This window comes from Callorhinchus milii, unplaced genomic scaffold, assembly GCF_018977255.1.
Source record: "Callorhinchus milii isolate IMCB2004 unplaced genomic scaffold, IMCB_Cmil_1.0 Scaffold6, whole genome shotgun sequence".
NCBI lineage: Eukaryota > Metazoa > Chordata > Chondrichthyes > Chimaeriformes > Callorhinchidae > Callorhinchus > Callorhinchus milii.
Window position 1 is genome coordinate 14,731,422 of NW_024704747.1, and position 133,793 is coordinate 14,865,214.

The 133,793-nt window shown below is 44.2% G+C and overlaps 3 protein-coding genes across 6 annotated transcripts; 2 read left to right on the forward strand and 1 right to left on the reverse strand.

Moving 5' to 3' along the window:
- The first annotated feature begins 21,526 nt into the window (after nucleotides 1-21,526).
- trak2 (trafficking protein, kinesin binding 2) lies at nucleotides 21,527-50,629 on the forward strand. Of its 4 annotated transcripts, none has more exons than XM_007890689.2 (16): nucleotides 21,527-21,758; nucleotides 22,336-22,530; nucleotides 29,993-30,052; nucleotides 32,088-32,164; nucleotides 32,899-33,015; nucleotides 34,255-34,464; nucleotides 36,626-36,704; nucleotides 37,314-37,444; nucleotides 38,427-38,501; nucleotides 39,459-39,596; nucleotides 40,166-40,242; nucleotides 41,211-41,411; nucleotides 41,943-42,250; nucleotides 42,979-43,362; nucleotides 43,693-43,792; nucleotides 44,913-50,629. In XM_007890689.2, exons 1-16 carry the CDS (start codon nucleotides 21,704-21,706, stop codon nucleotides 45,604-45,606), a joined length of 2,901 nt encoding a protein of 966 aa, XP_007888880.2. In that variant the 5' UTR covers nucleotides 21,527-21,703; the 3' UTR covers nucleotides 45,607-50,629. The 4 variants fall into 4 exon arrangements, with proteins under 4 accessions (XP_007888880.2, XP_007888882.2, XP_007888881.2 ...); XM_007890691.2 differs by having other exon boundaries at nucleotides 42,979-43,260; XM_007890690.2 differs by lacking the exon at nucleotides 29,993-30,052.
- An 11,747-nt stretch (nucleotides 50,630-62,376) lies between these two features.
- Nucleotides 62,377-85,564, forward strand: flacc1 (flagellum associated containing coiled-coil domains 1). The gene is made up of 15 exons (XM_042336220.1): nucleotides 62,377-62,393; nucleotides 63,887-63,976; nucleotides 64,700-64,781; nucleotides 70,824-70,948; nucleotides 71,433-71,453; nucleotides 72,878-72,971; nucleotides 73,743-73,804; nucleotides 74,920-75,017; nucleotides 75,754-75,806; nucleotides 76,154-76,253; nucleotides 78,334-78,437; nucleotides 79,938-80,009; nucleotides 80,332-80,421; nucleotides 81,098-81,207; nucleotides 85,157-85,564. Exons 1-15 carry the CDS (start codon nucleotides 62,377-62,379, stop codon nucleotides 85,500-85,502), a joined length of 1,464 nt encoding a protein of 487 aa, XP_042192154.1. The 3' UTR covers nucleotides 85,503-85,564.
- A 4,386-nt stretch (nucleotides 85,565-89,950) lies between these two features.
- On the reverse strand, nucleotides 89,951-133,175 carry usp40 (ubiquitin specific peptidase 40). The gene is given in 33 exon segments (XM_007890686.2): nucleotides 89,951-90,390; nucleotides 91,450-91,544; nucleotides 92,322-92,417; nucleotides 92,567-92,777; nucleotides 93,524-93,589; nucleotides 93,810-93,928; nucleotides 94,741-94,835; nucleotides 95,016-95,142; nucleotides 96,254-96,328; nucleotides 97,905-97,969; nucleotides 101,301-101,337; nucleotides 102,673-102,759; nucleotides 103,940-104,028; nucleotides 105,344-105,397; nucleotides 105,869-105,926; nucleotides 107,407-107,545; nucleotides 108,476-108,822; nucleotides 109,411-109,481; nucleotides 110,242-110,280; nucleotides 110,283-110,325; nucleotides 111,747-111,918; nucleotides 113,192-113,273; nucleotides 113,576-113,864; nucleotides 115,655-115,762; nucleotides 117,923-118,042; nucleotides 118,440-118,568; nucleotides 121,050-121,193; nucleotides 121,967-122,113; nucleotides 123,437-123,601; nucleotides 124,404-124,517; nucleotides 126,805-126,872; nucleotides 129,385-129,739; nucleotides 132,842-133,175. Coding segments are annotated over 32 exon segments (3,771 nt in total). The 5' UTR covers nucleotides 129,590-129,739; nucleotides 132,842-133,175; the 3' UTR covers nucleotides 89,951-90,275.
- Nucleotides 133,176-133,793: the final 618 nt, after the last annotated feature.

A 133,793-nucleotide genomic window follows, 5' to 3' on the forward strand; every position in this document is an offset into this window, starting at 1 on the left:
AAAGACAACAGCGGGTGAGTGAGGAGCTGCCGAACGGTCGGGCGCTGATGACGTTTGAGGTGGTTACGACACCCCTGGGCAGTGACAGCGCCGTCAGAATGAGTCAGAGCGGAGCTGAGGAGCGGCGGCTGCGGCCCGGAGTTGTCCTCTCGCCGGGAGGTGAGTGTTTCTGTTCAAAGCGAAGAGTTTACAAAGTGTGGGCGGAAGAAGCCCTCCCCCCTCCCCCCCCCCACCCCCACCCCCCACCGACCTGTCAGTAACCGCTTAATCCGCTTTCACTCCTTTATTTCTATTCTCAGTGTCGTGCTCCACGTTTCTTCATTCAGACCTGGTCAGTTCTCTCGTCTCTGGTCACGGTGGTTGTGGGGTTAAGCCTTCAAACTCGCACAGTTCAGCAGTCCCTCCAGCGCGGTGCTGAGGGAGCGCTGAGTTGACAGAGGTGTCATCCTTTGGATGAAATGTTAAACAGATCCCGACCGTCTGCTGAGGTGGACGTTAAAGATCCTGTGGTACTATTCGAAAAGAGAAGCGAGTTTCTGCCCGTGGCCAACAGTACCCTAAATTAGGAATGACGTTGGTCATCCACTTCATGACTGTTTGTGGGACTTTGTTGGGTGCAAATTAGCTGCTGCATTTGCCTACAAATGTTGGTGTACAAATAATTCTTGTCCAAATCATTAGATTATCTCTTTTTACATTTTTTAAAATCTCTCTCTGACTTCTGTGTGAATGGAATTTAATATCGCTGGTACTTGAGGTTCGATTATGCAAACTCCCTGCGTGTCGGTCTCCCCAACTCCTCCCTCTATAGGCTGCAGATCATCCAGAAATCTGCAGCCGGTGTCCTCTCCCGATAGGGCTCCGTGACCCTATCACCCCCATCCTTCCCGACTCCACTGGTTTCTCATCACACCAAGGATACAGTTCAAGATCCTAGTCCTCACCTTCAAAGCCCTCCATTGCCTTGCTCCCCCCTGCCTCTGCGACCAGCTAACCCCCTACCATCCTGTCCATTCCCTCTGCTCAGCGGGCTCCAGTCTGCTTCACATCCCCCTCCAGCTTGCCCCACCATTGGTGGGCGGGCCTTCTGCCACTCTGCCCCCATCCTCTGGAACTCCATCTCGCAGTCCCTCTGCCTTGCCCTTTCCTTGCCTCCTTGAAAGCCCATCCCAAGACCCTACTCTTCGACTGCTTTTGATCACCCTGCCTCACCACTCCCCGATCCTGACCCAAAGCTCGGGTCCAAAACGCTGACTGTCCAGTGCCTTTGGACATCCTCCTGACGTGAAAAGCGCTATACAAATGTAATTTTTGTTTTTGTTACTGTTGTTGTACTCTCTTTAGGTCAGAAGGTTGTGTGTTCAATAATAATAATAATAATAATAATCCTTGCATTTGATATAGCGCTTTTCACGTCGGGAGGACGTCCCAAAGCGCTTCACAGAACACACTGTAAAGTGAATTGACTGTATATTTGTGGGCGAACGTGGCAGCCAATTGCGCACAGCAATGTCCCACAAACAGTCGTAGATTGAAAATGACCAATTTATTATTGTTTTGGTTTTTGGAGGGATTAAACCCTTCAAGCCCCACTTCGGGACTTTAACTCATAGTCTAGACTGATACTCCAATATGGTGCTGAGTATGTGCTACATCTCAGGGTTGCTGTCCATAAAATATGTACACAAAAATGTATGCACCAAAAGCACTTTACAATATTACTGTGAAGTGTTTTGATGATATAGATACTATGTCAAATGTCAGAGATTATCTATCTATAATATTTCTCTTTTTAAATTTTTTAAAATCTCTCTCTGACTTCTGTGTGAATGGAATTTAATATCGCTGGGCCCTATGGGATTTGTGATGGATATTCCTCACAATTACACAATTAATAATTCAATAATTGTTAAATTTAGTACTTTAAATTTAAATGTTTTTGTAACAAAGTGGCTGCCAATTTTTTTCAGGCTTCACCTTGTGGCAAAATAAATGTTGATCTTTAGTTCAACCATCTTAATCAAAGCTTCCTTCCTCCTGAAGGTGCTGTTTAATAAATGCATTCTTCATTTTTGTCATGAGATTCCATAAATCTTCTCTCTTCCTTCCCCAATTCAGTTTCTGATTTTGTTTTTTAAAAAAACACTAGTGTAACTGTTTCCAGCTTATCTGTAATGTGGTTACAAATTTGTTTGAATTTGGAGTAACAATTAGCCACAAATTTGTTGGACTGATTTTACAACAATGTGCAATTATATTGTGTGCCCTTCACGAAGGATACTGCTCACAGCACAGAAACTGCTCTGGTCAAGGTGACAAGCTACATCCTGTCCATCTGTGGCTAGGCAAGGAGCCCTGTCACAGATGGACAGGATGTCATTCGATAAGGTGCCGCATAAAAGGTTAGTCCAAAAGATAAGGACCCATGGAATTGGGGGGAGCATATTAACGTGGATTGGGGAATGGTTAACGGGTAGGAAACAAGGAGTAGGGATAAACGGGTCCTTTTCAGATTGGCGGGATGTGACTAGTGGAGTGCCACAAGGATCAGTCCTTGGGCCTCAGCTATTTACCATCTACATCAACGATCTAGATGAGGACATCAAAGTTATTATATCTAAATTCGCGGATGACACAAAACTAGGAGGAAGTGCCAACACAGAGGATGACATTAAAAAAATGCAGCGAGACATAGATAGGTTAGGTGATTGGGCAGGTAGGTGGCAGATGAAGTATAATGTAGAGAAGTGCAAAGTCATCCACCTAGGTAGCAAAAGCAGTAGAGCGGGTTATTTTTTAGAAGGGGAGAGATTGGAATGTGTTAGCGTCCAGAGGGACTTGGATGTCCTTGTACACCAATCACAGAAAGTTAGTCTGCAGGTGCAGCAGCAATTAGGAAGGCGAACGGTATGTTAGCATTCATTATGAAAGGATTAGAGTATAAGAGTAGGGAAGTCTTGCTGCAACTGTATAGGGCCCTGGTGAGACCACACCTGGAATACAGTGTGCAGTTTTGGTCTCCTTATTTAAGGAAGGATGTACTTGCCTTGGAGGGGGTGCAGTGTAGATTTACTAGGTTAGTACCAGGAATGAAGGGGATGAGTTACGAGGATAGGCTGACCAATTTGGGCCTATATTCTCTAGAATTAGAGGGAATCTTATAGAAACCTATAAGATCATCAAAGGGCATGATAGAGTAGATAGTGGGAGATTGTTTCCCCTGGTTGGAGAAACTAAAACCAGGGGTCGCAACCTTAAAATCAGAGGCAGCCCTTTCGCACTGAGTTGAGGAAGAACTTCTTCACTCAAAGGGTGGTGAATGTATGGAACTCGCTACCCCAAACGGATTAAGGGTTATGGGGATAAGGCAAGGCTATGTTATTAACTGGAGTTAGATTAGAAGATCAGCCATGATCGGGGCAGGCTCGAATGGCCGAATGGCCTACTCCTGCTCCTCCATGTTATGTTATGTTAGTATCCTTCATGAAGGTTTTGCAATATAATTTCACTGTGATCCTCTGCCTCGTCATCGTCCTCGACCTCTGCTGCCTTTGATATCGTGGACCACTCCATCCTCCTCCACCGTGTCTCTCACCTCAACCTTCAAGGTTCTGTCCTTGAATGGTTCAGGTCTTATCTCTCACATTGTCTCCAATTTGTCTCCACCAACGGTTTCTCTTCCAGCCTCCGCACAGTCTTGTGTGGTGTTCCTCATGCTGTATCCTCGGTCCCCTCCTCTTCAACCTCTGCTTGCTCCCCCTTGGTGACATCATCTGCAGACATGGGGTCAACTTCCGCATGTATGCGAATGACAACCAACTCTATCTCTTCACTATTGATTACAAGACAACTGACGTCCTGACAGGCTGTCTTTGTCTGACATCAAGTCCTGGCTGAGAGCTAACTTTCTACAGCTGAATGTTGGCAAGACCAAGGCCTTCGTGATTGGCTTACGCCAGCACCTTCGCATCTCAGGCATTGGCAGCTTGAGCATCATGGATGCATACTCCACCTCACCAAGCCAGTCAGGAACCTGGGCGTCTTGTTCGAACCTCAATTGCCCTTTCTCCCCCATCTCCATGCTATGGCCCACGTTGTCTTCCCCCACCTCCGCAACATTGCCCGACTCCGCCACTACCTCACCCCTCAGGCCACCGAAACTCTCATACACGTATTCATCACCTCAAGGCTCAACTACAGAAACTCCCACCTGGTCGGCCTCACCACCTCTTCTGTCCACAAGCTGCAGATCATCCAGAACTCTACAGCTTGTGTCCTCTCCTGCACCAGGCTCCGTGACCCCATCAGCCCTGGCTCTGCTGGCTCCCCATTCCTTAGAGGATAGAATTCAAAATCCTCGACTTCACTTTGAAGGCCCTCCATGGCCTTGCCCCCTCCTACCTCTCTGACCTGATGACCCCCTATCAACCTGTCCGTTCCCTCCGTTCAGCAGCCTGCTTCATGTCTCCCTCCCGACACGCCCTACCATTGGTGGCCGGGCTTTCAGCCTCTCTGCCCCCACCTTTTGGAACTCCATCCCACAATCCCTTCGCCTTACTCTTTTCCTTGCCTTCCTCAAGGCACGACCCAAGATCCTCCTTTTTGATACCTTCAGCCGCCCTCATACGTCTCAGCCCTCCCTCACCCCAACCTTGTCTGGATCCCCTGGCTATTCAGTGCCTTGGCACATCCTCCCAACGTGAAAGATGTTGTTGTTGCTTATTTTTTAATAATTTCCTGTGATATAAATTTCACCAAGAGAAGCTTTCTCTATTTCACAGGTTGGGATGGAAGTGCTAACTCCTGCTGTGATGTGGAATTGAGTTTTGCTGAAGAAAAAAATAAGGTCAAAGAGAAGGATTTTTAATTAATTGTTTCTTTTTTGGGTAGTCAGTTGCAATGCTGAGGATTTACGGTTGCCCTCTATTGATGAGATTACTTTTTATGATATAAATAGAATAATGAAAGCTTAAATGGGGTTCTGTTTTTTTTTCCCCCTTCCTCTCTTGTGACAGTCATTATAAGTGGTGTTGCTGTAATTTCCTGCCATCTGCTGTAGATGCACTGAATCAGAGTATGTATAGAGCCCACCTTCCGATTGATTGCCTTGGTTTTGCTTAGTGAATTTGATGGTCATTTCAGCAGTTTTCAATAAATCCCTTGCTTTATTACTTCATTTGAAATTTGCAAACAATGAGAGAAGAATGTCCTTTACTTTAACCTTTTACATCGAGGGTTGGACTTTGAACTGACAGATATCGCTAAATTGGAGTTTGCAATCTCCTTGTAGTTGCGACTAGTTGCTTGAATTTTGGCAAGTGATTGCAGGTTCTGTAGCTGTAGAAACAGTTCAGTTGTTAATTTATATGGAATTATTTTTCTTGGTGTTTTCTCCTGTGCCATATTCTTGGGTTTTTATTTAAGCTCCAATAGCTATAGTACTTATAATAATAAATAATCCTTGCATTTGACATAGTGCTTTTCGCGTCTTCTAGACATCTCAATGCGCTTCATAGAATATACTGTAAAGTGAATTGATTCTATATTTGTGGGCGAAACGCAGCAGCCAATTGTCTTGAGTCTTAAGCAGCTGGTTTAATTTCTTTGACTCTCTACCAAAAGTCAGCACATCATGTGCACGTGACATGAGCTAGCAGCAAAGGCTCAAACGTTCTCTTGGAGTACATGGATTGGGGATGTAGAGTGGAGGCTTTTCAGTTTGCAAGCTCAAGGCCTTTTAGTGTCAACATTGGTTTCGACAAGTGTAGCTTCTGTTGATAAAGAAGTGGGTGAATGGTCTGGCTCATCTTCCCACTACAACGTGTAATAACTACAGCAGCTTGATGTGCAAAGCCCATCTAACTGTAAGTCTTCTGGTTTTGTAAATCCCTGAGTGCAAGGCTCATCTGCTATACAGGTAAAATACAACAGCAAGAGCTTACACTTATATAGCGCTCCTTACACAGGCTAGCGTCTCAGAATGCATGACAGTGGCAGAGACTAATGCCAAGCCTGGGATGTCCATAAGCATGGTCAAAGATGAAGGTCTTCAGGCCTGACCGAAGGAGGGGACAAGGCGTAGGGCTAGAGGAAGAGTGTTCCTGCGTTTTGGAGCGTAGTAGCTGAAACTGCGAACGGAGGGCACAAGGACTATGCAGGAGGCCAGAATCAGTTGAGCGGAGGCGACAGGTAGTGGGTTGGGGAGTAAGCAGGTCGGAGAGGTAGGGAGGTGCCAGAGCATGAAAGGATTGGAAAATGAGTGTGATTGAAAACTATTGAAATTGATCCGTTAGGTGAGTATGCAGGAGCTCTGGGTTAACTGGATATAGTGGATACATTATATACATACAAGTATAATTAATAAATTAACTCTTAATAGAAACATACATTTGAGAGTTCCTGGACCTTAAGCAGATAAAGAAATAATCCAAAAGGGCAACGACATCAACTTGCATTTATATAGCGCCCCTCACACAGGGTACAGTACCAGAGTGCTTGCTCAGAGCGGCAGGCTACAGAGGAGGCGTTTTAGGAATTGTGTTGAGGAGCATTACATTTTACAGGACTTTCAGACACTACAGCAATTCCTATGTGCCCAGCAAAACTCCTCTTTAAAAATTGCTGTCCAGGCAACTTCCCACTGCCAATACAAGTCAGCTCCTTCTCAGCAGCTAAAAGCACTACAACCAGAATCAATTGGTGCATGTGGCTAGAAATGTGGTGTTTCTTGTCAAATTAGCTATGAGTAATTGTAAAATGTAACCAGTTGTTTAGAATATTGCTTTATTTTATTTTTTAAAACATTGTCTGGGCAGTGCACAGGGACAGCTACATAAGGTAAAAGGTTTTGTTAAAGATTGATCTGGATCTGAGAGCTCTGTGATAATCGGTTCAAAAAAGTAAATTAATCGCATCTCTTAATCCGGATTTTCCTTTAAATCTGAGATTAGTCTCAGAATCTCAATCTTTTTCTTATATGCATTAATTGCTGTTAATTCGATACTAAAGAGAAAGTCTATTACAAGCAAAAAGATTACACTGAGAGATAGAGGGCAAGTGATTCATACAAGATAACAAAGTGAGTCTTTGAGATGCGTTGTGCAGGGAGCCAGAAAAAGCTGAAACTCAAAAATGTGTCATCTGAGATTTTAAAAATGAGTGAATGTTTGAATTGTAAACAAGCGAATCACTGTGGTGCAATGTTGTAGTAATGTAGCAATCCACTTGTTCTGATGGTTCAGGTGGATATTGAAGAACCCATGACACTATTTTGAAGAGCAGAAATTTCTTCTGGTCCACTGCCAACATTCTCCTCCTTTCCTTCATTTCCCCCCTTCACCCATCCAAATCCACCAAAACCTATTAATTGGTCCCATCACCCTGCTTTGGGATATAGCTGTTGCACATTTGCTTTTAGGTTCGCCAACATAATAAGTCACTAAATTTGGAAAAATTCATTGCATGATGCCTTTTCGATGTCTTGGTATAATAAGGTGATGCATCAAAAGCAAGTGCTGTATTCTTTCGTGTGATTTTCTTGTTCCTCTGTGTATTCTCCATGTGCAAAATATACAATTTTCTTAAGTTGGGATTGTATTTCTTTCTTTCCTAGTGCAGATCCTTTTTTGATTGCTTAATATGCATGTTGATAGAGAAATCAAACTTATTGACGGTGATAGGCAAGCATTGGGTATTATCGCCATAGAATCTGCTGAATGGCGTTGCAAGGTCAAGGTTTTCAGGACATTCGATCAATCAGTATTCCTGTACAGCGTAATAATAATATATTATAATAATATAGCAGTACAGTATTACTATACAATGTAGCACCATAGCATTTGCTTGTTTACAATTCAAATGATACCTTAAAGTGCTGCTTAAGTGAATTGCATTTCCTGTCTGAGATTTGCAGAGTTTTATAGAAAGGCTGTAGTTTAATCCTTTGGCAATATGTGTGAAATACACCTGCTAGTGAGGGAATGGGTAGCAAAGGAAATTGTCTCTCTCAGAGATTCCCTGTACACATCTATGTCCCTTCTCAATGCTGCAATTTTAGTGTTTTGGGGTATTTCTTGGTTCAGTCTGATTGCTGTTTAAAAGTCCTCATTTCTTCCTACCCTCCAACCTCCACCCCCCCAACACTTCCCATTTATGGCTCAGGTGGTAAAATTACAACCCAGAGGAAAATACTAGAAGAAACTCCTCATTTCTTTTTGAACAGAATTATTATGGTGCATTTAACATCCATCTGGAGAAGCAGGCTGCACCCTGGTTTAATGTCTTATTAAAGGACAGCACCTCTGACGATGCAGCACTTTGCCGTCCTGCTCTGTAGTTTTGGCCTGGACTGTGATTTGGGGGCTTGAACCCACAATTTACAGATCCAGCTGAGCCAAGCTGTACCTCTGTTCCTTATGAAGTGGTGTGGATAGACTGAGGGAAGTCAGACGCATTAAAGTATGTCATCATCATGTTTTTTTATTTGTCTTTTTCAACTCCATCTTCAGTTCTGTTTGGGAGAAAGGGTTGATTCATCTTTCAGAAGCTGACAACAAATACTTCCATTAAATGGCTAGGATTAAGACTTGACGATCCTTGTCGTGGACTTACTGTTTATTAAACTATAAAGAAAATATACAGTCATTTCACTTTACAGTATATCCTGTGAAGCGCTTTGAGATGTCTCGAAGACGTGATAAGGCGCTGTATCAAATGCAAGGATGATTATTATCCATTGTGGAACAAATGGTGTTTAGATTTCTGTCCCTCAAGTCTTAATAGGGCAGAGATCAGCACTCGGCTAAAGAATTTTTGAAAAAGGAACAGTTGCTGATCTCTGTGTTTTTGGGCCAGCTGTTAAAGACTCTGCCTCACACTAACTTTAGCTAAGCAGAAAATGGTGCCTGCTGTAAAATATAATAATCCTTGCATTTGATATAGCATCTTATCATGATAGTGCTACACATGATTTTATGTCAAGCGTAGCGACTGCATTTGTTGGTGAACTAATTTGCAAACTGCAGTGCCCCAGAGCAATGAATGATCTTTTTTGGGGAGGGGTTTGGGGGATTGTTGGCCAGTGACATTGGGAGAAACTTCCTTCATTTTTCAAATTGTGTTACGGAATCTTTAAGGTTCTGAACAGAAAACAGGACACTGTTAACATCTCATCCAAACGACGGTATCTGCCAATGCAGCGCTCCCCGAGCACTGCACTGGAGCGACAGCCTCAACTGTTCTGTGTTAATGGAGGACAGCACTTTGTTTCTAAATGCCTCGCTTCCCGTTTGTACTGTTCTCTCAAATTTACAATGTCATGATAGTTATTGATTCGCACCTGATTAGTAGTTTGGAGTCATTTTCTAGTATGTATTGTATTTTTGTTCAGAACACTGGCTCCATTGATCTCGCCCTAGTTTTGACTTGCTAATACAAGGGAAGACCTTTACATTACTGTTGGTTATTATAGGAACCTGATCTGTCTTGTTCACCAAGTGCTAATCTACTCGTCCTTGCTGTAAGGTCAACAGCCCAGAAGAAACCGGATTCCAGCCCACTGTCTGGGGAATAACATTTAAAAAGTAATACTGTAATTGACGGAGCCTGGTAGCTTGTTAAGGTTGGAATAACCCTTGAGAGGGGAATGAATTGGAACATCAGTTCTGATTTTTAATATTTGTTAAGGTTGTTTGTCTACCAATATTAGATACACTTTACAGAAACTTTGAAATATTCAGATGTTCTCAATGTTGTATGTGCTTTATTAAATTCAAGGATTATTGTATAAGGTTCTCTTATTTTCATTCTCCATTTTCCTTTTTGTCTCGGAGTTGCCACATAGTCTCTCTGTGTAATCCCGTGGCAAAATTTAGGGATTTACCAGTGAAAAATGCTCATGTTAATCCCATAGCTCCAACACACTGAGGTCCCTTGTTCATCTTTTCCAAAGTCTGTCACCTACAACAATGCAATACTCCCCCCAATACTGAATTTGAGTGACAAATCTATTTCTGTTTCAGGGACTCTAGTTTATTGGATTGTGTATCCCATATCCCTATTAACTCTATTTACACTGCACTAATAGGGAACTTTCATTTTCTCCTCCTGCTAAGACAAGCACTTCCTGCTGTTATACATCAGTTGCTGTTTCCATTTTCATAGCAGCTAATTTCCCTTGCGGCCTTTGATGTGAGGGCACTCACCCCATGCATGGTGAATTCTGGACTGTGTTGTTGTGAACTAGTGGGCACTGACTTGACAATACCCAAATGTATTTCAGTTGGGATTCTTTCTTAAGCCTGAGCAGTCTCATTACTAGATGGATTTTAGTCATAGAGATGTGAGAAGAAATGATTTGTGCTAATAAAGCCAAGTTGAGTCTGAGGCAGTGGTGTGCAGAATGGGTTGTACACAGATTCTAGGGTACAAGAACTATGTATGTAGGCAAATACCACTGTTCTATGGAAATTGAGTGACTGGAAGGTGTGTGTTATAATAATTCTTTGGACAATCCACAGCTCCCCCCAACACTGCACTGGACTGTCAGCCAATACTGTGAATTTTTTAGTTAAAATCAGAAAGCAAGAAAATACCCTTTCTTCGTTAATATCTTAAAGGAGGGATAGTTCATCACTAGTTCTTCATACAGTATTAGATGTGGAAAAAGTAAGACTTAACAAACCTGGGTGGCTCACTCAGGGTGGTGGGGGTGGGAGGGCAGATTAGTCCTGGCTGAGGGGCTCCAGCCTCTCAGGGTCAGCCACTGCACACAGACAGAGAGACACACACACAGATATACACACAACAACAACAAGATTCCATTTATAGAGCGCCTTTCACGTTGGGAGGCGCTCACTCACACTCACTCACAGTGCAATGGTATGCATGCACAGATTGGAAAAAATATTTCCCCCTTAAACTTTGCAGTAGCCTCAGAGGGGGTGTACAGAGTTGTGTGAACGAAAGCACTGTGTGCCCAACCTGCGGGTTGGAGACAAAGAGTATAACGAAGATACGTTGTCTCTTGGCCTATTGGCCCTTCTGCTACTGGCAGAAGTGCCTCATATAATAGTCATACATAATAATCTCTGCATTTAATATAGAGCCTTATTATGTCAGTGTCTCAATGTTCTATGAAATACGGTGACTGTATTTGTAGGCTTATCATTGGGTTGAACACCCCTAAACTGCAGAACTGTTTTTGAAAGGGACTTTGCTATAAATTTTATGTAATTTATTTGCGCACATTGAGTTTTTGATCATTATTGTGTTATTAATTTTTTTATCTGATCACTATTTTGTTGTTGTTTTGACGCCAGATCACTGTGTCAGTCACTGTGCTCCTTATTTCGGCATTTGACCTAGAATCTGGAGCGACTGCCTTAAAATGCTTGACTGCACTTAGGATTTTGGACTCATTAATGATTCATCAGTTATTGTAATAGCACACCACATTGTAGCATGGCATTACTGAATACTCTGAAGCGGAGCCTCATCTCTTTGATAAAGGAATTGTGCTTTTCCTCTGCCATCTCTAGTGGCAAGTGTCAGCCTGACAGTTGATAGACAGCCTTGTCTGAGTCAGAAGTTTGTGGGTTCAACCTTGAATGTCGAGGCGTTGAGCTCATAGTCTAGGCTAGCGTTGTTGAACACAGATGTTTTCTGAGCCACTTGTTTTAGCTCCTGTGAGCCAGTGAAGCAGTCAATTTAATGTTTGTAGAATCATAGAGTTATACAGCACAGAAGGAGGCCATTCGGCCCATTGTGTCTGTGCCGGCTCTTTGAAAAAAGCTATCCAATTCAATCCCACTCCCAGCTCTCTCCCCGTAAGCCTTGCAAACTGTTTTGTCCTCCCCAAATAATTATCTGCTTGTTTCTTAAAAGCTGTTATCAAATCGGCTTCCACCACCCTTTCAGGCAATGCATTCCAGATCCGAACAACTCGCTGTGTAAAATAATTTCTCCTCACCCACCCTCTGTTTCTTTTAACAACTATTTTAAATCGATGCCCTCAGGTTACCAGCTCACCGAGCTGCCGTTTTAATTTTTTTTCCTGTTCAACTGCTCTGTGTAATTGAGCAGTCATCTGATTCTTTAATGAGAGCCTAAATTGGGAATGAAAATTGCATCGGAAACCAGCACGTTACTATGTTCAGTCAAGATTACGAGAGTCCTTGCTTATTTAAAGCTCATTAATTCCTCACTAAATTTTAAAAAATCAAGTTTATTGGAAAAAAAAGACTTCCTTTCTGATATTTCTCTTTCCTCACTTCCCCCGCTCTTTGCATTCCTTCCCCGCCCCCTTCCCGAGAGAGCACGTGTGCATTCATTATCCTCTGCACAAGACTGGGTAGATATGGGATCCTCTCTCTCGTTGCTGCTAAATGCTGTTCTGTGACCATCTGCTAAGAACTTGAGTGTTGAGAAGCGTTTCTGTGTGGGTGGGAAGAATGGTTACAATTTGTCTGTGTAAATTTGCTATTATTGTGCCTTGTAACTCACTGTGATGAGTAAATGACCATGCTGTTTAGAAAAAAGAGATTTAGTGTGAAATTGTTAGGCGGCACAAAATGTTGAGCTTGTCACTGTAGTCAGTACTGACATTTAGTGCTCTCTGCAGGTTAGAAGGGCTGCAGAGCTGTAAGTTTTGGAGTCTCTGCAGATATAACAGCTAGATTGGTAGTGAAGTGCAGTGTCTATGTGGCTCAGTCAGTAGCACTCTTGCTTCTCTGATCAGAAGGTTATTGGTTCAAGACACACATCAGGACTTGAGTTCATCATCTAGACCAGTAGTGGCGAGCCATGATCCATGGGCCAGAAGTAGCTTGTGGGGGCTGTCAAGAAGTGGCCTGCAGAACATTTGCACAAGTCTAGGTGAGTCTGTTTTAAAATAAGTGTGCCTTCAGCTCCCCTCTCGACTCTCTTCCCCCTTCTCGCTCCCTCCCATCCCTCCCCTCACCCTGACCATTTCCCCCCTCCTCGCTCCCTCCCTTCCCTCCCCTCACCCTGACCATTTCCTCCCAATGCTCGGGTCATGACCCAACTGTGCAGCGCCTTGGGACGTCCTCCTGACGTGAAAGGCGTTTTATAAATGGAATCTTGTTGTTGTTGTCTAAAGTTTTTCTTGATTGATTGATGGTATAAAGCAAGAAATATTCAAGTGTAATGCTGCATTGTCAGACGTTCAGATCAGGTGCTGGACATTGAAGATCCTATAACATTATTCAAAAATAGAAGGGAGTTTCCCTCCGTCTTTACCCCAGATAAAATTGGTCATTTCTTTCACGTCTGTTTGTGGGATCTTGCTGGTCGTTTAAAGCGGGGGCAGGGGTCCGGGGGATCGGGCCTGGCATTAGCTAGAGGCAGGGGTTGGGGGCCCAGGGATCGGGACCAGCGTTAGCCAGAGGCAGGGGCCGGTAACTGCCGGCTGGGCCGGGGGTCTTGTGAACCTTGAGGTGGGGCGGATGTCGTGGGGATCAAGCGGCAGCCATTAACGGTCAGGGGGAGCCGCCATTTTAGACCTCCAGATTTTCCCGCCGTTCTGCGTGACGTCAATTCCGCCCGCCAGGTTTGAATCACTGGTAGCAGCTACAGTACAGTATAGTACAGGACAGCCTGTGCCAGTGTCTCCCTCCCTCCCACCCTCTGTCTGTCTGCCCTGTCCTTCCTCTGCAGGCCGCTCGTTGCTAACCACAATGAGCGCCCTCCCCCCTCTGCGCCAACTCTAGCCCCCCCCAGCTTCCTGCAGGCTGACAATGTCCTGCTAAACCCGCCGCCTCTTGTCCCAGTACGCGCATCTTGGCTGCCGCCCTCGACCCGAGCTGGCCCTCCCTCAAAATAACCCCCTCCTTGCAACTCTCCCGCTCTGTCCTGCTCTCTCTCCGCCCTCCCCGCCTCCTATCTCTGCTTGACCCCTCCCACTGCCTCCCTCTGCTCCAGCCTGGCAATCCTTCGCCGGGCTCATCACGGGACTCGGCGCTGGCTAACCAGCAGCAGCCACACCGACTGTCCCTTTCCCCACTACCGCCGCAAGCCACCCCGGACCCTGACACCGGGGGCTAACCTCTCCTCCCTCATCTGCATTCCCACCCTCCTCAACCAGTCCACTACGCCCTCCCATCCCACACATCCCCCTGCCAACTGTCCACTCCGCATTGGACTTCAAAATGTCCGCTCCATTTCCAACAAGACCCTGGCCATCAATGAACACATTCTCAATGAATGTCACTCACAGAAACCTGGATCACCCCAGGTGACACCTTCCCCCTCACTGAGGCCACACCACCCAGCTACACCTACCACCATGCCCAACGCCCCAACCATGGTGTGTGTGGCCCTCATATCCAGGGCGTCACTTGCCCTATCTCCCTTCTCCACCGGCTCGTTCCCCTCTTTCGAACAGCTTACCCTCTAGCATCCCTTCCACCTCTCTGAAAATTCTCTTACTTTACTGCCCCCTCCAAATCCTCTCCCACCTTCATCTCTGACATCTCCACTCTCTTTGGTTCCCTCTGCCTCTGCTCTGACCGCCTCATCATCCTAGGCGACTTCAACCTCCACTTCACCCACTCCTGCTCCATCTTCTCAGACTTTCCTCTCCTCTCTCAACCTCTCCCTTCACATCCACTCTGCTACCCACACCCACGGTCACCCGCTCGACCTGGTGATCACCCGGGGCTTCAGCATCTCGGATATCGCCATCACTGACAAGGCCATCTCTGACCACCATATCATCTCCCTCAACTCCCATATCCCTCTCCCCCGCAATCCCTCTCCACTGCCCTGGAGTCCTCTGATCTCCTCCCCTTCTGGCCCACCTCTTGCACCAATCCACTCGCTGCACTCGCTCTTCTCAACAGTCTCCACCACACTCGACATCCTTGCTCCCCTCACCTCCCGAACTGCCTCCTATTCCCGATCCTCACCCTGGTTCACCAGCCAGCTCCGCTTTCTTAAGGGCCAGGTGTGGTCTGCCCATGGCTCAAATCCGGCCTAACCAACCACCTCCACATCTGGCTGGACCTCATCAAAACCTACCGCTCTGCTTTCGCCTCAGCCAATTCATCCTTCTATTCCAGGTTAATCCTGGAGGCGAAAGGCAACCCCAGGCTCCTGTTCTCCACCACTAACCAGCTCCTCCGCCCTCCCCGACACATCTCGCAGATACTTTCCTCTGACTCTCACTGCGAGAAAATGCTGGACTTACTTGAGTCCAAAATCGAGGGAATCCGCTCAGCTGCCACTGCCCTCCCAACTTCCAACCCCTCCCTACCCCCACTCCACACAATTACCCATCCGACATTTACCCACCCCTCCTTCCACACCTTTGAACCTGTCACCCCCTCCTCTGTCCTCAACATGGTAACCTCCATGAAGTCCATCACCTGCTCCCTCGACCCCATCCCTATTCCTCTCCTTAAATCCCAGCTCCACCTCCTTGCCCCACTACTCGCCGACATCATTAACCTCTCTCTGTCATCTGGCACTGTTCCTTCCCTCCTCAAAACAGCTTCTGTTACCTTCACCTTGAAGAAACCCTCCCTCGACCCATCACAGGTATCTCGCTACCGGTCCATCTCAAATCTCCCCTTCCCAAGGTCCTTGAGAGAGCCGTTGCCTCCCAGCATCGCTCTTTCCTCTCCTCTCACTTCCTCCATGAACCCCTCCAATCAGGTTTCCGTGCTGCCCATAGAATGGAAACTGCTCTGATCAAGGTCACAAACGGCATCCTGACCATGTGTGACCAGGGCTCCCTCTGCCTCCTTGTCCTCCTCGACCGCTCAATCCTCCTCCACTGCCTCTCCTCCCACCTCAACCTTCAAGGTTCTGTCCTTGACTGGTTCAGGTCCTATCTTTCACACCCCCTCCACTTCGTCGCGGCAAACAGCTTCTCCTCCAGCCCCCGCACTGACTTGTGCGGTGTTCCTCAGGGCTCTGTACTCAGTCCCCTCTCTCCCTTGGTGACGTCATCTACAGACATGGGGTAAATTTCCACATGTATGCGGATGGCACCCAACACTACGTCCCTGCCTCCACCCTGAACTCCAGGACTACTGACGTCGTGACCGACTGCCTGTCCGACATCAAGTCCTGAGCGAGGGCCAACTTTCTCCAACTCAACGTCAGCAAGACCGAGGCCCTCCTGTTTGGCTCGTACCAGTGCCTCCACACCTCAGGCGCTGGCAGCATCAGCCTCCAACCCTGAGCACTCTACCTCACTAAGCCAGTCAGGAACCTGGGTACCTTGTTTGACCCTGAACTGTGCTTTCTCCCCCACATCCGCGCCATGACCGGCACTGCCTACCACCACCTCTGCAATATTGCCAGACTCTGCCACTGCCTCATCCCTCAGGCTGCCGAAACCCTCACCCACGCATTCATCACATCAAGGCTCGATTACCAATTCTTCCCTTCACAAGCTGCAGATCATCCAACACTCTGCAGCTCGTGTACTCTCACGCACCAGGCTCTGTGACCCCATCACTCCCACCCTCGCCCGACTCCACTGGCTCCCCATCCTCCAGAGGATTGAGTTCAAGATCCTCGTCCTCACCTTTAAGGCCATTCATTGTGCCCTCCTACCTCTCTGACCTGCTGACTCCCTACCAACCTGCCCGCTCCCTCTGTTCAGCGGGCTCCAGCCTGCCCCATGTCTCCCGCCCTACCATCGGTGGCCGGGCTTTCAGCCTCTCTGCCCCCACACTCTGGAACTCCATCCCTCGGTCCCTTCGCCTCGCTTCCTCCCTTGCCTCCTTTAAGGCTGGTCTCAAGACCCTTCTCTTCGACCGTGCCTTTGGTCTCCCTCCCACCTCTCTGCCTTCCCTCACCCCTACACCACCCCTCCCCCATGCTCGATCCCCGACACCTGACTGTTCAGCGCTTTGGGACGTCCTACCAACGTGAAAGGCGCTCTATAAGTGTAATTTTGTTGTTGTTGTTGTGTTGTAAATTAGCTAGAATATTCACCAACAATTACACTACACCTAAAAGCAATTCTCTATGGAGCATATTGAAGTGTTTTTGTCACTGTAGTGCAATATCAAATACAAGAATTATTTATTATTTATGTGGGATCATCTGTAAAGCTATTTGATCTGATTTGTACCCTGGTTGGCGATGAAGCGCTATATCAAATGCAAGAATTATATTTTTAATTTTCCTGCGTGTTTGCTCCATTGCCAGCCTGAGATAAGGAGATGGCTTTTGTTATAAGTCAATATCTGCAACAGTGGCTTCTTCTCAGATTCTGAGACATATACAGTCATTGTACAGTCAATTCTGTGAAGCACTTTGAGATCACCTGATGGAAAACGTGCTGTTGAACGCAAGGATTATTGTTAATAATTTGAGAATGAAGCTCCATGTTCCATGAATTGTCAGCATTGGGTCTATGTGCTGATGCTAAGTAACTCTGAGGTACTGCAGTCAGAAATGTTACACTTGCAGCGTAATACTGTGTGCCTGTAGGTGCTTACTGTCTATGGCAAAGTGTAGTAGGATGGTCATTATAATGATAATAGTAATAATAATCCTTGCATTTGATATAGCACCTAATCACGTCTTTGAGATGTCTCAAAGCGCTTCGCAGAATATACTGTAAAGTGTAGTGACTGTGTTTTGTGGGTAAAACCCAGCAGCCAATTGCATGCAGCAGTGTCCCACAAACAGTCATGGATAGAGTGATCAAATTATTATTATTATTTTTAGATGGCAATCTGCCGCTCCCTACCGCTCAGGCTCTGAATTATGTTGAAATGTGTGATGATCCCTGTATTTTAATGTTGCCTTTCTTTTCTATACTGCATCAATCAGTCACATAGAAGCCCGATGGAGTGAGCTATTTTTGAATGTTGTCAGCTGTACAATTGTATGTGTGGGGGGAAAAATTAACCTACAGAAACTGCTCGCTCAGAAGAGCTGGACAGCCTGGAGCTGATTTTAAACTGAGGAATTGTGAGAGCAAATGCATGTGCATTCTCGATGAGGAAATGTCACTGCTCATGTATGTCAGGTAGCAATTAACTTGGAATGCATTTGTGATTAAGGCTTGGTACACTACTGCCGCGAGAGGTCTGTGGGAATGTGAATTGGCAGAAGAATGGGAGGAAATCCTCTTGGTACCAATATTGATTGTTTTTAAATAGATTGGGGAGATATCTGGTGAGAAGCTGCTTTTCATATTTTAAAAAAAATCCGGTCTTTGATCCTCCCTTCCCCCCTCCTCATCTCTTTCCCCCCTCCTCCTCATCTCTCTCCCCGCTCCCTCCTCATCTCCTGTAGCTCAGTGGTTAGAGCACTCGCTTTGCAAGCGAGAGACCCAAGTTCAATTCCAGGCAGGGCGAAACCTTGGGCAAGTTTCCTTACTCCACACGCCTAATAATAATCCCTCCAAAACCAAAAACAATAATAAATTGGTCATTTTCAATCTACGACTGTTTGTGGGACATTGCTGTGCGCAATTGGCTGCCGCGTTCGCCCTCAAATATACAGTCAATTCACTTTACAGTGTGTTCTGTGAAGCGCTTTGGGACGTCCTCCTGACGTGAAAAGCGCTATATCAAATGCAAGGATTATTATTATTATTATTATCTCTCTCCCCGCTCCCTCCTCATCTCTCTCCCCTCCTCCTCTTCCTCATCTCTCCGGACCGCCCTCTCCCTCTCCGGCCCGCCCTCTCCCTCTCCGGCTCGCTCTCTCCCTCTCTGGCCCTTCCTCTCCCTCTCTAGCCCCTCCTCTCCCTCTTTGGCCCCTCCTCTCCTCCCCACCCACCTCCCCTCTATGCCCCCACCCACCTCCTCCACCACCCACTTCCCCCTCTGCCCCCACCAACCTCCTCCACCACCCACTTCCCCCTCTGCCCCCCACCTCTGGCCCCCACAACCCCTCTGGCCCCCTCCTCCCACCTCTGCCCCCTCCCCCACCAGCCGCTGCCCTGGGAGGACATTCACCAAGGGGGAGTGGAAGTTGGTATGGTGGAAATGGACGCAGTTCGCCTAAGATCACCTGCCCCGGACCCTGGGCCACGCTGATTTAGGGGAACCTCACGAATGCTTTACAAAAGTTGAAGTATTAGCCTAATTTCCGACTTAGTTCTTTCTGAACTGCCTCATCCCTTTCCCCAAACCACAAATTCTGACCATATTCAGAGGCCCAAGGCTTACAGTAATGCACCTTGTTAAACATCACTTACAGAGCAGCGAGTTGCTTCTAGGATCCTTACCAACAATCCTAGTTATTCTTCAATCATTTACGCCGTGGCTTTTTGTGTGATTTTGTTATTGCAGAACTGGCTGCAATATTTGCCTTTTAAAAAAGATCTTGTGGTGTCATGGCTAACAATCTCCCAAATAAAATTGGTCATTCACTATTTTTGGGACATTGTGTGCACAAAGTAGCAGCCATGTTCACCTACACCACTGACTTCACAGTAAAATCCCGTGGAGCACTTTGAGATGACACAAATGAAACTATTATCAAATGACACTATATCAAATGACAGTCTAACAGTATTAAAAAGAAGGTACAGCACTGAACAACTACTGTAGTTTCAGTGTGATCTACTGCCATAAATGCAAATTTTCTCTATCACAAAGATGCATAAATCAACATTCTTTGTAGAATTGGGCAGTTGAGATTATTATTATTGTTACAGCTGACCGAAAAATAAACGGATGTGTTGCACCTATCATTTACTTCCGTGGTTAGTATTATCCTTTTCTCAGATAATGACCTGCATTTACCAAGGGGTGAGGTGTCTGCCAATATCCCAAAACAGTACCCTCACTGTTTCTCGTCCTCTGAGAGATGGACTTGCAGGCTACAGTCTGCCTGTCAGTACGATGTGTGTCTAGGGCTATGACATCCATTCGTAGGATTTCATGTCACAGATCATTGCAGGTCACTTGACAAATGAGGGGGAGAGGCGTTGAGAGTAATGAGAGATATCAGAATGTTAGTAACACAGTCGGAATGCTTTTATAAGGTGCGGCAGAGAGACAGCAAGGCAAAGTCGTTTGGAAGTGAGTTCCAGAGGACAAGAGTCATTATGGTGGCTGAAGATTCAGTCACTGATAGTGAAACAGTGGGAGTGACTGGGGCAGGGAGCCATCGCCAGAGGGGGGAATGAAACCTGAAGTGAAAAACAAGATAGTAGAGGGATTTCAAAATCACAATTGAAAATCTGAAACCAATAGTGCACGAAAATAATTGATAGAAACTGGAGCAGTCCTTTGGTTATTTACAATGGCTCTCGGTTGTACACTACTCTTCACAGTCACCCTGATCTTTGTCCAACAGCTGCCATCAAGCTGTCCTTTCTGCTGTTAATCTGCCACCCAAAACCCTATTTTGTTTTCTGGGTCAAGCCCTCTGGCGTGCACAGCATTAGTCGGAATAAAGTAATCAGAAATGTTCTGGCTTCACCTAGTTTCTGCCCAAATTCGGGCATTCTTGAGCTTTAGCAAGGTGGCCGGGATTGTTTGTTGCTAAAATATCTTGTTTGAGGGTGGGGGCAAAGGTTGTTGACGAGATGGATCACTCTGTCTTTCAGATTTGCTGCCAATTCTACTGGTAAAGATGTTCTGTGTATCTCTTTGTGTTAAAGAGCTTTTGTCAGTGATGGACAGCTGTCTGATTATCCTGGCAGCCCAACAAATTGTGCTGATGTTTCCATTCACAGGGACATGTCCACTTCAATTACAGGACTGTTTCTCTCTCTGGTTTGCTGTGCTTTTTCTGATTAATACAATGTTTTATTGTTTTTCTCCCTTCCAAACCCCTTTGTTTTATAACCACTCAAAAACTTAAAAATGTATCTATTTTGACTGTGTCTTTGTCATCAATGTCTCGAAGCGCTTGCTATAATGTGCAGTGACCTATTTGTAGGCAAACACATCTGCCACTTGGACACAAGTGATGCAGTGCTGGGGTTTTCTGCGTTGTTAGAGGTGCCATTGTTTGGATGAGATGTTAAACTGAGATCCCATCTGCTTGTTCAGGTGGACATTAAAGATCCCATGTCATTCATTTTGTGGCAATTTGTGGGACTTTGCTGTGCACAAATTGTCTACCATGTTCACCTACAAATAGTCATTATCGTTTGCAGAAAAAAAAACTCCTGAAGCTCTTTGAGATGTTTGGCATAAGGTGCTAAATCAAACACAAGTACTGTATTAAGTCCCATCAATTTCCTCTAACCTGGAATAGAGGATGAGCTCATTACATTTAAGGTTGTTTTTCTAAAGGATTTTGCTCTCCAGATTTATGTTGACATTCGATGCCATGATGTTAGATGGCAGCCTTTATAATTCCATCAGCTAGGTATCCATTATATCTTCACACAGTTGTGTGAAGATATAATGGATACCTAGCTGATGTGAAAACCACACAATAGTAATTCAGAAGCTAACTGAACCTTCTTTGTTCACTACAGGTTGCCTTTGAATAGAAGATTCATTGTGTGAGCTCTGAGATTCATCAGACCATGTTTTGTTCCACTACCTCGGTATCAATGTAATTAAGATGAGACCCATAACAGAGACTTTTACCTAAATCCATTCAAAGATACCAGAAAAACGCTGGATGGTGCCTGTTGGCCAAAGCAGGGAAGTCTTCAGCTGCTCATAATCTTTGCAAAGCTCTTCTGCTCTCAAGCTGTTAGGGGACCATACAGGAGAGAGTTTTTCACGATGCCTATGAACAGGTGATGCCAGAAAACAAACCCATGAATGTGGAGCATAAAGAGACGGGAACCATCACGGGTAAGAAGAAAAGCAAAACCTAGTCTACTTTAATTGTAATTTAGACTTAATTTAATTAAGCCTTGGGATGCCCTCCTGACATGAAAGATACAATGCAAATGTAATTTTGTATTTTAATTACTAGATTCTAAACCCAGAGCATGGCTTAATCCTGATATCTCACACTTGTTTACGAGATCATCTCAGACCTTGTCGCTACGAGGTTACTTCTAGGGCTCTTTCACTGCAATCTGCCATGGTAGCAGCTGAAAACAAGTCTAAAGGTGCCAAATTGATTCCAATGGCAGTGCAAGATGACTGATTTCTCCAACCGCGCCCCCCCCCTGCCCCCCCGTATCAAGCAGCGTAAAATGACTGGCATCCCAATGGTACGAGAAATCTATATCACCATATATTGTTACAGTTTCTGACCTGAAGGATACCCTTTCTGTAGGTTATAGTAATGTATATCCGCACATTTATTCAAATCTGCACCGATCCCATTTTGCTGCATGTTCATTGAGTGAGTGCCATTTGATGCAGCAGACTGTAAAATGTAACTTGACATCCTTTGACATTAGCCTTGTCTTGTTACCAGATGTGTGCAGCCGTGAGGAGTTGCCTGAAGTAGAACTGGTCAGCCTGATTGAAGATCAGATACCCCAGTATCGCCTCCGAGCAGATTCACTGTACCTGTACCAGAACAAGGATTGGGACCAGTCACTGGACGGCTCCAGCCATGCATCCGATATGCTTTCTCCCACCCAGGCTGAGGAAGCTTTCCGCTACATGAGTAAGTACTATATTTTGGTTAATGCAAATTTGAGCAAAAGTGATCTAGTGGTGTTCGTTATTGGAAAGATATTTTGGGGTTGGGGGGGCATTCAGGTGTTTGGCACGTGCAGAAATCCACTTCCATCCTTTAAGACTCTCCAATATTGTCGATATTGTTTGTTCCACCAGCAAGGCATGGTCAAATGCTTGGCTGCTGAATAAAGGGAAAGTTGTTGGTTTTAATTCTATACAGGAAGACTAGTGATTGTTCAGGTCAAACAGAAATGGCTGGGTGGTGCAGATAGAGTGATATATTAGACCAGAAGCTTACTGGTTTGAATCGTAGTTGGTGATGAGGTTGGTCTGAGCTGGGGCTGTACGGTGATTAAATTCGCCCTGGCCTTAGGATTAGGGAGGTGTGTGTGGGTGTGCGTTTTCTGCTTGACTGGTACACTGGTACAGAGGACAACGAGCTTCTGTGGAACCAACCCTCGTGTGAAGAGGCCAGGAACTAGGTGAATTACAGGAGTTGGGGGGGTGGTTAGCATGCAATTTTTTTTGCAATGTATTGTCCAGTCATGTAGCACCTTGTACGTACAAGAAAGGTGTAGTTGAGCTTCACAGAACAAACTTGCAATAGATGACCAGCATTTTGTGGTTCTGTTATCAGTTCAACGACCTCCAGTGCAAGTTAGCATTTAACCAAACCAATACGTGTGCAGATTTGTATAAACTGTCTGTGTTCAGTCTTACTCAGCAAAGTCTTATTGTAACCAACTCCTTGCTGGAAGAGTAAACTTAAAAACTTCAACCTGGGGTTGAAGTTCCAAGTGGCTATCGTCTCAGCTAGATTTGCAACTGTCAATAATGTGCTGGATCCAGCACTTTATGAAGGTCTTGAGCAAGGCTGAAATGAAGTCCAGATGGGGCAGGGGACCTGCCAAGCTCTTCACTGTACCAATTGTCTCTGGGAAACCCTGAATGTCATTGCTATCTCTCTTCCCTTTTCTTTCTTTCCCCCCCACCCCCCCAGGTATTGCTCTGACACATCTTGTTTGATTAGTTAGAAACTGGTCAGGAAGCATCTCTTCACACACAGAATTATGAAGATATGGGTTCTTCTGTCCTTGAAAGCTGTAGAGGCTATATTGAAGAGGTGTTTAAGAGGGACAGAGACTTGGGCAATAGGGATATTATTGGGAATAGCAAAATGGCGTGGCTTTCAGATGAAAACGGTTCACTGTGGTTCAAGCATCTTCATACATATCCCACTCCCTCTCTCAGGCCAAAGCTGCTTTTTACTCACAGGTCATTCTTGAAGCCAAAAGTATCCTTAAAATTTTGTTCTCCAGTACTCAGCACCTCCTACATGCCTCCCCTCAAGCAATTTTGATTCTCACTTCAGGTGCCAAGAAGTCTTGGACTTCTTTATCTCTAAGATAGATAATATCCACCTGGCTGCCTCTTCCTCCTCCCCCCGACCCCCCTACCCCCATGTCACCTACCACCCTTTGCCCCCATCACTTCGTCTTCCCTTTCCCCCACCGTCACCCAGATTGTGGAGTCCTATAGCTCAGTGGTTAGAGCACTCGCTTTGCAAGTGAGAGACCTGAGTTCAATTCCAGGCAGAGGGCCAAACCTTGGGCAAGTTTCCTTACTCCACACGCCTAATAATAATCCCTCCAAAAAAAACAAAAACAATAATAAATTGGTCATTTTCAATCTACGACTGTTTGTGGGACACTGCTGTGTGCAATTGGGTGCCGCGTTCGCCCACAAATATACAGTCAATACACTTTACAGTGTGTTCTGTGAAGCGCTTTGGGACGTCCTCCCGACGTGAAAAGCTCTATATCAAATGCAAAGATTATTATTATGAAGCCCACCACCTGCTGCCTCGACCCCCTCCCCATCCAGTTTCTGGTCACTCAATTCCCCCTCCTCTTCCCACTGCTGGCTGACACACTCAACCAGTCCCTCTCCTTAGGCTCTGTCCCACTCCACCTCAAAACCACTGTTATTACTCCTTTCCCTAAAAAAACTACCCTCGATCCCTCCAATCTCACAAACTTCAAACCCATCTCAAACCAGCCCTTCCTAGCCAAAGTTTGACGAACATGAAGGCCTGGATGAGCGCAAATTTCCTGCATTTGAATGTCGACAAGTCGTCATTTGTGGACTCGATGGGCCGAATGGCCTCATTCTGCGCTGTAGATTTCCATGTTTCTATGATCCTGATGTAGCTGAGGGAGCTGGTGGATTTGTGAACAAACTGGTCTTTCTCAGGGGGCTCATCTCGTGGAGGTGTGGAACATCCTACTAGCTGTGACCAATCTGTGCTGTGTCCCGGGAAAGTGTTATAAGGAACTCGCTCTGACGAAAAACGACTATAACTTGCATTTAAGTAGTGTGCTGCGTACAGGGTAGCGCTTTGGAGTATTAATGGCGGCATTTGACGCTGAGCCAGGGAGACAAGGGAGGTACTGATGGGCAAGGCAGAGGGATTGAGACAGAGTTCCAGAGGGTCTGGGCCTAATGGTCGAAAGCACAAGTAACATCTGCAGTTTGCTGAACAGTTGTTCCCGGTTGGAATCCTCTTCAGGCCATTTATACTGTCAACATAGGCGTACCTAGAGACTTCTGCTGACTAACCAGCTTTCTGTACATAGTGTGAAGGCCTCCTGGAGTTTATACCCCCAGCCAATAGTTGTGTCAGAGAATTTTAATACTAAACTGGAGCGGAGGAGAAATGGTTCTGTTTCCAAGGAGGTGAGCGAATCACCTGGTGGTTAAAAACCAAGCTTGCTAAAGTTGGAAGGATTCAGAGAAGCACGTGCTACAAGTACTACTATGGGACTGACAGTGTTTTGTTTCTGGGTGGGGTGGTGGGGAGGGAGAGGGCTGGTTATTCACTGTTCTCTACATAGTAATTTTATTCAATAGACAATAAAAAAATGTTTTGAAGCCATTGACCAAGAAGGTCAATGTTTAACATGTGGCCTTGAAGCTCACTTTATGTGCGGCTTTTTCTGCCACCGCCTCCCACTTTCTTATTTGGATCAAACTATAAATACACAGGCAGTAAAACTGCAACTGTTCAGAAGGCATTCAGTCTGCATTGTGGTTTGAAGGTGGTACAGTGGACTTCTTATATTGATACAATACAGTCTCCCGTACTGACATTTTGTGAAGATTATATTTGGTGAGGATTACGTTACTATGCACCTGATCATGGAAGGGCAAACTGGTACAGATGAGAATGGCTACAAAGATGTACTAGAAAGAATTGTGGAGGAAGGTGAGACTGATAAGTAAGATATAATGTTCTTTCAGTAATTGGGTCTTTGTTTCTGCTCATTATTAGATCACCATCGATGGGTAAAGGGCTTTGAATTTTAATGTTTTACTGGAAATGTGTGTTCCCTCCCGACTCAGCGAAACATTCCGAATTCATTGCTCTGGTTCGCAGCCAACTTTACATTCTTCCAGTGCTGCAATGCACCTCGTCATCTAAGGTGACCTTGCAGCCTCCTTGTTCTCTAACTCAGCTCATAGAATCATAGAATTATACAGCACAGAAGAAGGCCATTCAGCCCATTGTGTCTGAACCGGCTCTTTGAAAAAAGCTATCCAATTCTAATCCCACTCCCCCGCTCTCTCCCCATAGCGCTGCAAACTTGTTCTCCCAAATAATTATCTGCTTCTCTCTTAAAAGCTGTTATCAAATCGCTTCTTCAATGGTTTGCTTTTATTTTGAACAAGCTGTACCTGATGCAGCTTCGCTTGCAACCAAAGGATCCAATATGGAATGTAGATTGACACACAGACGGACATTTCATCTTTATCCATACTCATCTTGGAGGACTCCTTTAGGAGGACTCAGCACATTAAAAATGTAATTTTGTTGTTGCCGCCGCTTAGCTTCATCTGTGTTCTTTATTTTGTTCCCGCCGCTTGGCTATATGTGCTGTGTAACGCAGGATGCCACAGCACCGCGGCCACCAGGTGTAACTGCAATGTGTGCCTACATATGCAGGTGCTCTGTGATGCACGATGCTACAGCGCCACTTTGACTCTGCAGCCACCAGGTGTAACTCCAGTGAAAAACGCAAAACTGAAAATAACTCATGAAAGATAAGAAATACCCGAAAACAAATATGCCCATGTCACTCCCAGATGCAAGACCTTTCCGATGAGGTATAAATCATGTCTCTATGCCAATTGGTTATTGAGATACTTCTTCAAGCATAGACAGTCATTGTCGTTTTATTAGTATAATAAAGAAAGAAGATAGATAGAAGAAGATAACTCCTTTTTGTTGGATTCTCTTATAGAATCATAGAATATTACAGCACAGAAGGAGGCCATTTGGTCCATCTTGCATGTGCCAGCTCTTTGAAAGAGCTACCCAACCAGTCCTACTCCCCTGCCCTTTCCACATTTCCTTGCATTTTTTTCCCTTTTCAAGCACCTATCCAATTCCCTTTTGAAAGTTATGATTGAATCTGTTACCATCACCCTTTCATGCAATGCATTCCCGACCGTAACAGCTATCTGTGTGTAAAAAAAAGTCTCCACATCTCCCCTTTGGTTCTTTTGCAAATTATCTTGACTCTATTAAATCTTATTGAAGAGATGTGTGACTTTCTGCTAGTTTGCAGGCACATTGTAAGTTTGTGGGGAATCATTGATTGTGGAAAGGCCTCTGGCATGTTCAATGTAATATTCAAACTGCAACAATAACTTGCACTTATATAGCGCCCTTTATGTGGGTATTGTCTTAACAGTGACGCCAAGCTGGGTGGGTGGTGGGGCAGCTGATCACTGTCAAAGATCTATGTCTTCAGGTGTGATCTGAAGATCAGGAAGGAGGAGGCAAGGTGGAGATTGGGGAAGTGAGTTCCATAGTTTAAGGATGTACTGGCTGAAGGCACAGCCACCAATTCTGGAGCAGGTTGAGGGACATGCAGTAGGCCAGGGTCAGCAGAGTGGAAGCCTCAGGTAGTGGAGTGAGTGCAAGCAAGTTGCAGAGGTAGGGCGGTGCCAGAGCATGAAGTGATTTGGAAACGTGGGAGGATATTGGAACTAATTAGGTCTGTGATAGGGAACCAGTGGAGCCCAGCAAGGAATGAGACGATAGGGGTATGGATAGGGTATGCCTAATAATAATCCCTCCAAAACCCAAAACAATAATAAATTAGTCATTTTCAATCTACGACTGTTTGTGGGACATTGCTGTGCGCAATTGGCTGCCGTGTTCGCCCACAAATATACAGTCAATTCACTTTACAGTGTGTTCTGTGAAGCGCTTTGGGATGTCCTCCCGACGTGAAAAGCGCTATATCAAATGCAAGGATTATTATTATTATTATTATTTTGGTGCGGGTGAGGATAGATGTGGAGGAGTTTTTAATTAATTTTTAATTAGTTGGATTTTGTAATTTGTCAACTTCATGTTATTTTAACTTTGGATAGCTTTTTGTTAGTCGAGCTCTAGATTTGTCATGAATTGGCTTGGCGTGGTGCTCCGCCACTGTCAAGCACTCTAAGACACTATGCTGAATGAGGGGCATTATATAAATGCAAGTTGTTGTTGTGAATAGGGAGATTGTTAGGACATTAGAATAATTGAACTGTGAGGTGACGAGCGTGTGGATATTCAATGTGCTGCTAAATTGACCCAATGTACTGTCTGTAATAATATCATGTAGATCAGGGACTTTACAAAACTAGGTTTCTGAATGACAAACTCCAAGAGATTAAATAGGAGTTAATACAATGGACAGGACTTCCTATCAATGGATGGTTGTATTGCCTCACTAGCCTGCTCCCTCAGTGCCTGTTTTGCCTGGATGAATACTTTTGGACTCCTCACTTTTTAAATACTCCAATTTAAATTGTACCTTGAAATATAAACATAAAATTCCAAATAATTGCAACTGCCCAAAACCATGTAAGAGAATAGAGGTTTGACACCAAAGCTGCTCATTATTTAATTTCACTAAAAGCTAAAAGATATGGGGAGCCAAAGTTTCAGATATTTTAACCTCCCGAGTGAATACATTTTTAGTTAGTCAGACTAAATAGATTCTCCTTGATGCACAGATTTCCCCTGATGCACTTTAACTTTGGATAGCTTTGTCTTACTTGAGCTATAGATTTGATGTTATGAATTGAACGGCCCTTTCAAATCGTGCATTAATCATTTGCTCCTGGCAGTGAATGTGGGATCTTCTGTGGGTGGAATGTATTTCTTTCCATGTGTTGACAAACCCATTCAATCATAAATACCAATTGTTTAGTATCCAACAATGCTGTCCAAAGTCCTGCAAATTTGGGGATTGATGTTTTTATTGTGTGTCAAAGTGTACAAGTGGGAGCCTATCAACAGAGTTTGTTTTTATATATGTTTTGGCACAGGTGTTTCTCGGAAGAGTTCAAATAGTCATAAAAATGCCATGCCGGTTAGTCACCTTATAATTGTGCGTCTATCACTTGGAATAGTTGAAGCACCGAGCTGAGGTCCTGGTCCTTCTGATGAAGTGAAAGTTAGGTTCTTATATTTTTTGATCTCTAGTCAATAACAACTTGCACGTATAGCACTTTTCCAATAAATGGAGTGTTTTGGCACAGGTTAGTAAATGTCAAGGCTTTGGGAGGGCAATATGTATTGTAATTCTTTTCCTTATCGATGCGCTCCCTCTGGGAGCTCCCCCTGGCTCAGAGTCAGGCTCCGCCATTTTAAGTACCCTGAGCTGCTACCATGAATGGAAGGCTCTATATAAGTGCAAATTGTTGTTGTAATAACTGCTGGAGTTTAATCAGCTAAAATTGCTCAGCTGGACACGATAAACACTGTTAAACTTCCCTGCTGCTAGCCCTACCCTACCAAATGTTGAGTGGAAAGAATCCTTGCCCCCAGTTCTGCTCCTCCCAAGTCCTGCTAACAAGCCAAACCTGTTGGTCAGACATTAGCAGTGTCTTAGAGTACTGTGGGCCTGCCTGGCTCAGGTATCGCATTACCAAGAACATAGAGAATTAATTTGATTCTGATCTTCCATTGTCAGATTCCTTTGGAACAAGCACCAATTAGACACCTTTCCCCAAAACTGATAGTTACCGGATGGTCATTAGACATTTGACAAACGCAGATTTGAACACTTGCCAGCGGGGTAGCAGGTACCAGGAACTCCTCATTAACCAGAATCAAAATTCGGTACATCTCCTGAAGTGTTACCGATGTTCTTTTGAGTAACTCAGCTAAGTACGTTTTCAATCTTTATTTCACTAATATTCTACATTCTTTCACTGAACAGCAGTTGCACTGAAATGTAGACTGATTATAGTGATGGATCTAGTTACTTGGGTAAACTGCAATCATACTGTTGATGTATTTCTCTTTTGTATCTCTTAAACTTCCTTTTTTGCCTGAATTTACTCTCCTGACCTTTTCTTCTGTTGCTCTTCCCTCCTCTCTCAAGCTTTCATGCATACGGACCAGACTCCCTCAGTGTTTCCTAAATCATGCAGCCTTCCTGGAGGTAATGAATTGTTCTTCCCAGAAATAAAGCCTTCTTTACCACTCTTGCAGCCGAGGAGCCTAAGGAAATGGTCAGAGGACATCTGAAGAGAATTTCAGTAAAATTCTCTAAATTAACAATCTTGAAAAATCTTGCATTCCTGTAATAGGAAATCTATAATTTCCAGGCTTTGATGTAAATGCTTCTGTCTCCTGTTTTATACAGGGCTAATAATAGCATCAGAAGTGAGTTGCAGTACATATTTACCATTGCAGCTCTGTATGAATATTCTGTGATGCGGATATTTATTTAAAATCTCAGAACTGAAAGCAGTAGCTGTGAGTCCATTCTATGTATAGTATAATAAACCAAAATGTAGGGTTATGCAGATTTCCACTGACTATGGGTGATGTAATTTATTGGTTTCACTGCAGTGTGGGCTTAATTATATAAATGTATAATTATCATTGCATTTGATCTAGTTTGTTGTTACATCTCAATTTCCTGTGAAGTGCCATGACTTTGCATTTGTACACAAATGCAGCAGCCAATTTCAGGGATTGTTTTGCAAATAATATGTAAACAAGAGTGAAGATCGGGTTATATTATGCAATGCTGGTGGGTGATGTTTTCAAGCTGAAGTGTCCCTGCATTTAGATTCCTATTTTACTTCCTGAGAAAGGTTCTTACCCAACACAATTCATACAGCCAACCTGATCAGTCTCTGCATAAAGAGCAGCTAATGCTTCTGCTGAATTCAAGATGTCGCTGTCTTAGGATGCCAAGATCTGGGGGAGGAGAGGGAGAACAGAAGAGTTCCACCTTACTGCAGCTATTTGTAGTGTGCTTGTACATTAACCTGCTGAGTAGAATTTGTGCAGCCAACATTGGGGATAATCCTTCTGTTTGTCCTACAAGGCTCAGATCTTCTGATTTTGAATGATGACTGTGGCTCTTCAGAAATGTTTGGCCATTTTCTCATCTCAGGCCTGCTTGATGGGGAGTTCCTCCAAGGTGAACCTGCACAGCTCCTACCAGCTGGTAACCAAGTAGGCAAGGGTAGTTTTCGTGCTTGCGTAGCAAGACAGTATTGAACTTTTGGAGCCAAGTGGACTGCAATGACCTTTCTTGGTCTTGTATGTGCTTGTGTTCCACTAAAGCAACGAATTGAATATGTTAAATTAATTATTTTAACATAAAATTGACACACGAATGAACGTATGAAGTCTAGTTGCTTCAGTTGCTGATCTTTAAACTAAACGTAGAAGACAGGCTATGTTCCTTTCCCTTGCTATCCATTCATTGCTGGGTTCAGTATTCCCCTAAGTAAGGAGCATAAAGATTGCTTTTCCCTCCTGCAAATTTTATATATGCACAAAACTACCAATCTCAAAGAGCACCTCTCAAAAGCCACATCGTGATTTGTTTCCAACACAAGGCATTGAGGGAATCTGATTACTAGCGTTGTGGATAGTCTTCTACAGTAGATGAGTTATAATGAAGAGTTTGGTTTGACACAGACCAGACATGTTTTTTAAGTTATTCTTACTGCTGAAAGAGAGAGCGAGAGAGCAGGTTTTTGATCTAACAACCGTGCTTTGAATACTGGAGGTGAAAGTGCAATATTCAAATTTGCTGTGCCACCAAATTCCTTTAATGCTTTTTCAATAGTTTCTTTGAATTAGGTGCTAAGTGGGTGGGGACTACAAGATAATATTGAAATGTCTCTTTCTGCAGATGAATTCAAGGGCTTTTAACTTCGCTATCTTTTTTCGGAACTGGTTCAAATCCAGCCCAGTCTGTGATCTCAATTTTTGCTGGTTGCAAATTACCTTCAGGAAAATCATTGTCTTGTGGTTATGAGCACACAGTTCAGGAGAAATTAACCATTCAGTTTTAGGTGGTGCTGTTTTTTTTGATCTACAAAATGGAACAGTTGGGCTACTAATCATGGATGCTGTATGCCTGATGTGTGTGTGAGGAGGGGGTTGTGTGGTGAGGGGACGAGGTAAAGAAAAGAAGAAAACTGATGTTTCCTCCCGCTGTTCTCTTCCAGTTCTCAGTTCTGATCGAGTAGAACAGATGACCAGGACTTACAATGACATTGATATGGTTACACACCTCCTGGCTGAAGTAAGATCCACTTTTTTATTTTTTTGCATTGTATCGTCTTCGATACCTGGAGAAGTTGAAATTAAAAGTTAGGTTAAAAAAGCAGCACAATCTGGTAAAACTGCATGGTTTTGTGCTGTGGGTGAGAGTGACGGGGTTAGGGGTGAGATCGATAGGGAACAACTGCACACTTTCAATCTTATACTCTAGAACCTATATTTTTCAACGTCTATTTCATTTCACTATTTTTGCACTCCGAAGATTTTGTATATATTAAATAGGTCATTTATTGTCTTTATGATGGGCATGGATGAGCACACTTTAGAGGTTGTGTAAAAATATACAGATTACAGGGCAACAGATTAAAAGGATTTCCAGTAATTGGGGTGGTCACAGTATTCTCTCCCTACCTCCCTGAAAATGCTGAATGATTAGTGTATTTCACAAGGAGGTTTGGATGAAGAAGGCCCTTTCGACCATTTGACCTCATCCTTCCAATCACCTTCCCATTAAAGCATCAAGTCTTTGCATGAATCCAAAGCCGTGGCCTCTATGCCCTTTTATATTTGATGCAGTGGGTATGTACTAACTAATATCCGTTTCTCCTTGTGTAATACTCTTCCTCTTGTGTGGTGCTATATGAGCTCCACTGTAACTGAGACTCTTTCTTCCTAATTCTCCCCTCCCCCCTGTGGGATGCTACATTGATTTATTTTGTCAAAACCTTTGCTTTATTATTTCCCCATGCTTTGCAGAGAGATCGGGATTTGGAGTTGGCTGCCCGAATCGGACAATCTTTACTGCAGCGTAATCGGGTCCTGACGGAACGAAGTGAGCTATTGGAGGAACAACTGGCCCAGGCTTATGACCAAGTAAGTGCCCATGTCTTTTAAAAGAAACCTATTTAATTGCGTAGTGGTGAATTTAAGCAATCTCGATCAAACTTATCTTGCCAACCCGTGTAATATTTGTTTTAATTTCTTTTACAATTCAAATTGCATTAGGCTGAATGATTGATTACTGTGAAATCAGGTATAGAAGCTGCCTCTCTATGCTATTTGGCCTTTTTTTATGTGGATCACATTGGTTTAACAACAGTAACAACTTTGAACTGGTAGCCAGAGCTTTTGCTCTGAATATTTATTGAGGTCTATTGTAAAGCAGAGTCTACCTTTCCTATAAAAAACTGATACAAAGAACCTATGAACCTCTGACTGTCGGACTTTGAAACATTGGTATCACAGCCATAACAAAGAATACAGATGTGTTTACCTGCCCCTAGTACAAGGAATTCCCAGTATACTTGTCTCCTTAAAAAACTAAATTATACTTCTGTTTACTTGATGTGACTCAAAAGTATAAACTTGGGCTTTCCTTAAAACCAGTGTCATTTCAGCTTCAGTATCCTTGCTGGGTTTTATTGAGAAGGCTAAAAGTGACCATGTTGGTAACGATTGCTTTGATTTAAACTCGATTAAGGGATTATTGGTTATGTGAAGCCTGTGTGGATTCTCTTCATGGATGGTTTGTTTTGGTGAGCTGGTCAGCTGAGTGTCTGATGTATAGGGAAGCCCATTGCCATACTCAACCATCGAACCGACTGCTGAGTTCTACATCTATATGGAATTTTGTCTGGTATGGAATCTGTACTCTCCCTGGAGGGATGAACTCTGCTCACTTAATCCTGAAAAGTACTAGGCACAGGTCGGCAAAAGCTAAGGCTTGGGGACCTCACTATGCATTGGGGTGCTGCTGGAGCTTAACTGACTAACTGTACACCTTACCATTGTGAGCACAGTCTGGCAAGTTTCCTAATGCCTGTTCGGTCTTTGACTTGCAGGATTAACAGGAGCCAAATAGGAAGAATCCTGCCTCCAGTATCTAAATATATATATGAAGATATGCTGTTAATAGTGAGGGGTTGGTATGGTGTCCAGAAAACAAGTGCCTATTAGTTGTGTTGCATTTAAATGGGTTTTATGTGTTGAATAGGCCAGTAGGCAAGTTTAGATTTGTTCCCAGTTTTACAGATTGCAGTTCTGGCCCACTAAATCTTCTCGGTCCTTTAGTGTGTCTACACTCTGGTACTCCAATCTCTGTGTTTTCATTAGGTCAACCAACTGCAGCACGAGCTGACGAAGAAAGATGAGCTACTGCGTTTCGTGGCCATCGCCTCGGAGGAGAGCGAGTCTGATTCGAGCTGCTCCACGCCGCTCCGCCAGAACGAGTCCCTGAGCCTGTCACACAGCCTGATTCAGCTGGACTCCTTGCAGAGCAAACTGCGGGTCCTGGAGGAAGAGAATCTCTGCCTCCGATCTGAGGTGTGGTATAATGAAAACAGAGAGTAGGTGCTCCAAAGAATATAGTTAGACCCCTGTTATATGGTGGTGGTTGGAGTTGATATAACCAGACCTCACGTTGAAATGGGTTTTTATAATAATAATAATAATCTTGCATTTGTTATAGCGCTTTATCACTCCATTGAGATGTCTCAAAGTGTTTCACAGAATATATTATAAAGTGGATTGACTGTATTTTTGGAGCGAAACGTGGCAGCCAATTGCACGCAGCAGTGTCCCACAAAGAGGGATAATTACCCCCTGGAAAACGGGTTGTTGTGCAGGCCATCGGCACTCTTGGATTGTTGCCACTATTGTCATCGAGCATGGCGGCTCTGTCGCTAAGATACCAAGAGGCTCCTCTCCTGCCCCTGTACAAAGATCAAACCTGCCACTTAACTGGTCTGGAAGCATCCAGGGTCTCGCTTTGAATCAAAGTAAACTGGTGTGCCAGCACTGATAACTCAGGCAGCTCTCCTCCATTCCCTTCTTGTGAACACAGTGTCCGTTATGCAAAAGGAAACCCCAGTATGTGTCGTGTAAAAGGAGATGGTAAATTTAAAGGCTCAAACTCTTGGACGTTTGGATGAGTTTTCTAAGATATACGAACATCAAGAGTATGCTCCAGCTTTGCCAAACAATTCTGTATGTCTTTTCATTCCAGTCTTCCTTTCCATTGCTCCCATTCTGTTATCTTCGTATCTTGACTCTTAGTCATGGATATAACTGAGCTGCAACAATAATTACGTTGGTAATGCCATTCGCTTAAAGATTGTCCCCAAGCGCCCAATTGTGGGCAGACAGTGAGAGAGAAGTGGGAGATTTAGAAAGGATCAAACAGATGGTTACAGAGAGGAGCTTTTGATAAGCAGGGATAGAGCTGGGAAAGGAAGTTCATTTCATTGCAAGTTCATTGCAAGAGAATTGCAGAAGAAAGGATTTTGACGATTGAAGGCTTGATTTGTTGACCATGTCGAAGAGTTTATTTTACTGAGAAACAGCTCTGTGGAGGTTGAAGTTCGATATACATTGACATAATGGGCTAAGCGCCTGCTTTCCGTGCTGTAAATTTCTATAGTTCTTGAATACAGTGGTCCAAAATTGGTATTAATTTGTAATTTAAGGAACTACAGAATGCCCAATGCAAAAGTGCAAATTGTCTCTAAGGTGAGCATGTTAGCAACAGAGCCAGGCTAAAACCTGAGGTTAAGGCGAGGACTACAAAGAATATTTGGGTCTCTGATTCTCTTCTCATGACATCTGGAGTTTTACCATTGCTTTCAGGTTTTATAAAACTAATAAAGAAAAATCTAATAATAAATGGTTAAGAATAAAATATAATGAGTGACTGATGTAAGGGTTCAGCCAAGACACTGCAAGAAACTATTTACTTTTTAAATAGTGTTGCTGGATCTTCAGCATCCATCTGGACGGGCAGTTTACTCTTGCCCGATAGACGGTGCCTCTGATAATGCAACACATCCCAAGCACATCGTGAAGTGTCGGTCTCCACTGTGAGCTCAAAGTCATGACCCAGAGGCAAGAGCATTGCTGATTGAGCCAAACTGACACTTAATCTGAGTCAGTTCGGGTGAACCCATCATTGACCTATAAAGGCCCATCAGTTGTTATACTTGTGGTCCCACAGCATTTTTGGTGCTCATGAGGCAGTGATCAGCTGACCACTGGTCCTTCAAAACTCTTTTTACATCAGCGCTCAAATGGCTTTATTCTCAAGACAATTGACTTCAATTTGATGATGGAGATCTTTAGAAAACTCTCAAACTCAGTCATTATTCAAAAGCCAGTTTCCACAATTTACTGGGGCTCTTCAATAAGGTTAGAAATGTACCTGGGTTTGGTGCTGGTTATAACAGCAATTTACATTTATATAGCACTTTGCCACAAGATGTGCCACAGTTCCAGGCTATCAACCCCTCCACATTTCAATTGGAGGGCTTCAAAAATAAAGTTGCATGAAATTAATTTCACTCCACAGAGCAACAAATCGTCTTTATTTGTAAACTCTGTTGGAGCTGGCAAGGGATGTGATGCTATCGAACAGTAATTACAAAGGGTAGATTAGGGAGATGAATGATGCTGCTGAGTCTGACCAGGTTTCAATTTTGTCTCCGTTCCAAAGGCCTGTCACCTGAAGACGGAAACGATCAACTATGAAGAGAAAGAGCAGCAGCTGGTCAATGACTGTGTGAAGGAACTAAGTATGTATAAATTGAGCAGAGCTTGAATGATGTGTCACCCGGTTAAACAGACCAAACTCAACATTTTCTCCATTTGACGTTTTCCATGCACTTGTGCTGTTAGTTACAAGAAATTCTGGAATTATAGATCTGAACCTTTGGGGGGTTTATTTTGCTCCATGTAACTATCAGTGATCGGACTTTCAGACCCCACTCACTAGAACTCCATCCTGGAGTCACTACACCTCCCACTCCTACCCACTTGACTTTTGGTCATCTTTCCCCTCCCCACTCCTATCAGCTGCCACCCCCAACTCGGATGGGAAGCCAAGATAGATTGCTGGGCACATATGGACATCCTCCTGGCCCATATAAAGTACTATATAAATGTAAATTTGTATTGTAATTGATCCAGGGAGGGTTTCTGAGTTCTATTCTGCACCAATGGATGTACTACAATTTCATTTTTACTTCTCTAATCTTGACATCTTGAGAGATAACTGTGATTAACATTTTCAGAGAAACCTGAAATGAACACAACTACACCTTGTGAAGTCCTGCTGAACGAAACGTTGCGAGTTATGATGCCTTGATGTTTAATGGCTACTTTGTCCTCTTCCTCGCCTCCAGGGGAAACCAACATACATATTTCTGATCTAGCAGACGAGCTCTCCAGGAAGAATGAGGACATTGCACGACACCAGGAGGAGATCACAAACCTGCTCAGTCAAATCGTAGACCTGCAGCGGAAAGTCAAAGAGGTAATTCTGAAAGGCCCAGAACCACTCTGGGACTGTGGCAAAGCTTTCCCTTCAGAGTTTAATCATAGCTGCTGGACATGCTGTATTGTCCAGATGATGTGGTCCTTTTTGCCAAGGAGTGGATTTCATTTGATCACCTACTTTCTCTCGGCCCTGCTCGTTATAAATGCTTCCTAGATTACTAATTATATAAATCATGGAATGTTACAGTACCAAAATGGATCATTCAGCGCATCAAATCTGAGCTGGTGCTTTTCTGTACGTGAGCCAGTTTGTGTGTTTTTTTGTGGTGTGTCCAGTTAGTTTTTCTAATTTTCTCCCCACTGGCATTTGTCCCTCTACTCCTGCTCATGTTGGGCTGTTGTTGGTTAGGCACTGGTTGTCATCCGGTTTCTCTTCTCCCCGCCCCCACACTCAAATGGTCATTGTACGCATGTGCGTAACCAGCTGCCACGCACACTAACCTGTTGACGGAGCAGGAGCAGCAACCTTGGCTGGGTTTCATCTGCCTGTCCCTGGGAAAGCCTGGGCCTATTTAGCTTCCCAATGCAACCCCAGCAGAGACCAGCAACATCAGCTGAATTTCGAACCAACAAACTCTTGATCAGTAAGTTTCAGCTCTCTTCATTGCACCATTGGGGCTGCCTGTAGTGTTCTTTTGCCATTTGCCAGATTTTAATTGTGGATGTAACGTGAACAAACTTTCCTGGTAGGAAATGGGTTTCTCCTCCCACCTCCCTCACCAGTGTTGCTGATCTCATTTGGTTCATCCATCGGAGACACAAACCTGAGCATTGGCTCTTTTCCAGGGAGAAGTATTAATCCCTTCCATCCAAATCAGTTTTTTCCCCGTCATTCCTCTGCAGCTAAATAATCGTTTTAAAAAGACTTCAAAGGATAATGCAGTTTAATTAAGATCACAGGTGTGTATGTATGTAGTTATTTTTGTTCGGAATAGCTCATGCGTCTTGTGGTCTTGCAGCACGCCATTGAAAAGGAAGAGCTCAAACTTCATCTGCAGGCTTCCAAAGATGCCCAAAGGCAGCTTACAGCAGAGGTCAGTATTTCACTTTCTTTATGGGCTTTTTGCTAAGTTTGTTCAGATGAAGGTGAGCAGTGAAGCTTTATTTTTTTGCAGCCAGATGCAGAGTAAAGCTGCCTCTCCTCTGATCCCAAATTATGCCTTTACCTCTATTGCATTTCTGTGATTGCTCCATTTTCTGTACCATCTATTTTTGTTAGTACCGCTGTTTATCTTCAGTTATCACCGCCACGTCATGAATGTTGGGCTAAATTTGAAACTAGCATCCAGAGATGAAAGGGGAATTCACTTGCTCCCTGCACTACTCTTCCTGACAACCTCTTCCAGTTGTTAATCACCCTCTGGGTAAAGAAAAACTATCTGGTATATGTTCTGAAATTGCCTTTTGAACTGTAAACCTATCTCCTCATGTTCTACTCCTAAACTATTGTTCTGGATTTTCTTTTTTAATCCGTTAAAATTTTATAATCTTCTATAAGGTCCCCTCTGAGATTTCTCCATTAAAGATTGAGTGCACTTCACACACTTAACAGCTGTGCTTAAAACAACTTACACTGTATATCACCTTTTATCTCAAACAAAGAGTTTAACTGTTTTATAATTCCATCAGTTTAATGACTGAAGGCATCGCCTGTGGGTCTCTTCGCTCATGAAGAAGCTTATATTGGTGCTGTGTTTGATCACTGAAGCGAAGTACTGGAGATTGGATGCAGGCTGTATGCCCCTATCCTGTGAGCAGACAAGTGACCAGTGCTGCAGGCCCTTTATCTGCAGCATTCGCAGTGCAAGAAAGGGAACATTGGGCTGTGGACAGTGCCTCATCGTTATTTCCGATCTCCTGTCTGAGGAATTGCACAAGCATACACAAGCTAAGGAAAAGGAGAGAGAGTTTGTTAGTGCTTATGGGGCACCAGAGGGCTGAGTATGATTTGAGGGCTTCTGGTTTATGACTTTCAATCTTATTTCTTACAGCTCCACGAAGTGCAAGATCGGAATGCTGAATGTTTGGGAATGCTGCATGAATCCCAGGAGGAGCTGAAGGAATTGCGGAGCAAAAGTACATCGCTGAGCTCGCTCCGGTGGCCTCAGTCATACAGCATTTTCCCAATGGTAAGGTAGCAGATGTGTTCAGCCATTCCTTGTTCTGTTTGTTTTTGGGAAGGTTTTCAATCTTGTCTTGCTTCCCCACTCCACCTGCATCATCCACAACATGTGGGCAAAAGGGTGGCAAACCTGCTTTAGGGTCTCTGATTTCATTTTGTATTGGCTGTTGCGAATCCATCAGACATCTCTCTGCCCTTCCCTCCCCAAGTACTACGCTTTGGACATCAATCGGATGTCTGATTGACTTGAAAGGTGATGTTAAGTATAAAGTTGTAGTAATACTGAGTTAACCCCAAGTGCTACCTACACCTTCTCTGTTCTCCCTTCCTGCTTACTGCATCTTCTCTGTATATTGCACCATGCCCACCTCTCTCCTGCGAACCTTGACTTCTCTGCCCTCCAACAGAATCAGCCCCATTGAGATGGTTATGGATTAATGGACACGAGTGTGATTATCAGATTTGTGGGGAGTTTATACTATTTGCAATCGTTGCTCTTTCACTGTCTCATCTTCTTGCTCTGTGTTCCCATTTCTGTAGTTTTGTGACCGGAGTATAATTGTAATGTGCTTGTAGGATTCACTGGCTGCTGAGATTGAAGGAACAATGCGCAAGGAACTAAGCCTGGAGGATTCCCCAGTGGAAGACCATAGGTAAATCTAAATATAATTGAAGGAAATCCTTTTCGGACTAGTTTTGTTGGTGTCTAAATAGATTGAGCACTATTCAGTAGATGCTCACACCCCAATCCTCTACATGTCACCTTTGTGCAGCTCTGCTGCACATCCCTCATCCCCTCCACTCCATAATTGGTGACTTTGCTTTCAGCCACTGTATCCCAAATCTCTGGAACTCCTTGCCTCAATCCCTCTGTCTTGTCCCCTCTCTGCCCATCTTCAAATCACAATGGAAGACTTTCCTCTTCAACTGTTAATCTCCTCCTGGCCCCCCCCGCCCCAATTCCAGCTTGGTTTCAAGTCACACTGCTGTTAAGCACTCCATGATGCCAACTAATTCAGAGGAGAGTGCAACCAAGTGAGCCAGATTGATGCCAGCGCTGGATAATAAATAATAATAATAATCCTTGCATTTGTTATAGCGCTTTTCACGTCTTCTAGACGTCTCAAAGCCCTTCACAGAATATCCTGTAAAGTGAATTGACCATATATTTGTAGGCGAAACACGGCAGCCAATTGCACACAGCAGTGTCCCACAAACAGTCGTGGATTGAAAATGACCAATTTATTATTGTTTTGTTTTTTGGAGGGATTATTACTGCTGATCCAGAGCGGAGACCAACCCTTCCTACAATTCTTCCAGTATCTAGCTAAAATTCATCAGCTTAGTATAAACTTGGGGTCAAATCTGGGACTCTCTAGTACTCTGGCTGGGTTTTAGACAATGGCTTTTATTATTGGGGATAAGTGCTCCAGGGCACTACCCCGGTTGAAGGGCGCTATATAAACACATGTTGTTGCCAAGGGTCAGAAATTCCTGTTATAAGCGCACCTATCATGGTGCTTACTGACTGTGAAATTTCACCACATAAAAGGTCTATCTCTATAATCTTAATTTTTCAATGTACTCATTTTCTTCTATTCTGTTTGCATCCTTATTTTAGGAACCAGCAGAAACGCGTCTTCAACATCGTCAAGAGCGTGAATGAAACCGTGCGAGCCCGGGCACCAGGGTGCCCTCTGGGGTCTATACCCGGATCTGGTTGCGCATCTGCCTTCCTGACTGCTAAACCGCATCAATGTGTTGTGGGACAAACAGGCACACGATCGAGGAATAGTTCAGGAAGTGAAGCAGATTTGCACTGGTATGTGAACAACATTTCTGTGCAAGAACTTCACTGGTGGTGTGGGCATGCGTGTGTGTATGTTTTATGTCTAAATTGCAGCAGTCCCAAGCTCCGTTCTTTTCTGCTAATTCTGAGTCTCAAATACTTCGAGTTACCAGAAGGAATCCTGACCCATTATCATTATTACAGATCCGTTGTAATTTGCTGCTAATTAGACTTCAGTAATGTGGATCACAAAGGTTTCTTTACTGAGTTGACCTATCTTATTGTCTTAATACTCTCCTAGTGACCTGTGTTTCTTCATCTCACTTGCCTGGGTTTGAGCTATTACTGCTCTTGTCTTAACTTAAACAGTTAATATATTTGGACACCCTGATTATCCTCTTTTGGTAACCTGTGAAATTGTCTTAACTGAGTGAAGGATATTGTGTCTCAGATGTTACAAAGTTTGTTAGTTTGGTTGACAAGTTTGTATATGTAACCAGATAGACTTGGACCAGATGTTTCTTGCTCATTCCTCTTTTTTCCTCTACCCTCTCATTTCTGTAGTAACCTTCCCAGATTCGGACAGCCTGGCACTCCTGGTGGAAATGATCTGGCCACAGCTTTGCGCCGACTTTCTCTGCGGGAGGAGAATTACCTCAGCGAAAAGCGATTCTTTGAAGATGAGCAGGATCGAAGGCTGAAGGCGCTGGCGGAGAAACAGGAAAGAAGTGGCTGTAGCACACCAGTGGAGAGCATTTTGTCCGGGAGCACTAATCACACAGATCTTTCGGAGATGTCGTGCTTTTCGGGAACTTCTAGTTGTTTCCGAACATTCTTCCCCGAGAAACTGCAGATTGTCAAACCGATAGAAGGTAATTTTGATTTCGATTTTTGTCCCCATTCCCTCTTATAATCGATAATAATCCTCAGAACACCACAAACACTTCAGAGGTAATTGTTGTCAAGTGCAGTGACTATTTTTAAGCCAATATGGGAACCATCTTGCTTGCAGCAAGATTCTCAAGTGCTGTTAACCCAACGACCCGTCTGCTTGTTCAGGTGGAAGTTGATGATCCCTTGGCACTATTCAAAAGGAAAAGTGCTTCTCCCAGTGACTAACAATCAGTCAGGTAAAATTGCTCATTCATTTCATGAACAGTTTGTGGGACTCAGCGCCTTGGGACATCCTCCCGACGTGAAAGACGCTATACAAATGTAATCCTGTTGTTGTTGGTGTTGACTCTGCATTTAGCTGCTGCATTTGCCTAAAAATAGTCACTATTTTGACAGCTATTCTCTCTGAGGCACTTCAAGATGCTTCAATGTTATAGGCATGACCTCAAATGCTCGGATCATTATTTGAATATCCAGCCTCAATAGGATTTTAGAAGCATTGCGGTGATTAACAGAATAAAGTAGTCATTAGATTGAATTGCATTTATTAGGAGTGATCTTGCCTTCACAGTGATGGTGCAAATCCTTGACATCCTTGATAGTGCAAAGCACTTGTTGTTGCCTGCAGGATATGGGATCTTTGGGTCAGTCTGTACTATCTGATGAATCCTACAGGCTCTTATATCTCAATGTCTTGCCCTAATAGGCTCCATGACTTTATACCAATGGCAACAGCTAGCGCAGCCTAACCTGGGCACCATTTTGGACCCTCGACCTGGCGTACTCACTAAGGGCTTTGAGCTGGTGCCGGAGGATGAAGGCTACCACCTTTCAGACCTGGAGGAAGATGATGAGGAAGGAATCATCTTCAAAGCCCAGCAAACCTCCACCCCCGAGGAGAAGAAGATGCAGATACCAAAAGAAATGGAACCAGCAGCAGCACCCTTCCTGCCAATGCCAAACCTTTCCACACACAACACACCACCTGGTGAGTTGTGCTGTGGATTACTCAAAGGTCTTGAAATGAACAGCCATTTACATACTGAGCCCCAGAATGTGTTGAGCCCTGGATTTATACATAGTAATGGAGGTGAGAATTTGAGATTTGTATGCTTGTAAGTCAAAGTAGCAGGATGTGGTGCTGCAGAGGGTTGGCGTCTATGTACTGCATGCGTAGATGTGTTCTCTGGGGTAGGGGGACGGTGGGGGGCGAGGAAGGAGAAAGCATAGGTTAAAACTTTGGCTGCTCTGATCACTTTTGCTGCTCATGTTCATATTGCTGGTTACAGGGCAGTGTATGGGCCCCAACACTTCTATCTGGTTGCTTGGGGAGTGATCTGTAACGGGCCTTAGAGAAAAGCTCTTTGCAACTTGGTTGGCAATGATCTCCACTATAAACTTGCCCTTTCTTTTGTTGCAGTGCACAATCCAGGCAAGTGTCTCTCCCAGACTAACTCGACCTACACCTTCACCACCTGTCGGATCCTTCACCCCACTGACCTCTCTCAGGTCACAATGAGGTGAGCTGCACACTGTCTTGCAGTTTAGTCTTCTTTAACACTTTAAGCTGCAGTAATTTATCCTGTGTGATAGTAATAGAAATAATAATCCTTGCATCTGATTTAGCGCCTTATCGCGTTGTCAAACGTCTCTTAAAGCGGTCAGGTGATATATAGTAAAGTGGATTAATTGTATTTTGTGGGACGAAAGTAAGCTCTAATAAAACTGGGAGAATGTTGCAGGGGCTGCTGATCAATCAGTTTTAAGACTTTGACCAATTCAGAAACAATGTTGAAAGCAAAACCTCCTTAAAATGTTGAAGTTCAGTATTTTTCAAAAATATCAGTGGCGCGTATTTCTCAACAATTGTCCTCACTTGCAGTTGGAGACGGTGAAATAGTACAATCAGAACCCAGGTTGTAGGTTCAAGCTCCACGTCCAGGTTGACATTTCTGTGCTGTATTGGGGGGAGCCCTGCATTGTCAGTAGTGCTGCGTTTCCGATGAGTCATTAATTTAAGGTCCTGTCTACCTGTTTAAATGGCGGAACAGTTGGTGTTTTATTAACTTCTCCTTCTCAAACCCCTATTGAATATTTTATACCAGGTTGTCATTTTATTGATCCACAAAATACAGTCACATCACTTTACCATGTCCTATGTTGACATTTTTGACTTTGAGATGTCTCGATGGCATGATAAGCTATTATATCAAATACAGGTATTATTATTAATACTATTGTTAACCTTGGAGGAGCGAAGAGCTGAGTCTGAGTGAATTTCAGACCTGGTCCAAAACCCAGTAACTGACCTGAGAGACGGGTGAACATGTAAAACAAGAGTCTTAGACTCTGATCTAACGGAATTAAAATCCCATAAAACTGAAAGTCCTAGAAAACGTGATAGCTGGATGGGATCAGTATACCTAAGCTAGAGGCATGGTGCAGGTCACTAGGAAGATCGAGAATTCATATAGGCTATCCTGCCCAAGAGCAAGAAAGCTTTGCTGTTGTTGAACCAAGTGCTATTGGGGTGAGTGTTTACTGGTGCTTTTGGCTCACAAAAGTTAAAAGTATGTATAAAGTAAAGAATGTGGCCTTGTTTATCTGCCATCTGACTTTTATCTCTCTGTGAATTTTTAGCTCCATGTATACTCCATGTACAGTGACAAGCGGAAGCACTTCATCTGTCATTGTGAGCACCGCTCCAAGTTCACCTCTAGTTACTTGTCGCCTGAGCCTTGGTGAATCATTCATGAAGAATAGGGAATCGACGACCACTCTTAGCACCACCAGCAGCCTGGCTAAGCTGCTGCATGAGCGGGGTATATCTGCCAGTGTTTACAGGTGCCCCCTGTCCAAACAACCACGAACCGTCACTCGTCCCAAGACACTAGCCCTGCCATGCACTCCACCAAACTCTCCCGTTCACTCGCCTTGTCCATCGCCCTTGGCCTTCGACACACGAGGAGCCATGGACAGCTTCCTGGCATCCCGGCCGGCAGAAACTTTGCTCCAAGAGGTGTACTGCCTGAAGCTTGGGAGGAGCCGTGCCGATTCCACTCCCGGCTGCCTGAATCTGGTGAAAAAGCTAAAAAAAATGGGAATTGCCCAAGTGGTCAATCCGCACAAGACTCTGGAGCAGAGTGAAGAGTCAAGAAGTGGCCTGCACAGGCAGGAGACTGCCTTGTTCATGGGGACTGGGAGCAGCCTGATGGGGGGCCTGAGGCGGAACCAGAGCCTCCCCAATGTTATTGGTGGACTTGGCGTTGTCGTACCGAAGATGGCCCGTTTAAATGAAAAGACCGAGAACAAGATGGTTTCATCAGCACAGTGATTGCTGGTGGAAAAACCCTGTACCCAAGCCTATTTAAATGGAGGAAGGGTGTGTGTTTTCTTTGAAAGAGTTGTAGGAAGTCTGAAGGGTTGAGCATGTAAGTGATGAGATAAGGGAACTAAGCTGGAGCTTAAGGAAATAAGTTTAAGAAGGGAGACTAGACGAAGGGGTTGGATTAATGGTGAGGTCAGTGTAAAGCAGAGTGATACATGGGAAGTGTTGAAGGTAGGTGGAGGGGTTGATAGAAGAAGGTATTGTGAGAAGAGGGTAAATCTAACATTGTGGCAGTTGAGAACTAGCTGGTAATGTGAACGTTTGTCATCCTTCCTCCTTCCCAATGTAATTTGTTCACCAACGGCTTGTAGCATTCCGTGGCGATTTCCCAGAGCATTAAAGCACACACCAGTCCTTAAAGCACCCTCGTTTAAAAAGCATCATGCAGTTGTTTGCATTGTTGTGGGAATGGCTTGTGAGTCAATAAGCTAAGGTCAGGGAGCCTTTGCAAACCTAATAGTGGGGTATTACTGTCTGGTTTCTCCCCCTTTTCTCTCTTCTCTCCCCACCACCCCAGCCTTTATGGTTGAGTTGCTTCTTAAAGCACAAGCACAGTAATATTCACTAAGTTAAGTTGCATTAAGTTAAAAAAAATCACCTCTCACACAATTTCTACAGTTCTTTTATTGCAAATTTGTGACTTGGTTATAAATACTCTTGGGATGAATGTGCTTTCCCTAGTACTGCTTTATACTAAAAATGACCACTTTAAGCTAAAATTCAGAAAACTCATCGATCTGCAGCTGAGGTTGTGTCAGACCCATCCTCACATTGCTGTAAAAAATGTTCACAGTGCTGGAGGGGTGCAAGAGCCACACTGCATGTGCCAACCATACAGTTGGATTCCTTCTCTCTGAGTGTGTTAATCTTATGGAATTGTGCACTGTACCAACTGCATGTTTGATATATCACTCGTTCAGCTGCTCTCTGCACAAAACTGAACTGGACCATCCTCTGATAGTGAGACAGAGAAAATTGATAACTGGTTGGAATTTCAAGACTCCTGTCATCACCAAGGGATAAACTAAGAGCAGAGCCGAAGTACTAAGTATTGTTCAGTCAGATTGTTGCCATCTTGTTATTCTCGGATATCAATTCTCAACCTGTCTGTTTGTATTTGCCCCAATGTGTGGAGTGTTTGATCCAGTGTATCCTCAACCATGTGACTCCAGGAGATTAACAGGAATGAGGAAGGAAACCTAGAAATCAGGCGAGTAGAAATAAGCACAAAGCATCAAGCTGAACTATAGACTTCATTCATTTCAGCTTAGAAATTTCTATGAAAATGTCTGAAAATGATTCGCTCAGAGAGAGAAGCACCAAAGCTCTAACACTGTGCTTTATGGCGTTCCAAAAAAAAGTAACTAAGCAACGTGATCAAATTAAAAAGGGATCTATAAACTTCAGGTAATCTGCGCCAATTTTGCGAAGCAGGTATGCAGTGCTCTGGAATCTTGAGTTGAAAATTGTGTTCAGGCTAGTTGTTAATAGCACAGTACAGATGTAGTGAGCTGCTTTGATTGTACAAAAGTTCTGTGTTTTAGTTTATGACCAGTTGGTTGCCTTGGTCCAGTCTCGGGCCAGTCTCCTCCTTATGGCTGTCAGCATTCTGTGGCTGGGTTAGAGGAGCAGATCTGCTTAAAGATGAAGGTAATTCCGGAGACTTTCTGTTGATGCTTATATTTTTTTATATGTTTACAGTTTCCTTTATGTATTAAAGCCTCCATTTGTATGCAAAGCAACAATTTAAAATTATATATAATATATAAAAAGCTTGTTAAGTTTGAATATTTAAGCACAGCTCTCAGGCCCTGTCTGTGTATAAAATGTACTGTAACCGAATGTAAATTAATTTTGTTCCAAATGGGCAACATCTGTCCTCTTTACAGAAAGGCTTCGTACTCCGTCCCTAGTGCTTTATACTGCGGGCCTCCTGAGGGCCAGACGCAATATTAATGTAGCCAGAAAATTAGTCCTTGTAGAGTTGCTCTAGCTGTTTGATCGTTTATTCCGTATACAGTGGTGATTTGAGGCTGCGCATGCCATTTAAGCATTTCCAATGACTGCTGCAGTGAGACAGTTGCATCAATCCTTCAGAGTGTTGGCGTGTTTTATGCACTTTTTAAAAAATATATATAAAATGCACCTTTCACTATGACTTACCTTTCTTTTGTAAACATATAATTCTGATTATTATAAAAGTGCGATTGAATGATTTATTCTGTGCGCAGGGCAAATGGATTTCAAGTCTGATTTCTGATGGAATCCTCCAGTCTTTGGAATGAAAACAAAAGTTAACACACACTATTCTGTAGTCGTGATGTGGTTTTCTGCACAAGGGTTGTGGGTAAGGTGGGGGGAATGCGAAATTGCATTGCTAACAAGTTCAAATCCAGTGGATCTTAAACCTGCCTTGCATTCTACCTCTGACAGTCCACAAAAATTAAATTGCTAGTTTTATTCTAACTTCTTCATTCATCAAACTGCTTTCACATTCTTGTATTCTGATTGGGTCACCATAGTTTCCAGTGTATTATGTACATTGAAAATGGAAGCTATTCCTATCCATTTCCACCGCAGCTTGAAGGTTCATAGAAACCATTTTTTTGTTCAGTTGCAAAATGTATAAGATTTAATTAGTGGACAGGGATCAAAGATTTTCTTGGGTAGGGGAGAGGAAGGGGTTAAAGTTAAAATGGGGACTCACTGAGAAAACCTAGATTCTGATCGCTTCTTTTTAATTAGATTACGTTAAAATTGTTAACTATTCTTTTTAACAATTTTCCTAGATTGTATGCACTTGAGACCACTCTTCACTTAGGTGATACATTTCATTGATGGTGCTTAGCTATGCGCTGGAGAAAGAAATGCATTGCTTTACCAGCACTGTTGGAATTGAGGTGGCTTTTGAAGGATCTCTCTGACCGCGAGTTTCCCTTGTGAAGTATGTGCCGCTCTACTTCATTTCTCTGTGAAGGTCCACAAAGTGCCAAGTAGTACTTGGTTTTCTCCCGTGTGCATCTATGTAATCCCTCTGACTCTGACTTGATCCACTTACTCCTGTCCGAAACATAATGGCTCGAGATGTATTCTATAACTCTGCTAACTTATCCCAACTAGCTGTTTGCCCTGTGTGAGCTATTGGAACATGGAGGCATAGTATCCAATGCTGATTGGTCTTTTCTCTTTTTCCCCTCACATGGGCGGGTGGGGGGAGGGGTTCTCTGAAATGGAAACTGATGCTTTAATTTCCTCTTCTCCTACCACTGCCCCTCTTCCAACTGTAATTAGTGTATTAAAGAAAATTTCCAACACTTCAATTTGCAGAAACCGACTTGACCCAATTTATGTGGGAGGTAAAATCTGCCATTTGTTTGGATGTTTTATCAGACTGGCTTATTATCCTGCAGTAATTGAATCTCGCCACTTCCAGCTGGCCTTTATTTTTTGGGGGGGTGGGGGTGCGGGAAGGGACCCTGTTTAATAGTAAAGTTGCAGAAGACAATCTCCACTGGGTTATTGCACTGTATGAAATAACAGTAGAGTCAAACTGCATCCAATCACCACTGTACAAAACATCTTGGTTCTACTCATCTCGCTGTCTCTTAGTGATCTATAATGTGTTTGTGATTCATGTGAATCTGGCTGTTTGGAGCACATCTTTAATCTTATTTGTCATTCAGTAATGTCGTTTGCAGGGGGTTTCAAATAAAAGGGCCTTTTCCTCTCTCGCTGTAATGTATTTGAGAATGTGGAATAGTGTACTCTCTAGCACTGTAGTTTTTAATCTCTACAAGGTACTAGTTAGCTCTGATTGGCAGCATTGATCCATACAGATGCCGGTGGGTGGTGGGCGGGAAAGATGATGTGTGCCAATTGGTGACAATCTAATGCACAGGCAAGTGGTGCATATGAAGATCCCCTTTGGAAGGGAGGCACACTGGGTTTAACTAGTCTGGGTTGGTTCTGACCTGTGCTCGGCTGCCTCTAGCTGGTGCACCTCAATGAATCAGAATGAAACACAGGTGCATCAAATATAGCCAGACCATAGGTTTCAACCTATCCACAGGTTACTCACTATTGCGCGTGCTTTTGTGTGTTGAAGGCTGAGAGAGGAAGGGAGATTGTCTCTGCTAATCATGCTGCTTTGGTTAGTTATGTTTTTAAATGTGATTTCCGATGCCTGCCGATGACTCAGCTAGTCTTGGGTGCAGGACTTGCAAAGATTTTTAAAAAGCTTCTGAACTGGACCTTAGAGAGATGGTAAGTCTGAACTGATGCATTGGTGTGATCTTGTTCAGTTTGAGATGAGCACAGTTGAGTTGACAGTGGACAATCTGGGTCAGACGAGGAGACTGTCAGCCTTCTATTTCCAGGTGTTGTCGCCCGTGAAACGTATAGTCAATTCACTTTACGGTATATTATGTGAAGTGATTTGAGATGTTTCGAAGACATGATAATATCAAATGCAAGGATTATTATTATTATCCAGTGCTTGCATCTTGAAGCATCACTTGCTCAATTTTGAGAGTCCTGGGCAAATCCCAATCCTTACATTTTATGACATTTCCCTAGACCCTGGGATGCTCCCAAGATTTTTTGAGGAATTTCTTTTGTACAAAATGGAAGCAGTAATTACTGCACGATTTGATACTCCATATAGCATTGCTATATTTGGTGCATAATCTGTTGCTCCCTCTGTTCTTTTGGTAGACGTGGAGAAGTGAACTGTCTTTGTGGCTTGGTTTGGGATGTTCGTTAAATTTAGTTCATGCTTTTGTACATTTAAAATCCATCTTGCCTCCTAAAATCCCCACCCAAAATGTAAGACTAAGAACTAACAGCAATTTTTCATCAATATGTCATTTGTTAGTGCATTGTTTGAAGTTTATTGTAACATTATGATGTATCTGCCACATATTGGTTTTAAGTCAAGGTTCCATTGCTAAATAAATGGTTTTGTAAGTGCTGTTTTTTGCCTTTACATTGTGAATATCAGTGACTGCAACACATAGGTTTCAATACAGATTCTGTACCACTTTCCATATTAGTTGGACTGTTACAGCACATTTAGCCCAACAAACCTCGAGAGAGGGATACCCACTGACTCGGGGTGCGGGTGGGAGAGAGCGACACCCACTGAGTGGGGGAGTGATACCCACTGACTGGGGAGTGATGATACCCACTGACTGGGGAGTGATGATACCCACTGACTGGGGGGGTTGATACCCACTGACTGGGGGGGTGATACCCACTGACTGGGGGGGGGGTGATACCCACTGACTGGGGGGGGTGTGATACCCACTGACGGGGGGGGGGGGTGATACCCACTGACTGGGGGGGGGGGGGTGATACCCACTGACTGGGGGGGGGTGATACCCACTGACTGGGGGGAGGGGGTGATACCCACTGACTGGGGGGGTGATACCCACTGACTGGGGGGGGGGTGATACCCACTGACTGGGGGTGATACCCACTGACTGGGGGGATACCCACTGACTGGGGGGGGGGTGATGATACCCACTGACTGGGGAGTGATGATACCCACTGACTGAGGTGATACCCACTGACTGGGGGGATGATACCCACTGACTGGGGGGGGGGTGATACCCACTGACTGGGGGGGGTGATACCCACTGACTGGGGGGGGAGTGTGATACCCACTGACTGAGGTGATACCCACTGACTGGGGGGGGGGGTGATACCCACTGACTGGGGGGGGGTGATACCCACTGACTGGGGGGGTGATACCACTGACTGGGTGTGATACCCACTGACTGGGGGGGGGGGTGAAGCTGGGGGGGTGATACCCACTGAGGGGTGTACCCGAGGGGGGTGATACCCACTGACTGGGGGAGGGGACTGGGGGGGTGTGATACTCACGGCAGAAGCGGACGGTTTTCGCCTCACGGCAGAAACACTGATTTCCTATATATATATATATATATATATATAATTTGCTTTTGATTTTTAAAAAAAGTGAGGAGGAGAGGGGGGGGGGGGAGGGAGGGAGAGGGGGGGTTTTGTCGGGGGATTGTGAGACATTTCGCCTCTATAGCAACCGCGGCAATAGGAGCTGCTGCCCCGCCCCCATAGCCCCGCCCCCGCCCGCCCCCACAGCCCCAGCTCCGCCCCACAGCCCCAGCCCCGCCCCCACAGCCCCGCCCCCACAGCCCCGCCCCCCGCCCCGCCCCCACAGCCCCAGCCCCGCCCCCACAGCCCCAGCCCCGCCCCCACAGCCCCAGCCCCGCCCCCACAGCCCCAGCCCCGCCCCCCGAGGCTTCAGCCAGAAACCACCACCATAATTGTTGCTGAGGAGGTCAATATTCTGCTGTCGGTTGTCATAGTGACCAGTTTTGTTGATTTTCTTCCTCTCCTACAGCTTTTCTCCTGTTACATCGGGAGCTCCCGGTCCACCAGCTCTCCCCCCACCCCCCACCCAGAGAGCGGGAGGGGACGAGATCAGCAAAGCTCCTGCGGGGAAGAGAGGTCCACCGATCAGCCGTGAGAGGCCGGTCAGGTCAGGTCCGCGGCTCCGGGTTAATTGGTGTAAATGTAGCGAGTTGTTACAGTGTCAAACTTCCAGGATCACCAGCCCCTCCTTTCGTCCGTCTCGACTGGTTAGACTCCAGCAATATTGGCCCCTCGTTCTGTACCCCCCCCACCCCCCGCCCACAAATGCGCCATCAGTTCACTTCACCGTCTATTCCCCGTGAAGGGCATTGAGACGTCTGGAAGATGTGAAAAGCGCTGTGTCAAATGCAAGGATTGTTATTAGCTTTTATCAACCTGCGCCAAGTACGGTCCGGGAGCGAAGGTAATCGGGATGAAGGGAGGGAAACTGCCCACTCCAAAGGCAAATGTCCCATCGTAGGTTGGAACTCAAGTTTGGTTTGTGACTCTCGAGCAGTGGTGATTTGTTTTTGCCTGGTCTGGTTTTGGCAGATGTTTTTAACTACGTGTATATTACTGGGTGACCAAAAAGTTGTGATATCCACCCTAGTATCTAAAAACCAAACAAAAATGTCATCATTTCTTTAAGACTTATTAGACATTGTAATGGTATCACGACTTTTCGGTCACCCTGTACAATCTGTAAACTTGATGGTAGTTTCTTGTGAAGCTTTTAAAGATGTTTCCACATTATAGTCTCTATTATCAAATGTGAGGCTCACAGGGAAACCCTGTTAACACCCCTGGTACAGCACAACCTCATCATGGTGCTGGTGTCCTATGGACCTGTAAAAACCGTAAGGTCAGTCCACCTGGCCTCTGGTACTGACCAACTGGCTTCTCAAGCTGAAAACAAATGCTAACTTTTGAGCATCTGCTGTACTGTGGATGTCATTTCCTATGTACTGGTGATCTATTTATTTCCTGTCAGACCATCAGGTTATGGATGAGCCACAATTTTTTGCAGCTCAACGTGGCTCTGACCGAAGTCTCCGCATTTCCGCCTCTGACCTTCTGCATCTCCTCGCCTTCTCTCGCTTTCAAACTCACTCAGGGTGCAACGATGGGTATTTGAAATCTTCTTTTCTACTTCTCTGTCTGCCCCGTCTGCTCAGATATCTCAGGCTTTCTGCACGTCTCTGCCCCGTCTGTGCCGCCATTTGGTGGGCACAACTACATATACAGCTGCTTCGTCCCAGATCTTTGGAACTCCCTCACTCTACCCCTCCACCTTCCCCTTTCTATTTGTTATTGTGCCTTAAAACCTACTCTTAACGCGCTTATGAACCCTTCCCCATTTACCCCCTTCCCTTCTCCCTTACTCAGTGTCTGACCTCATTGTAAAGTACACATTATCCTATGTGAAGAGCACACACCCAGCATTGTCTTGGAATTGCCAGCGTAGACTGAGTCCAAAGTCCCGACATGGGGCTCGAACCTAGACTCTGACTCAGAAGTGGGAGGGGCACCAACCCAGCCAGTGGTAAATGATTGCTCAGAATATCTTTCAATGCAACACAAATCTCCTGTCTTGTCTCCCTTAGTACAGTTCAGACCCTTGACCCTAAAAATTGGCTGTTGTGTTTTGCAAAGCAAAATACACAATCACTACACTTCTGTGAAATACTTTGAGGCGTCCACTTGACTTGAAAGGCGCTGTATCAAAATGCAAGGATTTTATTATTCAGCTCTGGTGGGACTTTAAATAAATTGGAGCTTGAAATGGAACAGGTTGTTCACAGGTGATTGTTTTGTACAGTCACAATGAATGAGTGGGTGCTCTGCTTGTCCCATTCTGGGTAGTCTTAAGATGGCCACAGGAATGACAACATTTCCAAATTGTAGTCTGTGAAGAGGCAGGAATGACTTCCCCGAGTCACAAGGAAGTATGGGGTGAATTGCCTTGCTGGTGTTCTACACCCCTAGTGGCTGATAGGACCTTGGTTTAATGTCTCATCTGAAAGTTGACAGGCAAAGGCAGATGCAACCCCCAGCATTGCATGGAATGTCAGCCTGAGCGATGTGAGTTGGGGTTTTTTTGTCAGCGAATGACCACGTGGAAACCCATCACCATGCTTAAGAGTATACAAACCAAACTGAGAATTCCATATGTGGAAACTCCAGAGATAGATTGTTGTAAGAATCCTGCTTACCTAATTTTGGAAAGCATTCGGTGGAGGTTGGCAAGAGCCAAGGCTTGGAGATCCCAAAGTATGTGTTGGGTTACTGCTGGAGTCTAACCAGCTGAAACCACATAATTTGCCATTGATATCGCTGTGTGGTAAGCTTTCCCACTGCTTTCCCAGCTAGCACCACCCTACCCAGGAGGGCTTTTGCTTTCAGGGTTACAGGAGCCGAGTGGGAGGATTCCAAGCCCCCAGTGACTGGTCTGCCTTTCCAGGGGCTGCCAATGAGCCAGGCTGGCTGTGCTGTGATCAGCCGTGCTCTGGAGGACCCACCTGACTTAGGAACCGGACTGCTGGTACTGCCGCTGAGGGCTGGCTCGATTCCGACATTCCTTTAAGCATGACATCTTGGGGCCAATTCAGCTCCAAGGAGACCCCGCTCACCTCTCACCCCCACGCCACCCCACTCCTCCCCGCCAGAAAGAGGATAGTCAATATGATGTGATGTGAGTTCCAAGGCTCAATGTGGGGCTTGAAGCCTACGCCTTCTGTTCTGTCTCAGAGGCGAGAGTACTAATTGAACCAGGCCTCTAGCTGTGCTAGTAGCACAGGTAAGCTGCTTATTCTCTCAGCTGAGGTCTGGTACTGGTACATGGGACGAGGGTGGCCCACACATACCTGTCGCCTTCTCACGTTCCTGTTTCTAAACACTTTCTAATCTTTATCAGCAGAATGTCTGGATTTGATGAAGGGGATTCTTCCGCTGATGCTCCCTCCTGTTCCCTGCACCATCAACAGCGGTGAGTGTCTGTTAACATTTTAACTGAAACACTACTCGCAGTGCAGACTGGGTTAGACATGCAGTAACAGCAGACCACCTCTGGCAGGACTTATTAAAAGCTAAAATGAACCTTCAGACAGTCACTCGTGCAGTGTAGGACATGATCTTTGGGAGGCTGACATAACCAGGTGCTTCACACTGGCTGAGCACACAGAGATGTTCAGCAGATTGAGAGAGAGGCAGAGGAGAGGAACGGTTGGGCTATGCTCTGCCCTGAGCCAGAGATTAGAAAGTTGCACTGGTCAGGACTGAAACTTCTCTTTAAAAAATGTAAAACCGGCAAAGATTTTATTATTCAAATATGTTTCTATTAAACCAACCTTTGCGCTCTCATTTCAAGCCGACACCTTGCAATGTTTCTTCATTCACGTAGAATCAAGGGACCAAATCACAGTGAAAAGGTCGTTGCACCTGCCGCTACAAATCATTCCACATGATGGCGCTGTTAGCTGTAAAGAAATCAGCACTTGGCAGTCACAAAGGGTCCCAGGCAAACCTTTAGCTTATCTTTGTGATGGCTGTGTGTGGAGAAACGTCTGAGTCATTCATCACTCAGGAAATGATTGCGTAACCCACTTTGGGTCTTCGAATTCACAGTCCAGGCTGACACTCTACTTCAGTGCTATGGAGCAATGAATGCATTGTCAGAGGAGCCATCCTTTGGGAGAAACAATAACCTGAGGTCCTCATTGCTCATTCAAGTGGACGGTAAACAACAATAACAAGAAGATTACATTTGTATAGCACCTTTCACATTGGGAGGACGTCCCAAGGCACTGGACAGTGTACAGCATTTCAGACCTGAGCTGGGGTCAGGGAGAAGGGAGGGGAAGGGGGGTGGCTGATGGCATGGTTGAAGAGGAGGGTTTTGAGGTGGAACTTGAAGGAGACTAAGGAGGGGGCGAGGCAGAGTGATTAGGGGATGGAATTCCAGAGGTTGGGAGGAGAGTGGCTGAAGGATCTCCCGCCAATGGTGGGGCGGGTGGATCAGGGCACGTGGAGCAGGCCAGAGCTGATTGAGCGGATGGGTTGGTAGGGGGTTAGGAGGTCACAGAGGTAGGGTGGGGCGAGGCCATGGAGGGCAATGTAGGTCAGGACCAGGATCTTGAACTGGATCCTCTGAAGGATAGGGAGACAATGGAGTCGGGTGAGAATGAGGGGGGATGGGATCACGGAGTTTGGTGCAGGAGAGGACACGGGCTGCAGAGTTCTGGATTATCTGCAGCCTGTGGAGGGAGAAGTTGGGAAGGCCGACAAGCAGGGCGTTTGCATAGTCGAGCCTGGAGGTGATGAAGGTATGAACAAGAGTTTCAGCGGCCTGAGGGGTGAGGTAGTCGCGGAGTTGGGCGATGTTACGGAGGTGAAGGAAGGCAGAGCGGGTTAAGGCTTGGATGTGGGGAAGAAAAGACAGTTGAGGGTTGAACAAGACACCTGGGTTCCTGACTGTCTGGTGAGTTGTAATGTGCAACCATGGAGGTTGATGTTGCCGGAGCCTGAGGTGCAGAGGCGCTGGCGCGAGCCAATCAGGAGGGCCTCAGTCTTGTTCACATTCAACTGTAGGAAATTTGTCTTCATCCAGGACTTATATCATAGAATCATAGAATGTTACGGCACAGAAGGAGGCCATTCGGCCCATCGAGTCTGTGCCGGCTCTTTGACAGAGCAACTGACTTTTATTAACCCCACTCACCAGCTTTCTCCCCATAACCCTGCAAACCCGTCTTCTCCAGATACCTATCCAGTTCTCTCTTAAAAGCTGCCCTTTCGGGCAGATCATTCCAAATTCGAACTCGCTGAGTGAAAAAAATTCTTCTAACCTCCCCTCTGCTTCTTTTGGTAGATATCTTAAGACTGTGACCATAGGTCACAGACACACCTACCAGCGGAAACAGCTTTTCCCTATCTAGCCTGTCGAAACCTTTCATGATCTTGAAGACCTCTATCAGGTCCCCGAGTAACCTTCTCTGCTCTAATGGGAAAAGTCCTAACTTCTCCAGCCTGTCCTCATAGCTAAGGTTCCCCATTCCTGGTATCACTCTCGTGAATCTCCTCTGCACCCTTTCCAGTGCCTTAATGTCCTTCCTGAGGTAAGGTGCGCAGAACTGGACGCAGTACTCCAGCTGAGGCCTAACCAGTGTTTTGTATAGATTAAGCATAACCTCCCTACTCTTATACTCTATGCCCCTACTAATGAAGCTCAGTACACCAAATGCCCTTTTTCTGCCCTATCTACCTGCTCTGCCACCTTCAATGAATCGCTTACTTGAACGTCCAGATCTCTCTGTACGTTCACCCCCCTTAAGATTGAGCTACCAAGTCTATATTGCCTCCTATCATTTTTCCTACCTATGTATATCACCTTGCACTTATGTACATTGAAATCCATCTGCCACATGTCAGCCCATTCCACAATTCTGTGTATGTCTGCCTGCAGTCCGTCACAATCTTCTTCACTATTTACTATCCTACCTAACTTGGTATCATCTGCAAACTTGGAAATAGTGCTCCCTATGCCCAAGTCCAGATCATTAATATATATTAGAAAGAGCAGTGTTCCCAATACCGATCTCTGGGGGACACCGCTGCACACCTCCTTCCATTGCGAGAAACACCCATTAACCACCACCCTCTGTCACTCAGCCAGTTCCTAATCCAAACGGCTACTGTCCCCTTAATATCGTGGGCCTCCAGTTTTTTTATTAACCTCTTATGCGGTACTGTGTCAAAAGCCTTTTTAAAATCCATGTAAATAATGTCCACCGCATTTCCCTCATCAACCCTCGCAGTCACCTCTTCAAAAAATTCTATTAGATTTGTTAGGCAAGATTTGCCTTTAACAAATCCATGTTGGCTGTCTCTAATTACCTCATGTTCCTCTAAGTAGAGATTTATTTTGTCCCGGATTATGGTCTCCAGTAGTTTTCCTATTACCGAAGTTAGGCTGACTGACCTGTAATTTCCGGGTTTGTCTTTCTTCCCCTTTTTGTGGAAGGGGGTAACATTAGCCACTCTCCAGTCTCTTGGCACCACTCCTGTGTCCAATGACGATTGAAATATAATGGCGAAAGCCTCCGCTATTTGAACCCGTATCTCCCACAGCAACCTTGGGTGAAACCCATCTGGTCCTGGTGACTTATCAATTTTGAGCCCAGTCAATCTTTTCAGAACTTCCTCTCTGTCTATAGTAATCTGATCTATGTCCTCTACCCTCTCATCCAATACTGCGGCATTTGGGGCATCCATTTCCGTTGTGAAGACAGATGCAAAGTACTCGTTCAGTACATCAGCCACGCCCTCTGCCTCCACAACAAGATTGCCGTCATTGTCTTTGATTGGCCCCACCCTACCTTTAACTAACCTTTTTTCCTTTATGTGCTTATAAAATATTTTAGGATTCCCCTTTATGTTACCCGCTAACCTCTTCTCATGCGATCTTTTAGCCTGTCTTATCGCTCTTTTAAGATCACTCCTGCATTCTCTATAATGCGCTTTGCTATCCTCAGTGTCTTGCATCCGCCAATTGTCGTACGCCATCTTCTTTTTCATCCTAGACAGAATATCCCTGGTCATCCAGGCTGGCTTGGTTCTCGCACATTTCCCTTTTGTGGGAATATATCTATTTAGACCCTGAGCTATCGTATCTTTGAAGATTTTCCATTGCTCATGAGTCGTTTTACCTGCCATTCTTACTTGCCAGTCCACCAACTCTAGGTCCCTCTTTAGCCCATCAAAATTAGCTCTTTTCCAGTCAAGCATTTTCACCCTTGACTGTACTTTGTCCTTGTTCATGAGTAATCTAAATCTAATAATATTATGGTCACTGTTACCTAGATGCTCCCCTACCGAAACTTGTTCAACCTGACCTACTTCATTCCCTAGGACAAGATCCAGCAATGCTTCCTTCCTTGTAGGACTGGAGACATACTGCTCAAGAAAATTTTCCTGTACACAGTTGATGAATCTTTCTCCTGCCTTGCCCTTAACGCTGCTATTTTGCCAATCTATATTGGGATAATTGAAATCCCCCATTATGACAACTCTGTTCGCCCTACATCTGTCCGTGATCTGGTTGCAGATCTGCTCTTCTATCTCCTTCCCGCTATCTGGTGGTCTATAGTAAACCCCTATCAGTGTAACCACTCCTTTCCTATTTCTGACCTCTAACCAGATCGATTCTGTTGTCGGGCCCTCTAGAGTCTCGTCCCTTTCTACAGCTACAATTGTATCCTTAACTAATATTGCCACCCCTCCACCCTTTCTTCCTTCTCTATCCTTCCTGAACACATTATACCCTGGAATATTTATCTCCCATTCCTGTCCTGGCTTGAGCCATGTCTCAGTTACTGCTACCACATCGTAACCCCTATGGCCAGTTGAACCTGCAGCTCATCAACCTTATTCCCTAAGCTACGTGCATTTAGGTACATGCATTTGAGGAAATTGTCCACATGTACCTGCTCTATATTTCCCACTTGTCTTTTTCCTCTATTCCCTAATCTATTGTTTATCCTGGGATACCCATCCCCCCTCGCCACTAGTTTAAATTAGCCCCCCAGCATTCGATAATCTCTTGGCCAGGAAGCTAACCCCTGCCTTGCTTAAGTGCCGCCCATCCGCAAGGTAATGATCCCACCTCCCCCAGTAGTGGTCCCAATTGTCCACAAAACGGAAACCTTCTTTTCTGGACCATTTTTCCAGCCAGTCGTTCATACGCCTGATCCTTTCATTATGGTGCCCCATTGCCTGAGGCACCGGGAGTAACCCAGAGATCACCACCTTGGATGTTCTGGCCTTGAGTTTGTTCCCCAACTTTTGATACTCGCCCTGGAGTATCTCAGCCCTCTTCTTCCCAATATCGTGGGTCCCCACATGGACCACGACTTCTGGACATTCTCCTTCCCCCTGAAGAATCTTGTCCACACGCTGGGTAAAGTCCACTACCCTCGCACCAGGAAGGCAGCAAACCATCCTAGCCTCACAATTCTTATGACAGAAGATCCTGTCAGTGTCTTGCACTGTTGAATCCCCTATCAGTACAATGTTGCCCGTGTGATCCATGCCCCTGTTCTGTTGGACAGAATGTTCACTGCTGTCCTCATGGAAGGTTTCCACGCTCTCAATTGCTAACGCTGAGTACTGATTTTAGACCGGTACTCTGTTGGGGGTGCTCTGCCTTGCACAAGCCCTCTTCTTTCCCCGTCACCCAATCACTTTTAGCATGTGGCTGTGTGTTGGGCTCCTCTGGGAATGGTCCTGTTCCTGAACTCTGACCTCCCGATGGCTCCAGTACCCCTCTCTCATGGTTCCTATACAGTGATGGGCTGCTATCGCTGAGTCCTAGGGGAGTGAGGGTCTCCTCCACCATACTGTCCAGGAACCTCTCACTGTCCCTGATGGAGCGCAGTGTTTGCACCTGGGCTTCCAGCTCAGCTACTCTCAGCTGAAGCTCCTTGATTTCCAGACACTTGTGGCAGATGAAGTCGCCCGGGCTTAAGGCGCCCTCCATTGACTCCCACATGTGACAGACCTCGCAGTTTACCTGCCACACCATCTTCACAATCTTTATATAGATACAAAGATATATAGCCTGCCCCCACTTCCCCCTCTGCACCTAATTCCCACTCTCACCAAATTCCCTCACACTCTGGCCTCGCCTCACTCCGGACATAGCTCACTCTGGGTTCTCGCAGCTATCTCCTATTTATACTTTCTGGGTGCAACCCGTTTCTGATTTGCTCAGCAGTAATTTGGAATTAACACCTAATCAAGTGATTAATCAATAAGTTAAGTTAATCAATAAGTTACTTGTTAATGGCTAGGCCTAATTGACTACAACTGCTCCCTGTAAAGTTACCCCACAAGACCAATGTACCAATGGTATCAGCAATTTTAACTAACACAAGACTTAAAACAACTACAACAACTACTACAAGACTTGAATAACAACAACAACAACAAATTGGGTTATGTACTAACGATAGCAGTTCTCACGACACTCACAGCAGCAATTCCCACTCTCACCAAATTCTCTCATACTCTGGCCTCGCCTCACTCCGGACGTAGCTCACTCTGGGCTCTCGGCTCGACTTGATGTCCAACAGGCAGTTGTCAGGACAGCAGTGGTGCTTGAGTTGAGGGTGGAGGCAGAAAGATAGAGTTGGGTGTCATCCGCATACATATGGAAGTTGACCCCATGTCTGCGGATGATGTCACCAAGGGGGAGCATGTAGACATTAAAGAGAAGAGGGCCAAGGACAGAGCCCTGGGGGACACCAGACGTGACAGTGCGGGGCCTGGAGGAGAAACTGTTAGAGGCAACAAAGTGGAGACGGTGAGAGAGAGAGGAATCGAACCAGGCAAGAGCAGGTCCGCGAAGATTAAGTAAAGCGGAGAGGTGGTGTATGAGGATGGAGTGGTCGACAGTGTCGAAGGCGGCAGAGAGGTTGAGTAGGAGAAGGTGGTAGAGGGAGCCCTGATCACGGATGTTCAGAATGTCATTAGTGACTTTGACAGGGCTGTTCCCGTGCTGTGCGCAGCGTGGAAGCCGGATTGGAGGGGTTCAAAGAGGGAATAACAAGAAAGAAAGTAGTGGAGCTGGGACGCGACGACTCGTTCCAGGACCTTGGAGAGGAATGGGAGGTTAGAGACGGAACTGTAGCTGGAGAGGAGGGATGGGTCCAGGGAAGGTTTTTTCAGGATGGGAGTGATGATGGTTGTTTTAAGGGGGGTGGGAACTGAACCGGTGGACAAGGAGAGGTTGATGACATTGGACAGGAGGGGGGCCAGAAGGTGGAGATGGGAGATGAGGAGAGAGATGGGGATGGGATCGAGGGAGCAGGTGGTAGGTTTGAGTTTGCGAACAGTCGTGGTGAGGGAGGAGGGAGAGATAGGCTCGAAAGAGTATGAGGGGGATGGGGGGGGGTGGGTCATGAGGGAGAGGTGATGTGGGGGTGTCGGTGGCTGGGGCTGAGGTGGCTGAACGTAACCCCTCGATTTTGGATTCAAGGAAATCCAGCATCCTCCTCACAGTTGGAGTTTGAGGAGAGGATGGGCGAGGCATGGGAAGGTGGACGGAGGAGACGGTTTGTGGTGGAAAAGAGAAGCCGGGGGTTGTATTTTGCCTGGGATAACCTTGGAGTAGAAGAGGATTTGGCAGAGGCAAGAGCGCAGCAGTAGTCTTGGTATAGTGAAGCCAAATCTGCCGATGGACTATCAGTTTGGATTTGATCTAGGCGCGTTCAGCAGCTCGCATTTGTATCTTGAGGGAACGGAGATGGCTGGTGAACCAGGGAGAGTATGAGGCAGTTCGTGAGGTGAGGAGGGCAAGAGAGTCCAGAATAGAGTCCAGAATAGAGGAGAGTGAGTTATGGAGAAAAGAGAGTGAGGAGGGGAGATCGGTCAGGGAAGGATAGAGGTGTAGGAGTTCAGATGACTTCAGAGCAGTGGAGAGCGAGAGGGAGGAATTTTTTTTTCCACGGACGGTATGTGATGATTGAGGAAGGGGTATGGAGGTGTTGAGGGAGATGAAGTGATGGTCCGAGATGGCTTTATCGATGATGGTGATGTCCGAGACGGTGAGGCTCCGGGTGATCACCAGATCAAGGGGGTGGCGACGGTCGTGGGTGGGGGAGTGGATGAGGAGGAAGAGGTTAAGGGAAGAGAGGAGGGAGGAGAAGTCGGCAGAGGTAGAGCAGGAGGGGCTGAAGTGGAGGTTGAAGTCACCTAAGGTTAGGAGGTGTTCAGAGCAGAGGGAGAGGGAAGATAGGAGGGTGGAGAGGAAAGTGGGGGAAGGCTTGGGGGATGGTAAACAAGGAGGATTTTGAGGGAAAGCCTGCAGGGGTGGTAGAGGGTAAGGTGTTCAAAGAAGGGGAAGATTCCAGAGGAGTAAGGGGAAAGGCCAAGGGGGAACTGGGAGATGAGAACCACACCACGGTGATTAGGCCATGGGGTTTGATGAAATGTGTAACCTGGAAGTGTGGCCTCAACAACAACAAGATTACATTTGTATAGCACTTTTCACATCGGGAGGACGTCCCAAGGCGCTGGACAGAGTACAGCATTTTAGACACGAGCTGGGGTTGGGGGGGAAGGGGAGGGAAAAGCGGGTGGCCGATGGCATGGTCGAAGATTAGTCGAAGAACTAGTGGGAAGGTGTCGCCTGGTGTAATCCAGGTTTTGGTGAGGGAGAGGATATTTTCCTCAACGGTGAGGTCGTGGATTGTGAGGGACTTGTTGGTTAGTGAGCGGACGTTCTGCAGACCAATGCGGAGGGGACAGTCATTGGTGGAAGTGTGGGGGAGATGAGTGGGGGAGTGGATGGGCAGACGGATTGAATGGGGATGTGAGCGAGGGAGCAAAGGTGGGCTCCCGTGGGTGAGGACCGGTGGGCCTTGCGGCGAGAGTGGGGGAAGTGGCAGTCAGGGAGTAGTGGAGGGAAGGGGACAGGGTCGGGAACATCTTGGGAAACAGCTCGGGTCAATTGCGGCAGCCAATGTGCGCACACTGAGACTCGGAGCAGACAGGAAGACTCCATGGCACTATTTAACGCTATGGTGAACAATTTTCCAGATACATTTGTCATTTCACTTCATGTATGTTTATGAGAAATTGCTCTGTGACAGCCATGTGGTCAGGTTTAAGGATTATATTACAAATCCCCATGCCTGCAGGCTTGAATTTCATATTTTCTGGCTATAGAATAATGCATCTGCAGTTTTCTTTGATTAATTTTAAAATCTATTGTGATGGATTTTTAGTGATTTTAAATCTCACAGGGTATTCTAACCAGCCCTTTTCCTCTTCTCAGGTTGGTCAGAGGTGGAGAGGCTTCATCAAAGAATAACCTGGTCGGTAAGAAGACTCCAGACTCTGCCAACAACAGTCAGACAACAAACAAGTAAGACAGATTATTGCAATGGTGCAGAGTGGAGATGTCCGAGCCTTGCAGGTGCCTCAATGCAGGCACGTTCTGCATTCCTTCCCCTGTGCCCAAGCCTTCAGTCATTATGCCCCCAATGTCTAGAACTCCTACCTCAATCCCTCGGCCTCACCACTTTATTTATCTGTCTTCAATTCCCACCTAAAAATCTACATTTTCAACCCCTTCTATGGTTACCTACTCCTTTGTTTGGGAGTCTAAATCGTACCACTGTGAAGAGCTTGGAGACGTAACACTACATGAAGGGCGCTATATAAGTGCAAGCTGTTGATGGAGTAATATGGTTTTTTTGGGGTGGGAGGCAGGAGAGAGCCATCAAGGTTTCCGGTACCTTAGGAAAACCTCATTTGGATTCCCTAGGGATCTTATCTGGAAACCCAGCATGACTTTGTGTTAGGAACACTTAGTGGAAAAGATCCTATTAGTTGGAAGCTTACTCAGGAAGAGTAGCTACGATACCAATCAGTGCTCAGAGAGGCTATCCTGTGTGAAGGGCATTATTGAAAACAATGTACAGCACAAAAACCGGCCCATTGGCCCAACCAGTCCATGCCCCTGTTTATACTCCACATGAGTCTCTATCCAAATTCAAGCAGCTGTTAGCCAACAGGTGTTCCTGAGGGGAGGGGGAATCACTTCTCTTCTTGGATGAAACAGGTTTGAGTGTCTCTTTTTCTCTAGATTGTGCTCGACCGGCATCAGCACAGCCTTGGAGTTGTGTAGAAAATGTGAAAAGGGTAAAACATTCCCAGAACATTCCACGGTAAGTGGTTAAATCTCCACAAAGTTGTCAATAAACTTGTGGCATGTCACCTGGAAATCAATGGGAGAGGCACGTTTCTGAGGGTCAAGGCTGGGTCTAGGTATTACCCATGGGCTTCCCATCTTCCTGGGGAAGAGGAGGTAACAGGGTCTGTGTGTGTCTGTCTCTCTCTCTGTCTACAGTTTCTCTTCCTCAGTCTCTCTCTCAGCCTCTCACCCATAACCATGACACTACCAGTTGCAAGACCTTTCCAATGAGGTATAAACCACGTCTCTCCGTCAATTGGTTATTGTGTGATTGTCGGATACATTGACACACAGACAGACACTCAATTTTTATTAATATATAAAGAGAATCAATTCTGTGTGGCCGTCTCAATATTTTGTTTTTTGAGCCAGACAGGCCTCCACTGCAGATGATGTCCTGCCCAACCTGTGGCAAGACTATGTGCTATCCTTGGGGGTGGGGTTGAGGTAAGTGGGGTCTTCTTGGAGCTGGCAATGGAATTTCGGAATTGAGCCAGCCCTCAGTGGAGGTCTCGGTAGTATCCCATAAGCTTTTTTTAACAGCTTTATCTACCTATCCTGCCACCTTCAAAGGTTTACTTAAATGAACCCACCCAGATCTCTCTATTCCTTTACCCCCTTTAAGACTGTACCCTCTAGCTTATATTGCCTCTCCTCATTCTTCTTTCCAAATGCATCACTTTCCATTTCTCCACATTAAACTTCATCTGCCACGTATCTGCCCATTTTACCAGTCCGGGTCATTTATATAGATCAAAAATAGCAATGGTCCCAATACTGACCCCTGAGAAACAACACTGCACACTTCGCCCCAGTCAAAACAACACTTCGCCACCATTCTCTGCTTTCTGTCTCCCAGCCAGTTCTGAATACATGCTGTCACTGACCCTTTAATACTGTGGGCTTCTACTTTGCTTACAAGCCGCTTATATAGCACTTTATCAAATGCCTTTTGAAAATCCATATAAACATATGACTGGCCTGTAGTTTCCTGGTTTATCCTTCTGCCCCTTTTTGTACAGGGGAGTAACATTTGCAACCCTATAGTTCTCTGGCACCACCCCAGTGTCCAAGGAGATTGAAAAATTGTGGCCAGAGCCTCTGCTATTTTCACCCTTACATCCCTCAGTAACCTAGGATGCATCCTGTCCGGACCAGATGACTTATCTACCTTGAGCACCGATAAACTTTTTAGTACCTCCTCTGTTTATTCTTATTCAATTTCTCTACCCTCTCCTCCGATCCTGTGGCATTGGCTGTATCCTGTAGCTCAGTGGTTAAAGCACTCGCTTTGCAAGCGAGAGGCCTGAGTTCAATTCCAGGCAGGGCAAAACCTTGGGCAAGTTTCCTTACTCCACACGCCTAATAATAATCCCTCCAAAACCAAAACAATAATAAATTGGTCATTTTCAATCTACGACTGTTTGTGGGACACTGCTGTGCGCAATTGGCTGCCGCGTTCGCCCACAAATATACAGTCAATTCACTTTACAGTATATTCTGTGAAGCGCTTTGGGACGTCTAGAAGACGTGAAAAGCACTATATCAAATGCAAGGATTATTATTATTGTTGTGAAGACCGATGCAAAGTACTCATTCAGTACGTCGACCTCTGTCTCCACAAGAAGATTTACTCTTTGGTCCCTAATTGGAACCCACCCTACCTTCGACTAATCTTTTATTCCTTATAGTTGATAAAATACCTTAGGGTTCCCTTTTATGTTACCCGCTAAGCTTTTCTCATGCAATCTCTTTGCCCCTCTTATTTCCTTTTTCAGTTCTTCTCTGTACTTTCTATATTCTATTTGATTATCTTCTGTATTTTGGACCTGACATTTATCATAAGCCTCCTTTTTCTGTTTTATTTTTATCCCAATTTCCTCATTCATCCAGGGAGGTTTGGTTGCCTTACCTTTCCCCTTTGTGGGAATATATTTGTTCTGTCCCCGAACTATCTCCTCCTTGAAGGCTTTCCATTGATCGTTAGCTGATTTACCTACCAATCCTTTTTAGTCCACCTTGGCTAGGTCGCTTTTTAACTCCCTGAAATTAGTCCTCTTCCAGTTGAGTATCTTTAACTTTGCTTATTCCTTGTCCCGTTCCATAAGTACTCTAAAGCTAATGATGTTGTGATCACTGTTGTCCAGATGTTCTCCTACTGAAACCTGCTCCACTTGCCCCACTTCATTCCCCAGAACTAGATCCAGCACTGCTTCCTTCCTTGTGGGCTGGAACCATACTGATCCAGAAAGCTATCCTGCACACATTTCAGGAAGCCTTGTCCTTTAAACTGTTATTTTGCCAGTCTATGGTAGGATAATTGAAGTACCCCAGATCACTACTCTATTGGTTTGCATCTTTCTGAAATCTGCTTGCAGATTTGCTCGTCTATCTCTTTCCCACTATTTGGTGGTCTATAATATACACCTAACAGAGTAACAGCTCCTTTTCTGCTCCTTAACTAACCAAATAGATTCTGATTTTGGACCCTCCAGCACATCGTCCCTTTCCAGCGTTGTAACTGTCTTTAACCAAAATTGCTACCTCCTCTCCTTTTTTTCCTTCCCTGTCCCTCCTGAATGCATTGTAGCCAGGAATATTCAGCTCCCGTTCCTGCCCTTGTTTGAGCCAACACATCATAACCCCATCTGGCAACTTGAGCCTACAGCTCACCAACCTTATTTTCACACTCCGTGCATTTACATACATGCACTCCAAGACCGACTTAGTCTGCTCTGCATTTCTTCCCCATCTAATCCCTCCTTTTTCTGTATTACTCCTGATTATATTACTATTCGTCTCTCCCAGCCCTCTATGTAACTTGTAAGTCCTCTCTAATGCTACATTCTGATTCCCTTCCCCCCTCAAAATTAGTTTAAACCCTTCCCCACAGCACTAGTTAACCTCCTTGCCAGGACATTGGTTCCAGCTCTGTTCAGGTGTGACCCATCCACTTTGTACAGGTCCCACCTGCCCCAGAACTGGTCCCAATGATCCAGGAACCTGAAGCCCTCCTTTCTGCACCATATCTCCAGCCATGCATTCATGCATTTGATCCTGCTGTTTTGATACTAACTTGCAAGAGGCATAGATCACCACCTTTGAGGTCCTACTCTTTAGCTTTTTCCCTCGCTTCTGATACTCTCCCTGTAGGATCTCAGCTCTTTTTTTCCCCCATGTCATGGATCCCAACATGGACCATGACTGCTGGATGTTCCCCTTCTCTCTGTAGAATGTTTTGCACCTGTTCTGTGATGTCTTTAACTCTGGCACCAGGGAGACAACATACCATGCGAATCACGTCTTTGGTTGCAGAAACGCCTGTCTACTCCTTTCACCATTGTGTCCCCAATGACAATTGCATTGACGCTCTTCTGTGTCCCCCTGTGCAATCATTTGCTTTTGACTCCCCTCCCCAGTGGTGTCATCACCCTGACCAGTATTCAGTACAGCGAACTGGTTTATGAGTGTCACGCGCTCAGGTGGTTTCTGCACTGCCCGTCCCCTCTTCGGGACACCAACCTCTCCTCAAGCTTAGAAACTCTGAGCTCAAGCTTGGACAGCCGGAGGCACTTCCTACACACGTGTCTGTCCAGGACATACAAATCATCCTGGAGTTCCCACATGGCACACATTGTGCCTGCAACTGGTCTCAGCTGCCCTGCCATATTCCCAGACATATTTTGTATTATTTTAATATAACTTATATAGTTTATAATTATGCACCTCTTTCCCCGTCTACACCGAATTCCCACTCTCACAACGTTCCTTAACAGAATTCTCACTCTGTTCCACCTCACTCAGTTCCCTCCTCACACTGCTGGGGCTCTCTGGTCCTATCCATGACTGTTGGTGAGACACTGCTGTGTGCAATTGGCTGCTGCGTTTCGCCCACAAATATAGTCAATTCACTTTACAGTATGTTCTGTGAAGCGCTTTGAGACATCCAGAAGACGTGATAAGGCGCTATATCAAATGCAAGGATTATTATTATTAACCCTGCAAGCCAAATCCTTAAAGGATAGAGAGGTGCTGGATAAGCAGCCGGAAAGCTTGCCAGACAGCAATTTCAATGGCAAGCCAAGTGGTTTTAGCTGATTAGACTCCAGCAGTACTCTATCACACACACTGGGGTCCCCAAGCTTTAGCTCTTGCCAACCTGCTAATAGTTTCCCGGGATTCCAGGGAGAGTGCTCATTCCATAACAACAATCTATCTCTGGGATTTTCACGTGTTGATGGGATGCATTGGAAACAATAATAATAATGATCCTTGCATTTGATATAGTGCTTTTCACATTTTCTCGACGTCTCAAAGCGCTTCACAGAATATGCTGTAAAATGAATTGAACGTATATTTGTGGGCGAAACGCGGCAGCCAATTGGGCACAGCAATGTCCCACAAACAGTCGTGGATTGAAAATGACCAATTTATTATTGTTTTTTGTATTGGAGGGATTATTATTAGGCGTGTGGAGTAAGGAAAGTTGCCCAAGGTTTCGCCCTCTGCCTGGAATTGAACCCAGGTGTCTCGCTTGCAAGGCGAGTGCTTTAACCACTGAACTACAGGACTCCACAAGTTGTGGCTTAAAGTCAACAATAATATGCAAACACCAGTAAACTGAAAATTAATATTGTCTCAGTTTAATACAAAATAACTTGCAGACTAGACATTTGGAATTTAGATACAGGTATAATACAACAAATTAACAACAAACTATATTTGTATAGCACCTTTCACGTCGGGAGGACATCCCAAATATCAAAACATCACAAAACATAGCAGTAATTACTGTTAAGTGTAGTGACTACTTGTAGGCGAACATAGCAGCCAATTTCTGTATCTCCAATTCTCTTTTAAAGAAATGATGGGAAGGAATCAAACCAGTCCTTGTGAGGCTCCACTGGCTCCCAATTACTGAACGGATCAATTTCAAGATCTTCTCTCTCGTTTTCAAATCCCTTCATGCCCTCACACCTCCCTATCTCTCCAACCTGCTTACCCCTCACTTCACTACCTGAGCTTGGTTTGATACTCTTGAACATGGTGATGGGTTTCCTGTCACAGAGCTTGGTATTTGATACCCAATGCTTCAGTGATCAGAGTTCGGAGGACAAAACCTGTATCCTGTTCATATTAACAACTTTAAAATACACACTTCTTGAAATAACTTTAAAATATTTAATGGACACAAGCATATATTTTGACGGCACCCCAAAGCCTTAAGTTAAGTCGGAGTCATAATACATAAAATGCTGGCACTCACGGTTTGAGTAGGGGAGCGAGCTCACCCTCTTGTTTGTAACAAATGCCTTCCAAGGTACAACTCTGCTGTCTGCTCAAAACTTAGATTTGTTTTATCCTCTTGTGCGAGTACTCTCACACTCACACAATACACTTCATACAGACAATTCTTTTCCATGTAAATTAGGCCTCTTTCAGACAACAACATCCTTTAACAGTTCCTGCTACCTGTGGTGTGCAAATGACCACTTAGCTCCTGTTAACCCTTCAAGCCAAAGTTCTAACGGGTACAGTGATCCTAGCTGGACAAGCAGTGTGAGGTTGGTCAGTCAGTGTTCACAATCACAAGCTATATGGTTATAGCTAAACTCCATCGCACACTCTAGTTTGTGAGACACATCTATTGAACACTTATAGAGCATTTTGAATGTTTGGCCATTTTTAGTTATAAAATGTAATAATTTCCTTCATACACTGTGCATTATTCCTTATCACAAGGATGTTTGGCTTTGGTGGTGTTTAACTCCCAGCTAAAAGCTGAGAGTGAAAATGGGGAATCTCCCCTCTGTGAAGCTGAATAGCACCAATGCATGTCACAGTGCAACGTTTGGTCCATTATGATAGTGCACCAATGCAATGGCACACTGTAATGCATTGTGCAGTTCACCAGGGCACCAATGCATATTGCAGTGTGATGGGAGCACTAAAGTAATGGATCCCGGTAGAATGATTGCTTAAGAAAGCAGATGAATAACTATGTTCCATTTTACAGAAGACCGGGGAATCCGTAGTCATCTCCCCTGGGTATGTCTTGTCTCGGACTAAAAGCCGCGTTCATGCCACCCTCTGTGATGAATTCTTCGGGCACCCTCATGATACAGTGCAGGTTGTGGAAAGGTAACCATCTCATTTAGACTCTAAACCCTACCCACTACCTATATCTTAGCCAGAGAGACTCCAGGATTCAGTTTTATTCTGATGGTAGGCCACTGAAGATCACAGCCAATTTGGTTTCCTCTGTGTGCAGAATAATTCCTGTCAGTGGGCTCATCCCCGGCTAGTGTATACGACACAGTCACATCAGACCCAGGGAATTGGGATTAGATCTTGGATTATTGCAGAGTTGTGTGACGTTGTATTATTGACAATGAAACCCAATGGATCTGAGTGAGACAGGAGACCAGACATTTGTGTTTACTGTGTTTTACAAATTGCTGTGCAAAGACTTTTTGTGTTTTAATCTGAGAAGTATAACCTTTAGCTAGTAATAGGGGGGCACTGGTTAATGCTGCAGGTTGGTGATCTTCGGTAGCATGCGAGGTAAGAACAGAGCTTGGAATTTTGCTCCAGTCACTAACTTTTTTTTAATTTAATTTTTCAGGCACGTGCCAGAACATAAGGTGTGAGTATTTGCTCTTGAGGCGCATTGAAAACTAGCAATGGATTACTGAGCGCTGTGTGGAAAGAACTCTCCAAACACAGTTGGGAGTTCTTAGATGTGTTTTAGGGAGACTTATGACGGTTCTCACCCCTTAATGTATAACCATGTTATGTAAAGCGCATGGTGGACAAGATGGCTCCTGTGTATTCTTCTCTATGACATGCAAGTTCTATGTGAAACTTCACTAAGTGAGAATTAACACAACCGATAGACCCAATGCCTTATAGCACAACAATGGGATGCTTTTCTCAGTGTCCTTTGCACTACCAGACAGCTGACTTCCGCAGCAACCTGTTTGTATCTCTCCCAACTTAAATTTAACAGAGACTCGAGATGCACTCTTTTTAGAAAACACAATGGTATTTTATTGGTCCTTGCAACCCTATATCTCACTCACACTGCCAGATATATGATTATACCTTCTTGATGACACTAAAGGTGAAGAGCAACCCCGAGTCTAATGAGCCCCCTCCTCTTAACTCCTCCCCTTTACAATGCATCTCTCAATACTCTTTCCTTCCAATTTCATTCTGCTTCTCTTCCAATGTACCACTGGGTTCCCACTCTAGGCCCATGTGACCCTTTTCCCGCCTTTTTTGTTGCAACACTCACCCAGGTCACAGATTTTGTGTCTTCACGCCTGTACTGGAAATTATATTTTTGGTGGTGGATCATAATTGCGCTTAAAGCAAAGTGGCTTATTTTAACACAAATCTCTACACATAGATTATCTACAGCAAATATCATTAGAACAAGGTAGAGCATTATTAAAAACAAGGTGTCCGTGACAGACCGTAGACCTGCTGTAGTGCCAATACCCATGCTACACGGAGTCCTGTACCTCAGTGGTTAGAGCACTCGCTTTGCAAGTGAGAGACCTGAGTTCAATTCCAGGCGAAACCTTGGGCAAGTTTCCTTACTCCACACAGAGCCTACTAATAATCCCTCCAAAACCAAAAACAATAATAAATTGGTCATTTTCATTCTACGACTGTTTGTGGGACATTGCTGTGCGCAATTGGCTGCCGCGTTCGCCCACAAATATACAGTCAATTCACTTTACAGTGTGTTCTGTGAAGCGCTTTGGGACGTCCTCCCGACGTAAAAAGCGCTATATCAAATTCAAGGATTATTATTATTACACTGTGGGACCACACAGGGTCCAAGCTAGGTCTGCTCTTTTCTCCAGTAGAGCCATGCTACATGGAGAGGAACTGAGTGGAGGACTGGCACTTCCTCACTGGGGGAGGGAAAAGTTGTCCATCTGACTGAAAGGTGGAATTCAGCTTGGTCTTTTTTCTCCTGAACATCCTGTTAATGGAGATGGGAGACAGGCCTCTCATGTCAGATGTTTGATTCGATTTTTGTGAATCTTGGCTTTCCAGGGAAGATCTGGTGGTGGATTTGCAGAACCAGATTTCTCAACTGGTTCAAATGCTGGAAGAGGAGCGTTGTAATCAAGTCACAATTCGCACCAAGGTCAGGTGAAACTTCAGTTCGTTGTTTGTATATGTGCGTGTGCACTCACACATGTCGTTTTCCAGTTTATGTCCAATGGAGAGCAGGCGCTTCAGATGATACGGAGCCTGGTGCAGGAGAGAACATGAACTACAGAGTTCTGGATGATCTGCAGCCCGTGGAGGAAAGAGTTGGGAAGGATGACAAAACAGGGAATTGGTGTAGTTGAGTCTAGATGTGATGAATGCATGGATGATGGTTTTGGCAGCCTGAGGGCTGAGGCAATGGCAGAGCCGGGCAATGTTGCAGAGGTGGGGGAAGGCAGAGTGGGTCATGACACGGATGTGGGGTAGAAAGGATAGTTGAGGGTCAAACAAGGCCGCAATGTTCCAGACTGGCTCGGTGAGGTGGAGTGTGCATACATGGATGATGATGCTGTCAGTGCCTGAGGTGTGGAGGTGCTGACGAGAGACAATTGGGAGGGTCGCAGTCTTGTTGACATTCAACTGTAGAAAGTTAGTTCTCATCCAGGATTTGATGTCTGACAGACATTGTCAGGACAGCAGTGGTCCTGGAGTCAAGGGTGGAGGCAGAGAGGTAGAGTTGGGTATCATCTGCATACACGTGGATGGAAACCCCCTTTGTCACTTCTCAGCTCATCAGCTCTCAGCTCGGCTCAGCTCTCTCACCTCGAGTCAGGGGGTCATGAATTCATGCTGCAGAGTGAGATGTAAATAATTGCATCTAAGTGGATTTGGGGGATGTCTCACTGTTGAATGTTGTTGGTTCCAGTATGTGACTGAAATTGTGGAGGAAAGCAAAGAGTTGAAGAGACAGCACGAGGAGGAAATCAGGTAAGGACAATGACAACTGTAGGAGTGAGAGAAGAGATAGTGACTCTTTAAATATGTCCCACCAAATTAACAATTGCACAAAGATGGGAATATCGGATAGGAATATTGCATCGCAATGCACCTGACCTATTCTGTACCTACATTGTGCTACAAAGTATACACTCTACCACACTTTCTCCCTCCTTTAGGGCTAGTGCCAGATTTGCTGAGATGCTGCCGTGGTGTTTGCCACCTGCGACTGGCTTTGATGCAGACAATTAGGATAGTTAGCAAAATATGTTGTTACGATGTGGGATGATCTGCTGGAAGTGTTGTTTAATACAGGATTCCGTAATAGCTTTCAAGAGGGAGCCAGATGGAAATCTAAAGGTTAAATTGAAGGCAGGTTTGGGGGTGGGCGTTGGGGAGTATAGGATTGAATGGATTGTTCTTTCAAACACCAGCACAGACACAATGTGTTGAACGACCTATGCTGTAAAGGTTCTGTGGTTCACGATCTATAAAGAAGCACATTTCCTTGCCTTAGGAAGCTGGACTGTACTTTTCATCTTATTGAAACTGGAAAGAGAACTAAAGGTTTAAGATTCAACAAGTTGAGGAGTTCTTCCTCCCACCAGAACTGTGGATGTGTGGCCTGAATTTCCAACAAACATTGCCCGTGTTAACTCCTTATAAAAAGACCTGGATAAGTGGGTGGACATCTGAAAACTTGACCTATCTTTCCCTTCTGGGTGCTGATCCATGGTAAATATTGGAAAAGTACCCAATATTGTTGGGAACAATGTTGGAAGTTTATAGGATTGAGGGAACACCGTAAGGGATACTGTGCAGTGGGAGATTGGAAAATTAACTTGGGGGAGGAATGATATTAGGTGAGGGAGGATAAATAACAAATGTGGGAATAATGAATATTCTGGAATATTGTTTTTCTTGTGGTATCCGCCCCAGCTCTGATGCAAACCCTGGATTGTCCTTGGGACACCGTCCTGACATGAAAGGTGCTTTATAAATGTAAATTTGTTGTGTCTGGTATTACGTGTGTGGGGAAGGGGGTCATGGGAGTGAAATCAAAATGCAAGTTTTAAATGGATCCTTTGTTTTTGGGTTGATTGCAGCATAGTGGAGGAGAAGCATTCGGCAGAAATCCAGCAACTGCAGATCCATTTTAAGGAGAAACTAAAGGTGCAAATGGTTGACGCGCAGCAGCAGTACGGTAAGTCCCTTTCATTGAGATCACAAAAGCACGGTGGCTTCAAACAGCATTCCTTAGATAAGGAATCTGGAAGTACGTTGTGCCGACTCACAAAAAATCCTTCCGATGTTACCTACTTTCCAGGCAACGTTCCTGCGTCTTGGCGTCATGTGTGGGATATAGTTCCCGATAATGTAATGAGTACCCATTCATTTCCTTAATTTAACAATTTGTTTCAAATGTAATTTTATATCCAGTGGCGTTAAAGACCATTTCCTCCTGTTCTAAGCTTCCTTTTAATTAAATCTGAACTGATAAACCTGCCCTTATTATCAAACTGAATGTAATTTGGCAAAGGCATTATTGAATTATTCCTGGATCTGTTTAATTACTGTCTACATTATTTAACTCTTCGATTCTCTAGTTAAAATACATTATGCTCTTATGCATTTTTCTATTTTTTTTGCTAACAAAGGCGGTTATACGTGAACGGGGCTATGTAAATACAAGTTGTTATATTATCAGTGAATAAGGATTAATGCAAACCAATGTACATTGTTAACGACCACACCACTGTTAGGAAGCCTAACTTAGTATATGAGTGCTTACAGAAACTGTTTAGTTCACTTATTCCACCTGCTAATGTCTGTGTGGTCTAATATTAGCACATCTGACATGTGAATGAGATATTGGATAAATGCAGTGTAGGCCAAGTGATCCTGTATTATAAATAATAAAAATCCTCTCCTCATTATAGACGAGCTGAAGGACCAGCTAGATTTCCTGGACGCTACATTTGTCACATATAAGGTAAGATGTCATCATAAGAACGCGTGCAAGTATTGAGAGGGGGAGAGATGACAGCAAGTCTTCAGGCAGGCTTTGAAACTGGGGAGGGTATGGGCCAAGTTGGAGACACAATGGGATAGATTCCCAATTCCTTTCCCTTCTAAAGAGTTGTTCAAGTGTTTGTTTCAATTTGTTTCGTTCTTTGCTGGAGTGGAATATGAGTAGGTCAGAGAGGTGCAAGGGTAAAGATCTTGAAATCAGTCATTTTCGACATGGAGAGCCAGTGGAGCCCGCCAAAGATTGAGGTGCGGAGTTTAACTCTCTGTGTGAAAACAAGATTCACAACGGGTATATTTTTTCTAACTCAGGAAACCATCATTGAAGAAATGAATGAAAATTGGTCAAAGAAGGAAGAGGGTTTCAGAAGAGGCTCTACCAAAGTGAAGGACAAAGAATTGTTTGAACAGAGTAAGTAGCATAGTATTTACATCAATAATGTACTCCTTGGGCAAGAGGTGACCTGCACTGAAATGTACTCTTCATTGACAGATGGTATTATATTCCAGTTATTCCAACTGCTTTTTTAAAAAGTGATTTTCTTTAAAAATGTGTGCAAAATTTTAATGGTAGATATTGTCACAGCTACAATATCAAAGACAAGTGGTTGGCTTTCGTCCAAAACAACTGAATGTCATATTAAAGGTAGAAGCTGGCCGGTTAGAAGCGAGATCAGAATGGATAATGCTATGAATCCATGGGCACAATGGATAATACTACGAATTGATGGGATAGTACAATGGTTGGATGGATAACACTAGAGATAAATGTGTAAGTGGATACCAGTATAAGTGGGTTGGTGGATAATGCCATGTATTGATAACACTATAGATATAACTAGCTAAATTGATTAAAGGGTTGGATGGATTCTATCTTCCTCCACCGCCTTTCCTCTCAGCTCAACCTTCACAGAAGGCCTCACCCTCACTCCTTCCCAGAACAGTGATAGGGTCCCCCTAGTCCTCACCTTCCATCCCACCAGCCTCAACATCCAACACCCCATTTTCTCCTTTGCCTTCCTTGCCCTGCCTCCCGTCCTCTCTGTTAGCTCTGCCAGTGCTTTCGGACGCCCTCCCGACATGAAAGGCAATCTATATATGTAATTTTGTTGTTGTTCGCCCTTAAAAGCCTCTCCCTCCCAACATGCCCCAGTTCTGACGAAGGGTCGTGGACCCGAAACGGTGACTCACTTTCCTTTCTCCATAGATGCTGCCTGACCTGCTGAGTGTTCCCAGCGACTTCTGTTTTTGTTTCAGATTTCCAGCATCTGCAGTATTTTGCGTTTTCTTCATGACCTGCCCTTGCCTGGTTCAAATCATACCCCTCCCACCTTCTCCATTTTGTCTCCACTAACGATTTCTCCTCCAGCCCCCACACCATCATGTGCAGCTTCCCTCAGGGCTCTGTCCTTGGTCCTCCCTCCTTTTCAACATCTACATGCTCCCTTTTGGTGATATCATCTGTAGACATGGGGTCAACTTCACATGCATGTGGATGACACCCAACTCTACCTCTCCGCTTCCACTCTTGAGTCCAGGACCACTGCTGTCCTCACAGATTGCCTGTCGGACATCAAGTCCTGGATAAGAGCTAACTTACTCCAGTTGAATGTCAACAAGGCTGAGGCCCACTTGATTGGCTCCAGGCAACGCCTCCAGACCTCAGGCACTGGCAGCACCACCCTTGATGGATGCACTCTACGCCTCATAGAGCCAATATGGAACTCGGCATCCTGTTCGACCCTCAACTGTCCTCAACTCCTCCCTCCAGAGGCTGCATATCATCCAAAACTCTGCAGCCCATGTCCACTCCCACACCAGGCTCCGTGACCCTATCACGCCTATCGTCGCCAGACTCCACTGGCTCCCCAGTTCAAGATCCTGGTCCTCACCTTCAAAGCCCTCCACGGCCTTGCTCCTCTCTACCTCTATGACCTCCTAAACCCCTACCGACCTGTCCCCTCCCTCTGCTCAGCAGGCTCCAGGCTGCTTCACGTACCCTGCATCGCCCGCCCCACAACTAGTGGGCAGGCCTTCAGCCTCTCTGCCCCCCCCACCACCCTCTGGAACTCCATCCCACAGTCCCTCTGCCTCGCCACCTCCTTCAAGACCCTCCTCTTCGACCATGCCTTCAGTTACCCTCCTACCCTTACCCTCCCCATCCTCCACCCCTCCTGATCCCAATCACCAGCTCGGGTGCAGGTTCCTGACTGTCCAGTGCCTTTGCGACATCCTCCTTATGCGAGAGACACTATACAAATGTAATTTGTTGTTACTAGATGATGCCAGGGGTGTGGGTGCAGCAAGGTTTGATTTCAAAAAAGCACAATGTCTGAGAAAAACTACTTCCTTAAACATGATCATTGCTAATGCCTAATATTTTGAACTACAAGAGCAACAGGTATCAGATGTATGAATCCAGCTGCCGCCAATTGCTTTCCCATTAGGCAAATAGTACGGTTTCTGATTGAAACATCTGGTTTGTCCAACAGAGCAGGTGCTATTAAATATATTTGAGCAGGAGAAGGAAACTTTAGAAACCAAAAACCAAAACGAGATTACTTTCTTGAAAGAACATCATGAACGTGAGATACAGGTGAGAAATAATTTATTTTACATGGTGTTTGTTGCATGTGAGGAAGCAGATAATTAAGATACGAACATTCCCATTGAGTTCATAATGTGTCAGCCTGGCTCAGTTGGGTCGAATTCTCACCTCTGAGTCAGAAGAATGTGGATTCAAATTCCAGCTTTGGATTACTCAAATGCACTCCTCCTCGCCTGAAAACCTTCCTCTTCAACCGTGCTTATGGCCCCCTCCAGATTGTAAGTAGCATGGGGGAGGTGGCCGTAAGCACTCGGAGCGGAGTCAGGCTCTGCCACTGTTAAGCGCTCTGAGACTACCCTGTATGGAGGGCGCTATATAAGTGCAAGTTGTTTTTGTTGTTGAATTTACATAGTCTCATCTGACACTCCAATGCATTACTTGGGATAATCTCATTACTTTTAGATGTCCTGGTGTGAAAGGTGCCATGTGAAATAACATTTATTATAATTTCTGTCAAATTCATTGATCATAACCATTTTGTAATCGCACTGTGTGCTGCTTCTTCCTCCACCCTCTCCCCCCCCCCCACTATACTGTGGGTCCGTATAATACACTGTGACCTCACAGAATACACAATCTTAGGGCACACTGGCACTGCCTTCAGCAGCATCTATAGCAATGGCTGGAAACACTTGCGAGAGTAGTAGAGCAGAGACTTGCTCTTGATTTGAGTAGTGAGCTGATGACAATGTGTTGACTAGTGGCTACACTCTTAACACAACCAATAGTAAAATGGGTTTCATTTTATGGAGTCTAACAACTGTATAGAGAAATGGCCACTTGGGATAGACTGGAGAATGCCTCTGGAAGTCCTTTAACATTCATGCTGAGATGTACTCAGGATCAGTGTGGATGCCAGATGAGTCGTCACTTATTTTATCAGGGTGCAGAAGGGTGAAATGTCTCCTCCATTTCCTTTAACTTCATGGACACTCTAGTTTGGTTCTTAAACCTAAGCCAACTCAGCCCTTGCCAGCTCGATCACTGAATATTTCCAGAGTCCAGAGAAAATCCCCCATGAGCAGAGTTTCCTGTTGATTTTTGCGGGGAGGTCAGTTGTTGAAATAAATGTTGCACTTGAATTTGATGTTTAACGATGGGGCCAGGGACCAAGCAAGGAGAACAGGAGGAGACGGCAGGCACAATTGAAGAGGTAGATTTTTAGGCAGGATATAAACACAAAGTGGGGGGGGGGCAAGAGAGAGAAGGCACTCCAGAATGAAGCAGTTAAAGGCTCAGGCACTGACGATGGTATGGAGGGGGCAGGGAATGTACAGTTACAGTCACAAGTAAATATTTATTTACAATTTGACCCCACTGAGTTACAATGTCAATAACTTGCATTTATATAGTACCTTTCAGACAGAGTAGTGTCTTAGAGCACTTTGACCTGTAACAACCTGTAATCTTAAACAAAAACACAAAAATCTAATTCCACGATTTCATGAGCTGCCCAGTGAGTTCACTATTGATCATCCCTTCATACAGGAGGTCACTACAAAGTACAACGCAATGTTTGAACTGGTTGGACAGCTGGAGAAAGCGGATCAGCATATCGAGGTATGAAGATAAATTTACCAGGTTCTTCTTTAAAAAAAACTGCAATGGATTAAATCACTGTCATGAAGTATGAATTTTGAAGCACCAGCCTCCCCAGCAGCTGTGTGGAAGTATCAAGTTGTCATTTCTCAAATTGAGGAAATGTACCATCCACGTCTTTCTAAACAAATGTGTGTGGGACTGGAGTGCTTCAGGGCCGTGTGTAATATCAAGAGATATTCACACTAAAATGGGAGTGGTACTAGGGGTTAGTGAGGACCAGTTTTGTCTGTACCAAACTGGCAGGAGGAATGAGTTTACAAATAATTGTTTTTTCTCTCAGGATCTGAGAATAAAGCTGGCAGAAAAGACACAAGCCCTGGAGCTGCAGAGTATACATCTGAAAGAGGTTGAGGTGGCATTGAGGGCAGCTGTAAGCAATAGTTTTCTTACCTTGTTATGCGCTTGTTCATTCTTAATTTTAAAAACAGCTAAACCTTGGTGCTTGCTGAAGGTGGTCAGGACAGAATGGTTTCCCGTCTGTTAGCAGCCTTGGGAGCTCCAGGTAAAATGCTTAAGGAAAAGAGGGTAACTACCATGGAGCTGATATGATTGCAGTGCTTTACCCAATGTACTTCCTTCACTTTCCTAGTTGCTAGGGTTGATTTTACTTTCTGGCCTCTGACACTGGTAAACATTTTGCTGCTATTACAGTGAGGTAGGATCCATCTCTGCCTGTATTCCCTGACAAATCCTTACTGTGATTGCAAAGAGCACTGATAGTTCATTAGTGATGATGGAAAAGGGGAAGAACATTGAGCTGCCAATATTAAACAGAAGTAAATTCCACCTTGAAATGAGGCACTTCTTAGCAGAGCTGCTTATTTATAATTTAATTTGCCATCACCCTAAAGACACATTTAAGTTTCTATTGTAAACACAGACTGAAACAACCCCTTTCAGGTACATTCAAGATTATTTCAGTCTGGCTCCATTAATATTGTGATACTTGGTGCACATGTACACAATAAAGGCATCTCCAAAATCAGTGTAGAGAAATATTATACTGTATTCCTGCAAATATTTTGAAAATCCTATCCTTATTTCAGAACATAGAGATATCGGAGTATCAAAAAAACTTTGATGCAAAAGTTTCTGAAGTGGATGACAAATATTGGAATTATATTCACTTTTTACTGAATCAGAACATCGACCTGAGGTAAGAGGCAGAGCTGCCAAGTGCTGGGTCTTAAACATTTGAATTCTTCTTATTGTCCCTTTAGTACATTTCCAAATGAAACGCACCAAACATTTGGAATCTTGTGTGTGTGTATATATATACATATATTCACATGCACACACATACAAGTTCATTTATATAGTCCTTTCATGTTGGGAGGATATCCCAAGGTGCTTAACAGTCCTGGCTTAGCACCCAAGGATGAGGTAAGATAACATACATGAATACAGGCTTAGTTCATACTGATGCAGCAATGCTTTCAGCAGCACAGTTTGTCATTTACTGAGGCAGTGTTCTCCCATTCTAAATGTGTTAGGTGTGAAAAATCAAGCTGGCAAATACCTTGGCTGACAATTGCTGCAGTGAATCACAAGCTGGCAGGGGTTAAGCCTCAAATGTCTCCAAGTGAACCTCACTGCAAAACGTCTTTTGAATTCAGGTTAATCTGGAATACCCAAAATAGTAGTTGTCCAGATATGGATTGTTAGGAACTGGAATTTCATTATCACTCCTAGGAGACAAAATTGGGTGTTGAGTAGATACAAAACTGGCAAAATTCTTTGATGTAGAACACACAATGAGCTCTCAGCCTAGCACTCTGGTAGGGGGCTACATAGTCAGTGGTTGTCTTCTGGATGAGACATCACACACCCACCTGAACTGGATTCTAGACCTGAGTTTATTCAACAGTATTCAAAGAGGGAATTCTCCCAATTTCTTGGTAAATTGGTCATTTGCTCATGGGTGTTCGTGGAGCACTGCCCAAATTGGTTGCCATGTTCGGCACATATACAGTCACTATACGTGACAGGTTCACTCGGAGACAATTATTCTAAGCACTTTGAGATGTTTTAACGTAAGCACTAAATAAGTTTATTATATTAGCTGTACCCATTGCAGCTTTGTGTGCAACCAAAGGATCCAATATGGAATGTACATTGACACACATACACTTTGGCTTTATATATACTCCTTTTGGAAGGACTCCTTTAATATATTTTCTCCCACAAAACTACACTTTGTAATATATTGTCTCTCACCCAGTGTCTCTTACTATTTCAGTCTGTCTGTCCCACATGGGAGGACTCTACCTCCCATGACAACCAGAAAAAAGTGCCATACATTTGTTACAGACTATAGATGTCTCTATCTGTGATTTTGTCTGTTGCTGCAAAGTTGCAGAATACATTGCATACCTCATAAATTGGGGCTTAATGGACGCATTTTTTAATATAGCTCATGATAGGAGATCCCCCCAAAAATGCCCATGACACAGCCAGTTGTAAGACCTTTCTGATGAGGTATGGACCATATCTCTACATCAATCAGTTATTGTGTGATTATAAGATACAGACAGACAGACACTTTGTCTTTATTAATATAGTGGAAGAACAGGCTTTTAATAATAATAATCCTTGCATTTGATACAGCACTTTGTCAAGTCTTCAAAATGTCTCAAAGCACTTCACAAAATAATAATAATAATCCTTGCATTTGATATAGCGCTTTTCACGTCGGGAGGACGTCCCAAAGCCCTTCACAGAACACACTGTAAAGTGAATTGACTGTATATTTGTGGGCGAACGCGGCAGCCAATTGCGCACAGCAATGTCCCACAAACAGTCGTAGATTGAAAATGAAAATTTTTATTATTGTTGTTGGTTTTGGAGGGATTATTATTAGGCTCTGTGTGGAGTAAGGAAACTTGCCCAAGGTTTCGCCCTCTGCCTGGAATTGAACTCAGGTCTCTCACTTGCAAAGCGAGTGCTCTAACCACTGAGCTACAGGACTCCTCCAAAATATATTGTACAGTGAATTGATTGTAAGTTTATATGGTGATTTTTCTGTTCCCTGGTTCTTCCACTGGTTGGTAACTTTTTTTTAATATAAATCCTTTGCTCAAGGATACCACTCAAGGACACCACTTGCCTTATCCCCCTACTCCTCTGGCTCTTTCCCCTCTTTCGAGCACCTCACCCTCTCCCACCCCTAATTCCTCTCACTCAAAATCGTCCTCCTCTACCGGCCCCCTAAAACCTCTCCCACCTTCATCTCCGATATTTCGACACTTCTCACATCTCTCTGCATCTGCTCTGATCGCCTCATCATCCTGGGCGACTTCAACCTGCACTTCACCCTCTCCTGCTCCATCTCCTCAGACTTCTCTTCCCTGCTCTCCTCGCTCAACCTCTCCCTCCAACATCAACTCCGCCACTCAGTCACGGCCACTCCCCACCCTCTGTCACTAAACTCATCCTATCCCTGAAACCCACCACCTGCTCCCTTGACCCCATCCCCACTCCTTATCTCTCAGCTCCACCTCCTTGCCCCACATATCACAGACATCATCAACCTGTCCCTCTCCTCTGGCTCTGTTCCCATTCCCCTAAAAACTGTCACCATCACTCCCACTTTGAAAAAACCCTCCCTTGATGCGTCGCAGCTATCAAGCTACCGGCCCATCTCCAACCTCCCCTTCCTGTCCAAGGTCCTTGAAAGAGTTGTCGCCTCTTAGCTGCGCCCTTTCCTCTCCACCCATTCATTATTCAAACCTCTTCAGTCGGGTTTCCGTGCTGCCCATAGCACAGAAACTGCCCTGGTCAAGGTCACCGATGACATCCTGACCATCTGTGACCAGGGCTCCCTCTGCCTCCTCATCCTCCTCGACCTATTGGCAGCATTCGATACAGTGAACCACGCTATCCTCCTCCACCGCTTGTCCTCCCACCTCAACCTTCAAGGCCCTATCCTTGAGTGGTTTAGGTTGTACCTCTCCCACCGTCTTCATTTTGTTTCCACAAACGGCTTTTCCCCAGCCCCCGCACTGTCTCGTGCGGTGTCCCTCAGGGCTCTGTCCTCGGTCCCCTCCTCTTCACCCTCTATATGCTCCCCCTTGGTGACATCATCCGCAGACATGGGGTTAACTTCCACATGTATGCGGATGACACCCAACTCTACCCTCAACTCCACGACCACCGATGTCCTGACAGCTGCCTGTCTGACATCGAGTCCTGGACGAGAGACAACTTTCTTCAGCTCAACGTGCGTAAAACTGAGGCCCTCCTGATTGGCTCACGTCAGCGCCTCCGCACCTCAGGTGTTGACAGCATCAGCATCCAAGGCTGCACTCTCCACCTCTCAAAGCCATCAGGAACCTTGGTGTTCGGTTCGACCCTGAGCTATCCTTTCTCCCTCATATCCGCGCCACAACTGGCACCGCCTTCCATCACCTCCGGAACATCGCCAGACTACGGCACTACCTCACCCCTCACGCTGCTGATTCTCTGGTCCACGCCTTTATCACCTCAAGGCTGGACTATGGGAACTCTCTCCTCGCCGGCCTTCCCGCACCTCTCTCCACAAGCTGCAGGTCATTCAGAACTCTGCAGCTCATGTACTGTCCCGCACCAGGCTTCAGGACCACATCACTCCCACCCTCGCTCACCTCCACTGGCTCCCCATCTCCCAGAGGATCGAATTCAAGATCCTCATCCTCACCTACAAAGCCATTCACGGCCTCGCTCCCTCCTACCTCTCCGACCTACTATCCCCCTACCTACCTGCCCGTACCCTCCGTTCCTCTGGCTCCGATCTGCTCCACATCCCCCACCCCAACCGCCCTACCATCGGTGGCCGGGCCTTCAGCCTCTCAGCCCCGAGGCTCTGGAACTCCATCCCCCAGTGCCTTCGCCGCCTCCTCCCTTTCCTCCTTCAAGGCCGGTCTCAAGACCTTTCTCTTTGACCATGCCTTCAACTCCCCTCTCAACTCTCTGCCCCCTCCCCTCACCATTTCCCCCCTCCTCGCTCCCTCCCTCCCCTCACCCTGACCATTTCCCCCATGCTCGGGTCCTGACCCAATTGTCCAGCGCTTTGGGACGTCTTCCCGACGTGAAAGGCGCTCTATAAATGGAATCTTGTTGTTGTTCAGGCATCGGTTAACTCTAGTGAGTGCAGATCTATGTGCTGCACAGGCAACAGTTGAAGAAAAGCACAAGAGATGGAAGCAACAGGTTGAATCAATGGCTCAGCAAAAATATGAAGAAGGCAGTGAAGAGGCAAGCCCTCCACCTGCAAGACCTGCCATACCTCCCCGGTCAAGGATGGGATCCACCGTGTCAAAATCACCACCTGCTCCACCATCAACCTGCCTAAGGAAAGGCAGACCCTATGACGAAATGAAGCCGCTGCCTACATGTGAACATGCCTATGATCACTTGAGGGAGTCCAATGCTGATATTCCAGACCTACGAGTGGAAGGCCACAAGGCACCTTGAATTTTTGTATGTTTGCATTATTTTGGTTAAATTAAAAGGTTAAAAGTTAAAGCGGTAAAAAATGGTAATTTTATCATTTTTACTCATGTATCTCACACTTGGAACTCTACCTCAATATTGCTGGCTTGGTGCCTCCAGGAGAGGGTGCAAAGTCCCTGTTATTTTTCCTCTGGTAAAAACTAATCAGAACCAGAGAGTAATATGTCATTGAAACAGAGATCTTTCTGACCTGGAGCTCATGTCTACGTCTGGAGATGGTAACACCGAGATAAAGTGGCAGTACTCTAGTGCCAAAAAAATTGAGCAGCTCAAGTTATCAAGTCAAGATAATATGATTCAATGGAAACAGGTTATAAGCTGGGCCAATAGAAATGTGTGGAAATATTTGCCCCAAATTGCAAGGAAATATTTTGCAAGCTTTGCTGAAAAATTGTGGGGGGGAGTTGATTGGTGATATTGAGGTATTATTGAGTCAGTGAAGCTACAGGAGCTCACCACCTCCTGCCTCTCAGTGCCCCACACATATTGAGAGATACTCACACACACGCACACAACAGCAGTGGCTCGGAGTGAAGCCCATTTACAGCTTGCGCCACACCGCTCATGTGAGTCTGGAGCCGTGCCGTCCAGTGATGTCAGGTAAACAGCGAGAGGCCTGGGCCTGGAAACTACATTTCTAGGGGGTTTGCAGCTGGGGAGGTTGTAGCAGATTCTGCGAAAAAAGTGTGGCTGCACATTTCTATTGGCCTAGGTTATAAGGTACAATAGGAGTCCATGTGGTGACAGTAAGTGGAATGCTTAATGAATTTCTTTAGGACTAAAAAGGAGTTGCAGTAAAGTATGAAAACACAGCAGGCGCAATCTGCCAAAACAGCCTACTTTGAATTCTCTGATCATCAAGAGAACAGCATATTCTGATACATTCCAATCACTAACCTCTGCTTGGGTAATGATTCCTCCTAAGGTTTGTTTTTCAACAATTTACGTGGACTGGCAAATGTCTTTTTGTCCATCCATTTAGAACACAAAAGCTCTATGAACATTAGCAAAACAATACTTGCTTTCCCTAGGAGTATTACAGGAGTATTACATATTTGGCAATGGGCACCTTCCCGAGAGAAAAGAAACTCAGACATAGTTAAGACACAGCAGATAGTTTCTGACCGTCTTATTTTAAGATTTTACCCCAGTGTGAATTTGGAGGCTGCAGAACCTGGTCAGTAAAATTCGCAAACAAATATTTCCGATTGACTTGACAATTCCCCCCTCTTTGTCATTGGAGCACCACCAGACAGGAAAGATGCTAATTTCAGACTCAGCGCAATGCAACATTAAAATAACTCCCCAAAAATACCAACCTACTTGTTGAGTAATCCAAGTAAATCAATAGGGTCGATGACCAATATATTCTTCAAATGCTAGAACTGAAACCAACATTACCACAAAACTTAAACACATCAGAACTCAGGTACAATCTTTTGTACAAATCCTTTAATCAATGTATAGAGATTTACATAACTTATTGCACATGTTCCTGTCCGAGATAAAAATAAATTAATTCCAATATACCAAACATTTATAAATGTCCCGCAACAAAAAAAAGGAATTATGCTGACATGAGGGATTACCCCAGAGGTCCATACAAAGGTTTCTCTTCGATTCTTTCTACAGTTCATAAGATCCTGAGGGACAGGTTTGACCCCTGATCACTCCTGCTACAAGTTTCACCCTTGAGAGGGAATTTGAAATATGCAATTCTTTCAAATGGGAATCAGCATCTCCTCATCTTGTATAACTAACATGATTCACTTTCTTCTTCTGCAAAGGTGCCAGGTCATTGGAAACCATTTGCTCTCCCCCTGCTCCCAAACGCAACTACTGGGATCTATCAATGCTTACACCAAAGAAATATATTAGATTTGGGTGTTTTGCAACTAAACTTTCAAAAAAGGCAGAGCAAGAGAGTAGCTGTAATAAGGATTGTTAGCTGCATTATAATGTTGTTGTTCAGAAAAACTGTATAGAAGCAAATCACTGGCAAGTTCCAGTTTACATATCACCTGTACCTGCTCCTGTTACCAGCACATAATGGGGGTATAGAATATTAATGCTCAAACTGGATTTGTTGCATTGACGACAAGTTACAAGTTGTGAGATTTGCAAAATGGTGTTTTGTTATTTTTCAGACTTGGCACGTGCCATTATGTGAGTCTATTCTAACTCAAACATCACAATCTGATGCATGCAAACTGTAAATCACAATTAACCCCATGAATCCTATTTTCAAATGTTCGCTGTCCAGACCTCCTCTATATGCAACTTTGGCTCAGCTTTCAATTGCAAAATTTCACTTCTCAAACCATCTCCTCTCTGCCTTTTCATTCCATCTTTCAATGGAGACAGAAGAAGTTGGCATAATTCCCCCAATAACCTGCGATACTAATAGAATGTGCTTTGAAGGGAGTTATTGTTTTTCCTATTCATTTGGTTTACTACCTTTTCTAGATAGGGTTCTGCTCCTTTGGTTAAACTGACCAAAATAGGTTAAAGAGCAACTCAAGAAATAGCAGAGTCTGAACATCAATCAAGTGGCTTCTCGCATCATCCCACTGGACTCTACAGGTGTAGGTGTACTGAATAGAGAAGCCCATAATTCTGACTGAACCCCAGTAGAAAATGGAGGCACCTGGCACCTTTAGGGCGGAGGCCGAAAAGGATAGCAAGGAATCCTGTCTGACGGCTAGCTGGGCAAGGTGTACCGTTACTAAAGAGTGCGGGAAAAATATGAATTTTGCACATGTTCTCTCACAATCAGTCTAGAAGATTTTAGCGTTGTGTTTGCCTTGTTTACCAGCTGCTGATTTGATTGCAGGATTAACATGTACTGTCCATTCTCTGCCAGAGGAGGAATCAATAGTCAAAATCAAAATATAAAATGTAACTTGGGCATCACTATGGTGAAATTAGAACTAAATCAAAATTCTTTAAAAGGAGCAAATTGATTCAACAACACTTTNAAAAAAACTAACTTTTCCAAATGATTTTGCTGTGGTACACGTCTTGAGTGAATTCCCACTTCATCAGAACTATTCTGTTCTCTACTATTCAATAAAATCAAACCGTGGCATTTGCCCTTTAACCCTTTGTAAACTACTTACTATCTTTTACATAATTTAAAAATAGAAGACAGCAAAAAAGCTGAATACAAGTACCTTACATTTGGTTACCCCATTAGATCAATAGGTGTCTTCACAAGAATTGCTTTCGCTCTATCTCTGCCCAGCAACAATCTCACTGACACCCCAACCACTAGAACAATTTAAAAGTTGCTACCACAGATGTTCATGTGGTTGCTAAAGCTACATCTTTACTAACTAAATGCACCACCTCGTATGGATTTTAATGGAATGGATCGTCAATGCAAAAGAAACCTGGTGTCTGAATTCATAGTTTTGATTTGTTCAAATATCCAAACAAGGCACAATATGTATAATGTTATTCAGATCTTATTTATGGGAACACTGGGCAAAAGTTTCCCGAGTGTCTGGATTCCTTAAAACTGGATAAACAGATTGCCTTGCTCTCAAACCGAGAGTGGCTAACGGTAAAGATTTGCTTCTATGCAATTTTCCACTCGATTGTACGCATGTCGGAATAACATCCTTAAATTGAAAGAGCAAGCCTGCACAACACTCTTAGCAACGAGCATTATCACCTCTGTGGTTTCTTAGTCACAGTGTTTGTGTGGTCTGTTGTTAATCCAAGTATTTACAAGAGGATAGCTATTATTTAAGGCATTGGGTAGCTTCAATAGCACAATAACCCAGTTGAACAAAAAAAAGTACAACAATTAAATCCTTGTGACATCTAACATTGTAATCTTATCAATGATCCACATACTGTAGGAATTTATTTTTCTCTGCTCAGTGTATTCTCATTTTCCACACCACCCCATGCTTCAACATTAATGAACCAGGCATTCTCTGGGATGGGAATTCAAATCCTGAGGTTAGAAACAATTCACTTGTAATAGACTCAGACCTCGCCAGCAAGTCCGGCTATTAACCAAAAGACGGACCACATGATCTGGTAATTGTGCTTTTCACAATTGTCACAACTGCCAGGTCACAAACCTCTACGAAAGTGTGACCCATACAACAAATGACAGTGTCTTGAAATTTTAATCATAAATCAATACACTACTTTCAGAACAAGTGGGAGCAAGATACCTGCATGTGAGAGCATATTAATTTACCACACTATCTAAAGCGTAGGATGCTGGGATCTACAAACACTGGGCACTATAAACAACTAACGCTTTCTGCCCACACAGTTGGTGGGAGCCAATTCCCATTCATTGCATAGCTATTTTAGAAATGATTTCTGAATAATTATTTGCAAGGTGAAAACTAATTTCTTTTAAAAAATGTTTAAGTAGATATTAAAGCTTATAAAAATATTTTAAAGGTCCACAAACGTTTTTTTTTATATCAAGGTTCCAATAACATATTATGGTGGGTTTCCCCTGCCAACAGTTAAACCCCTGTCAAGACAAGAAAATGTACTGAAGAATCACTTAATGATCTTGCCACCCTGTCTTTAAACCTGAATAAATAATCTGGCCCATTTTTTCTGTGTTCAGCAGCATGTAAATTACTTTGTACACCCAGCTGTCTTACTCAGCATTACACCTGTTAATCACTTCAGGAGCTCGCCAGCTCTTTCAAGCACTCGCTTCAGTGCCCAAATTTTCTGCTCTTTGTTCTTTCTTCGTTACCTGAAGTCCGCTACACTGATGGATAGAGCCACCTCAGGTCTACGGGCACGAGCACAGTGGGCAGTTTTACCATCCAGAGCATCTCCGCTTTGATGGGCAGGGGCTTGGCGACTGTGAAGAGAGGAATATTCTTCACTGGGCTATATTCAGAATATCAGGACACCTTCTTGGCTTAGGTTTTGATTATTCTTTAAAACAGGACAATGTCTCAAAACACTTCAGTGGGGGCCACAGAGCATAATAATATTTCTATTTGATATAGTGCTTTTCACGTACTCTAGATGTCTAAAAGTGTTTCACAGAATATATTATAAAGTGAATTGACTGTATATTTGTGGGAAACGCAGCAGCCAATTGCACAAAGCAGTTTCCCACAAACAGTCATGGATTAATTGACCAAATAATAATTTTTTTTTGAGGGAATATTCTCCCCAGAAAAGCGATCCGCCAATCGACTAACAACTAGGTTCCTACTTACTGCTAGGTAAACAGAGGCGTGTAGAGTAAGAAAACTTGACCAACATTTTGCCTTGCCGGGAATAGAACCCAGGTTCTCTCGCTTGCGAAACAAGTGCTCTAACCACTGAGCATGTTGAGAAATACACAGCAGAGAGATTTTACAGAATGCTCCTGAGAATGGAGCTTTGAGAGATCAAGAAAAAGTTTCCAAAAGGCACAGAAATGCATTTAATAATAATAATAATAATGGAGTCCTGTAGCTCAGTAGTTAGAGCACTCGCTTTGCAAGTGAGAGACCTGAGTTCAATTCCAGGCAGAGGGCGAAACCTTGGGCAAGTTTCCTTACTCCACACAGAGCCTAATAATAATCCCTCCAAAACCAAAAACAATAATAAATTGGTCATTTTCAATCTATGACTGTTTGTGGGACATGACTGTCTGTGTGCAATTGGCTGCCGTGTTCGCCCACAAACATACATACAGTCAATTCACTTTACAGTGTGTTCTGTGAAGCACTTTGGGATGTCCTCCCGACGTGAAAAGCGCTATATCAAATGCAAGGATTATTATTAATAACAATCCCAACGGCAGAACTAACTGAAGTTTAGGTGATGCACGCTGGAGCTTCGAGGGAAATAGGTTAAAGCTTCAGTGTGCATACACTACATGGTGGAAATCATAATCCCTCATTAGAAATCTAGATCAAGTTACCTTCTGTCCCCTTTACTTCCTTCTAGTGTGTGCTGCTCTTTCACAAAGTCATCAGTTAAGGTGCTGAAATCCTTATTCATGTCAATCAATAAATTCTGTTTGAATAAAACAAAATGTTAAATAATATTTTTTTAAAATTGCAAGTTCCTAAAAGGTAAGTGGATCGGTTCCCGGGGGCTTTGGTTGACTAGCTGTCAACAACAACAACTTGGATTTATACAGCGCCTTCCACGCCGGATGGCGTCTTAGAGAGCTTCACAGTAAGGAATCCCGGGGCCGAGCGAGGGGGAGGGGGAGGAAGGTGACCAAAGGTGCGGTCGAACAGAAAGGTCTTCAGAAGGGACCTGAAAGTAGGAAGAGGGGGCGAGGTGAAGGGAGTGAGGAAGGGAATTCCAGAACCTCGGGGCATAGCGGCTGAAGGCACGGCTGCCAAGGGTGGAGTCACTGACAACCTGGACTTAGCTAAAAGTAGCTATAAATCTGGTGTGTGCCACACCCTCCTGAATTTGTGCTGCAGCATTGTCTGTCAAGATTACCCTGAGAATTTATTTTGACAAGACATTAATTTGTGCTGCTACTCTGCTCCCAAAATGATCCTTTAAAAGTTCTTAGCACTGGATAGCCCAAGAGCTTTCAAGGAATTATTACTGCTATTATTATTAAAACTCTTTAACATTAAAAAACTAACGTGGTTAACAGTGTGTTCACATTACTCCCAGCATTATAAACCCGCCATTTATTTAAGAATTAATATTTGAGAATTAAAACGGGGAGGGGGCAGGATTTTAAAAGTACTGTAGAATAGTTTGTTTAGAATGGGCTTTGATGGGGAGATAATATTATTAATTGTAAGTGCAGAGTATGAACTTTACCTTAACCCCAATAATATCACCATCTTTCAGATGATTTGGTGCCCCTTGTAGATTCTCCGGTTTCTTTTTCCTTTTCTTTTTTGAAACTTGTTGGCTCTAAGAACAAGGACATTTTAAAAGTATACAAACTAATGGGAAGTTCCACCACACAAGCTCCATTCTGCTCCAATGATGTACAACCGTTTGAGCTGTTCAGCAGCTCTATAAGTTTCGCAGTAAAAAAAACCTTGCCTTATGCATCTTACCCAGCTGGAGATGGGCATCCATGTAGACTTCTCTGGAAAGTATTTTGCAATTTCAATCTGCTCCACAGTCAGTGAGTAACGCTGGGCAATCTTGTGTCTAAGTGTCCGAGCCGTGCATTCCTTAGATGTGTCAAAAATAAAGTCTTCTGGAGGGTAATAGGAACTTTCACCGGGCACTGCCATCCAAAGCTGCAGCAACAATTCAGTGGAGCTGAACAAAAACAGAGCCAAATTTACAATGCAGATAGAGAAAATTTTAACACTGAAAAAATGATAGAAATGCACCAGATGAGGTTTGCTGCAATGACGGATTACACTCGAAATGTTAATATGTTAACAATGTTAAGATTAAGATTAATACTAGCACCTATTGTTGATCTTGCAGAGCAAGGGCTGAGGCTAACAGCCACTAACGGAGCTAAAATTCTGTAATGAGGAATCCCAATGAGACTTCCAAGTACAATTTTCAGGAGACCATTTCATGAGCAGAAAGTGATTATAATATTAATATCAAATCTCAACCAGACAGATAAAACTGGTAAATTGGTAACATAAGATGCCAGGGAGATTTTGTTTTCGTGCAGACGATTATTGTAACACGGAATGTTTGGCCAAAAGTGGAAATTGAACCTATGCTTAAAAGGGAACTGAGTAAGTATTTGAAGAGGAACAAAATGAAAGGTGAAAAGTGCAAGGCATTGAGATTCAAGTGTATATCTCCAATGGGGGAAAGTTAGGTCAGGCGAGTTTGATGAACCAAATAGTTTCCTTTTATTTCAATAATTCTATCCAACAGTGGCAAGACTAAGTTTAATATATACTCACAACCAATAAAAAACAAATGAATCTGGACCAAATGTTACTGATTTAAATGTTTGTATTGTTAATAGTTGAACAGATAACAATGTGCCAATGTTGTCAGATACTGGAGAATAAATAGCGCCATTGTACACTCACGTCAACTCCTCGTCTGCCTGCAGTAGCTGAATGCCGATCTCCACACTGCTTCTCAGTTTAAATTTGCTGCACACACAAGATGAACAAGATTAAAATTCAGAATAGCTTTTTTCCAAGAATAAATCAGACCCTCTACTGGGCGTTCTCACTTCTTGATTAAACCAACACTATCCCACTCACCACCTCCAGTGTAACACTCCCACTATCACAGTCACTATCTCCTGTGTAACCCACACCTGGAGCACACACTTTATATGAATAAAGGCAGTCTCCACCTAGCTCTTACCTGAGCTGCTGCTGGTGGTTCCGCAGGATTTTGGTACGGCATTTACTCTCCAGGAGCCAGACTCTGAGGAACTTTACTGAAGGAACGGAGAGCGACTGCAGCATTGGCAAAGTTAGAACCTGTAACAATAAAAAGTTAAGCTAACAGAAGGTTTTCTGAACCCATATAAATCTATCTTCATCTACACTGCTTATTCATCAGCAGTGCAGCAAACACTAGCTCGCTTCATTCACCACACGCTATCCAGCCCACCACTGGCAGGCGAGCTTTAAGCCAACCCCCTTCTCCTCCCCCCCTTCTCCCCCCCTGACCCCAGCTTGGGTCTGAAATGCTGCATATTGTCCAGCGTCTTGGGACGTGTGAAAGGCGCGATACAAATGTAATCATGTAGTAGTTGCTCTCTGGAATTCCATCCCAGAGTCCCTCCGATTCGGTCCTCCCTCTCCTTGTTCAAGGCACGTCTCTAAACATACCTCCTTGATCGCACTTTACTGACATCTCTCCCCTCCCCTCGCCCTTTCTCCCACCCCAGATCGGATGCCCATCCACCATTGTTAAGTACTTTGAGATGCCCTCACGACATGAAAAGCACTCACAAATATTTGAGCTACAACCCTCGTTCATTTTCCTACACAAGCAACCTGGACGTCCTCTTGATGAGATGTTAAATCCAAAGTTCCAATTGCCCATTTTCAGGCCGAGATTAAAAATCCCTCAACATTATTTGAAAAGAGAAGGGAATACGTAACAATGATGTTGTTATCAATTGTCCAAATAAAAATGGTTACTCAGCTCACGTCTGGTCAAATGGTTGTTACATTTGCCAACAACAACAAAAAAAAAATCGCTCGACTTGAAAGTAAATATTGTAAAGCATTTGCATCACAAACACCAAGGATCGAGAGAAAACAAAAAAATTGAACCAACTTACCTGAGTTTTTAAATCCTCTAGATTGGCTTCTCCAGATATCTCAATATCACCCATGAACATCAGTTCAGCGTCCAAGTGATGCTGCAGTGAATGATCTGGAATGAGAGCACCATTGGACTAAAGATGAATGAATTCCACATAAATTTTAAATTTTCTGTCACAAATATGCCACAATTGCACTATTGTACATCGTAACCTGCACAATTCACCAAGCTCCAGCTTCCTCAGTCTTAAAGTCAGGGATGCAAGGTTTTGGTGAACAAATGCTGACATACCTCTCGTAGCAGATATATTTAAAGTAGACAATCTATGCGTGAAGCTTCCCTGCTCATCCTCAAGGTATTTTCTGTTTTTTGAATCCAGGGCAGACTGATAGAACCAAACTGGTAGCTTCAGGAATCCCTGTGAGACAGAGTGGGTGTGAGAGCTCATGGAATACACAAAGAGAAAGCAAGCATAGGAAAGGAAGTATGGCAGCTTTTGAAGGAGTGGGACAAAGAGGGGGGGAAAAGGACTATGAACAAGAATGAAATGAGCGTATCGGTGGACATCAATATCTATTGCTCCAGATTCATCACAGTAACAAAAAATGAACAGTCCTGTTTTGTGACAAATTAAACAAAATGAGAGGAATAGCAGCAAGTCTATCAACTAATTTTGCATTACTGCAATACATGGATCAGATGCAGACAGCTGCAGGTCTCTCTGCCGCTCCGTGTATCCCACCGCCTCCCAAGGAGACATGAAAATGTCTTTGGCTAAATTTGATTAGCTAGAGCAGTCTATATCGAAGAACAAGGAATATTGAATTTACTCAAATCTAAGATCCTTTAATCCATCCATTTAAAAAGTAAAACCAAAATCAAGGTGTGCCTTGGAATCAATGGCACCTTAGAATTGCAATTGCTTCTCAAAACCATCTAAAATCTGCTTGCACCTCAGTTTCGAGTAAATACGCTCGTACTGAAACAATGGAAACTACACAGTTGTGGTTTCAAAATATTTGTTTCTGAAACGAGGAGGAGGGACATGGATAAATGGTACTGAAAGGATTGTTCTTTAAGAGCCAGCAGACACAATGGGCTGAATGGCCTTCTTCTGTGCTGCACATTTCTATGGTTCCAATGTATCTAGGTCTCTTTCATATTTGGCTACAGTTCCTCATGCTATACTCGCTTCCAACTGTAATTAAGATGCAGTCCAGCACTCAGTGCAGAACACTGCCATTTTTAAGCATGATTGTTTCCCTGATTTTGTGTTACAATAAAAATATTTTGATCAAAAAGGAATAATCCTATAAATAGGATCTAAACGCACCAATAGCTTTTATAAAGTACAATCTTGAAAGGGAAATGTTGGGCTAAATAGGTAGAACTTGGTCAGACTCTGGTTTTGTATGGGTACAAGTTTCCAGCTCCCCATCTGGCAATCTGATCAGGATCAGTGCTTTTTCCCTAAGTCCTGATAAGGATCAGTGCTTTTTCCCTGGATTTAACTAGTGATAGAATTATACCTTTGGTGGGAGTCGTCCCTCCATGATGAGGAGTGTCTCTCCAGTGCTGATCTTCAAGTCTGACAAGGAGGCTTCCTGCAAAGCAAGACACAAAGTAAAGAGCACGTCTATTCACTGTCCATTGCAAGGATCATTTCAACAAGCTGTAGCTCAGGGGTTAAAGCACTCGCCTCGCAAGCGAGAGGACCTGGTTTTGATTCCCAGGCAGAATGAAACATTGGGCAAGTTTCCTTACTCCACACGCCTCTGTTTACCTAGCAGTAAGAAAGAACCTGTTTTTTTGTGGGAAATAATCCCTTAAAAAAAATAAGTAATAATTTAGTCACTCAATCCACGACTGTTTGTGGGAGACTGCTGTGCGCAATTGGCTGCCGCCTTTCGTCCCATGCAATACAATACACTGTTAAGTGAACACAACTTTACAGTGTATTCTGTGAAGCACTTTGAGATGTTTTGAAGACTTGATAATGTGCTATATGAAATGCAAGGATTATTATAATTACTGATTTTTTTTTATAACACCTTATCATGTAAAGGCCAAAAAGGCCTTGGAGAGGGTGCAGAGGCAGATTTACCAGAATGGTACCAGGGATGAAAGACTTTAGTTATGTGGAGAGACTAGAAAAGCTGGGATTGTACTCCTCAGAAAAGGTTAAAGGGAGATTTAATAGAGGTGTTTAAAATTACGAGGTGGTTTAATAAAGGAGATAGGGAGAAACTGTCTCCACTGACAGGTGGGTCAGTAACCAGGGCACAAAGATTTAAGATAATTGGCAAAAGAACCAGAGGGGAGATGAGAANTTTTTTTACATATTAACACAGAGTTGTTACTGTCCTGAATGCACTGCCTGAAAGAGCAGTGGAAACAGATGCAACAACTTTCAAAAGGGAATTAGAAATTATCTAGACTGATTGGGTAGCTCTTCCAAAAAGCTGGCACAGGCACGATAGCCGAATGGCTTCCTTCTATGCTGTAATATTCTATGAATATTAGCAACAAATGGTCTCTTCATTTCTTCGTATGTGACACTAGTTCAATCTTCACACATCAGTGCTCTGAGATGCTACTCCAAGTGAAGGGCGCTATATAAACTTAAGTTGTTGTGGAGGTTGTAGTTACTGCATGAATTATTAGCTGAAAGAAACTGCATTAGGTTTGAAGGTGCATTAATCCCTCCTCCTCATCCAACGCATAACTGGACAACTCAGACAGGAGGAAGTTTCAATGTAAAATACTTACTGCCAATTATTCCTTACTCCTCCTTGTTAAAATGCTGTTACTGCATTGAAAAAGGGAATGTTTTTCATCTGAACTGACACCTAATGTTAACTTTATAAGAATCAGAAATAAGATGGAATTATATGATTTCACAAATCAACCATAATCTTTTCCTATATCCTATAATATTGAAAATCTCAACAAAACAATGTTTAAAAGAATGATTTGGGGTGTATAACTGAGAAGAACACATTAAATGTTTAAGTGAGCACATATCTATTTGGTTTCATTAACCCTATTGTGGATGATGAAAATGTCACCACTACTGTTCTGAACAGGCACCGCATTGCAAAGTGTAAGAAACGAGCACTTGTTTTCTCATCCAATTGCAGTGATGGTGTAGAGTACTCAGCTTTCACCTCATCCACTTACTTCGTCTATCAAAACTTCTCCAGCTTCGTAGCACCAGTCTGTTTTCCTCAAATGCCAACACTCACCTGTGGGAAATAAACACCACTGAATTTAATAGCACATGGTCAGCAGCACACTAGGATCAACAGCACCCCACTAACAGCCACCAGCAGTAATCCTTCATTTTACTTGATTTAGGTTTTAGACTCAGTTTTGCTGAATTTTCAGTTCGCAGAGGGTGATGAGAATGTGGAACTTATAGGAAGCAGTGGTTGAAACATCAATGCATTTAAGAGGAAAATTGACTCACACATTAAGTATACATGTGGAGTATATAGTTAAGTTTACAAACTAATATGGAGAAATTTAAGACAATTGGTGGTCCAACCTTTTGGCTGCCGAGGACCTATTTGAGAAACATCCGTGGGCCACAGAAGCAATATTTTGTGTTTCCCTTCCAGAAGCATAACATTTACACAGCACCTCTTTCACATTAGAAAGACAGCTTGACACTGTCGGCTGGGCACCTGAACTGGGGGTGGGAGCGGAGAGAGGTGGAATGGGATGGGGAAAATGATGACCAAAAGCGTGGTCTTGTTGTGCATTGAAAGAGGGAAGAGAGGGAGTTGGAGGGACTCCAGGAATGGAATTCCAGAGATCAGGGGGAACAGATGGGGTGGGAGGGGACATGAAGCAAGCTGGCATTTGCTCTGCAAAAGGAATGGCCAGGTTGAGAGGTTGCAGAGATACAGGGGGGAGGGCGGGAGGGAGTGTGGAATGAAGGGCGTAGAGCAGTATCTCACTGGGGAAAGAGGGAGCTTTCTGTGAGGAAACTGCAGGGCATGTTGTTCAGTGTTTGTCCTCGGTCCCCCCAGCAACAACAACAAGATTACATTTATAGAGCGCCTTTCACGTCGGGAGGACGTCCCAAGGCGCTGGACAGTTGGGTCTGGACTCAAGCAGAGGGAAATGGTCAGGGTGAGGGGAGGGAAAGGAGGGAGCGAGAAGTGGGGTAGAGAGTCGAGAGGGAAGGTGAAGGCACGGTTCAAGAGAAAGGTCTCGAGACCGGCCTTGAAGGAGGAAAGGGAGGAAGCAAGGCGAAGGCACTGGGAGATGGAGTTCCAGAGCCTAGGGGCTGAAAGCCCAGCCACCGATGGTAGGGCGGTTAGGGCGGGGGGTGTGGAGCAGACCGGAGCCAGAGGAACGGAGGGTACGGGCACGTAAGTAGGGGGATGGTAGGTTGGAGAGGTAGGAGGGAGCGAGGCCGTGAATGGCTTTGTAGGTGAGGATGAGGATCTTGAATTCGATCCTCTGGGGGATGGGGAGCCAGTGGAGGCGAGCGAGGGTGGGAGTGATGTGGTCGCGAAGCCTGGTGCGGGACAGTACACGAGCTGCAGAGTTCTGAATGACCTGCAGCTTGTGGAGGGAGGTGCCGGGAAGGCCGGCGAGGAGAGAGTTCCCATAGTCCAGCCTTGAGGTGATAAAGGCGTGGACCAGAGTTTCAGCAGCGTGAGGGGTGAGGTAGTGCCGTAGTCTGGCGATGTTCCGGAGGTGGTGGAAGGCGGTGCCAGTTGTGGTGCGGATGTGGGGAAGAAAGGACAGCTCAGGGTCGAACAGAACACCGAGGTTCCTGACTGGCTTTGAGAGGTGGAGAGTGCAGCCTTGGATGCTGATGCTGTCAGCGCCTGAGGTGCGGAGGCGCTGACGTGAGCCAATCAGGAGGGCCTCAGTTTTTTGCACGTTGAGCTGAAGAAAGTTGTCTCTCGTCCAGGACTCGATGTCGGACAGGCAGCTGTCAGGACATCGGTGGTCGTGGAGTTGAGGGTAGAGGAGGAAAGGTAGAGTTGGGTGTCATCCGCATACATGTGGAAGTTAACCCCATGTCTGCGGATGATGTCACCAAGGGGGAGCATATAGAGGGTGAAGAGGAGGGGACCGAGGACAGAGCCCTGAGGGACACCGCACGCGACAGTGCGGGGGCTGGAGGAAACGCCGTTAGTGGAAACAAAATGAAGACGGTGGGAGAGGTAGGACGTAAACCACTCAAGGACAGGGTCTTAAAGGTTGAGGTGGGAGGACAAGCGGTGGAGGAGGACAGAGTGGTCAACCGTATCGAATGCGGCTGATAGGTCGAGGAGGACTAGGAGGCAGAGGGAGCCCTGGTCGCAGATGGTCAAGATGTCATTAGTGACCTTGACCAGGGCGGTTTCTGTCCTATGGGCAGCACGGAAACCCGACTGGAGGGGTTCAAATAGTGAATGGGTGGAGAGGAAAGAGCGCAGCTGGGAGGCGACGACTCTTTCGAGAACCTTGGACAGGAAGGAGAGGTTGGAGATAGGCCGGTAGCTTCTCTCAGCGGCTGAGAGAAACTCCGATTGTCTGTCCTGACAGTGAACTACAAAAACTGCCCTCTCTCTCTTTGCTTCTCTCCCCTTCTCCCTCATATTCTCTCTCTACCCCCTATTTCTCAATTACCCTCTCACACTCCCACCTCCCCAATCACTTTCCCCGCCCCTCCTCTCTCTCACACACTCTTCCTCTCAATTACTCACTCCCCTTCTCTCGCAATTACTCTCACTCCCTCTCTCCCACACCTCTCTATCCCGTTTCTTTCTCTCCTCCTCTCCCTCATTCACTCCCTCCCACCTTATATTTTCTCTCTCTCAATTTCTCTCTGCTCTCTCCCCTCTCTCTCTCAAGTCTCCGTCTCTCTCTCCTATTTTCTTACCTCTCTCACACACACACACACAATCTCTCCTCTCTCCCCCTCTAACCCCCTTTTCTCTCCCACCATCGGCCTTTCCCCCCCCTCAATCATTCCCATTCTCAATCAGCCGTGCAGCAATCACTATCTGCAGCAGCAGGAGCCGATGGTTGCTAAGGACGCCATTGGTGAAAAACACGCTTGCCTTCCTGAAAGACTGCAATAACGGCTGGTATTATTTTGCCCTCTCCGCGCTGTATCCTCTCAACCGTCAGTTCCTGCTGCTGCCATGGGAGGACGTTCACCAGGGAGGGAGGGAGTGGAAACTGAAATGTTAGAAATGGTCTCGGGCCGGAAGCGGTCCATCAATTGGACCATCCAGTGTAAGTGAATGATACCTGCTGCAAAATGCATGTGTCAACATTCAGTTCTGATGGGATCAGACTGGAGGTGTTCTCCACAGCTAATTAGCCTGCCACCACTCAGTGTCTACAATCATCCATGAAGAATGGTCACTGGGATGAGGTCCATCAACTGAGACTTGATATATTTGTTACTGCAGCAGGAGATTGAGAAACCACCTGGGCAATTCAATACATTACACTGGTCGTGCTATTCAGTGGTAAATAACTGCCCTTGTACACCAGTCCCATTGCATGGGCTACCTACTGAAAGGTAATAGGGCACTGAGAGTTCTCTGCATTCTGACATACCTGATAAGGCTGCTTTCTCTAACATCAGCTTCAGGCACTGGAAAAACAAAAGGAAAAGACCAGGTTAAAGAAACCTGATACAATGCTCTGCCAGATAAGATTGGATAAGATGCTGTTTTCAGGAACAAAACCAAAGTGAGGCACTTTGTTGTCACAGCTCTCCAAATGCACCAATTTCCCCTCCAAGTCCACATGTGCATAACACCAGGGCACAGAAAAAAAATGTCCTATTCTTGGATTCATCCCTCCCTCACCATCAGATTCTGGATATCTGCATTGGTCAGTTAATAGCACTGTTCCTCTTGGTCTGAAAGTTCTGGGGTGAACATTGGGATTTGAACTCACAAATGAACTCATAGACTAGCCTGACACTCCAGTGTACTGTACTACACATTACAGTATGTATTGTGAAGCACTTTGAGACGTCTCAACGACACGATAAGGCGCTATATCAAATGCAAGGATATTATTATTTTTATTACTTTTATTAGAGTGCTGTACTCCTGTACATGCCATCCTTCAAATGAGATGTCAGACAATGCCTGTTCCAATGGTTTAGGTGAGCATCAAAATTATGAATATTTTGAAGAGGAGGCAATTCTAGTGTACTAGGCAGATGTTAAACCATCCAATCTGTTTGTTTTCAGGAGGACATTAAAGATACCAAGGTATTATTCAAATAGAGAAAGCAATTTCTTTCGGTGTCCAGGCTAACAATCCCCTAGGTTAATTGGTCATTTACTTGCCTCGTGGCTGTTCGTGACATCGCTTTGTTTGCCTACAAACATCACCACATGTGACAGGAATGTAGAGTATTTTCAGACATTTCAATGTTATATGGACTGTAAAAACACAAATTCTTGCTTCTTCCAATTTAAATTTAGACAGTCATCTTATTAATGTTTAGTGGGCATAGCCCCTTAAGGTTAGTTGCTACATTTGGAAGAATTTTCATTCTTTTGCCAAATAAAGTCCTGAAAATTGGTTATGATGTGAATGATTAATTTTTATCAGGAGAATCGTTGGCCACATCTGTTTACACACAGGGCAACAACAATTTATGTTGATATATGTCTTTCACATTGGAGGACATCTTGAAGTACTTTATAGCGGTCACTAAACTCAAAAGTAACCCAGAGCATGAAATCCTTTGGGATATTTTGATGTGATAAACTGCTAGATTAAATGCAAGTATTCTCATGCTTTAAATCTTAGTGTAGCCTTCAGTATGATCAACTGTTTTTGCACAGATGTATCATTCTGTGATGGATAGTGCAGCTACTCAATAAAGCTGAATATAATTAAGTTCAAGGAAACAATCACAAGGACAAAGCCACAGTGTACACATTGTATACATTTCTCCATAGATTACCTCTCTGACAGAAATCTTCTGTTCCACTACAACCTCCATTTCAGGGCTCAAGTTAGCACTATCACCAACAGCGAAATTCAAGTAAAGCTAGAAGAGAGAAAAAAAAATCTGTAAAAACTGTAATTCACTCATTTACCATTGAGGGCCACAAACCCAATGGAGTTGATAAAAGTGCTCATTGTTCATGAATGGTAGCATTCTGAGGCTTTGCTATTGAAAAGAGTGTCTGTACCTCCAGCAGGGAATCCCATGTATGTCATGCCAACAAATGATGTCGGCAATGACCAAAGAACCAAGGTCTCATATGGGTCGATGTCACATTTATGGACTCCCTTGCATGAAACCCACTTAATGCCTCGAAGTGCTTTTCCCAGTAGTGAAATACCAACAACGCAACCAATGTGTCCTGAGAAATGCTCTGGCAGCATCATATCACAAGTAGGAGGTCAATTCAAAAACAGTTTGCTTCTCATCCATTCAGAAACAACTTGCATTTATATAGCAATGCCTTTCATACAGAGTCGCATCTTGGAGCGCTTAACAGTGATGTGGTTCAACCTCGAGTTGGAAAGAGACTGTAAGTGACCAAAGGTTGAATAGGAAAGCCTTCAGATGAGATTTGAAAATTGGCAAAGAAGGGAAAAGACTGAGGTTTTGAAGCAAAAAGTACCAGAGATTCGGGGTTTAGTGGCTAAAAACAGCAGCGAATTTTGGAGCAAAGGGGACAAGGGAGGTGCAGAAGAATGCTTCAATACCCTGCTCTATGGAGTGAGATGTGACATGGGGAACATAGCAGAACAATTGTCAATTTAATCAATCCTTTTAGTAGGGCCCACTTGGCCTTATGGAAGCCAAGACAGTTTAGCCACATAAAAGTATTCTTTTAGAGAGTAAGAAGAAGAAAAGGAACAGTACTGATTTCAGCTTGGGTCAATATCCTACAGCTTTACAGGCTGTGAGAGGATGTCCAGCGGGATATGGATGAATTTCAATCGGTATTAAAAGATAGAATCCGGTTTTAGAGCTGCTTTAAATGCAGCTCCACAGGCCCTAATAGAGTTCCATTATACTTTGACTGAGAGAGTGAGTCAACAGAAGACATTGAGATACAACATTTGACATCACAGACTTTGATCTTGGTGGTAGCACATGATGAAGATTTCCCTGAGTGAGAACATGCTCATGGAAGTGATACATGTGAATAGAAGAAACTGTGAAGCAAAGTGCATCAACAAGTACAGGACACAGGCTTGGCCTCTCCTCGTACCTGACTGTCAGTTGGGGCATTGCCGGAGCAAAGTGCCAAGAAGCTTCCTGTCTTCAGTCCAGTGTCCCTTAAGGTTAAATCCTCTCGTACTGTAAATAAAAAGGGAAGAATGAGCCAGGATAAAAGAAGCCGTGTGAGTAGCTGTACTGTACACATTGCTGAAAAATGGAGTGGGAATTGAATGGGCAGGAATCATTATTCAGAGACTAGGTCTCTCAGATCACTGCACTAGACCTGCGCTGTCTGCACTAACTACAGTAGAAACCCGGTTTGCCATCACCTCGGTAATCCACCCACCTCACAATTGTGGGCACATTTTCACAGTCTCTTTCATTGTCACTGTTAAAAGATAGTCTGTCTGCTTCACCTCACTATTCAGGTCAACAGTTATTGATTGCAGCCGCTACAGCGCCCTCCTCCTCTACAAACGCGGTACACAAACCCCCCTCCACTTGTATCCTGTATGCAGTGCGCTAGCCTAACCCTAACCCTCGAGTTTCTTGCGCCGCTTCCTTGATGCTGCTACTGTGAGCGGAGTGGGCTCCGGTCCCATTCGCGAAGCGCGGGGAATGTTGGGATCGCGGAAGCGTCACGAGTGGAAAATCGACAGCACCCGGCGCCCACGGCCTAAACCTGGGCTCCTGCGGCCAATTCTTGGTTAGAGCTGTAAACATGCCACCACGGAAGGAGTTGTCCTTACGTGAGAGATTGGACTTAATTAAAAACAGTGAGGGCAAAAGTCATAGACTGTTAGCTGTGATCTATGGCATTGACAGAACACAAGTTGGATGCATTCTCAAAAGGAAGGCTGAATACATGTCGGCTTTTGTTTTACAACAACAAAATTACATTTCTATAGTGTCTTTCACGTCGGGAGGATCTCCCAAGGCGCTGGACAGACAAGAGTTTCGGACCTGAGCTGGGGGTCGGGGAGTGTGGAGGGCAGGGGGATCAAAAACACAGTCGAAGAGGAGGGTCTTAAGATGAATCTTGAAGGAGGCAAGGGAGGGGTGAGGCGGAGGGAGTGTGAAATGGAGTTCCAGAGGGTGGGGGCAGAGGTGGCAAAAGGCCCGCCCACCAATAGTGGGGCGAGCGAGGCAGGGGACGTGAAGTAGGCCAGAGCCCGCTGAGTGGAGGGAGCGAGCAGGATGGTAGGGAGTTATGAGGTCGCAGATGTAGGGAGGAGCAAGACCATGGAGGGCTTTAAATGTGACAATGCCTTTATTTTAATAAGATTGCAAAGTATGGTTGTTGAATGTTCATCACCCTTGCCCATTACCAATGCCCTTAACATTACATCAGTGATCTGAATCACCCGACCTGTTTCAGTAATCAGGTCACCTCACTAAGTAGGTCACTTTTGCCCAGTCCCTTGAGTGACCGGATTAGTGAGGTTCTACTAACCTGGAGGAAGGAGTTTCCCTGTTTGGTCAGTTGGTCTCAAACAGTTATCGTTTGCTGCAAAATATAAGAAACACAAATTAGCGAGACAAGAATCCAAAAGTTATCAGCAAACAAACAGCAAAACAAATTGTTGCCTGTTATATAATACTTCTGTTTAACCTTCATTTTCGGTGTTCATTTGCAACAGAAAAATGAGCTGGGTTCAAAGGAAAATGGATATACCAATAGTGGCACAATTAAACTGCTATTAATGAGATACAATATCACTTCGTGTCCATTTGTACCAGACGGGTTTTTGTAAAGTCGGAGACTGAATATATAAATAAGACAGAGGATCATTCATATCCTGATTAATCTGGATCAATACGGAAATTGTGTAGTATTATAAGTACATTGACATTAATTATTTATTAATCCTAGATACTTCACAATGGGCCATGTTCCATTTAATATTGTGTGTGTGTAAGTGAGAGAGAGAGAGAGAGAGACAGAGATTGATGTACCACAAACTGGTGTGTACTGTACCTAGATCCTCTTTCAGTTTAAGCTTTTCAATGGCACAAACTTTGATTTCTGAAACCAGCTAGAAGAAAAAAAACGACCCAGACCAGTGTTTAAACAGGTAATTCACATATAGGAAACACATAGCTTAGCACCATTATACTTCAAACAGGGCAAAAATAAAGGAAATACGAAAAATATCATTCCATTTCATACAAGGTGGGCTAAAAGAGAACAGCAGGATTGTTTCATTACTATTTAAATACAAATAAAGGAAACATACAGCGTGCCATTACATTTCATACAAGATGAAAGGAGTCATCAATACATTATATATACAGTCTGAACAAAAACACCAACATCTATCATTACATTTCATACAATACTGACTGAAAGCAAATTAAAGGTGCAATATCACATTCCATATTAAGCAGAGTCCACTTTATTATTACTTATTTTACCTTGCACTAGTTTGGTAAAAAGTGGAATTAATAAAAAAGTTACAAGTTGCATAGGCTAGACACTCATTTACTGGAACTGCTGCACTGCACACTAGTTGAAACTAGTTCAAGAAAATTAATGGGGGAAAAAAGCACCAGGTTTGGAAATGTTTCGCACAAATGCAAGACCACCTCTTCCCAGTCGCCTCATTAACAGCACAATGAAGTGCACTTGTGCCCCTAGTAGCTTTGGCCTAAGAGCTAAGAGGACCAAGTATTAACGTCAAATTCGGCAACCATTGCAATGCAAGAGCCAGATCCTTTGAAGGGGCTACACGTTTAAGGAGTGACAATCCTATGCTACAAAATTCTACCTGAAGGGTTGTCCACAAATGTTAAACCTATTGTTCTCTTCCCAGGTTGACTGACTTTCTGTGGATTTCTTTTCTCCCTGGTTTTGCTGGGCTATGTACTGATTAACTGACTGAAGTATACAACAACTACAACTTGCGTTTATATAGCATGCTTCACGTAGGGTAGCATCCTGGTGCGCTTGATAGTGGCGGAGTCTGATCCCGAACCAGGGGGAGATGTCTATAAGCACGTTCAAAAATGATTTGAAAGTGGGAAAGGCGGAAAGATTGAGGGAGAGAGACCCAGAGGTTCGTGGCATAATGGCTGAAGGCACAGCCACTGATGGTAGAGCGGAGGGAACGAGGGACAAACAGGAGGCCGGAGGCAGCGGGTGGTGGAGTAGGGACTAAGCAGATTTGATAGGTAGGGAGGTGCCAGGACATGAAGGGATTTGAAAACGACTGAGAGAATCTTGAAATCAATGCATTCTGTAATTGGGAGCCAGTGGAGCCTGGCAAGGATTGGTGTAATAGGGGTATGGAGTTTTGTGCGGGTGAGTATCCGAATGGCTGAGATTTGGGTACCAGAAGATCATGAGTGCAGAGCTTGAGGGAGCAATGCCTCCCAACGTCCGCAGTTACTAACACTATTTTAATACTCTCTTTAGTTTCAATGTAAGAGATAAATAGAATTCCTTTCTTATTCATGTGGGTACTATTTCAACATGCAGTGCTAAACTAAGCACCTGCAATGCTAACAGCTACTCACCATCTCCATGGTAACCGGAATGGTTACCGTGGTCCCCTCCACTTGCGTCATTTTCTTACTACAGTAATTCTTGACTTGCACCCAGCTGTGATCACCCAGTGTTGCTACAGTGACTGGCATACCATTGGAAGATAGTACACTGTAGAAGGCGACAAGAAACAGGAAGATTTGAAATAAAGTATTACGTTTCTCATTTATTTTTAACATTCAAAGACCGTCTCTTTTACTAATTTCCTTATTTCTTCAAGTATCTGTGCACAAGTATCATCATATTTATTACAATTTGATGAACTGGAATTTATCACATCCTAAACTCTAAAATAGCCATTTTTTCCAACTTCTTTTAATGAGATCCCACTAGAAAGATGGAGGGAAAAGATTAGTATTTTAAGTAAAAGGCTTATGCAGACCCCACTGTGCACTTGTTAATCATCCAACTTTCCAATTCCCAAATTAGCACATTTTCTGGACAGCTTCTAAGCTCACTGAATAATTCACCTTTGATCCTCTCTGGCTCAATACCTATTTGCATTCACAGCGAATCAAGAATGAAGCCCCATACTTTGTTCCTGACTATCTCTAATGATGATAATTCTGTTCCTTCAATCGGTCTGGCTCAGTGACTCTTCCCAGGTGAATCACCAATGCTGTAATAAACAGCAATAGATGGCTGGAGGAAACACAAGATAAAAGCTAATAATTTTTAAAAAGCACAATATTTTGATGTTAAAGTCTCCCCTTTCAGAATAACAAGCAGAAGATCAACTTTTGATAGTAATACAATAATCCTCGCATTTGATGTAGCACCTTATCACATCTTTTGAGTTGTCTCAAAGCGCTTCACAGAATATATTGTAAAGTGGAAGGCAAAATACTGCAGATACTGGAAATCTGAAATAAAAACAGAAGTCACTGGGAACACATGGTAGGTCAGGCAGCATCTATGGAAAGGTCATCGACCTGAAACGTTAACTAATTTTCCTCTTTCCACAAATGCTGTGTGTTCCCAGCGACTTCCGTTTTTATATTGTAAAGTGGATTGACTATGTATTTGTGGACAATCTCCTACCTCAGGTCACAGTACTTTTGGTCTAAGATTAGCACAGAGTCGTTGTCTTTCAGACTCAGCTCTTCAAGAGTCTTGTTCAAGTCTTCAGTGGGATATGCACTCCAGTTCCAAGATGCTTTATTTTTCAATGTTTTCCTGTGGCAGACTGTGAGATCCTCTGGTGGGATGCCCGTTGATAGAAGTACAGTCTCTTGCAGAGAACTCAGTGTTGTCCTCCGAGGAAATGCCTTTCGCAATTCTGTAAACTCCACTTCCCCAGAGTCCAATTTGCTCCTCAATGTAGAAAGCAAGATTTGAAGCAGCACAGGTTCAAGCTCCTGTCCTGCTTTTACGTCCACTCCACGGACCTAACAACAGAACAGTGAATATTACCATCTGCAGTGTGAACTCTGTGTGTGTGGTGTGTGTATGTGTGAGCGTTGATGAACAAGGAAGCTCTTAAAAACATTCTGTCCTTTCCTGCACTGAGAAGATGAGAAAGCTATCAGCTTGAAGCTCTCGGTGAATTGCACTCTGTAACCAGGTGCTGGAAGAGGAGGGACAGTGACCCAAGTGTCACTCACTGTTCAAATCTCACCTGTGCAAAGTCTTGGTATTTGGCATGATCACAAGCCAGGGCAAACGAGTGCAGGGCACTACCACCGGAAATGACTGGTATAAAAATGTGCACTGCAAAGCAGAACATCTCAATGACTCCCATAACTTCTACATAACTTCTCCACGTCCAGTCTGGGTGCTACAGTCTGGGTGCTACCTGTGCTATGCTGTGGGCAGCCGGCTTCACTTCTATTTGGAGGTAAGCATGAAACCCTTTGAAATTGGAAAGGTACGAGAGCGGGAGAGTTATCATCTTTGTGGATATGGTTGTGACTATGAAAGGGATGCGGCTCTTATAGAAACTAGGCTAAAGAAAAAGGTGAAATATTAGAACTTACCTGGTTACCATTCCACACAAAGAGAATGGCTCCATCTGTAATCTCCAGACTGCACAGCGAGGCCTGATCCTCTGGGTAAAAAGAGAAGACTGTAGTCAATGCGTAAATTGGAATATAATAAAATCTTAGGAACCTTCACAGGGTAATAAGGTACTGACATGAAAAACTATTGCGTGTTTATCCAACACTGAACAGTGATCCTGAGGCAAGTGTTAACCTAAGTTAATTTAAATTCATGGAAATAACTTATGTGACAGCTTTATTCATACAATGTAGACCATCAATAGATACTTGTATTGTACCATGTAGCAGTTAAAATAGGGACCACAAGACCACATTACCCCTCACACGATGCCATATCATGTTACTTAACGCACCACTGACTGCATTATTACCCATACAACAGCATTGTTAACCTCAATCATGAGTTCTTGAAAACAGCTATAATAATAATTCTCCCCGCTCTAACTAGTGGATAAGTGAACCAAGCTGTATAAGGAGATTGAGATTATAAAGGCATAAGTATAGCTTTCACAAAACCTTTGTGCGGTGTGACAGCTCCCTCCAGAGCTGATGATCATAGGAAGATTCTGCCCAAAAGAGCAACTGTTCAAGTCACAATGTTAGATATCTTCAGTCAATCGCTTTGGAGGGCAAAGAACCTCAGGAGATGAAATAAATTCAGTAATATCTATGATGGTGGAAATTATATTAGGTGTGCGAATGGAATAGACATTTGGGATTATTCTAATACCGTCCAACCAACAGCCAGCTACTTTGGCCAACACAATGCAATGATCAAGAGAACGTCTGCCACAAATTCTGGCTTACCATCGAGTCTCTCGTAGAGATGAAGGCCGGCTGGTATTGCTTTGCAATATGGATTACCATATCACCTTCCCAGAACTCTAGCAGCTGCAATCAGAAATACAGTCACACTGTCAAGATGGCAGAGCACCCTGCTCATATCAAAAAGTAGCCCAATGTGTCTATATGTAATTATAGATACACTGGGCTACATTTTGGTAAGACTGTTAAGACAGGTATTCTGCAGCAGACTGGTATTGGAAGACCAGTGAAAGAGCAGCCAGCTAGTGCCAGGCAAGCAAATGCCTAATAATTGATGAACTGAAAACTTTTAGGGAATACAATATTTGTATTGTAGCCCAATACAAAATGTAGAGTCCTGCAGCTCAGTGGTTTGAGCACTCGCCTCGCAAGCGAGAGACCTGGGTTCAATTCCCGGCAGGGCGAAATCTTGGGCAAGTTTCCTTACTCCACACTCCCGATAATAATCCCTCAAGAAAAAAATAATAAAAAATTGGTCATTTCAATCCACGACTGTTTGTGGGACACTGCTGTGCGCAATTGGCTGCCACGTTTCACCCACAAACACAATATATTCTGTGAAGCGTTTGAGACATCTAGAAGACATGAAAAGCGCTATAACAAATGAAAGGATTATTATTATTATTTCCGCCCCCAGTATTAACATTATCATTTCCAGTGTGCAGTACATTTACCAACCTTTGTGGCATGTGCCTACAATGGGAATTCACTGAATATACCAAGTGTAGTAAATTAACTGAAACAAAGATTGTCATTTTGCTGTTAGAATTGAATATATGAATACATATTCTATATACTTTCAATAGAATTTCTATAATGGGTGGAATTGTACAGTTGATTCCATATATTTAGAGTACAATTCCCGCTGCTTGTACTGCAGACCCACCCGACTCAGGAACCGAACTACCACAATCATCACAGATTTGACTGTGGCATATGGTTGCCGCATACTGCAACTTGGAGCCAGCTCAGCTCCAAGCCCCTGCTAACCTACCTTTGCCCTAGAGGAAAATCTAGGTCTAAATTGACACTCCCAATTTAGTGCTGCAGAGGTGTTGCATTGTTCGGAATTGCAGTCCTTCATAGGAGACATTAATCCAAAGTCACATCTGCTTGTTCGGATGAAAGTTAAAGACTCCATGGCACTATAAAAGTGAAGGGAATTTCTCCCTTTGTCCTGGCCAACAATTCCCAAATAAAATTGGTCTTTTGTTATATGTTCTCCCGACGTGAAAAGCGCTATATCAAATGCAAGGATTATTATTATGGCTGTTCGTGGGAGCTTGAATGTAACGCAAGGATTATTATGGTATTTTTAAATAAATGTTAGAAGAGTTCTAAATTTTCTCTCCACTTCTACTGTTGTTCTCCCCTCTCCCCTTTCAACCCAATTAAAAATACACAACTTCACATCAGCAGGCACTTAGGCTCAATAATGTCCTCCTTCCACTCAGGTCCTACAGTGAACCATTCAATATTCTACATACCTGAAAAGCTGACTGCCTGAGGTCCCCTATAGTTTTCCTTCTATCAATGGTTAGAGTCAGCACGCTGTCCTTCTGGGAAGAAGCTGGGTGTAGAGCACCATTAACAAACGTATACTCTGGACCCAAGTGAAGATGGACTTCAATGTTATTGACGGCAGAATCAAACTCCATCCTGGGTTTGGTGGAAAAATAAAATTAACAATTTTAAAAGTGATAATTCTGAACTAATCCTATGATGCGAGGAGGGTGAGAGAACTTTCCACTGTGGCAATGCGATTATGACAGGATGGGATTTCGTATCAAGCCACAAAAGCCATCAGAGAAATCATTCAGCTTGCCAGGACTTCAGGAGAATCAGAATTCTACCTTTAAAAAGGTCAATTTTTTTAAAAAAACATTTACATTGGGTATTAGTCAGTTCTGTGTGCGCCATGTAGCACATTAATGGATATCTGCTAATTGTCATTCTTCTATATGTGGTGAATTCTCCCTACTTGCTTTTAAAGAACTATTCCTGTAACTGTGGAGTCCTGTAGCTCAGTGGTTAGAGCACTTGCCTTGCAAGCGAGACACCTGGGTTCAATTCCAGGCAGGGCAAAACCTTGGGCAAGTTTCCTTACTCCACACGCCTAATGATAATCCCTCCAAAACAAAACAATAATAAATTGGTCATTTTCAATCTAAGACTGTTTGTGGGACGCTGCTGTGCGCAATTGGCTGCTGCATTTCGCCCACAAATATACAGTCAATTCACTTTGCAGTCTATTCTGTGAAGCGCTTTGAGACGTCGAGAAGACGTGAAAAGCACTATATCAAACGCAAGGATTATTATTATTATTATTCATTCAACTTAAAGTAAAATTTAGTTTATATATCTTTAATGTCTTGCTATTTCAGACTTCTGAAACTGCTTTGAGTTATTTATAAACACAAAAGGATAAATTAATGGAGCTTACCGAAAGGGAGAAAAGCACTTAGTTCAAATCAATAAATGCTATTCTGAGTGCAAGGAGCAGAACTGCAACACACAGTAACAAGTGACCTCTATGAACTCATAGTTTAGGCTGACAATCTAGTGCAGTGCTAGGATAGCACTGCATTGTCAGAGATGCTGTCCTTCAGATAAATGTTGAAAGAAAGTGCTGTCTGCCTGTTCAGGTGGACATTAAAGATGCCATTGCACTATTCAAAATGAGATGGGAGTTTCCCCTCTCATTGTGCTCATCTGTCATTTCTGCCCCCCAATTCCCCCATCTTCAGGGTTTCCCTCTGCGCTTAGTGAAGTATTTCCTACTTTGAATAGTTTTTATAATGATGTATTGCAGATGATTGTTCTTTTAGAGCATTCATTTTACTCTTGCAAAACATCTGGAAAGAGTTCAGTTTTTTTAAAAATGCATATTACACATCATTTTTTATCACAAGCTTTCTCATACAAAAAGTACCTTTGCTTCTTGAGCTCGGCATCGTAGTTGGCCATCTCCTCCTGTAGGTGAAGAGGAACTTTGTATCTTGGGTTTCCTTTAGCTGCAGGACAATAGAATAACAAAAATGTCTTCAAACAAGTGAGCCTTGATGTGCCACCAGGTGACACATCAACATGAGCTGACAAGCAAGTAGAATAAAACTAATGGCAAGGTAGCAGAGTGCATTTCAATAGGGTGAGGGAACAAATTTCCAAATTAAGTATTGGATTAATAGAATTTCACTGTATAACAGATTATAATAACCAGAATTTCTCATTAACTTAAAATTCACTTGATGGACTCACAGAACAAAGACTCTCCCATCATTCCACAAACCCTGTGTAATTCTAACCCTTGCTTTACCCGCTGATGTTCGTTGTAAGTGCGACTTTCTATAAAACAGCATGTATGCACTCTCTTTGCCCTGAAACTGCTTCTCAATATTCTTCTCGTGGATTGGCCGGACTTGGGAATCATCAAAATTAAACCAGCGTATATCAGGACTGCACGACTGGGCAGAGCCGTTTGCTGGTGTTTTCTTGGCTTTGGATTTGTTGGATTGTTGTTCTGGGCAGCAGTTGGCAGGCTGCTTTACAGAAACCCGGGTCCCGTCTGACTTCAAGAGAAACACAGCTGGATGGCTTTCCAGAAACTGAAACCAAAATGGGAAAGAAACCATGTATCAGAATGGGAATTCAAAAGTGAAGTATAGACAGTGTTCTTTGAACAGCTGCTTCTAAAACACCAGGATGTCAATCTCAGATTACAATCTGAATTGTTTAATCATTATTATCTGCGTTCACAGTCTCCCCATGGTCTGCCGGGACTTGCTCTCCATTTACCTCTGCCCATCAGATCTGAAAGGCAGTTTAGCACAGACCAGGTTTTGACAAGCCACTCTCAAGACACACTGTCGCTCTTTGGTTTACTTATAGCCTGGGCCAATAGAAAAGTGTGGAAATATTTGTCCAAAATTGCAGGGAGGTTTGCAACTTTCACAGAAAATTGCAGAGTAATTTTTGCAGAAAATTGAGGGGATTTGAATGGTGCTACTGAGGTACATTTTACTGCCTACATTTTTTCACTTTATTGATAACAACTAAACATGAGGAAATAACACAATAGATTGTTGCAAAAAATATATAAATTGCTTCTTTTCAAAAGAACTGGGTGCCTCTTTTTTTGTGTGGGGGAGGACAGGGGGGACACCAGCGAGGCTACAGGCGCTCACCACCTCCTGCCTCTCAGGGTCCGGCACTGCACAGACACAGAGTGAGGGAGACACACACACACAGCGATACACATATATATTCTCAGATACTCATAAACATACATATAGAAGAGACACACGCAGACCCACTCACAAACAGATACACATGCAGAGGAGGCACACACACTCATATACACTCAAACTCACACACATACAAACACTCACAAATAGAAAGACGCTCATATAGACACTCACAAACACAGAGTCACACACTCAGACACTCAAAAACAGAGACATACACTCACATAGACACTCACAAACTGACATGCACACACACAGGCAGCGATAGACACACACAGGCAGCGATAGACACACACAGGCAGCGATAGACACACACAGGCAGCGATAGACACACACAGGCAGCGATAGACACACACAGGCAGCGATAGACACACACAGGCAGCGATAGACACACACAGGCAGCGATAGACACACACAGGCAGCGATAGACACACACAGGCAGCGATAGACACACACAGGCAGCGATAGACACACACAGGCAGCAATAGACACACACAGGCAGCAATAGACACACACAGACAATCACAACAGCAGGACCGTCAAGTGAAGCTCATTTGCTGCTCTGGCGTCCGGATCTGTCCCGCCCACATTGACGTCAGGTAAACAGCGAGAGGCCCACGGGCCAGAAACTGCATTTAACGTGGGTTTGTTGCAGAGGAGGGCATTTGTAGTGGATTCCAAGGAAAAATGGGCAGCCACATTTTTTCTACTGGCCCAGCTTATAACCATAAAAATTTACTAACTTCCTGCTCTACAGATTTTAAACCTTTTTTAATGTACGTTAGAAAATATTTCTCTCTAACATTTCTGAAACTCAGAGATCTTCACCCCCTCCACTCAACTCTCTACCCCCTCCTCGCTCCCTCCCTTCCCTCTCCTCACCCTGACCATTTCCCCCCTGCTCGGGTCCCGACCCAACTGTCCAGCGCCTTGGGACGTCCTCCCGACGTGAAAGGCACTCTGTAAATGCAATCTTGTTGTTGTTGTTCAAGAGGCAGCCTATGATAAAAAGATAACAGTACAGAAGAAAGCTACCCGCACCATTGAGCTGGTACTAACTTCGCTTCTGACCCCAATTTCGCAGACATCTTAATGTTGCTCTGTGACATAAATTAGTTTAATAACAATTGTTTACTTATTTTATTCCCTACCTTCTTTATTGGCCCGTGCTGCTTGCGGTACCTTTTGTTCCAAGCAAAACCAACTTTCTCCAGCAGTTTCTGGCCCAGCTGGTCCACCAGTAAGCCATCAGGTCCCACCTGAATGTATGTGAGCATGTTTTGAGGGGAGGGGAGCAGAGAGAGGGGAAAGAGAAAAAAAACACTATTGTTGCATCTGTATTATTCACTAATTTAGTGCATCATCTTCTGGCTGTAAAGTGCGCACCAGGATCAGCAATCCTGTCCAACTTAATGGATAAATGTTCCCTAGAGAGGGCATTATGATTAACTCAACATCTATTACTACAGGAAATGCATTATATTTCACATAACAGGTACATCAAGCAAGTTACAGACTCCGTAATAGCTTAGTGGGTAAAGGCATTGACAATGACAATACAGTCTTGAAGATTCTAGACTCAATTCACCATTTGCACTGAGTTAGCAGATATGGCTTCATTTCATCTGAAAGCAGCAAATGTGTCCTTTCCTGAATGTTATCCCTGCTGGAAGTGTGTGGGTGGTGTGCCTAAACAGGCTCAGCTGTGAAACTCTCCTGAAGTTGAATGCTGATAACTGTTGCCCAGATTCACTCATAAAAATCAGCCACTTATACAGTAATCCTAGCATGTAATATGGTCTCTTCTCACATCAAATTGTCTCAAAGCACTTCAGGGATTACATTAATCATGTCCAGGCTAGATTATGCCAACTCTTTGCTCACCGCATTTCCCAACCGTTTCCTCCAACCAGAACCATCAAGGATGGCTTTTGTCCTCTTCCCAGCAGGCACCACAAGTTCATCACCCCATCCTCACCCGGCTCCACATCCTCAATAGGACAGAGTTCAAGATTCTCATCCTCACTTTGAAATTGCTCCACGGTCTTCCCCCACCCTACCTCTGCAAGCTGCTTGAACCCTACCAACCTGCTGCTCCCTCATCTTGGCAGGCACTAGCCTACTTCACATTCCCCCATGCCCGTCCCACCATCGGCTATCAAACTTTCGGTGCATACAGTGGAGTCCTGTAGCTCAGTGGTTAGAGCACTCGCTTTGCAAGTGAGAGACCTGAGTTCAATTCCAGGCAGAGGGCGAAACCTTGGGCAAGTTTCCTTACTCCACACAGAGCCTAATAATAATCCCTTCAAAAACCAAAAACAATAATGAATTGGTCATTTTCAATCTACGACTGTTTGTGGGACATTGCTGTGCGCAATTGGCTGCCGCGTTCGCCCACAAATATACAGTCAATTCACTTTGCAGTATGTTCTGTGAAGCGCTTTGGGACGTCCTCCCGACATGAAAAGCGCTATATCAAATGCAAGGATTATTATTATTATTATTATCTACCCTCACTTTCTGGAACTCCATGAGAGGCCCTTTTGCTTCCCTTGCCTCCTTCAATTCTGTCTCAAGACCTACCTCTTTGACCGCCTCTTTGGTCATCTTCACCTCTACCTATCGCAACCCCCTGGAACCATCCCACTCCACAAATCCACCCACTAGCTTGAGTGCAAAATCCTTGTTTGTCCAGCATCTTAGGACATCCTCCCAACGTGAAAGGAACTATATAAATGCAATTTGTTGTTGCTGTAAAGTGAAAGCAGTGACTGTATTTGTCACAAACATGGCAGCCTATTTCTACACAGCATTGTCCCACAAATAAACCTTGAAGTAAATAACCAATTTCTTTAATCTGGTGAATTACTGATCAGGATACTGGAAGAAATTCCATTCTCTTTTCAAATTGTGGCATGTGATATTCAATTCCCTATCTTAACAGGGAGTGCAAACTCAATTTAACCTCTCAAAGACAGCACCCCCAACAGTTCAATGTAACAGAGTTTGATCCTAGATTATGAGTTTAAAATCCCGGCGTGGGATTTGACTCAGAGGTGAGAGTGCTGGCTATTGATACATTGAGTTGCCAACCCTGTGAACAGTGCCACATCAAGAGTCAGCAGCACCTTCAAGAGGGACGAAAGTTAGCAAAAAAAATGAACGAGAAAAGATTAAACAGGCCTGTTGCTTCTACAGATCATGCACAATTTGCTTTATATTCAAGCTACTTAAATCCACTGAGGAAGGATTCTGAAGAGCCAAGTGAATTTGGGGTAAAGTTGTAAATAGGTTGCCATGGTCACATCTTGGACTATTATGATGAATCCACTGGCACCTACTGATGAGGAAGTGGGCAGAGCAGCAAATCATGGACAGGGGAAAGATGATGCAGGAGTATACTATGATTAATACTGTACCTGCACTAGTATAGCTCTCAAGGTTTCCAGGGGATCTCTCAAATCCAGAACATTGCTGGTTCTGCATCCTTGTATGCTTGTTGTATTCTTTGTTGTGTCAACCACCACAGTGTCTTCATCCTGATAAAAATAGCACAGAGTGTTGCACATGTTCAGACAGACATATACACTCCCTGTGGCAGGAAATTGGCAAAAAGTATTGGTCAAGCATGAATAAGAGACGAGGGTTACACACTCCAGTAGATCATAATGGTAGGGCATAGGAGCAAATTACAGAGCTTAACATTTGCATAAGGTTTATAATATTCTGAACCCTAAGAGTACTTTTAAAGCTTATCTAAACTGTTTATTAAACAATACCCACTACTTGGCCTAGAACATACATGGACTGAAGAAAAATATCCTACGTTTACTAAAACAAGAGTCTCAATCACAAGTTCATGAGAGGTTTGAATGAAGGCATATTTGATCTGATCTTTCGAAAGAGAAATTAGCCGTTTTATATTATATTACACACAGGAGAAAACCAGGTCCCCAGTTGGTCAATATCTTTGATGTATGCATGGTAATGTCCACCATAGCAGCCTCCTTTGTGTATAATGACAGAAAACAGCTCATACTCGAATTCCACATCCTCCAAGTCACCCTGCAGAACAGACAAGAAGAGATCTCCATCAGCAGATGTTGCTTCACTTCAGACCATCACTTTAAGCCATAACCGTGTAAGGCAAGATAATTTTCTTTTCTTTCCAATTCCACAATAAATTACCTAATTGGAGACCTCCAGTGTAAATTTTAGAGCGGAAATATCCCTTCTAGCACAATTCTCACAAAAAACAATATTTTCCACTGGCCTAAGAGCAGCCACATAAAAACACAGATAAATGGCTATTGCACAAGCTCAGATTCTCAACTTTGGTTTCTACATTAGGAGTTTGCTGGAGGGGAAGCATCATTCTCTGTACAAGTCACAAACATTCTTCATACTGATCACATTTGTTCTTAAAACCAGTGCAAAACGTGGGCTAAAAACAAGATAATAATAATAATAATAATCCTTGCATTTGATATAGCGCTTTTCACGTCGGGAGGACGTCCCAAAGCGCTTCACAGAATATACTGTAAAGTGAATTAACTATATATTTGTGGGTGAACGCGGCAGCCAATTGCGCACAGCAATGTCCCACAAACAGTCGTAGATTGAAAATGACCAATTTATTATTGTTTTTGGTTTTGGAGGGATTATTATTAGGCTCTGTGTGGAGTAAGGAAACTTGCCCAAGGTTTCGCCCTCTGCCTGGAATTGAACTCAGGTCTCTCACTTGCAAAGCGAGTACTCTAACCACTGAGCTACAGGACTCCACAAGATAATAGAGGAGAAAGTTCTACCTAAGGTGATGTTCGGCAGTGATATGAAAACCATAATTGCTAAAGTTCTTTTTAGCAATACAATTACAGTTTAAACATTTTGCCTCATTTACTGGTCAAAGTATTAACCGGGTACCAGAGGCTTGTGCGGCAACTACCGTATTTATTTCCATTATTCCAGAGAAACCTGTGGCTATCATTTCCACGATACCATTTTCTTTGCTCTCCCTCACCTGGGAAAGCTTTCCCCTCTCTCTGATTTACATTATTAAGTAAACCATTTGTACGGGAATCTGACCACTTTTATGGTGCTCACCTATTGTTCTTTCATCAAGCTGAGCAACTGAATGCTTACACTTTCTCAGTAACCAATTAGAAGATTTTCTCGCCACCTCATGCTCTCTGATACCGGTTTGACCCCCAGCTGTCCTTCGTTCCCCACATCCGGTCCCTGACCAGAACCGCCTTCTTCCAGCTCTGCCACATTGCCCACCGATCATACCTTACCCCAAATACAGCCAAAACCCTCGATTACGCCTTCGGCCACCCTCCTACCCTCCATGATCCCAACTCCCCTGCTCGGGTCCAAATCCCTGACTGTCCAGCGCCTTCCCAACGTGAAAGGCGCTGTACACACATAATTTTGGTTTTGTATTGTAACACACAGGAAATTACCCATACCTGCTCCATTGGCACTTCAAAACGTTGGTCAGGGCTTGCATTTTAGATTTTACAGAATAAAACAGCACCCAAAGAAAACACGACATACTTCTGAATCATATTTACACAAAATAAGTGGAAATTACAATCTATATTTTCAAGTATATCAAGGCTTGTGGGACATTGCTGTGCATAATTGGCTGCTGCGTTTTATCCATAAAATACAGTCTTCTGTGAAGTGCTTTGAGACCTCTCGACGTGACAAGAAGCTAGATCAAATGCAAGGTTTATTATTAACATTTTGTACTTATTCTCATTTCTCACCTATTGTGGAATTCTGCAGCTTAGTGTAGCTCTACTGACTGTCCATTGCAAGGATCATTTCAACATGCTGTAGCTTAGTGGTTAGAGCACTCGCCTCGCAAGCGAGAGGACCTGGGTTCGATTCCCGGGCAAGGCAAAACGTTGGGCAAGTTTCCTTACTCTACATGCCTCTGTTTACCAAGCAGTAAGTAAGAACCCGGTTGTTAGTCGATTGGTGGCTCACTTTTCCAGGGGTAATAATCCCTTTTAAAAAGAAATAATTTGGTCACTCAATCCACTACTGTTTGTGAGGCACTGCTGTGCGCAATTGGCTGCTGGATTTTGCCCACAAACTATAGAGTCAATCTACTTTACAGTATATCTGTGAAGTGCTTTGAGACCTCTTGAAGATGTGATAAGACGCTATATCAAATGCAAGGATTATTATTATCTCAAAACATGAAACAATATTATGTTCAAATTTCAACAGCCAACATTTAATTGACGAGGCAGCGAAGCACACTGAGTTAAAAAGGAACGACAAAACAGAAGCTCCAGATCAAAGTTTGAACATCACATTCACCATTCTGAATAATCAGATTTTTCCTGACTTTTGCTCTAAACTTGCAGTTAACGAATTCCCATTTTTCTCTTCTAGTCTTCTTTTTCTAATGCTATCACTTGGACATAACTTAGGTGTACCAGTTACTATTTCGCACATTACAAACTTCAACGAGTGGAGTGTATTTAATACCTCAGGCTCTGCCAAAGGGAAGCTGTATGGAATGTGACCCACCTGCTCACAAAACGGCTGCATGGCGAGCCTTACTGGAAATGTGTAGCATCCCGTCTCCTTGTACCGCTCAGACTTCACAAAATCATAGTTAAAGCGCAGCAATGAAACTGTCAGGAAAGTAGGGAGATGCCGCAGCTTTGCCGACTGTTAAGACAGGGTTACAAATGTCAGTCACATCACATGTTCAGAGCTACTATTCTGGAGACTGAAGAAATAAATTTGCTCCTTGGAACACAACCATAGGAATGTACAACACCACAAAAAGCCACTACGGCCCATACAGTTGATCTAAGAGTAAAAAAGGCATCACTACATACTTTTCCCTCTGATACCCTCAATTAATTTCTTTTGCAATAAGCTGGTCAATCCAGAACAATGCCTGCAATATTTGCCACTAGGATTCTGGAGTTTGAAAGAAACATTTATCAACTTAACTAAATAGTTTTCCTATATTAATGTCTTATATAAACAATTTCCATTTCTTTAGCACCTTCACATGGGTAGCACCTTGGAATGCTTAGACAAGGATAAATAAGTACAGTATTATACTTTGGATAGAGGCACACAGACAGAGTTGACCATAATCCATTTATATGAGGAACTGGAGCTGGCCTGTGCCCAGGCCAACAATCCTGCAGATATATCAGCCATAATTAATTTCATGGGTGCTTGTGGAACACTGTTGTGTGCAAATGCCACACTTGTCTACAAATGGTCAGTACACTTCATAGCAATTACCTGTGAACGCTCTGAGGTGTTTTGATGTCATAAGCACAATATCAAATACAAGGATTTGTTATTGTTGTGAGCATGACCATTTCTTATAGCAAAACAGAAAATCAACACCTACTGCTATCACCCTGCCTATTACAGTAAACCTCTTAGTTCTGTCTGCCCAGGCTCTGGGGCAGACCTACCTTTGTTGCTTTAACCAGCTTCTCACATCTTCCACAACGATACAAATTATCATTGTCGAAATGTTCTTCTTCAACATACAAGTTACACAAAGCTTCCTCCAGTCCACTGACACCCTTCACCGTTACTGTCAAGTCCAGGAAATCCTCCTGTCGATTAAAACAATCACATATATATCATTAACAGAATCAACCAGAGGGGGGTAAGAGAGAGGACAAACATATGCAGCAGTGTAAGAAAAAGTGAAGAAAACAGCAAAATATTTAGCAGTTATAAAAATAACACAAATCCTAATTAGTCAAACGTTCAAGCCCCTTTGCATGTAATGCCCACCAGTATTGTAATGTATATTTCAGCACGTTCCCAGGAGAAACCCACATTTATATATACAGTTGAAAACACTGGCATTAGCGCTAGGCAAAATCCCAGAGAATTCTCGTGAGTATCTCAAATGTCAGTAATATGGCTGTACATTAAGCCCAGCAACATTTTCTTGGAGAATCCAGCAAGTTATTCTACAGTTATTTATGAAACGGAATTCATCCTGCCAGTAGGATCACATCACCATCCACACCTCACTCCTGTGGTACAATGCAGGCAGCTGTTTCCATAATATTCTCACCTGGGCATCACCGTCACACAGGTACTAATAGATTCAGAAATGTACAAATAGATATCACAATATTTAAGTAAGAAACCCATTTAATGCAATATAATCGATTGGCTGCTTCAAATATATTAAAGCTATCCTGTTCCATTGGAGTTTCTGAAACTATATTAGTGGAATTTTCTGTGATAAATGGAAAACTTATATTGACTTTGAACTCTTTACCACCAGCTTTTTTGGCTTGAGGCAAATTATTCAAAATGCAAGACTGAATATTTCCCACACCTAACAATCTGTGAAATCTAAATGCAACATCAGCCTCTCAATCACAAGGCAATCTGCCCATAGTGTAGCTCTACCAAATTTTACCAAAACCTCAATTCCATCACATATGGCCAGGTGTTTAAACATAAAATACTTTTTCTACAGTTCTACAATAAAACAGAATCAACTGTGTAACTGATGCAGTTATGCATCAGGGATCTCCAAGAGTGTACTAATAGATTCACTTATGAAATGCATAGTCACTACACTACACTTTGTGTTTGTGAAGCGCTTTGAGATGACTTCACGACTTGAAAGGTGCTATATCAAACTTAAGGCTTTTTTAAAAAAAGAAAGAGCAACACATGTGTATGGGTGAGGGCATCTGAGGAAAAGACTGATACCACTGCACCAGCACCAGGCAAATCCGAGAGTCATTTCCATGAATTCCCAGTGAGTGTTTGAAACACCTGTGCTCTGCCTCTGTACCGAGTCCAGCAACAATTCCTTGCAGAGCTCTGCCTCACAGCTGCATTTGGGCATGTTGCTTGCTGGTCGGCACTGATGTGAAAAGAAGGTAAGTGCAAATGTTGGCCTCTACCTGTCTTTCGCTGACATTGCCACACTCTTTACAGACGATCTTGTTGACGACAATGCCGTGGTACAGTCTGTTGATGAGATCATGACCAGAAGTTCCAACTAAAGAGCATTCCAGTGCGCTGAAGAGGATTCGGTTTAATTCCTGCACGTCGTGCTGGCTGGTCTGCTGTGGGAGAATAGAAAATAATCTTTACCCATTAAATTACTATCTTCTACAAGTACAGTCACTGCACTTAACTGTAATTACTGTTAAATGTTATTCGGCATTATAGACACTATATCAAATGCCGAGGATTATTATCACATATTTTATCAGCCCTTTACAAGCATTTACACACAGGGTAATTAACGATTCAAACAGGTTACTAGGAAGCCTGGACTCATTTAAGATTGATGCCGTAATGGGACATGGTGGGGTGGATATTCTGGAGTGATTAGATGGACAGGGACCCAAAGGGCCTTCTTTGTCCAAACCTTTCTTGCGATAACAGGGTCTTCAGGCAAAAAAAGACACCAGAATGCAAAGACACCGATTTTAGGCAGGAATCCTAGGCTCTGTATCCTTTAACATTACAAAGCAACAATGCCACCTCCTTGGACCAAAAAGATATAGGGAATATGAAAAAAGAGAAAAAAATTCAGTTAAAGGTCAGTAAATTGCTTCAGGCTTCCTGTAAACACATCTAGTTACGTTACGGACCAGGTATCTAAGGAATTACAGGTGCCCTTACTTAATCAATGAAAATGCAATGGTAAATAATAAACCCCAATGCTATCTTTACAGGAATTTTGCTTACAGTCAGATTATGTTAACAAAAGGGAAGAGTAATAGAAATAATCAAATGACAGAAAAAAAACATTTCAGTAGCACTTTAGGGCTTTGCCATTCCAATTTCGTCTTGAGAAGGTAATTTAAAAATTTAGAAAGTTTCTCTTTTTACATAGAAGAACAGCATCTCACATCTTACCTCATTACCTGTCCAGCCAAAACTATCAGTCAGGTCCGTCGTAGATGCTGCCAACTGGTCTGCCAGCAGCAACTGAGCAAAAAGTCTCTGTAGCTCCAAAGGGATGACTCGAACCTGATAACAAATTAAGTCAGTTTCCAAACTTCACTGCTGCTGTGGCCAAGTGTTGAGTGGCTGTAACATGGCAGGTATATTTAAACCACTGGTACCGAAAGTCTATCTGAAAAGTTATACTTCAGACAATAGTGTGCAACATGCTTCTTTGCATGATATAGCTCTTAATTCAACAAGTGAAATTACTCTCACCAATATATCGCCCTTGTGCTATACAACTCAGAATTTTGTCCAGACCCAAGTTTGAAAAGACAGAAGCTATAATTATACTCCCTACATATCTGGATCTTTGAATACTGTTTAAGTGCCTGGACTGAGTGTTCATTTTAAAAGCAAATAGTGGACTTAAAATCACCACTTAAAATCATTTTGGAAGCTCCCTGTCCTATCCCTGTCCCTCGAATCTCTAAACTGGAACTGGTTCCACTTGTGCGTAGATACATTACACTGGGATATTTTCTTACATGCTGTTGACAGGACAGGAACACACACAAATTCAAGGGGCACTGTCACTTTAAGATTGTCTGTTACACCAGTAAGTGAATGCATTAGTTTATCATTGGTTCCTGGAGCACTTCGTCAAGTTTCAGTTGAGCTAAGAACCTTAGCATCACATCACCACTAATCGCATACTTGTTTGGGTAAGAGCAGACGCTGTATTGAACGCTGATTTCAGATTTGGTGGCGATTTATTAACATATAGATGCCAGATTGATACTCCTCTTGGTTGGAAATCTGAAGCAGAAATAAAACCAAAAGGGGCATGGATTTGTGTGTAGATACTCCACATAGCTCACTCGTATCTGGCAATAAGAAGCTCAGAGACTGATACAGAGACTGAGCACATTCAGCTCTGATTCAGAGGCATCAATTCTACATTTCCGAGTTTTTAACTATAGACTTTGCTACTGAAAAACTAAAGATTGGTAATTCACTACTTCCAGCTGTGGACTGTGATTGTGCCCTGTACAGGATTATTGGGGACAGATTATATCAAATGCCTATATAAGACTGTATGTTGAAATACAGTGCCAGACAGCTTGCTGGAATGCACTTTACTGGCTGATAAATCCCACTCCCGCTAACCCAAGTCCATCGCACCAATGTCAATTTCAAGCCGTTTATTTACCGGAAACCTAAGAAATAATATTTGCATTTACTACTACTAATAACCTTTGCATTAGATATAGTGCCATATCATGTCCTGTAGCTCAATGGTTAGAGCACTCGCTTTGCAAGCGAGAGACCTGAGTTCAATCCCAGGCAGGTCAGGGCCAAACCTTGGGCAAGTTTCCTTACTCCACACAGAGCCTAATAATAATCCCTCCAAAACCAAAAACAATAATAAATTGGTCATTTTCAATCTACGACTGTTTGTGGGACATTGCTGTGCGCAATTGGCTGCTGCGTTCGCCCACAAGTATACAGTCAATTCACTTTACAGTGTGTTCTGAAGCGCTTTGGGACGTCCTCCCGACGTGAAAAGCGCTATATCAAATGCAAGGATTATTATTATTATATCATTGAGACGTATCAAAGCGTTTCACAACAACAAATAACATTTGTATAGCATCTTTCACATCAGGAGGAAGTCCCAAAGCGCTGGACAGTCAGGGATCCGCACCCGAGCTGGTGGTTGGGATCAGGCGGTGGGGAGGGTAGAAGGGTGACTGAAGGCACGGTCGAAGAGGAGGGTCTTGAGATGGGTCTTGAAGAAGGGAAGGGAGGGGGCGAGGCAGAGGGACTGTGGGATGGAGTTCCAGATGGTGGAGGCAGAGGCTGAAGGTCTGCCCACCAATGGGATGTGAAGCAGGCTGAAGCCCATTGAGCAAAGTGAGCGGAAAGGTTGGTAGGAGGTTACGGAGGTAGGGAGGACCAAGGCCGTGAATACATATTATTGTTACATAACATTCACAGAATATAATGTAAATAATAATAATCTTTGCTTTTGATATTATGAAGTGGATTGACTGTATTTTGTCAGCAAAATGTGTCAAATTAATGCAGCGCTTTATGTCAAAATGTTTCAAAACACCTCACAGAATGAGTTTTTGTGTACTGGTTGCTATTACATAGATACCACTACAGGTAATCTGAGACAGCAACATCCCACAAACCATGGAACTATTTTTTGTGACTCTGAGAGAGGGAGGAATATTGGCCATGACACCACGCACAACCCCGTTCTTCAAGATGCTACTAACTGAGCCAAACTTACACATTTATTTGAATTTCAGGTGTTGAAACACAACATGAGGTAACAGTGAATAAATACAAATATCATTACCTTGGACTCTGGCTTGTCTTTGTCTGATAAACACCCCAGCTCCTCAGGTCCAAGAGCAAACAATGATTCTAATTAAAAGAAAGATAAGCAGGATATTAGTCAACACAATAAATTGAGACTCAGTTTGTCCCTTGTCCATTCATATTTTAAACTTTTGTTTTCTCCCCACTTCAATGAGTCATTTCGTGCTCAACATCAAACCACAAACAGGAAGACAAGGAAATACTGTAGCTCCCCCTAGTCCTCTGTTCCATAAGTTTGATCCCATCCCCCCACTAACCTTTCACATGAAACCCACCACCTATTCCATTAAACCCCATTCCCACAATTCTCCTGTCCACCCAGCTGCTGCTTTTCAGCTCTGTTAATTGAAGTTAACTTCTTCCACTTCCCAGGCATGGTATCCCCCACCTCAACATTACACCCCACCCCCTCAAAGAAAACTCACTGCATCCCTCCAAACTCTCGCTATCACCTATTCTCTAATGTCCTTTCTCTCCAACATGCTGGAAAGCATTGTTGCGTCCCAGCTTTGTCTTTCCACTCCTACCACCCACCCTCATCACTCCCTTACAAGTGTCTTCAATCTAGATTCCTCCTCACCCACAGCACCAAGACAACTCTAGTCAAAGTCACTCATGATATTGTCTGTCAAGACGGCAGGCTCCCTTTGTTCTCACCAATCCGCTCCAACCTTTTCCAATGTCTCCTGGAACAACACCCAACTCTACCTTTCAGCCTCTATCCTAGACTCCAGGTCCATTGATGTTTTCACAGACTGCATATCCGACATCAAGTCCAGATGAATCTCATCTTTCTCAATTCAACATTGAAAGCTTTCTTTTTCAGTCTCAACTCAGGAGCCGACTGCTTTGACCTCCTCGTTGGTAACTCAAGCTCGTGGAGCATGTGCAAAACCTCAACATTTTGTTCGATCCTCAACTCTCCTTCAAACCTTTCACGCTGGCTCTAATTTCCACTATCACTGCAACATTGTTTGCCTCTTCCACTAACTCGTTTCCGACTCGGTCAAAACATTCAGTGCCTTTTCTAACATCCTGCTCGCTGATCTTCATAGCTCTCCACAAACTCCAGATCATTCTACAAACAACATTCTCTCTCAGCCAATGCTCAAAGACCATCATCTATATCCTCATCTGGCTCCACTGGTTTCCCATTCCCCCAAAGCATCAACTATACAATCTTACCTTCATAAGCCTCTATGTCTTGCCCCACCTCTGCGATCTCCCGCAATAGCTACTACCTCAGCCACTCCCTGGCTCTGCCCACACTGGCCTGCTTCATACCTCCACCTGATGTCCCACAATCGATGGGTAAGCTTTCAACTACTTTGCCCAGTTACTCTCTTCTGAAATCCCCCTCGTCCACCTGCCTCTCTGCTTTCACAACCCATCTAAAACTTCTCTTTTTGCATGCACCCTGGACCATCTCCCATCCCATCTCAAGCCTCCCAGCTCGGATTTGCCCTCCATCTCTGTAAAATGAGACATTCTCCCTGCAGGAAAGACAATATATATGTGCAAATTACTGTTATGCAGTTCTGTCTGCAAGGCGAGAACAAAGCCCAGAGCGATCTGCAATCCCAATTTTTCTCCCAGTCTAATGTACCTGACATGAACAAGTTGGAAAAAGCAGGGAAATATCACCATTTGTAAATGTAAAAAACAAACAAGTTTATACCGTTTAGTGATCTTTTGTGTTCATCAACACAAGAATGTCAGTGCTGGGAATGCAACTTGTCTTTTTCCCCCTGTGTGGGCAACTAGCATCGAAGAAGTGCACCGTAACCTAGAGTTAATATCTCCTTATTCATTGAAACAATGCTTCCTAACCCAGACTTCTGAATAACACCTTCCTACTTCACTATTCTGATTTTTTTAGATGTTTCCCACCCACACATCATTATGGCCTCTTTGAATGAGAACATCAATTCAGTGTCAATTCTGAATTATAGGCAGTGGTTATTGTGACCAGCTGGAGAATTTCATGAACGGCTATTACAGCTAGCTGTAAGGAACCTTGATAATACCTGTATGGGCTGGACTCAGACCTCACATTATGCTAAAGCACTGCATCATCCAGGTCTTCTTAAAGTGTTAATCAAAGTAATATTTCACTGGTGAGATCTTACCAGGCTCTACTAGGTCCCAATCACCAAACGGATCAACTTCAAGATCTTCTCACAGTGTTTTCAAATCACTTCATTCCCTCGCACCTCCCTACCTATCCAACTTGCTTACCCCCCACTCCACCATCCGCTGGGCTAGCTCCGGTCTCCGAATTGTCCCTTGTGCCCTCCACTCCACCATCGGTGGGCATGCCTTCAGCCACTACACTGAAACTCTGGAAATCTATCCCTCGATCCCTGCACCTTTCCTTTTTGGTTGTGCTTGTGGTCACCTCCCCTCACCCTCTCCTCTGGCTCGTTGTCATCAGACTCAGCCACTGTGAAGCGCTCCGGGACTCTGCACCACGTGAAGGGCGCTATATAAATTCAAGTTCTTGTTGAGACAGATGACTTCCTACTCTATATCTTGGCTTTATCTTCAACAAACTTACCTCTGAATTCAGGGGTGTACAGTAATGTCTGAAGCAGTGAGTTGAGGTAGCAAGTTCCTCCCTGGTTTTTGATTCCACTGAGGTTACAGGCTGCTCGGGGTGCAGGCAGTTCATGATCCTTTTTCCTTGATTTCCGGCCATTTATCCCTTTGCTCTCAGACACAAAATCAAAGTCCTCTCCTTCTTCAAACAGGTTCCCAAACATCCTGGAGAATTCGCAGTACACAGCCTCTCATGCGGTTACTTTAGTCCAACAAACCAACTTTGTTGTTTTGCAATATACTATGATCTCATTCTCAGAAACATTAACCATTCTGATTTTAAAGAGATCTGAAGCTTCGGTAATGCTCTTCCTCTGAAAGGAAAGAAACCAAGCATGTAAACATTCAAAATCATCATTGATGCATAAAGTTACAACACGGGCGCTGGGGGGGGGGGGGGGCTCGGCCGCTGGGGGGGGGGGCTCGGCCGCCGCTGGGGGGGGGGCTCGGCCGCGGGGGGGGGCTCAGAGAGTCGGGAAGGAGAGTGATCGAAAGCACAGTCGAAGAGCAGGGTCTTGAGATGGGTCTTGAAGGAGGCAAGAGAGGCGTGAGGCAAGGGACTGCAGTGTGGAGTTCCAGAGGGTGGCTGCAGAGTGACTGAAGACCCGCCGACCAATGGTGGGGCGGGCGAGGCTGGGACATGAAGCAGGCCAGAGCCCGCCAAACGGAGCGAGCGGGCAGGTTGGTAGGGTGTTTGGAGGTCACAGAGGTAGGGGGGAGCAAGGCCATGAAGGGCTTTGAAGATGAGGATCAGGATCTTGAACTGTATCCTCTGTGTGATTGGAAGCTAGTTAAGTCGGGTGAGGATAAGGGTGATAAAGTAACGGAGCCTGGTGCGGGAGGGGTCACAAGCTGCAGAGTTCTGGATGATCTGCAGTTTATGGAGGGAGGAATTGGGGAGACCGACAAGGAAGGAGTTTGGATAGTCAAGCCTGGATGTTATGAATGTGTGTATAAGGGCTTCAGCGGCCTGCGGTGTGAGACAGCGGCGGAGCCGGGAGATGTTGCGGAAGTGGGAAAGGCAGAGCAGGTCATGGCACGGATGAAAGAGCAGTTGAGGGTCAACCAAGACGCCAAGGTTCAGAATTGGCTTAGTAAAATGCAGTGTGTATCCATGGCGATACTGTCAGCGCCTATGGTATGGAGGTGCTGACGGGAGCCAATCAGGAGGGCCTCGGTCTTGTTGATGTTCAACTGAAAAAAGTTAGCTCGAGGCTGGGTTTTTAACCCTTGACTGTACAACATCCTGAGAAATGAAACTATTCTGTTACAATGGCACAAATCTGACAATTTATTACATTAATAATAACAATCCTTGCAATTGATATAGCACCTTATCACGTCATAGAGGTGTCTCAAACAGCTGCACAGAATATATTGTAAAGTGGATTGACTGTATTTTGTGGGCAAAACGGGGCAGCCAATTTCACACAGAGGTATCCCAAAAACAGTCATAGATTGAGTGACCTTTTTTTGGAGGGATCATTACCCCTGGAAAGCCATCTGCCAATTGAGTAACAACTGGGTTCAGACTTACTGCTAAACAGAGGTGAGTAAAGAAACTCGCCAGGGAATCAAACCCGGATCCTCTCAGTTGCGAGTGCGCTAACCACTATGTTGCAGGACTCCACTAATTATTCTTGGAGACTACAATGTCATCTTCCCACCAAAGCTTCCCTCAACATTTTAAATATTTTTAAATTAGCACAATATTATAGCTAAATATTATAAGATTTTAATTTAATTGGTTTTAGCTTGCAAATTTCATCTCTGCCACGAACAGTTTCGCCTTCCAAAGTAAGATTGGTGACACAATGCATTATTAGTCATGACTTAACTGCTATAAAGAGTTGATAGTTAGCATTTATCCAGCCTGCTTCACGTCTCCTGTCTTGCCCGCCCCATCATTGGTGGCTGGGCCTTCAGTCTCTTTGCCCCCACCCTCTGGAATTCCAACGACTGAATATTTCACCCACAAAATATACAGTCAATTCACTTTATAGTATATTCTGTGAAGCGCTTTGAGACATCTTGAAAATGTGATAAAGCTCTTTATCAAATGCAAGGGTTATTATCATCCCACACTCCTTCTGTCTCCTTAGCCTCCTTCAAGACCTTTGTCTTCGACTGTGACTTCAATCACCCTTATAGCCCTCCCCGCCCTCCACATCTTCCAAGCCCAACCACCAGCTCTGGTGCTGATCCCTGAATGTCCAGCGCCTGAGGACATCCTCCTGACTTGAAAGGTGCTATACAAATGTAATGTGTTGTTATCCACTCTTAAGAGTTGATTATTCAAAAGCTATGCGTCTTCTTTAACAAGGTAAAGCTTTTGCCCCGCCTGGGAATCGAACCCGGGTGCTCTCACTTATATAATTTATATTTACAGATGGAACTTGCAGGGAGAGAGGTGTACAACACAATCAATTTCTTCACATTTTCAGTAAGCATGTTATAATCTTCAATGATAGAGATAATGTCTCTTGTACCAAGATACCTGTTTTGACAAATAGTAGAATCATAGAATATTACAGGAAAAACTCCAGACCCATCAGTGTGGAGACCAAAAACTATAGCTTTTATATGCACTGTTACTCAGTCTCAAGTGACAACAGTGAGTGTTGAGAGGAGTGCTACATAGTCAGAGGAGTTGACCTTTGAACAGGACTGAGCTTGTTAAAGATCTCATTGTACTAATTAAAAAGAGAAGTGAGTTGTTCTCTTGGCATCCTGGCCAACAATCCCCCCAAAATTGGCCATTCCCTTCAAGACTGTTTGTGGGACATTGTTACGAACAAATTGAATGCTGCATTTACCAAAAATAGTCACCATATTTTACAGTAAAATACTACAAAACATTCCTACAATACTGGGGTATTAATCAAATGCAAGGATTATTATTACTAAGATTTGACAAACATTGGAATCATATAACACCGTAATATATAAACACTGGGACACTGCTGTTCTTAATTGGCTGCCGCGTTTCACCCACAAAATACAGTCAATCCACTTTGCAATATATTCTGTGAAGCGCTTTGAGACATCTCAACTGCGTGATAAGACTCTATGTCAAACGCAAGGATTATTGTTGTTGCCACATCACGGTGAGCAGACTTCGATCTTTTTTCGGCTGCACTCTCGCCCGCTGCCCCCACCCGAACCCATGTTCCCAATCAGTTGTGTGAAGTGCTGTTGAGAAAGCTTCCTGGGGTGAAAGGTGTTGTGTGTACATGTAAATTTTTGTGGCTGACGCGCACATAAGATGTATATTTAAGTGAAGCTGCAAAGGGGGCACGAGGCACCGAAACAGTGGAGGGAGGGACTGTCACAACAAATCACGCCTCATAGTCCACGTGATCTTCAAGGCGCCGTCTCTCTGCTTCTTACACAGTGCGGATAAAGAAAACTCTTACCATTCCTACCAATCATAAAGGGAGGTCAGGGCAGCATTTCACTGAGGAGCTCCAGTCAAAGAGCCTCCTGTCTGTCTCTGCTCTACAGTGAGCCACATCCACAGACAGAGAAGCTTCCAGAAAAAGCCACCGACCGGACAGACTGCGCTCTCGCCCCCGGGATAAAGTCCTTTGCTGATAAGTTTTTTTTTTAGAGAGAGGAAGGGAGGCGAGGCTTGAAGTTGGACTCACTCACTCTCGCTCGCTCTCTCTCTCTCTCTAAACCAGGAGAACCTCCCCGCACAAACAGCTCGGTATCACCTCACAGCCACCATTCCTGTCGGCGCGCTTTAACTCCTGCGCAATGGTACCTACCGCCGCGCTGCACCTCGGGAGTTGTTGTCCGCCCCTCTCTCCCCTCTCATTCGGCAAACCGAGTGGCACGGGGTCACGGGAACTACCATTCCCGGCAGGCACCGCGCGAGGCACCTACGCTCCGTGCAGTATGTGGGTTTAAACCGGCCCGAGTGAGCCTGCGCACTGCCCCCTGTGATATGGGATGTATTTGACCCTCTCTCTGTGATCGCATTGAACCGAGGGCTGGGTCAGCAGAACTACATTTCCCGACAGGCATGTTGGCTGAGTGTCTGGATTGACACTCAGATTTCTCCCAGATTGGAAAACTATTGTGCACCAAAATAGCAAAAAGGCAGCAAGGTCCTTGGTGTGTATGGTTAAGAGACATCTCTTTTTTTTTCCCCCAATGAAAAGAGGCGCGAGACAAACCTTTTGCTTTTTTCTGTTACGTGCTTGTTTCATATTTGAGACGGTGGGATGCATGGAATGTTCAGCCGGGTTTCGATACTCTTAAGCCTTGTGATGGGTTTCACCAAAAAAAATCAAAGTGCTTCGCAGGATATACTCTGAAATTGTGCGACTCTGTGGCAGTGTGTATTTTGTGAGCAAATGCAGC

Bases quoted from the DNA above. Each gene is read 5' to 3' on its own strand.
- trak2 (XM_007890689.2), top strand. From the start codon at position 21,704: ATGCCAGAAAACAAACCCATGAATGTGGAGCATAAAGAGACGGGAACC. The intron at 30,053-32,087 runs GTAATGAATTGT...GTTCTCTTCCAG, and splicing joins ATCATGCAGCCTTCCTGGAG to TTCTCAGTTCTGATCGAGTA. The intron at 43,363-43,692 runs GTGAGAATTTGA...CTTTTGTTGCAG, and splicing joins ATTTATACATAGTAATGGAG to TGCACAATCCAGGCAAGTGT.
- flacc1 (XM_042336220.1), top strand. The intron at 71,454-72,877 runs GTGAGTATTTGC...TTGGCTTTCCAG, and splicing joins CACGTGCCAGAACATAAGGT to GGAAGATCTGGTGGTGGATT. The intron at 78,438-79,937 runs GTGAGAAATAAT...CCCTTCATACAG, and splicing joins ATCATGAACGTGAGATACAG to GAGGTCACTACAAAGTACAA.